The sequence below is a fragment of the Rhinolophus ferrumequinum genome, chromosome 8 (genome assembly GCF_004115265.2).
Source record: "Rhinolophus ferrumequinum isolate MPI-CBG mRhiFer1 chromosome 8, mRhiFer1_v1.p, whole genome shotgun sequence".
In the NCBI taxonomy this organism is placed as follows: domain Eukaryota; kingdom Metazoa; phylum Chordata; class Mammalia; order Chiroptera; family Rhinolophidae; genus Rhinolophus; species Rhinolophus ferrumequinum.
Genome location: NC_046291.1, coordinates 7406959 through 7517060, shown reverse-complemented (window position 1 = coordinate 7517060; position 110102 = coordinate 7406959). Strand labels below are relative to the sequence as shown.

General features: G+C 41.8%; 1 protein-coding gene across 1 annotated transcript; it reads left to right on the top strand.

The window, feature by feature from the left end:
• Positions 1 to 17235: 17235 nt before the first annotated feature.
• CAB39 (calcium binding protein 39) lies at positions 17236 to 92105 on the top strand. Its single transcript, XM_033112262.1, has 9 exons — positions 17236 to 17600; positions 46216 to 46371; positions 66898 to 67062; positions 69877 to 69995; positions 74631 to 74799; positions 81593 to 81652; positions 85406 to 85471; positions 88826 to 88969; positions 89554 to 92105. The coding sequence occupies exons 2-9, from the start codon at positions 46258 to 46260 to the stop codon at positions 89740 to 89742; spliced, it is 1026 nt and encodes a 341-aa protein (XP_032968153.1). The 5' UTR covers positions 17236 to 17600; positions 46216 to 46257; the 3' UTR covers positions 89743 to 92105.
• The last annotated feature ends 17997 nt before the right edge of the window (positions 92106 to 110102 follow it).

Below are 110102 nucleotides of genomic sequence, written 5' to 3'. Positions count from 1 at the left end.
GACGCTGGAAGGATCTAAAACGCAGCTCTGCCTCTCATTAGTTCTGTGGTTCTGGCCACAGTACCCAGCTTCTCTGAACTTCAGCTTCCTTGTCTATAAAATTAATTCCTTGCCATCAATTCTAAGAGGCACTTGTGTTGTTTTTTTTTAACCTCTCTGAAATGAGAATGCAATTTGCAATCCATGGCAGGTTACAATATAGTTAATAGGGTTATTCTTCTTAACATTACAATAAGTAATAATGAGTCTTACAACCAAGGTGTCTTATACTCGATGAAATACATGTATTTCCCTTTTGTTTTAGGATCAGCTATGGATGTAGGTAATGCCTCTGACACAGCAGCATCAAAAACATTGCTATTTCAACCTTATTACTTCATGATACAATAACGTCTTCGAAGTCTTTGTGAATTCTTTGATTTCTACCCTCAGACTCTGTACAACTTGTCATTCTGGGCTTTAGGAAGTGAGGTGCCCTTGCAAGACGTAGTGGGTGAGGTGTGCTCATTTGGCGGGTGGGGCAAAAGAATAAAGACTAGGAGATGGGGGTGGGGTGCGGTGGGAAGAGGAGAGAGACAGCACCCAGAAAGCTTAGCAGGAGAAAACATTACAGGTACAATATTAATCGATGACCTCATTGGAACTGTACAATGGCAATTGAAATGTAAGAGATGCTGGCTTCCAGCCTGGGGAAGGCAGAGGGCCCGAGCAATGTGACCAAGCCTCCCGAATGACTCAGCAAGGAGCAAAGAACATCCAGGAGAACAAATAATCCTGAGCCTCAGAGAACCAGAGACCTGAAAGAGTTGAGAAGCTATGAACTTCGATTATTATAAAGTTGAAAGGTGAAAATATAAAACTTTTTCTTCTCTTTTTTTCTTTTTAATTGGAAAGATAGAGACCGTTGTGTGGTACAAAGCCCTCTATTGTTTTTAAAGAAGTGAAGGAACCCTGTTAGGCCCAGGGAGTAGATCTGGGAACAATGCTAAAATTTACCCCTGCTTTAGAATCCTGCTCCTGCCCCACTTACTAGGTGTCCCCCCCACCCCACCCCCACCACCAATGATTTGTTCCATTTGAATTGCTATCAATTTTGTTAGAAGTCTGTTAGTGTGTGAATGATCTCGGTATTTGTACTTGAATTGAACATTTGAAAGTATACTTTGGTTTTGGAAATGCTTTTATAAAAGGATCTCACTTAATGGAGTAGGGTAATATTTAAATTAAAAATCAGGGTTTGATCTGTATTGATCTGGAGAAGTTCTGCAGGATGTCAAACGTTGATGGTTTTGCAGGTGGCAATGATAAGAATCAGGGAAGGACATTAAAAAATAAGCTTACGGGGCAGCCAGTTTGCCCAGTGGTTAGAGCACAGTGCTCATAACACCAATGTCGCTAGTTCGATTCCCACATGGGCCAGTGAGCTGCACCCTCCACAACTGGATTGAAAACAACGACTTAACCTGGAGTTGATGGATCCTGGAAAAACACACTGTTCCCCAGTATTCCCCAATAAAAAACAACAACAAAAAACTTACGAAGAAACTTGGGTAAACAGTCACTCAGAACATTCATTGTTTTAGGGGAAGAGAATTATTAATGAATTGCTGTAGGCCTAGAATTGCCAATTGTTATGTTACCTTTATGGCAGCAGAGAGCAAATGTGAAAATGCTCTTTTGTGTATAATTCAGTGCACAATTGTACAAGAGTAGCCAATTCTGCTAAGGGAAAGTATAGAATTGTCTAGCAGATTTATATTCAAAAAATACAGACCATACAAAAAATGAAGAATTGAGTTTTTGATCGCAAGATAGCTTGGCAAATAACGACATGTTTATAAATATTTTCCATGACATAATTTTTCCTTTAATTTAATCAAGATGACTTTTCTTTAGAGACAATTTTTGTTAAAGCAGTCAGTGATGGAATTTGCATTTGAAATGCTGAGAAATCGGGCTGGTTTTAAGGTAATTTTAATTAAAAGCATTTCATAGTGTTCCGGTTAATTTGTTTATTAATTTAATGAGGGGTATGCAATGATTATTGGTGAACAGAATGGGGTTTTATGTTTTTGGAGGTATCTCATCTACCTATAACCTGGCCTGTGCTCTAGGTGGTTTGTGGCATAAACACTATAAAGTAGACTTGGGTTGGGGGCAACTGGTTAGCTCAGTTGGTTAGAGCACAGTGCTCTTAGCAACAAGGTTGCGGGTTCGATCCCCACAAGGGCCATTGTGAGCTGCACCCTCCACAACTAGATTGAAACAACTACTTGACTTGGAGCTGATGGATCCTGGAAAAACACACTTAAAAAATAAATTAATTAAATAAAAGAGGCTTGGGCCACTGAAAACCTGTGATTAAGTCAGATCTATAGACTACAGACACTTACAATGTTACATTTTTTGTACTTTATACCTTTTGAAAGTAATTTTTGTTTGCTAATTTGAAACTTTGTTTACAGCATAGTCAGTCCCTATCCCTTGGCTGGTTCCAGAAGTGGCTGGAAATTTACTGGAATGGTCCTGGAGGCAGCTAATAGAGTATGATGTGGATGTGGATACACCGGGGCTTGCAGAAGCTGCACTGAGATGGTGATGATATACATGGATCCCCAGCCTAGAAGATGTCAAGTTTCAGCTTGACGGACTTGATCTGGGCCACATCCAGCACACTTTGTATACCTCACGTACTGCTCCTCAGACACTCTGGCAATGCAAATAATATCTTCTGCATCGATCCTGAGATCGCCAGAGATAACGCAGCTCCTATTCAGGGGCCCTGCTGGCAAGTGTAGACCAGATGACAAGTCCATCAGCTACATCCTAACTGCACCAGTCCGGGCATGTGCCATGGTATGCTGTCACCTGGACCACGCCCGGACTAGAGAGAGCCCATTTTCTGCATCATTCTAGGTCTGAACAATCCTTTCTGGAAGCAGTGAGACTAACCTACAGTGGCTGGCAGCTTCCCAGAGCTCTCTTCTACAGTAGCAGAATCTTGAGAAGGCTGGATTCCAGCCAAGTCCACTGCTTGAGTGTGGATCTAGTGCCTCATTTCATTCCCTGGATGGTCCTGACCCTTAAATCCTTCTCCTTCTTCTAGAAGGTAAGTCAGGGTCAATGCCCCCTCTCCCAAACATGTAATTCAAATACTTGAGGTTGACTTGACCAGGTTTCTGCAGTCAACTGACATACCCATATATCACCAGGGACAATCTGGGTACCATAGGTATTCAAACACTCACTTTCCCATCACCACCATGTCAATGGACTTCCGCAAAATAAAAGGAATATCCTTTGGACCCCCAAGTGAGCAAAATCTCTCCAGGAAACCATGGACCTGCTTTCTTCTGCCCTCATCCAGCCTATCCTAACTCAGCCTCCCATGTCTGCCTGGCTCAGAGCCTCCAACCATGTACGTGGGGCCACCACGTCACTACCTTGTTTCCCCCAAAATAAGACCTAGCCAAACCATCAGCTCTAATGCATCTTTTGGAGCAAAAATTAATATAAGACCCGGTCTTACATAAGACCCAGTATTATATTATATTATATTATATTATATTATATTATATTATACTATACTGTATTATATAAGACTGGGTCTTATATTAATTTTTGCTCTAAAAGATGCATTAGAGCTGATAATCAGCTAGGTCTTATTTTGGGGGAAACGTGGTAACGGACTTTTGCTCTTAGGCTTATTTTTTGAAGAATCTAATTCTGTTCAAAGCCAGCTCCCAAGGTCATGAATGACATTAAAAAGTCTTGAAGGTTTGGAGAGATGAACTCAATGGAAACTGGCTTCAGTGGGCCTTGAGGGGTGACCACTGCAGCTCGAAACCACTCCCAGAGATAGGAAAATGGCCCTGGCCATTTAGACCAGGCACTTGACTTTGAATGATTGGCATTTTCAAATAACGAGTCTGGGCAACCACTCAGCTAAAATCTCACGTATAAGCCCAAATAACAGGAGCCAGCCAAGGCCATCCTAACTTGAGGAATATCCTCTGTTCTGAAAAAGTCGTAGCTAAGCACTCTTAGAACCACCTGCATGATCAGACAATGACTAGTGGCTGCATTCAGCTGCCCCTACCTCTCCGTAGGGACTTCCAGAGTGCAGAGGACAGACAAGGCTTGCTCTGCCGTTAGGACCAGCATGTTCCTTGGGGAGAAGCCAGAACAAAGGCGTGTATACTGCTACCACGACGTCCATCCAGAAGGACCCAGATGTCAGGTCTTCTGGCAGGACATTCTCAGGTCAAGATGAGGCCCAGAAAGTCTCTGAAGGCTGCTTTGTCCCTCTCTGATGCTGAGGACTCTGAAAAATTAGACTCTGTTATGGTCTTGGCTCCTTGCATTCTGGTGTTAGGGATGATGTCATCAGGACAATACACATGATCACCGGGGGCAGAGCCCCATTTCCAGCCATTATAGCCTTACTTGGGCGGCCCGTTAGCTCAGTTGTTTAGAGCACAGTGCTCTTTAACAATAAGGTTGCCGGTTCGATCCCCACATGGGCCACTGTGAGCTGCGCCCTCCACAACTAGAGTGAAACAACTACTTGACTTGGAGCTGATGGGTCCTGGAAAACCACACTTAAATAAAAGTTTATAGCCCTACTTGTCAAAATAAAGTTCTAATCCACTAGTGGCCTCAGTTTGCACCCCAAATTCTGGAGGCATTGTTCAAAGCCTAATGTGTGCCAATCCATCTCTCCGTCCCCAATTTTTGTGAAAAGAATAAGTGAGCCAGACCCCAAAGAGGTCTTACCATTGCTATAAACAGAGCTGATTTTCAGCCGGAATTCACTCTGTTTAGTAAGTGCCTGTGTAGTTCTAGTTATTAAATAGTTTTAATATCACTCCTGGCTTCATATCATATAGTCAGCACGACGCATTCTCTTACCCTGCCTCTGACGAGTTTTCTGGCTTTGTCAATCTTTTTATGACCCAGAACACACTTTGCACAGTAACTACAGATTCTTCAGCACAACGAAATGCCTTCTCAGTCCCAGGCACTGTGCTAGGCCTGGGGACAGCACAGACTGTCCAAGGGCCCTGAGAATTCTCAGGAGCTCCCTGATTATTATTGACCCCTGGGATCTCACCCCAGACATGCTTGCTTCAATAAGGGGAATCAGATATCTGACACATCAGAGAAAAACCTATCCTGATGTCTAGAGCCCTGAGGCTACAAGAGAGCCTATTCGAGGACGGAGACACCACCTGGACTCCTCACTCTTCTCGGCAACATGCCCTTGCTAAAATTGGGAAGGCCATGTTCTGGGTCCTGTAAAGCTGCAGAGGTGGCAAATCCAGCCACATGTGCCTTCAAATACCCTGACTGTTTCTATCCCATGGAGCCTCCCCTGCCTGCCCCTGCTCTCCCACCCGGAAGAGGAATGAGACAGGGTCACAGTTGGTCCTAGGCTTGCACACCTTTTACTCTTTGGCCAGTCTTATCCCCTGGACTTTCTTTGTTTATGGCCTCCCCTCACCCCAGCTTTTAGGGGTGCCCTTGGGCATTTCTGACTTCCAGGCTCCCCTTGGACTTCGTACCAGTCACTCTGCTAGCTCCCCAGACCTGAATGGCATCTGCTCTGGTCCAGCTCCGACTTTGCCTGTGCTCTGCCCAGCACCTATCCAGGCTGGGACCTCAGCTGTATTGGTATTATTTCCTCCTTTACTTAAAGACAAAACTGGGTGTATTTACACCTGGCTCAGCTCAGAAGCATCTCAGATTCATTCCTTCCTGTCTCACTTAGAATAAGATGTGGGATTTCCCTTCCATAGTTCCACAACTACCTGACATATCTAGGACCACGCTGTCCTTCTCTCAGCTTACTCATGTCGTGAGCTGTTAAAATGCTGGTTATCCATAGGGTTAAGTCACAAGAGGGCTGAACAGAGCTGCAGGGCACAGATGGCTATCACTCCAGTAAGAGAGTCAGGGGTGATGTGCTGGCTACTGTCAAAGGGAGGTCCTCACTGGAGCTGTGACATAAAATTCACCGTATAATTAAGGACATGATTTTATTCAGGCTATTGCAATAAGGAGAACACTCATTAATGAGGAAGGTCGCAAAGAAAAGGAAGGAATATCATGAGGCAGGATGGAGAGGAGACTTCTCACACAAACTCTAAGGACAGTGTGGTCCTTTGTGGTTATCTGATTTGTCATTTCTGAGACCAAATGGACTGGGAGATTTCTTAACCATCACGGCCGAGGTTTCATAGGGCACAATAAGGTTCAGCATCATCAGCTCCCCACCTTTCTGTTCAAGATGAATATTTTTTGTCACTGAACAACTCACAGGCAAGTATAAACCCCCTGAGTGGCATGAAACAGGGCCTAACAAATAGTCTCTCCAGGATTCTTGCTGGTGTTGTTCCTATAAAGCTAGTTGAACCATCTGTTGAGAGGTGGTGGTAAAGGTCAGTTGTTTTAGGCTCCTGGAGATCAGACATCTTAAAAGAGGAATGTGTAAAATAGAAAAATAATACTATGGAAGTTAAAGTAGAAACAGGAGGTAAACCTTGAGAATTAACTAGTCCAGTGGCTTTCAGAGGTCCGCAGAAGAAACTCGTACAGCACCACTTGCTGAGTTCCTGGAAGCTAAGGTGTCGTGCTCTTGGTGATGCTGTGTATAGTCTTGGCTACCTCTCATCCAAGGGCAGGCGTGGCCCAAGCATTTTGTTGGACTTCGTTAGTGGTCCAGCATGGCTTGTCCAGGGAGAATTCCAGCCTATGCATGGTCTGCTGCGGTGCTGGGTCCCTCAAGGTTAATACCAAACCACTGGGCTTCAGTTTGCAGAGCTTCTTCCGATTTAGGGGGAAAGGCCAGCTGCATGGCAACCTACAGTCCGAAAAGGACGTGGGCAGTCAAAGTTTAGTTTTTAATGATGCTGAGAAAGGCGGAAGGAAAGAAAATCTGCAAAGTTAGATGGGAGGATTGTAGTCAGATATTGAAGAAAACTGGAAGAACTGCAAACTTGATAAGGACTGACAACTGGACAAGGCAACAGGATCCAGTCCAATTGAAAGGTAGGTACCAAAACTGGTTCTTCCACCGGGGGTGGAGGAAGGAAGTCAATGAAATCTCATCAGACAAGACAGTTTGTACAGTCATCAGCTACCTGCGATTTACAAACAGGTGCAAGAAAACTCAAAGGCAATAAACAGGGCAAGAGTCTGATAATCTGGACAGGTGTGTTGTATATTGAAACACAAAATTTCTTGTTAGTCACTCTCCTCTGACAAAGATAATCTCAAAGAGAGATTTTCCTTGATCACAAAATAAGGCTGGTCTATTAGATTTGGCCCGTTTATATAGATGCAGCAAGAATGGCAATTTACCATGTGAACCTTCTTCAGTTTGTTTCGCTGGAAGTTTTCATAGGGAATCTCAGATTAGACTTTTGAAAGCACCTTGAGGCTAGGGAGCCAAGCCATGAAATTCAGCTGCGAAATTATAAATTTGAGCAAATTCGTCTCCTCTCGAGATCCCCCAAATATCCCAAGGCTAATGGACCTGCCAGGAAGTGACCTTATACTCATCTGTAAGGCTGGGACTTTGTAAGCCAGATACCACGCCAGTTTTCCCAATAGGGCTTCGTAACCATTGGCCTCATAAAGTGAGTCTTAGTTCCTTAAAGGTATCAGGTCATTTCTGATTCAATGAGCATCATTCTCAAATCTGATATGAACCCAGGCAAAACCTTGGGTTCAAAACTAATATTTTCAATTATGTCCTGTTAACAAGGAAGGTAGACTCTTATTGAATTTATGCAAATAAATTATATTGCCACGGAATTAAGAATACTCATAAGAGTTTCCAAATGTTGGAGGAGTCAAGGAGGAAGAATAAGATATTCAGAATGGTTTGTTTCTCATTAGCAAAGCATAGTCTATCAAATTATTATGAGTTACAGATAGCGAAGAGAAAAGAGTGTAGTTTCTTATATATCCAGAAAACAGAACATTAGAACATCAGCAATATTCTGAACAAAACCCGCCATCATCCCTCATCCATCCATTCAGTACTAGGTAATTCATTCTTGTTCCACTGGATTTGAGGTTATTAGTCTCATGAAGTCATCTGCTTCTTGACTAGAGTGCCAGAAATGCTGATTCAGTCTACTGGGATGGTCTCATGGTTGTTTAAATGAAGCCATCAGAAGCTTGCAACCCAAAGTACCTAACATGGTCCTTTTCTCCAGGGCTCTGAGGCAGCCTTTCTTTGTCACAGACAAGCAGTCTGTAGCTGATTGTAAGTTGACTGCAAGTGCTTTCAATGTGTAATGCAGGTCCCGCTCTCAGCGGGTGGACACAGAATATGGTGAGGCCAAAAAGGAACACCTACAGAGCCATAGATAGGGGGTTCATACCACTATATTCTCACGGGCAGCTGGGTTGGAGATACAGGAAGCAGGATCCACACTATTCACTATCCGCCGTCCACTTCTCTGCCAACCCCCTTGCCAGCGTAGCCACGGTAGTTATATTACTGGCTAATGGCTAACTGGTTACAGTTGATGGCCAACTAGTTACAGCTGATGGCCATCTAATAACCAGGCCAGCACCTTTCCACGTGAGGCCGAGAGCCTGGAAACTGCTCTCTGGGACTCTGTCCCTACACAGAGAATCGTCAAAGTAAAAACAAACACTATCTGTAGAGGACAAAATAAAATGGTTGCGGTTAACCCATTACTGGCAGTTTTCAAAAGTGAAAGTTTTGCTGAGAATTCATAACAAGAATAGTATAACTGACAAGGAAATTTGGTTATGTGGCATACAAACCAAAATAACAAAGTCAATTAAGAAAACACTTCAGGCAAAATATCATTAACTCCATCTTCAAAGAAGAGTGGATATTAAATCTAATTTATAGTAATGGAAGAACATAATCTTCACAGAGAAAAAACCTTCAGATATGTAACAATCCTGACATAACATTCCATGAATTTAATGAACATATAATTGGAAAACACTAAGAATATATGAACAATATCAAGTAAAGAGACTATAAATCTGGACTAGGTCCTAAACATTTGCAAATTAATATAACTCCATAGTTAAGTGATGTGAGTTCCAGCTGAAAACTGTCGCCCCAGTAGATGACTAGACTCGAATTTAAAAAGTTGTGACCAAGTTACCACCTTAAGAAACAGCTGAAACTGTGACTGACAACACCTGCTGTGAGGGCACTGACAAGGAAACTCTAGGTATTTCCAGACAGCACACAGTTCCTGACAGCTGAATTTAATTCCATTTTACCATCCTGATTTAACCTGGAAAAGCTAACCGGAATCTCTCCTGATTTAATAACTCTTCCCATACAACTCATCAATAGTAATTACCACATAAATCTCATTATTTCCTAGCATTTCTTTTTTCACAAGATGAAAGAATAAAACCTGTGGGGTTTTCCTTTGGGAAATCTCAAAGACAGTTTTTAGGTGCAAAAGATATTATTTAGGATCAATTTGTGGAAGGCAAAATATTTAAAGTTGTCAGGAGATTTAACACCTGAATAAGGTAAAGATCATGAATTCCTGAGAAACAATACTTGGCTACTTAAACTGATAATAAGGAATTTGTAAAATAAACATGGGCAGTAACATGATTGTGAAGAATCTTAGCTCTTTCCTACGTGAGAAAACTTTGTTCTCATAAATAGTCAAGGATGTAATAGAGTCAGCATAAATCATAGAAGAATCTTTGTTATCTTGGCAAACTACACAGAAGGTAAAGAATAACCTTTTACAACCTCGTGCTCACTTCCTAGTGCTGCTCTCACAAATTACCACAAATTTAAGAGCTTAAAACAACACAAATTTATTATCATATAGTGCTGGAAATCATTAAGTCCAAAGTCAGTCTCACTGGGTTAAAGTTAAGGGGTCAGCAAAGCTGATTCCTTCTGGAGGCAATGGGAAAGAATCCATTTCCTACTTTCTGCAGCTTCTAGAAGCCTTTTTCATTCCTGGCTATGGCTTCTTCCTCCATCTTCTAAGCCAGTAGTGCACTATCTTCCAATCTCTTTTTTGTTTCTGTTGTCATACCACCTTTTTCTCATTCTGACCCACCTGCCTCCCTCTTAAAAGGACCCTTGTTGATTATCTTGAGCCAACCAGATGGTCCAGGAGACTCACCCTCATCTCAAAGTCCTTAACTGAATCACATCTGCAAAGTTCCTTTCATCATGTAAAGTAACATCATCACAGGTTCCAGGGATTGGGCTATGGCCATCTTTAGGGGGCCATTATCTACCACAAAGCACTTATGAACAGCAAACAAATAATTTTACCATTTTAACAGAACGAAAACCAAAATCTAGTTTTGTTTCAGTATATTTGATACTAAAGCTCTTTTTGAAAAATCATATAAATAAATTCATCAAACTTTAGCCAGCTTTGACCATGACCAATAAAATTCCCTTTTCTAGAACCTTCTATAACTTTCTATATCCATTCAGATTGTATCCTAAACTTTCCTCTTTTTTTTTTCAACCAGCTATTTTCCTTTAGGACAAAATGACTCTCTTTTTTCCTTAATAAAACATATCCTGTATACCTCAACTCCCAGGAACCCTCCCCACTGCCATTTCACTCAGCCACCAGCTATTTGAAAGAGGGAGCCCTCTTCCTCTCTTGTGCTCCCATGAAGACTCCTCCCTCCTTAGGGACCTCCAGGCATCTGTGATCCCTTCTCTTTCCTATATCTTCAACTTTTTTTTTTTTTTAATTTTTATGGGGGAATATTGGGGAACAGCGTGTTTTTCCAGGACCCATCAGCTCCATGTCAAGTCGTTGTTTTTTCAATCTAGCTGTGGAGGGCGCAGCTCACTGGCCCATGTGGGAATCGAACCAGCAACGTTGATTTTATGAGCACTGCACTCTAACCACTGAGCCAACCAGCTGCTCCAATCTTCAACTTCTTTAATTGTCCTTCCCATCAGCGTTTAAACATGCTCAAGCCTCTGCTATCTTCTAGACTCTCTCTTGAACAGGCCTTCCTCTCCACTCTCCTGTCTTGAAAATGCAACCTATGTTCATTATTTCCATTCCCATATCTCCCATTCACACCTGAAACCCTCTGACATCCCAGTGCCTCTCCCCCCCTCACTCCAAAGGTACAACTCTCTCCAAGGTCACTAAAATCCTCCTGTTGCCACATCCAACCATAATTTCCAACCTTGTATTACTTGATCCTACTGCAGCATTAAACTGTTGGCTATTTTTTCTCTTGAAATGTGTCTATGGGACATAACCCTCTCCTGGTTTTCTTCCTATCATCTTTTCTACCTATTGCTTCTAGGTGGGGTCCATCTAACTAACTAGCCCTACTGACCAACCAGTTGCCCATGTTTTCTTCCTATAGTCCTCATTCTCCCCTGCAATCTATAGCCAACAAATCACCAAGTGCGATCTAAATTTCTTTTTTTTTTAGCTGATTCACTTTTCTCCACCCCACTGCCACAACCCTAGTTTAGCCCCATTATCTCTTGCCAGAATGAACACAGCCTCCTACTGGTCTCACTACTTCTGATCTGGCTGGCCATCTTTCATCCACTGCACACATAGGATCCGAATGGTGTTTCTAAATCTAAAGTACACATCTGAGCTTGTCACTCCATGCCTTAAAGTTTCAATGCCCACTTCACACCCAACCTACCTGCACTGCCTTCATGTTGAAGCCCAGTTCTTAACATGGATGATGTGGCTTTCATTATTGGACCTTTGCTTATCTCTCCAACCTTATCTGGTGCCAACTCCCCTCTTCAATCCTGCCATGTTGTAACAACATGAATACACCTTGAGGGCATTCTTCCAAGTGAAATTAGTCAGACAGAGAAAGACAAATACTGGATGTTCTCACCTATATGCGGAATCTAAAAGAACTGAACTCAGGCTGGTCTGGTGGCTCAGGTGATTGGAGTGCAGTGCTCCTAGCACCAAGGTCACCGATGTGCCACCGTGAGTGGCCGGAGGCCAGCATGAGTGGCCGGCAGCCGGCGAGAGCTACTGTGGGCTGCTGTGAGCGGCCGACCGACTGCCTCATGGGGGTGGGGGGGACAGCACAAGGCTCAGAACACCAGCGTGGGCCAGGGAGCTGTGTCCTATCCTACACAACTAGACTGAGAAACAACAGCTTGAACTGGAGTTGGGGGGGAGGCAGAAGAAGGGAGGAAAATAAAATAAAAAATAAAAGAACTGAACTCATAGAAATAGAGAGTAGAATGGTGGTTCCCAGGGGCTGCGGGTGAGGGAAATGGGGAGATGTCTAGTCAAAGGGTGCAAACTCCCAGCTAGAAGATAAATAAGGTCTAGGAATCTAATGTACAGCATGGTGACTATAACCAACAATACTGTACTATAGACTTGAATGTTAGTAAGAGAGTAGCTCTTAAATATTATCACCATACACATACACCCAAAATCGTAATTACGTGTGGATATGAAGGTGCTAACTAACCTCACTGCGGTAATCATTTGCCAATACAAACATGTTGCTAATCTTCACATTGTACACCTTAAACGTACATATGTTATATGTCAATAATAGCTCAGTAAAGCTGGAGGTGGGGAGAACTAGCAATAAAAAAAATTCCCCTCCTCAAGCTCCAGCTCTAAGCTCTATAGATTGAACTACTCAAATTCACTGTGTTTTCCAGCTTTTGGCGCTATTGCCATGATTTTCCTTGAACATTTACTCCCATCTTCAACTGGCTAAATCTTACTCATGCTTCATGTCTTACTCTTCTGTAATTGCCTGTTGACTCTCCTGGACTGCAAGCTCATTGAGAGCAGGGACTGTGTGCTGTTCAATGTCTCAGCCAGACTGCTTGTGCCCAGTAATTATGTGCTCTCAATAAGTATTTGTTGAATAAACAAAGATGCAATGAGCTTTAGAGCAGGTTTGGTGGGTTTACAGCTGTGGGAGGAGCAATTAAGCAGGAGAGTTTTAGAGTTCAAGCTTCAAAGGTACAGTAGTGGTGACTGACAGACCAGGGTGGGGCTAAGCAAGTGCTTGTTGACGTGGAGTGGAAGTGAGGATCACTGGGGCAGAGAATATGAGGGAACTATGACCCAACATATTAGACGAGTGGCACTTATGTTGCCCAGGAGAAGTCAGGCACAGGGTAGGGTGGAGAAGGAAGCTGTGAATCATGCGCTAAAGTCCTTTCACAGGTGGTGTGATTGAGGCAGGGAGGTGCCTTCATCCTGTGGCCCAGCTTCAGTGGAGGAGAGGAAGGGAAATGAGAGTGATGGAAGATTTACACAGGACCAACACTAACTCCAGAAAATGATGACCTTGCCTATGACCTTGAGATCAGGAGGGGAAAGTGAGGAGCCTCTGTGGAGAGGGTTTCAAGAAGAGGAGGTGGAGGAAATTCTCAGAAAGAGGTCGTGCCTACAAAGTAACATATGAATAGAATGGGCTTTCCAGAGAGCCCAGGGAAAGGAGGGAGAACGGTGTCTTCCCCAGAGTAAATTCAAGTGGTCAAATGACAGGGGTCCTTATGCTTTGGCTTCAGAATTTGTTCCAGAAATGTCTGCCGTCTTGCTGCTACAATTCTCAGCTATAATGGGCTGGTTTATCCCAGTTAAGAGATTCATCTGGAATCCAGTTCAGACCCTTATAGCAAAGGAATCAAAACCTTGCATATGAGATTATCCACCCCCATGCGTTCTTTTAGTCTGTGGGAAATTGGGTCTTGACTTATTTTTGTGGGATGTCAGCACAATAAAGGTCTCCCTTTGGGACTACAATGAAAAAGAACTCTCTCATCTTAAAAAAAAAAAAAAAGCTGTGGGGTTAAAGTCCTTACTGAACAAAGTTTCAAAATTAGATAAAACTTGTTGTAGTCTGCTCACTCAAAAGGGCCCAGCACCTCCCTTCCGCGGTCACTAAAGAGTCTTTGCTTTTCGGGAACCAGCTTGCTCAGGACTTTTCGTCAGCTGATTTCTCTCTGGGCCTAGACAGACACTAGACAGCTATGGCTCTTCTAACAGCTTCTAATATGCTTGATAAATTGTCCATGGTGGGACAGACTTGACCTTTAAAATGCTGCTATTTTACTTATATTCAAACTTTTTATTTTGGTTTTCCCTATATATTCACCAGCAAGATTGCTGTAGTTTTCTTTTTTTGGGGGTCGCATTTATCGAGGTTTTGCTATCAAGACTACAACCAGAAGAAGAATAATCAGCACCCTCCCACCCTCATCTCCAAACTTGTTAGAAATGCAGAATAACGGGCTCCCCTCCCCCAGACCAATGAAACCACTGTCTGCATTTCAACATGCTCCCCGGTAATGCACACCGACATTAGAGTTTGAGAAGCTGCCCCAAGCCTTGTTATTTACTGAAAACTGCTCCTGTCCTAATTTCAGTATAAGCAGCCTGGCTCTCCAGCCAGCAGATCCTTCATCCTAGCTCACTCTGTTTACTGTGCTAGTTCCAACAATCCTTTCACCCATCATACCACTTTTACAGGGTTTCTCCCCTTTCACTGCCCCCACCTCCGCCCCCCATTTCCTCACGGCCTCCAGTCTGGCTTGGATTCAACAGTTGGCCATTATTATTATTACTTCCTTGCATATACCCTCTCCTTCCTTTGTCCTTTCTTGCTCCATGGAGTTACCTAACAAAAATAGCCCTGGTTGAATCCAGCTCCCCACCTTCCTGCGCCTGCACCTTCCCAACAAAATGTGAGCCCTGTTGACTGGTCCTTCTTTACACCTTCTCCTCTTCCCTCAAATTTCCGACAGCTCCTCCCCCTCCACACTCTGAGCTGATGACCTTGCTTCCCATTTCCCTGAGAAAATAGAAACCCTCAGAAGGGAACAGACACCTGTTCCAGCTCCTCGTCCATCGGGCTCTCTGCCTCTGAGCCCACAATCTGCCTGCCCTCTGTCCCTGTGAGTGAAGGCCGTCCTGCTGGTGTCAAGGCCAGACCCTCTGTTGTTCCCTGCAACCTTCTCTTCTTGCTCACTCAAGGACAGCTCTCCAGAAAATGTGGCCCCTCCCATCAAATTTTCCCTCACTACTTGAATCACTCCCATCAGCACTTAAGCCAGCTGTAATAGCTTCCATCCTAAAAGCGAAAATGAAAAAGAGAAATAAAACAACAACAAAAAAATCTGTTTGACTCCATATTCTCCTTCACCTACCATCAAATTTCTTTCCTCCTCTTTAGAATAAAACTTCATGGAAAAGTTGTTTATACTCATAGTCTCTCTCTTCCTAGAGCCCCATTCTTTCTAGACATCTTTCTGGGTCTCACATTCTTTCCAAAGACCACTCCAATCAGGCTTTTCCACCCACCCCTGCTGAAACAGCTCTTACCAAGGCCACTAGTTACCTCTATGACACTGCCATCAATGACCAGTCACCAACACCAACCTTACTTCAACTATTAGTCAAAATCAGTGGCATTGATCCGTCCTCCACCCCTTGGTCTTCCAGTACATACAGTCTCCTGGGTCTCCTCCTCCCGCCACCCTAGCTCCTCTCCTCAGAATCCTTTGCTGGTTCCTTGCCATCTCCCTGACCTCAGCATTGGCACCTCAGGCTCATCCTTGGCTTTGCCCTTTATTAACACTCACTCCCTAAATGATTTCATTGAGTGTTGAGATTTTACTTACTCTGAGGACTCCCAAAATTCTTTCTCCAGGTATGGACGTCTCATCCATACCCTGACTTCTATATCCAGCTTCCTACTTGGATGTCTTGGATGTCTAGCAAGTAGTTCAGAATTAATATGCCCCCAAATATATTCCAGAGTTCCTCCCTTCACATCTGCTTCTCTTTAAGTCGTCCCCATTTCACCAAATTGTATCTTCCAGTTGCTTGAGAAAAACAAACAAACAAACAAACAAACAAAAAAACCCTTAGAAATCAGCAAAATCCTGTCAGCTCTACCTTTTAAAAGTGTCTAGAACCCAACCACTTCCTTACCCCTCCCAGCTACCATGCTGGACCTGTCTTCTGTGCACTGGATTATTTCAAAAGCTTTCTAACAGGATGGCTGACACCCTGACATCCTTCAGGCTGGTCTTCACACAACCAGAGCGATCCTTTTGAAATGTCAGACCACATCCTTTCTCTGCTCAACACTCTTCAAATAGCTTCTCATCTCATTCAGACTAAAAACCCAAGTTCTCCTTTCAGTCTGTAGGGTTTCCACCCTCTACTGTTTCTGCCCTCTTCCCTCCCTCAGGAGTCTGGCCTTGCCGGGCTCCTGGGCTCCCAGCTCCCAGCGGTGGTCCTTGCTGTTCCCTCTGCCATCCCAAGCATCCCACATAGTTCACCTCATGCTCTTCATGTAGCTGTTCCCTGTAGGAGAGCTATAAATAGTCATACCCTGCCCTCTCTCCCCTCCTTGGCCTATGTTGTTTTTCTCCATAGCACTGAAAACCATCCAAGGTCATGCTTGTGCTGGTTTATTTGTTTATTGTTTGTCTCGGGAGCATGGACTGTGTTGTTCACTGCCCTACCCCTTAAAATAGTGCCTGACACACAGTAGATGCTCGAAAATACCTGTTCAATTACAAATTAAAAACAAACAAAGCAACAGAAACAAAAATACACATGGATGATATTTTTATGTACCAGATTCTGCTCTGCTCTCTGGGCTTTGGAATTCATTTTCTCGCTCGTCCTCATAAGCCTATGGTCCTGTATTACACTTTTGTGCGCGCGTTGATGTGAAGAAACCCAGGTATAGGGACAGGAAACGGCCCGTGGGGACTAAATGAGTGGAGCTGGGGTTTAAATCCGCTGTTGAATGCTATTAATCTGGATCATTCCATCACTTTCCACGCTCTCTCTCAGAGGATGCTAAAATGAGAATGATCTGTCCCACGCAAGTATGACAGATTGGGTCTACACAAAGTTGGCCCTTCGTCTTGAGCAGAAATAAAGCTTTGTTAAGAGTTGAGGAAGTGGTCGTAGAAAATGGACGTGAGATTCCTCCAGGAAGCGTGCTTAGACAGACTAGAAGGGGGCTGAGCACCCACATTTAAGTGGCAGATGAAAGAAAAGGAACTCCTCTCCTCGGCTTCTGCTTTTCTGTGTCCCCTCCCTTTTCGTCCTCCGCGCGCACACCGGCGCCCTGAGTCCTCCCGGACGCCCGGGGGCGCCCGAGGCCAAAGGGGGCGTTGCGGCGCCGCCCGACGTCGCGCCCTGGGAGGCTGCGCAGTGCGCACGTCAAAGCCGGGCTCGGGCCGGGAGCGGGGAGCGGCGCGGCCTGGGAGAGACCGAGAGTCGGGGAACCGGGGGTAGGCGAAGGCAAAGGCGGCGCCGGGTCCTGCAGCAGCCGCAGCCGCAGCCGCAGCCGCAACCCGGGCGATCGAGCGCAGCAGTGCGGCGGCCGCCGCGGGAGCCTTTGGGCCGCCGTCCGCCCGCGCAGCCGCCGCCGCCGCCGCGGGAGCCCGTCGCCGGGAGTCGAAGCAGGCGGAAGACAACGGAGGGGCCGAGCACCGGAGCCGCGCCGCGGGGACCCAGCGAGCAGCCCGACGCGGCGGCGGCCGAGGACGGGGACGGCGACGACGCGGAGGCGGAGAGGGAGCCGCTCGGCCCAGCCCCGTGAGTGACCCCCGGCCCTGCCCAGCTCGCGGCGCGGACGCCGGCCCGGCTTCCGCCTGCCCTGCCCCGGCCCGTCACCGGCCCCGGGGCTGCCTCCATTTTCTCGGGTGGCCGCGGCGGCCCGACCCGGGCCAGCTCAGGCCCCTCGCGGAGGCTTGCCCTTTTGCTCTCGCCCGCGCGGCGCCCGGGGGCCTGCGGCCGGGGTCTGGGAGCCCCGGGCTCTCCTGCCACCCCTCTGCCGTTCTCCGGCGGGGCTGGCGGCTCGGGGCGTCCCCGGCCGGAGTACGGAGGGCAAAGAAGTGCGGGCCGGCTCAGCTGTCACTCCCACCGCACACGGGCTCCGGCCACCTCGCTCCTGGCCCCTGGTAAACTTTCTGTTATCTGGAGGCAGGTAGCATCTCTGTGATGTCCCTTTCGGGAAAATGCCTAACTGATTTCTGGTTAGGAATTGTGCGGCCAGAGCGTTCCCGAGTTCGGTTGAAACAGCCTGAGCGCTGACTGCGTGCAGGCGCCGTGGTCGGTCCGCACCGGAGGGATTCAAAGGTGAACCCGGGGCCGCGGTCGCCTCCCCCAAGGAGTTTAAGCTCTGGTATGGGAGATAAGACTAGTACACAGATAACACGATACCTGGAAGGAGACGATAAGTCCAGTGAAAGAACTACAAGGTGCTAGAAAGGAACCCAGGGAAGACTGGACCGATTGATCGATCACTTCCGCTTAGCAGAAATCTGGAAGGCTTCCTGGGCGAGGCGGTGCCTAAGGCGGTTTTGAAGACTCGAAAGGATTTGTGAGAGGAGGGCTGCAGAAGAGACGGTATGTGGAGGGGCAGCAGAGCTAGAGGACAAAGGTAAAAAGGCATAGGCTAGAAATAGTGGATAACTCAGTTTGTTGCTTAGGCCCATGGTGGGAAGTGGGGGTGGGCTGAAGAGGTATTTGGGGGCCAGATCCTTGAATGCTAGAAAGGAGCTGTTTAAGGGAAACCTAGAACTCATTTCTCAGTGACTCATGAGCCCGGAAATGTAAGCTAGTCGGGATATTGAAGGCGCTGCTGTGAAAGAAAGGAGAGGAGGAGGCCCAGTACAGAGTTGACATTCTGTGTCTTGAATATAATGCAGTTTGAGATCGATTTTGACAGCTTCCGGGATATTCAAATGAATCCATGTCCAGGCCAAGCAAAGAACCTTTTGCAAAAAGCTTCCTTAGATGTCAGGCTCTTGGAGGTAATGGAAAGATGTGTTTAAAATAAGCTCGTCTGCACATAAGGCATTTCTGTTGGTGCAGTTCACTAAACTGCATCAAAACTTCTTGCACTGTGTGTTAGGTGTCTAAACTTTGGAATTACTCAGCTGAACATAATTTACCTCTTTGAGATGGCATTTATGTAAAGCAATCTAAATTGATGATTTTCAAAATCAAATTGTTACTAATATTCTGAGATAGAAAGTGACATAGAACCTTTTTATGGAAAGGTTCATTTTTTTAAATTAATTTTTAGTAATGAAAATCGTTATAGGAGAACCAGGAGCAAAAGTCTTTAGTTTTATTTTGTACATTTAAGAAATTACTAGGAAGTAATTGGCAGCTGTATTTGAAGTCCTAAACATACGATCTGTGGAAGCAGCTTAGAACCTGTGTTGGTTTTGTAAGCACTTACTTCTTTGTTTGCTTATATGATAAATGAATGTCAATTGTTTTGAGTTTTAAAAAAAGCAGTTGTAAAATGCAGGAAGTACTGGAAAATTTTTAAAAATTATCTTCTGTAATCTTACCACTTATATTTGGTTACTGTTAACATTTTTGCATATTTCCTTTTCAGCGTTATATTTTTTCTTTACATAATGAACTAAACTACATATAACTCTTATTAAGCATTTTTGTCATTAAATATCTTCGTATAAAAATATTTTCCCCCAAGTAAGGGAAGTCTTAAATTTTTTTTCTGACAAGGTTGTATTATTTATGTCAGATAAAATGTAGTAGTCATGCTTAATAACTGCTCCTGTGGACAGTTTTTCCTAAAGACTTCTTGTTTGAAGTATAGTTATTCACTTCTTTGTACAATTTAGATTCTATTGCTTGTTTATTACTTGGGCTGCATCTTGCCAGCAGGTAGGAAAGAGGTCTGACACATCTCTGCTATATGAGTGGATGTACTTTTCTAAAAGGCATTAAAAAGGATTACTTTCGTAGCTGGTATATCTCCCATACACTAATGCACCTCCATTCCTACCTCCCCATGCCCCACCCCCCAAAGTATTCTTTGAATGAGGGCTGTCCACATAGGCTACTACTTTTGATTATGACATTACAAAGATTCAGGCTAAATGCATGTAGTTTTCTATTGGCATTTCTCTAGTAAATATAGAATTTGTCATGAAATAATTTTGCTGCTAGAAATAATTTGCTGCTGTAACAAAAGGGACTTTGGTTTTTTTATTTCAAGGCACTTCACTTTATTTCATTTCAGACTGCAGGTTCTTTAAACCAGTTTTTCCCCTTGTGCTTTACATTCTAAAATATATTAATGAGGTCTCTTCCTGTTTCTAATGGCATATAAAATGAGATGCTGAGCTAAACTATAAATTTTCATAAAGTCAACATAAAAGAATAGCTGAGAAAGTCCAGTTTAAGAATGGGGTTTGGTTTTATAATTTGGTTTTATTTTAATCTTTATTTGTATATTACAAATGTTTATTTTGAATATTTACTAAAGTTTTTTCTTTTGATCAATTTTTGTAGGTTATAGATTTCTGTAATTACTACTGTACTTCCCAAGAGCCTTTTTTCAAGGAGGGGTTGATCACTGATAATTCAGTTTTACCATCTTCCATAAAAATACAGACACAAATCCAAATTGTCCCCCACCTGATTCCAACAGCACGCAAAAATAAAATCCAATATTATATGGTAGAACTTCATTTTAGGTAGTATATTCTGGTTACCTTTCTGGTGGTGTTTTTATTTTAAAAATCCATTTTGTTTTCCATGGCTTCTTTTAATTAGGAATTTGATTCTATGAATGTTGTCTGCTGTTACAGAAATAGGAGTGTCATAGGTGGATTAATATGGAAAATGGCAAAATGTTGATAAAACTTTTTGGAGTGGTAAGATTATGAGGAAGACGATCAGATCTCGGAACCTCTGGGTTAGATTGCTTGTGACTTGTTTTGTTGTTTAATTATTGAAGTGTAAAGATCTTGTATTCGTGTGAATGCATATCAAACCACGCAGCCTAAAAGTTGCGTAACAATTTAGTCATCAGTCTATATTTTGTTTTTTTATTGGAGAGAAGGCTGGTATTGGAGCCATCCTTAATTAAAGAAGGAATGGAGCTACTCTACTATGTGAGAGTTCTTCCTCTGTGTGTCTCACCACTTTAATGACTGTTCAGCTGGACCCGAGTCACTACCTTTATCAGTCAGAGTATGGGGGTGGAGCAAGGTGAGACAAGTATTTCTACTACCACCAGCATTTGTAGAAGAGACTAGTCGGAGTAAATGCCAAAATGTGTGTTCTGCTTCTGTTTCTCGGGGCTTCCCAGGATTGTGAGGAGGAGTTCCTGAAGGACCGGGCGGCGAATGACGGACTGATGGTAATGACGAGTGACAGCCTGTTGCCATCAACTTTCGTTTTTTGAGGGGAGGGTGTAGGTTTGGGTGTGTGTCCCTTCCATGTGCCATTTCTGCCTCACTGAGCTTCCTGGCCCCACTGTGCTTTTACTTGAGATAGAAGGGGTGCAGTGAAGGCAGAATTGCGGTTTATTAGCAACTGTGACGCTAAACTGGCAGAGGAAGGGAGAATGGCATGCAGGGAATTACAAGAGGCCAGTCGGGTGTGAAGTGGCCCAAAGGAGGGAGGTAAAGCCCGCCCTGGCCGTTTATGTCGGCACGTTTATGTTCAGCACGTGCTGTTCGCCTAATCCTCCACACGTTGTGTCGAACGTGAGATTTTCATACTGAGAATGCAGTATTTAAGTTGTTGGGTTGTGTTTGCTTGTTTATGTGTATGTATGCGTTTTCATTTGCATAGTTATGAAGATGAGAAAATCTAGCTAACCAACGTTCAGTGGCAGTTTGGTTTTATATTATAATTACTCCTTGGGAGCGTTATCCAGCACATAAATTGTTGATGACCAGTGAAGTATGATAATGTTAAAACATCACAATACTTTGATGATTTCGATAAAATGTTTGTTGGAGAAACAAAATATACATTTTGTAGCTTGATCTTAGTAAGTTGCTATTTTGTAACTCTGTCTGAAGTGTAGCTGGCTCTTTCACAGAGTGCTATTAACATGTTACTCCTTTTCTCGCCCTCCACAGGGGATGATATATGCTCTGTATTTAGGCACAAGGTAGGAATAGCATGAACAGATTTCTGCTTACGTGTTTATAGTTAAGGTCCACTGCAGCATTTATAGAACTCAAGAGTCAGTGGTTAAAAGCACAGGTGCAGCCAGAGGCCCTGGATTGTTGAACCCTTGAACCCTCATTCCTATGGGCTCTGTAGCTAGGCAAGCTCCTTCACTTCTCTCTTGCTTAGATTCTTTGGGTAGGAGTGATACAGACCATATCTGCGGAGATTGTAGGGGGCTTAAATGAGCTACTATGTCTAAAGTACTTAGAACAGAGCCTGGCACGTCCCAGGTGCGGGACCTCAGTTCTGTGATGATGCTAATGCTGGACTGGTTCAGGTAGAAGGAGCGAATGGTTGTTTCTGCAGCTCCTGAGGCCCACCGGAACTAGAGCAGGGTGTGGCTTGGAGCCAAGGGTGGGGCTTTCTGAGAAGTAGGGTTGTGCCGCTTATTAACCACAGGACTTAGGATCTAGAGCCTGGTTCTCTTCCTTCTTTATCCAGTTCGCTCGAAAGAAGTGGTTTTATACTTTATGCACTAATGTCTTTTTTGAATTTTTTCACTAACGTTTACAAAGATTGTATTCACATATTAAATGCTCTTTGGTACATACTCTTTTTTTTTTTTTAAGGTGTTGAATGTACTAATGTCTGTAATTGTGATGTAGCTGGCAAGTGTTTGGGGGCTGGTGGTATGAAGTTAAACATTGAAATAGACAAAAATCAAAGGAGATGGACAAAAATAGATGGGGGGAGAAAATTATCATTGAGTACCATTACATATTGGGCAAACCACTGAGAGAGGTAGTATTGTCCCCCAGGATTACACATGGGAAACCAAAGTGAGGGCTTGTGCAGGGTCACAGACATTGCACAGTTGAGCTAGAGTTTGAACACAGATCTGCCTCCCTTCAAAATGTGTGTCTCCTGGACTAGGGTATGACTCTCACGTGAAATCGTTTTATGTTCCTCCATATGGTGTTGATTTCTTACTGATCAATTTTTGATTTAGTACTTTAGAATGTAGATTTGTAAATACAGTCTAATGAGGATTTTAATAGAGTTCCAGGTAGTAACCACATGTCATAATACAAAATAAGATGGTTTATTCTAAATGCTGTAATTGTAGAGTCATCGTTTGATTAGTGGTTTATAGTTCTAGTCAGGCCAGTAGGTACTGTGTATTTTCCATGTTAGTCTTGCAGAAAAGATGGGAGGCCTGGTGTTACAGTGGGAAATGGAGACGCCTGTGAATTGGAAGATCTGGCCTGGGTCCTGACTCCATGACTAATCATGTCACTCAGGGCGAGTCACTCCGGCTCTCTGGGCGTCAGTCATCTCATTATTGTACAAGGGGACCAGACCGAAGACCCATCAAGTCTCTTGCTCTTATTTTCAGTGATTCTATGTGTAGGCTTTCTGACTTGCCTTTTTTCCCTGTACTATGTACTGCTTCTTTTTGTCTGTGGTCTTGAAGTCAGTTCCTTTAGGAGAGCTTTATGGCTTATAACCATTCTTGAACATTTTTTCTCCTGGTTGGTCAGGTGCCTGGTGTTACATATTATAGTAGTTCTCTGCTTCAGGTAATGTGACATCAAAATGTGTATCTTCACATTTTTTACTTTTGTACTTATCAATAAATGGTTAACAGCTAAATGTTATGTGGTTGTCCAGGGCAAGCTTAGTAAGTCAAGTTAATCATTAACAAAATTCTCGAGCTTCACATCAAGTTTTATTGTCAACTTTTAAGTACTGTATGCTATGACTTTCTATGAGCTCTTTGTTTTGGGGAAAAGAAAAACATTAGCCAAAAGCAGTGGAGTGGAAAAGAAAGGATGAAAAATGTAGAATCAAATTTGAGGATGTGAAGAGCATGCATAAGATAGTAATCTTTGGCTATAATTGGTACTAAGCTTCTACCTACAGAAGGTCGTGTGCTGCTGGTCTTGGTCCCAGGATTGTTTCCAGCCCAGGGTTCTAGCGCTGGTAAGAGACGACGGTGATATTCATCACCCCTGAGCACTCCTAGCTCCTCTGACATCTATTATGAATTAATTTGTTCCACAAGCAGTTTTTAGTGCCCGTGATGCTGAGTTCTCTTCTGTATACCGGTCTCAAAGGGTTCCTAGTCGAGGTAAACAGCTGTTTCCCTCTTTGACGCCCTGTGACTTCTGGATTCTCCACAGGGAGACAGAAACCCCGTTTCCTCACATGATCTCTGCAGAGCTTTCAGCTGTGGACAGTGTGGTTTTATTCTCTGTTCGCCCTTTGTGTGTGTGTATGAGTTACAAGGTTTTCCTCAATAGATTTCCTATGCGTGTAAGTGTTGTACAATAGATTTTAATTGAATTGCAGGTTTCTTTTTCCCTTTTTTCATCTCTTCTCTCCCCTCTTCCCCCACCTCATGTTTTCAGACTATAATACATTGTTTCTGTACATATTTATTAAATGATACAACTGTAATCTGATAAAACTGCTCAGCAGAGATGAAATACTTAAATTGCAGTTTTTTGTGAATTTCATTTATATTTGCACTTAGGTGAATGAAGTTTATATATTATAATAACTGACGCTTATTAGGACCCCTTTCTGATTAAGTTTCCCAAATTGTGTTTTGCAGAACACTACTCTTAATGAGCTACTAGTAGTTGTTGATGGGAGAGGTTTCAGAATGATATTTGTGTTTGGGAAAACACTGGGTTAAAAACAGTTAGATTTGAATTTTTGATGGTGGTTGTGTTCTTGTTTTTCTTTGATAATGGCTGTGTTATTGCAGAGCTTGTCCGAGTTTTTAATAATGTGCATTGTGGCTATCCAGGAAGGAAATATAATGTGTAATATTTCCCGATTTGCCAATTTATTTGGTCATAAGAACACCCTGCCTCCCAGGAAATAACCCACAAACATTTTGAAGGTTCTATTGGAACATAATTTGGGAAATCCTCTTATTTACATACTTATTAGTATGGAATTCAAAGCATTTACTTTTTGATTGGGATGATTAGTTCTCTCAGGTTTAGAATCCAACTAAGATTGGAATAATTTATTTTTACTTTTGTTAAGTAAAAGAATGAACACTTTAGGTGAGTGGCTTTTCAATTTTTTTTTAACTTCAACTCACAGTGAGAAATTACATTTTTGATCAGTGACCCAGCACATACATTAGCACACTGTCAAAACTGAAAAAGAAGTTTCATGAAACAAGACCTAGGCCTTACTATAGTGAGAGAAAACTAAAGTCCAGAGTGGAGATAAGAGGAGGGACTCTAACCTTAGAATTCCGGGATTTAGTTTCTGTTGTGTTTTCTTGGGCAGGGGTTAAATGCCCATTTTGTCTCAGCTTTCTCATCTGTAAAATAGCTGGAGTAGAACCTACGCATAAAGCAGTTGTGAGGGTTCAGGAAGAAATGCTTTGCACAGTGTGTGTCTGATCTGCTGTAAGTGCCAGATACATTTTAGCTTTTATGGTAATTGAAGCTCTAAAACTCGTTCTGCTACACCATACACACACTTTCAAACACAGACTTTTAAGACTGAAAGTGTTGAAGCAGCCCTCTAGTGAACCTGGACTCTGATCTGTAGCAGGATGTATCATTTATTGTGATACCAGCCCCCTGGAGTAGTGGTAGGTTTGAAAATAGCCAAAAGGACCCACTTAAAGTTGATTTGCCTCAGTCACAAATGGATTATTAGTTGCTGAGCTTCGTGCTGTATTATTGTATATATATTTTAAGCTATTTTTAACAACATCTTAAATTTAGAATAATCTTTATAGCATGTGATTAGATACAAATATGTACATACCTACACCGGTGATTAATTTAGCATTCTTACAATTTTAATTCATAAAAGAGCAAGGTAAAAGTTGCTATTTCCTGTTTTATCCTCATTTCTGCAGATTTTTAATTTCCCCCATCAATATTTTATATTTCTATTGGGGATTTAATTTTGTAGAAAAGGAACAGTTAGAGGAGATCAACAATGGTGGGGGCCAAATCCAGTTTGTAGACTGTTTCCTATTGTCCTGAACATATTGGCTACCTCATGCATTTATGTCACCTGCTGAGGCATTTGAGTTTTCTAGCACTGATTAAATGTTTCTGTTTTTTTCTTATATTGTCCATTTGTCCTCAGTATGTTCTGAAGTTTCTGAAATGAGAGGTTCCAATCAGCATCACTGAGGCGTGCCAATTCAGTATGAAAAGTAGCATTTTCTCTACTTGTGTAAGCTAAAGGAATGAAGTAAGAGGGGTAAATAATTGCTGACAGCACATATATGTTACCTGCTACGATGAAGTTGAAGACCTCTCTATCTATTTACCTCATTTAATCCTATAATAAGTCTATTTTTATCCCCATATTTTCAGGTGAGTTAATGGAGTAAAAGAAGCAAAGTAATTGATCTGAAGTCGTATGCCTAGAAAGGGGCCTGAGATTTAAAACTCTGGTCCCAGAGCATACACTTGTTACCTGCCACTCTCTCTTGCCTCCACCACAAGGTACTGGAGTATAGAGAATCATCCTGGAACACAGGAAATTTCTGTTACAGAAACAGAGGAGGTCAAGTCTTTTGGTCAGGATGTGTGACATCCCAGGACACAGAACTTTCCCATTTCTGAGTTACTGTTAGTGGTCTTTAAGGAGCTGTGAAGAGAGGGGGCTGTGCAGGAAGATTAGAGAAGTTAATGTACTGTTTTTCCAAAAAAGGAAACGATGGAATCTACTTGATGTTGATTACTGGACAAATTCCAGAAGGGAGTGTGTCCTAGCAAAGTGTTGATTTCTGGAAGCTACCATCCATTTTTGAACTGTTCCCTTTTCCAGTAGGATTCTGTTAAGTGTCTTGGATAAGGATGCAGACATAGTTTCATTCATATTTGAAATTAATCTGAAAACATGTTAATATTTTCTAGGACTTAAACATTTTGATGTTTGTACAAGATAATTTTACTTATTTGCATTGTATTAGAATATAGCTATGTAATAGGCTTTTCCTAAGCTGCATATGGCAAATTAGTTGCAGATACAGTGGCCCGCATCTCTATGCCTGGCCTTCTCAAGTAAGCAAGAAGGAACTAGAACAGGGAACATTTTCCTGTACGTGTACACAGCATAGTATATAAATACTTCCTAGTTCTGTTAGTAGATTGTTAAAGATCATTCGTCCCTATTAAGATTGGTTATAACCCATTTGTTTACTCAAGATCTGGTCTTGTTCCTGAAGACTATGTAGTGAGTGATGGGAAACTAAGTTGATGGAAAGAGGGCTAGACAATAGAAGCTAATAAAAACTTGTGGGGGAGGGGTGAGGGTGGAGAATGTTAGCTTTTTTTTAATCTTATGAAAGTTCCCCCACTTTTAAATGTAGTGAAAGGAAGACAGAGGGATGAGCATGTTTAGCGTAGAATGTTGTATACAAGCGCCCCATAGGTGTTTGGAAAGGGAGCACACCAGGAAGGGAGTGACTGGAGAAGACACGGTCTAAGTTTGTATGTCATGGGCTACTTTGAAAGATCTAACGACACAGTGGAGAACTGGTTGCCGTTCAGAATTGTCTTAAGTAGAGTACGTGAATAGATTGTCAATCATGGAATATGTTAAATATACACATTAAAGGCCATGGCCTCCCAACCAAAAGAGGGAGGGGTGCTCCAGACCTAGATTATAAAGAAATTAATTCTTTTTAAAAATTTGGGAAAAAATGTATCAGTGAGCTACCTGATTTATTCTAGATCCTAGAAAAATACCAAAAGATACCAAATTCATGTTTTAAAACTACATAAACTTTTAGAAACCTAATAAAATATAAGAAAAGCAATTTGATAAGACACTACAAAGGAGGAAAACTGTGTTCCAATTTCACTTACGGAAGTAGCCATGAAAATGTAAAACACCAGCAAGTTTAATTAAATAGGAAATTCTCTTAATTAAAGAGGACAGATAACAGGCAACAAGTGGTATTGACTGTGTGCCAAGCATTGTTATACATTCTCTCAGTTAATCCTCACAAAAACCCTAAGAAAGAGGTTGTTATTATTACAATCATTTTGCAGATGAAGAAATTTAGGCCTGGAGGTTAAACAATCTGCCCGATTGCTGGTCAGTCACAGAGCCTGGTTCTGACACCTACGGCATGGTGTCATGGCATGGCACCATCACCCACCAAATCCTCATGCTGTGTCATCCCAGTATCTGCCAAGATGACAGGGTTAGTTCAGCACTTCCTCATCAGGAATGCGGTGAAAGAATATCTGCCTTAAACCAACAGCAAACGGTCTACTAATGGGAAAACTGATGGAATTCCTCTTGACATCAGAAAGTGAAATAAGTATGCCCAGTAACGTTTCTGATACTTGATATTGTTGATTTGATTTGATACTGATATTATGCAAGAATGCATCAAATAAAAGGTATAACTGTTAGGAAAAAATGGTGGAAAATAGCAGTATTTGCAGATGGCACAGTCTTAAACCTAGGAAAACCAAGGAAATCAATGGAAAAACTAAAAAGAAGAGTTCAGTGAGATAGCTGTTTACCACATAAAAGATATTTAAAAATCGGTAGCATTTTCTTGCTAGCAATATCCAGTTATAAAAATATTGGGAGAAAGATATCATTATAGCAACAAAATGTGAAATGCCTGAGGTGGAGGGATCTATATGAAATGTTTGGGAACTCTGTGAAGAAAACTATAAACTTAACTGAATGAAGAAAGCCTTAAGAATGGAGAGTTACCATGTTTTTGAGTTATGAAGCAAAGCAAGAAAATTTCTCAAGTTAAATTATTGGCCAGAGAATGCAGTCAGATTTTTAAAAAGTCAACTTAGGTTGCTCAGCAAAAGGTATATATGCACTTACTATATATAATACATGAGTGACATCACACATCAGTGGGGAAGGAGGAAGGGATTTTTTTAAATTGTAGTTTCATTGGTTTATAACATGATGTAAGGTTCAGGTGTGCGTTATAATTTGACATATGTATATTCTACATTGTGCTCACCATCAAAAGTTTAGTTTCCATCCGTCACCATACAGTTGGCCACCTTTACCCACCGATTTGTTGTCAGCCTCTATAAGTTTGCTTTCTGTTTATTTCTGTTGTTGTTTTTGTTCATTTGTTATAATTCCACATGAGTGAAATTATACAGTATTTGTTTTTTTCTATATAACTTATTTCATTTAGCATAAAACCCTCAAGATCTATCCATATTGTTGTAAATGGCAAGATTTCATCTTTTTTTATGGCTGGGTAGTATTCTCTTATATAATATACCGTTCTTCTTTATCCATTCATCTGTTAATGGACACTTAGGTTGCTTCCATACCTTGGTTATTGTAAACAATTCAGCAGTAAACATAGGAGTGCATATATCTCTTTGAGTTTGTGTTTTTGTGTTCTTTGGATGAATACCCAGCCGATGCTGTACTGCATTGATGCGGTGTCATAAACCTAGGGAAGGCAGAGGTAGTACTGATAAAACTCTAATGGTCAAAGGAGAGAGAGAGCCCAGTGCAGCCGTCTCTTAGCAGGGAGATCCGAGTTCTGTAGCTCAGGTTCATCGGTCAGTCTTGACCACATGCTTGGGTAAGTGGAGCCACCCCACATTGCGCCTTCTTTGAAATTCATGTGAGCACACACTCTCTCACTGTTGGTTTTCCTTTAGGATCCCACTGTGTGAAGAGCTTATGAAGACTGCAGCCATAGCAGCTAGCTCGTCCTTCTTTGGAACCAGAAGGGCTTTCAGTAGATTGCCTTGACTTTTCCCTCTGCATGAGAACTACTATGATGTCCTAACTCGAAAGCGTTCTGCTTTGTCTCAAGTCAGACAAGGAGAGATGCTAAATGTAACACCTTGTCTTCACCTGAGTTCATTCTTCCTGTGCAGACCAGCTTTCTCCAACCTGAGAAAAAGATTGGCCACCTGCATTTCATAAGTGTTCTTTCATGGAGCCTCAGCCACTCAATAACGGGAGGTCTACCTGCCCCTCTAGGTTACTTTGCTGGGCCAGCAGAGGTGTGGTTCCTGTAGGACTGTAACCCCTCCCATTGGAGCTATGTTAATGGTGTGTGTTGGGGAGAGGGGGCAGTTGCCAGAAGGAGACGGTGCTGGGGGCAATAGAGACTGACCCAGTCACCTTCCCTCTGTGAGGATTTGGGGGATTCTCATCCTCCTATCTGATTTGTTTAGTTGTCCACGATATAAGTTCTGATGGAGCTTTTGGTTATTTGTCTACCCTGAGACCACATATTTCTTCCTATTCTTATTTTGTCCTTTAGCTCTCCTTTTAACCTTAAAAGCAGGCTCCATTCTAGTTTCTGGCCATAAGGGTCTCAAGGCTCAGGAGTGTGTAAAGGACTGGAGTACAGGATCCCAAAGGAATTCCACCCCTGACTAAAACGCCACTACTCGGCAATCCCAGAAACACCGAAGGAGGGACTGGAATGTTTGCTACCCAAGGGTGGAACTTTGTGCTGCCTTTTACTCTGCTTTCAGTCTAAACTACCAGTATATGTTGATTGGGTGGCATTTTGGTTTATCTCATCATTCTGTTTGTTTACATTGTGTCCATTGCTTGTCACCCTCCCCCTACTGCCCTCACCCTATCATATTTTTTTTGTTTTCCCTAATTTCTAGAAGAAATTGGACTGGCATGTAGAATAGAGGTTTGGAAGTACAGCTCAGCTAGTACTTTAATTTATGAATGGTATTGATACATTAGTTGATTAGAATACATTTTGTATAACTCGTTAAAAAATGTTTTTCTGTAAAGGCAGCCATTTAGACCTTAATGGCTCTAATGCCTCACAAATAATAGGGGCTTGAAAAATATGTTGAAGAAACTTGGAAATATTTGAACTCATCCTTATTTACCAGCAAAGAGAATGACAGGAACTAAACAGGCGCTGCATGCTGGAGTAGGAGCTCTGAGAGATGGAGGAGCTGTGACGACCATCTCCCGCATTACAAGAGGCTTGGGCCATTGTTAGTCACAGGCAGAAAGTATTTGACTGCAGAAAAACGATAGAAGTACCTTATTTGGCTGTACATGTTGACTTCCCTGATAACACTTGCCCTATTTGCCTTAATTGAGTAAGCTCTTCCCCAGATATAATGTCCCCTTAGCACTATTACCTATTTCCACCTGGGCAAGAAAATCGACACATTAGATATCGCAGTATTTAACAAATTTATCCATGTAGTAAGGTAAAAAGCCGTACTCTCACGCTAAAATTAGCTAGTTATTTTTTCATGTTCCTTGCCTTCCATTTTAGGGAAATGGAAAAAATTAAGGGTATATTTCCTTCTCTTTACCCTCTGTTCCATCCCCCTTACCCAAAACATTAGATAAGGAGCAAAGGAAAAATAGGGAAAGACAAATAACGTGATTCCTGGGGTGTCATTAGTATACAAACAAATGCATGTGCTTTACACTGGCTAGATGGGGCCACACATTTGGCTTTGAATGTAAGTAGCCAGAACAAAGTGGAAAACAAGATCAATTCCAAGACTGTGTTCATGAGATAAAAAACAAACCAGCCACTTACGAGAAGCATAATTTTCCTAGAAATTGAGAACCCGTGACTGCAGACTCTGGATTCGTAGTGCACTTGTCTCCGTTCTCTGCAGGCTCTGTAACAGTGAAGTACCCGGGTTCAAGTTGAAGGTGTCTTAGTACAAGACATACGGGATAATAAGGGCTGGGGTGCAGTTTAATCAAATAGTTCCTTTTCTGATGCTCGTAACTGTGGAAGCCATTCTCTATTCATACCACTGAACTTTGTAATTAAAACTGGGACCAGAGCAGTCCGAGTAACCACTCTGCTTTCACAATTAGCTAAGCTGGTGTGCAGCACTAATACCTGCCTTTGAAAATTGAAGAGTTTAACCGGGACTTAATTTTAAATCTATTTTTATAAGTTGACTTGGAGGCCAGGTCAGTGTTTTCCTCAGAAAATATTTCTGTGGGGCCGGCCCCGTAGCTCTGGTGGTTGGAGCACCGTGCTCCTAACGCCGAGGTCTCAGGTTCGATTCCCACCTGGGCCAGTGAGCTGCGCCCTCTACAGCTAAGATCGTGAACAACGGCTCTCCCTGGAGCTGGGCTGCCGTGAGCGGCCAGAGGTTGGTGTGGGCTGCCGTGGGCTGCCGTGGGCTGCCGTGGGCTACCACGTGCTGCCCTGAGCGGCCCGCAGCCGGCGAGAGCTGCCGGGAGCTGCTGTGAGCGGCCGACCGACGACCAGCAACCGACTGCCTCAGCCCCGGGGAGCGCAAGGCTCATCACAGCAGCATGGGCCGGGGAGCTGTGCCCTACACAACTAGGCTGAGGAACAGCGGCTTGAACAGAGTTGGGGCTGGGAGGGAGGCAGAAGAAGGGAAAAAAAATAATTCTGTGTCCAACATGCAGACATATTTAATGGACAGTGTATTGTGTCATAAAGTAGTAGTTTTTTAAAAATTGTTAAATTTCTGACCAAAAAAAGCTCCCAAATATTAAACAACTGACAGGAGTGAGTGAGGTGTTTAGACTGGAGAGGAGATGGACCCTCACCTGCTCTAGACCTGAGAGCAAGGTTTAAAAGCCGCTGCTCGATTCATGGCCAATGTCATTTTAGTCTGGAAAAATCCAAAGCCTGGACCACCAATCTCCCACTTGAACAAGCTCAATCCATGTACCCTACTCGCCCCCAAAACACCTGTAGCAAACCTAATTTTAATTAGCATTAACTTCCTGTTGGAACTAAGAGTTTGACAGGTTGGTGGTATGGTTAGCAATAACCCCCCCACATTTGGGAGATCGTTAAAAACCAAGAAGGTAGATTTTTGAGGTCTGCACAGAAATGACATCTCTATCTGTATGCTTTTTTGCAGATTACAGAACACTTCCACAAATATTTTGTTTAGTTATCACACTCACTTGTGTTAGTAGCACTCTTCTGCTGACATAGTAAAAGAAAAATGAAATTCCATGTTCAAAACTTCTATACAAGGAAATACATTTTTAATGTAAGTAAACGTATGCATTATAGCTCTTCTGAATGTTTTGAGGTCTGTACCTAAAACTTAACTTTTTATGCTCTCTTGGATGTAAGATGTGTTTGTTGCACATTTTAGATATAGCTTTCAGATTAAAAAGCAAGTTTTCCCTTGTGACTATTGTGATGTCAACACTAACCTGGAAAGCACCACTCCATAAAGTGTGGAATGTTCTTTGAGCAATAAAAGAAGGCATGTGGTTATTCTGTAAACAGCACTTGGGTTTATAGTGAGTTTTTCACCTTCTGCCTTCCTTTTCACCCGATATTTGATTAGCCACCAGAGCTTGGTGAAATTACAAAATAATTTTTGTTTCCTTGTGATGGTTCAGATTGTTGCATACAGTTCTCTAGCCACTTGTAATATATTTTCTGACTCTTATCCAAATTTATGCTGTTTACAAAATGCAGTTCAAGAAGCATCTCTTCCGACCAAGACCTTCAGCACACAGTGCCCTGTCTGAATGAATTTGTTACCCAGCTCACTTAGTTGGGTTTTTTCATACAGGGTCTGATGGCGTGTGTTAGTCTCCTGTAGATTTCAGTCTTCCTGTGTGTGTCCCGTGTCTCCCAGCTGTATTCTAAGTCCTGGTGGAACTACTAGTGAATGTGTACTACGAGATCAGGCATGACTACATCTTTTGGTCCACAAACTACGTTTTGGCTGCAGAACTGGGAACTTTTTTCCTCCAAAAGCACAGGCAAGAGTTTTTGTATTTGATCATGCCAATCACTTGACAAATGAGCTTCAGTTACTTCCTTTGAAATGAAATGTTTTTGAGTCTCATTATTTGATCTAGAATTTTCTTCTCAAGGATCAAGCCTCCATATGCCAGTGTGTTGCCATGGAGGGTGGAAAGAGGATATATTAACTGGTTAGGAGCATTCTCAGAGAAATCATCCCTTGGTGAAATGTTCCACGTGATCCTCTAAAGGGCCATGTAATTGTGTATTCTGTGACTCTAAATACTTCTGCTGGGAAAAGTCTATTTACACAAAATACCACCACAAGGTGGCCTTTGAGCAGTTTATAAAGAAAAAACAAACCTTCAAATCTCCAACTATGGTGCTTTAGCTCAGGCTGGGTTTGTGGCATGTTGGTGCTTTTGTGGGCATTTGGCCAGAACAGAAATAGCAATGCTTGGACCTTGAAGGAGAGTGATTTTCCAGGTTTACATCTGATCCTCTAGAAATAAGTTTTAAGGTTGTAAATTCTAAAAAGGAAATTGTTTTTCAGAATACTGCATTGTTCTTCATCACAATGACTAAAAGGAAAAAGTAAAACTCATTTCATCCCTCAGGTGTAACTTTTTAGAACCACAGCATTTTCTTGCTTTTTCAATCTATCTTTTTTGATACACAAAATAACTTTCTAAAAGGCTTTTTTTTGTACCTAAACTTTGTTTCAGAGTTTTCATTTGTTTACACTTCAAGTTTGAACTATGAATTCTTTTTAAGGAGTTATCTTTTTAAAGAGCAGGATTGGCTGTTTGCTTTTCTTATTTACCAAAACGTGGGCGAGGCCATGTTTACCCACGATCATATGGACTGTGTTTGTACAACCTTGTGGCAAAGTGAGTAGTAAATATAACCAGAAGAAAAATAGATTATAATGACATCCTTGAAGATTGTTTCACGTTTGAAAATGTGGACATTGATTAACCTTTCATTTTGTTAAAATACAGTGCTAATTTGTAAAGAAAACATTGAAGTTCACATTTCCTGAAACTAATTCTGAAACTGGTAATGTAACAATTAATTCATTAGAATATCTGAATGAATCAGTGTAAATAAAACTAAAGATCGTAGATCCATATTGATAAAAGATCTTTGAAATACTTATGGAAATTAGCTAATTAGTCATGTATTACAGATGTTTCTAAGTAATGGTTTGTAACATGTAACTATAATTTCAAGTCCTAAACCAAGTGATAAAATCTTTTTACCTTGTGATAACTTGATAAGTTCAGCATTGTGATTAAGGTAGCTTTCATTAATAAAAGAGCTACTCAAATTGATTTTAAATCTGTCTTACTGCAAGTTCCATCCTATCAGTTGGGTGTGAAATCAGCTTAGTGGACTGTAGCATTTTAAAAGGGGGTGAAGGGAGCAGGGGACTACCAGGATAGAATAATACAGAACAGAGAATATCAGTGCAATTTTACATAGTAAGGGTAAGTGCTGTTCGGTGATTGTGTGTGTGTGTGCGTGCGTGCGTGTGTGTGTGGGGGTATTTTTTTATGTATGTCAAGAGGTCTGTGAGCCATCACTGCTAGTGGTAATGCAGTTAGGTGTCTTGGTGGCCTTGTGGTTGTTTAAATGACCGTACACACAATACAGATTGATGGCAGGCTTTAACTGGAAAGCTTCAGTATTTGTGCTTTTAGCAGGAAGTAAAAGAAGACCTGTGTGACTTCCTTATCAGATCTGTAGTTGACAGGAAGCTGGTAGGGAAAGCTAATATTCATAATTATACAGTATCCTGCATACAAATCAATAAGAAAAAGACTCCAAACTTAGTAGACTAGTGGGCAGTACCGATGTACAAATAATTTTACTAAGGAAATACAAATGGATAATAGGCATGAAAATATGTTTGTTGTCATTAATGATCAGCAATTCAAATCAAAAGAATTGATGAGAGGGGTGGGAAGAGCTGGAAGTGAAGAAAGGAGCATCTTTAATCTAACAGATTGGCAAAAGGAGATTGATAGGGCCTTGTGTCGGTTAGCTGATAAGGCAATGGCTGTCCCTGTGCATTGGTGATAGCTGTGCAATTGGCATAAGCCTTTGGTACAAGTGAAGAATCTTCACATTCTGACTCTCTTACCCGAGTCACTCAGAATCTTCTTGGCTTCTTTTACTCTGGTATCTGGTATATAGAACAGTACAGAATTTTCTATGGTCTTTTTGCCAGAGAGCCCTTTGTTTAGTCATGCTTTATGAAAAATTGCTTTCTAAGGTCAGCAGGACAGGGAGCATTTTTTCTGTTTTTATAAAGATGAAGAACCTGACACATGTTCAGTGGCTGTCCTGAGTCAGATCATAGAGAGAAAGACGGGGTTTCTTTACCCTCAGTCATTTTTTATGACGTCCAGGGACAACTGGCCTGGTACCTTAAGAGAAAGTAAAGCAGGGCAGGTCCTGCACAGAAAGGAAAGGACATCCAGTAGTGCACTAAAAATAAGACCCAAAGCCTATAACCTGAGTATTTTTGCTGAAATGTTACAAAACAGTCTGTCCTTTGGAAAAATGCTGCAACGACCCCCTGCTGACTCAAAAGATCCAGTAATTTCAGCTATGAAAAAAGTGTGCGTTTACTTTTATAATAAATTTAAAAGACATTGTTAAAGGTATATTTTGTGGAATTATTAAAAGTTTTGCCAAGCTACATTCATACAGAGAATTGAAACACAAGGACAGAGACCTTAATTTTTTTAATTCAACTTTATTTATAATATTATTAAGCTGATTTAGAACTGGATGTTGATTTAGTCACAACTAGAAAAAAGCATTTAGAAGAGCGCTCCTATTCATGGCAGTTTATTTCAGTGCTGAGCAAACTACCTTTCTTTTAAACAAAAGACATTTGAAAACTGCCGTAGCCAATACTCAACTGGGGTGAAAAGCAAATATATAAAGAGCAAGCTTTTTTCTGCAGAATTCAGAAATCAGGTTAGTACATATATGTGTACAGGTGTGTGTATGTATTTTTAGAGGTTATTTAAACTTTCAAGAATGAAGTCAGAGAGCTCTGGTACATAATACATTCCTAACTCCTAAGAGTTACTTAACTATGTTCAGTTTGGTTAAAATACTTCCAACCATATCTTAAGTGAATTCTAGAACTGTTTTAAGTGGATGTTTATACATGCCCTGCCTTGTTCCAGAAAGGATTTAAGGCAGCTTGAAATATTCTACGGTATTTAATTAGCATAACTTTCATCTTCAAAACTCATAATGACTGCATGCTATGCTGAAATTACCACTGTATAACTTGACACTTATAATATGTTTTTCTCAATAAGTTTTTAAGGTTTAACATGAGGTTTCTGTTTGTAAGATTAACACAGTTTTTTAAACAAGAGCTGATGCTTGACAAAAAATCATGTGAAGTGGCTTGTCTAAAAATTAGCTACTAAAGCAAAACCCTTTCTCTCCTATAAGCAGATATCTCTTGCTTTGTTGCTCAAATAAAGAATGAATTTTACCGTTAGAACATATTTCATAAACATTCATAGTTTGATATACCCATGTTTTACTATGAGTAAAAGAAACTTTCGAGGATAAATAGCAAGCCTGTTTTAGAAGAACACAAAGTGAAATTGTTTCTAAACATTCCGTTTACTAAACCCATTTCATTAAATACCCGTTCTTTAATTCATTCAGAACAAAAGCCATTAATTTGAAATAGGATTTTTTTCTGAAAATGTAAACTTGTAGGAATACTATTAAAGGTAAGTTCACATAGAGGTGTGATCAAAAGCTACGATGAATGTTTAAATTAAAAAATGTATTACAGTAAAAGACACATTGCCATCAGTCCCTCTCAAAATACTCCGCCTCGCTTTGAACATACTCATCCCATCATTCTCACCACTTTCTGAAGCAGTTCTGGAAGTCCTCTTTCGTAAGTGTCTTTAGTTGCGCTTTCTTGGCTGCCCTGATGTTCTGAATCGATTCAAAATATTTTCCTTTCGTGGTTATTTTGACTTTGGGGAAGAGCCAGAAGTCTCATGGTACCAGATCCGGTGAATAAGGTGGAAGAGGACACACTGTAATGTTTTTATTTGACAGAAACTGCCGTACCAGAAGCGATGTGTGACACGGAGTATTGTCATGATGAGGATGATTTACGGCACACTTTAAAACACACCTTCTCTCAACCGTAGCTCACACCCGACTGACTGCACCGAACAAGTGGAAGCTCGTCACACACTGTTACTAAGGTTCGGCGCACTACTTCCAATGTTGAAGATCCCTGCCTTTCCGTTGGATGACACTTGGCAGCAGCATTCACTGTATTTTTTGATCGCATCTCATAAGAATTATTTAATACTTCAGATTACAAAAATGGAGTTAACAGCCTACATGACGTATATAACAGGTACATTTAGTACCATGATCATGGAGAATGTTATTACACTTTCAATAGTCTACCCTCACCCATACCTCTAAATTCTGAAAATGTTGAAAAAGATTTGAAATCTCTGAAAATCTCTCTTTTTTCAGTGTTTTGGGGCGGGGAGTAAGCATTTACCTAAAAGAACTTTATTTTAGTTAAGAACACATTTTCCCAAAGAGTGCAAGGGTGGAGAAGCTCATGGTCACTCAGATGTAGGTCACTCAGATGGAGACTTAGTTGGGACTGGAAAGTAGTTGACAGTATCATAGCCTCACTCTCTGTACAATACATTTCTGAGATTTAATAGAAAAGGAATCGGGGTTGTCAAAAAAAAAAAAAGTGTATGAAGCAGAGGTATGGGCCAATTTTTGGTTTTTGTCTTTTAGCGGGCGAGGTTATTCAGGGGGTACTCTTTTTCATATTTATTTCACTCATAAGCTTAGAAATTGCCTTTAGCCTATTTGATCAGAACTTTTAAATCAATGTTTTAAAAAAGTCACTCAGTGAACATTGATTTGTGGTTACTGTGTTTGATAATGAAACCATCTTTTATGTTGTACATTTTTGTAATACTTGAACAAATAAATACAAAGAGTAGAATTTGGAGTCAAGATCTGCCTTAAATCCTGACATACACTCAATATGGGAGTGAAATGGAAAGTCATAGTAGGAGGGACTGAGCAGAGAAGTGACAGTGCTTTTGTCAAGTATAGTAAGTACTATGTGAGAGAGCTTACGTTATTTTAAATACTGCTATATCTAGGCTGTAAGAGAATATCAGTATGACTCCTTCATAGTATACGGTATTGAACATCATTGGCTCCTGAAAGTAATTGCAAAACACACTCCAAAGTTTTGTATGCTCTCGAACACTTAATTTTGGTTTTGACATAGTTGATGAGCTATGTATTGGGTAGCTCTGGTAATTCACCAAAGGTCCACCTGCTTCTGAAAGCTACTCATAGTTTATCGTACTGGAGCTAAGTCACTCCATCTTATTTGCAGCTATGAAGAGCATGTGTCCTATCCATTCAAAAGCTGAATCAAAACTTGGAGATGCAATTTTAAAAAGGATAAGATCATTCATTTTATATTGTTATTCAGTCTGTATAGATACCTTTTTTAAAAAACCCATTTTTTTTTTGAGACTAGGCACAAACCAGATTTTAGAAGGAAAAAAACCCATGTAACTATCCTCCACTACTATTTATTCAGATTTTACCACATGAAGATGTACTTTAAACGTGTAATTTCTCATACAAAGTGAGGTAGCTGTTGTTGTCCCATTATAAAGATGAGGAAAGGGGCTTATAAAAGTGTAAGTCAGCTTAGGCATAGGTGAAGTCAGGATTTGATCCCAGGTAATCTTGAAAGCCCATGTAATTAACTACTGTGTTTTATATAATTGCCCTGCACTACTGCATGGACAGTCTAGTGCACCTAATGCAATATCTTGCATGTTGTAGATATTCAGTATTTATTTGAATTAAGTAACATTAACCCTAGAAGCAGGGGATTATTAGGTCTCAGAGCCAGCTATCTGAAAAAATGGGTTCAGGTGTGTACTACATTTCACACTTTCCATGCGTAGGTACCTTAATAGCCCTTGTATACAACAGTCTTACTGTATGTGAATTTTTTTGTCTGTTTGCAGTGTTAGCATTTGATCACTAAGCTGATGAGTCCAATCTAACATATGTTAGTGTAGGGTCCTATGAACTCAGCTGTCTAGGAATGTGTTGTCATTCAGCAGCTTTTCCTTACTGTCTCTGAACACATCCATCCACAACAGAATCTTGTCTTCTTTAGAGCAGGTGCTCCTGATGCCTTACGTTTGTGGCATGTAGTGAGTGCACAGTTGGTATTTGAATGAACGTCCTAATGAGTGGTTTATGGGCCATCTGACTGCTTTTCAGTATTCGTTAGCACCTAGGTGAATAGCGTTAGAGTTAGGTGTGTGTTGCACAAGTAGTCAGATTGCCTGAAAAGGGCAGCACCTCATATCCTAACTCTAGTGATGTTAGACTTAGATTTTCCCAGTGGGTGTCGGTGTGTCCCCCAGCACATCCTTGAGCTGGAGCTCTGTATGTATAAGTATTAACGTAACAGCAGTGATTTGAAATTGTGCTTTCTAAGATGGAAGTACCGTTTCTAGTATCATCTGGTCTTCATCTGTTTTGGAGAAAGGAGAAGACTCCCAGTGCAAAAGACCACAAATATAGAGCACAAGGAATAAAAAGGAAAATATATACGAAACTGGTAATACTAGCTGTCTCTGTAGGCTTTGCAGGTGATTTTCTCTATCTTGTATGGTCCTTCAGTGTTTGAACTTTGCACAATAAACAACATAACCATTTTTTTAAATCTAGAAGTTTAACTGTTGTGAACATAGATACAGGAGTAGATAGAAAGACTCTCATTATTCTGATCCCCAGCCCGATTCCCCTCCCCCCAAGAATATAGAAGTTAGCAGAAGGCCATGCTTATGTGAACAACAGCACAAAAAGTAGTGCTGCCTTTTTTTTTTTTTTTTTTTTTTTAATGATTTCAGCAGTCGGTGAATGTCCCAGGCATTGACAACCAAATTTCCCAGAACATCCCCTCGGGAGGATATTGGCCCCATTGATAACCTCTGCCCTCTGGACAATAGCAGTGAAGGTCTACACTCGGCATCTGTAGGGACAGAGAGATTTCGAAAATGGAATTGACTACAATTATGAAATGATTATATAGGAAAGACTTAACATGTGGAAAGAGTCTGGTATAATGACCAAATTTTGTGACTGGGTGAACAATGGATTCTTTCACTGTGAAGGGGAACTTAGAAAAAGAAGCAGGGCTTGGGGATGAGGTTTGAATTGCCTGGAGGACATCTAGAGGGAGTAGCAGTTAGAAATGCCGGCAGATTGGGGTAGGAGATAGATTGCAACCCTGGGTAGATGAGATCACTCAGACAGTGTAGGGAAAAAAGACAGCCAACGTTGGAGTAAAAATGAGTCATTGAATTAAATGGAGAGAGAAAGGGCATTTAGAGACAGGAAACAAACAATAAGAGGAGAGAGTGTAGGAAAGCTGAGAGGTGTGCAGTGCTAAATATTCCTGCAAATTCCTTTCATGCAGATTTAGCGTGCAAGTCCATAAATGTTGATTTTAATATAAAAGTAGAATGTTAAATTGTAACAAATGTTCAATTATTTCCCATTCCTCCTGCCTCTCCTACCCACCCCCCAAATTTTCAAGTTAAATTTCCCCTCCAAGGCTTCTTTATCTTGAGGATTCAGTCATACACCATTCATTACCATCGGAGCAAACTTACCTCCAATTTGAAAAATGTAGGCCTGGGTTTCCAAGCCCTCTTTAGAATCCTAATCGTGGCTGGCATTCCCCCAGTTGCATTAATTTTGTCTCAAGGAGTCTTGCTGAGCTTTATTATGAACCATTTTTTAAGAGACAGGAGGAAATTAGTTGTGTTGAAAGCTAAATGAATTTTTAAAATTATATGTACTTTTGTCCATTTTCTTCATGAACTCCAGTTATGTCCAAAACATAGTTTAGGCAGTTTTAAAACTATTAAGGAAAAAATGTGAACATACAGAAAAGTTGAGTAACAATGAAATCCCATATACCCACCATCTAGAATTAAAAATTAAGGTTTTTACCATATTTGCAAATGTGGTGTTCAGGCTTAAAAGTATTAAAGCTTTGGGGGCCGTGGTAAGGAATTTGGATCTTATTATAAGGGCAAGGAAAAGTTATTGAAGGGTCTTAATCAGTGGATTCTTGTTGGTGTTCCCTAAAATTCCATCAAATACTTCTAATGAAATACTGCTGATGAGAAAGGGGGAAAGGGGACAATGAGAAAGGCAGGCAGATTGTTATGCAGAAAGGTCTTTTAACCATCTTAACCCTTCCTTGTTGAACCAGCTTGTACATCTCCACACTCTTGGGATTGTCAGTTCAAAAACTCAGACATGCGCCTATGTGTTTCACATCCTTCCAGGTCCCAGAACACTGAATGGTACTGGCCCTTTTGAAGGCACTTCACTCCTGGGAAGAAGCAGTGTGGGCTGGGGAGCCACTCTTGGGGCTGCCTTTGCTGTTATTTGAGCACTGTTGGAAGGTCATTCAGTGTTCTGTGGAGGGATTAACTTCTGTTCCTGACGAGTAAGGATCGAAGTCAGGAGACTGAAGCAAGAGTTGAAGCATGAAGTTCAACTCTTTTTAAAACTAAGTTTGTATTTGGTTCCAAATCTTTTTGTTCCTCTTTATAATCTCTAAAATCATTAGTGATTCATGAATCTGTTTAATCATTCATATTTTTTAAAAAATAAAATTGAATAAAATAGAAAGTGTCAGTTTTAGCTGTGTGTGTGTGTAATTAAGTTTCTTACTTGTAGATCATGATATGATCCAAGTTTGAAACACTGCTGCTTCTTCTGGCTCAATCTAGCTTTCCTGATTAGTAAGACTGGCAGCCTTTTCTCTGTCATTCAGCCTTCCATTCGAATGTCTAATGAATAGTACTTTTTATGTATTAAAAATAGATTGTTTTATATTACCCATTGATTTCTTTAAATTTAATTTTTATGTTTATCAAAATTATACATGTGTTTAATTGAAGGAGGCAAACAATTAACAAAAAGGGCTTGTAAGGAAAAATACCAATCCCTGCCCTTTTCCTGCTCCCTAGAAGTACCACCTTTAACTCTTGTGGTAGATTGTTTTGGTATCTTTCCCCACATCTTTAATGAGGATATTTGTATGACACATCTATGATTTCACCATATTACTCATAACACTTGCCTCAATAGCTGCTTACATTTTCTTTGTTACACTCGTATTACATACTTATAGCTCTATGCATATTAACCTAACATGTTTATTAAGAACTTTATTTCTTAAAACATAACTCTTCTTACCCTTTTAGCAACATTCTAGGCACATGTATTGTCTACCCACTTGGTCATCACTTGGGAGCCATTCATTAATTTTAAACTTTTCTGTGTTTTCAGTTAATTATTTGAAAAGTTGGAACACTGGCTGGCATACAATATGAGTGTAAGACATTTAAGCTTAATACATAGCAAACTTAGGCCTAAGAAACAAATTCTAAGGCAGAAGTTTTAAGGGGTATTATTTCCTTGTTTTGACCCCCAAAATCTTGGACAGTTGTGTTGTGTAATAATTGGGGAATTTGAGGATGTCAATGAAAGAAAGAAAATGATTTATTTAATTATCACTCATACTTTAAAATAACTTATTTACAAGTTTTGTAATCAAGTTATATCATTCTTATTCTTTCACTTAATAATTATACATTAACTGTCTCTTTAGAACAATAAATCATGAAAGAATATCTCAAGTATGGGGGTGTGTAAGGGAGGGAGTGGAGGAGGGAGGTGGAGAGAGAAAATAGGAGCCTGTCACGAATAGCTTCATTACTGTGATTGGATCTTGCTAAGGAGTGTCCACTTCTTGGTTTGGGTACTTGTTACTAACTGTATTTCCTCAAAGTACAGTCTTACTAGTTTATATGTTCTGCCAAATCTCGGCTGCCTGGGGTACTAATTACAAGGAATGAGGGTGTCATGCCTCCCCTTTCCTTCACGGAAGCATTTTGTATCTTGTTCTCTTTGGCAGCTGTATTCTTTCTGCTATGACCAGTATTAAGTGTGTGGTAGGACTTTTTAAAATCCTCTTTGCCTTGGAAAGTCACTTCTTCCACCATCGAGCCAGAGCTGAAAATATCTCCGTTGCATAGCACCATAGCACTTCCTGCAAAATACTGTGAACCATTCCCACCCTCACCAGATTAATTTGTGGCATCACTGCCATTATTTGCGTAGTACAAATAGGAAAGAGAATATTTTCAGAATTTACTGTGTGAATCCATTATGTTTCTGGAGAAGCAACCTGCATTGCCTCTCATCTGCCTCAAAAAAGAAAAAAAAAGTGAAAAAGGAGCAAATGATGGGAAAGAATGATCCAGGATTTGTGTCCCATCTAGCCAGGTAATCAGAGATAATGGGAGCATGGGAGCAAGTTAGCTATGATTGACCCAAACTTCTTGTCATGAAAAAGATATTCAGAAGTAAATTTACGCATCTGAATTTTGAGAACCTACGTTTGAGGACATTTCCCTTTGGTTAAGTAATATGTGGTTTTAATTTGATCAATAAAGGATTTACAAGCTGAGCTAGACAAGTGATGCTGGTTCTCAGAACAAATCACATCCAAACACATCACGAATTAACATACCTGCTCGTGACTTCATTGTAGGCTTAACATGAACATTCATTGCATGCTTTTCCCCAAAAAAATGTTCCATTTGTTAACATATATAAGTCACTGCATCTCAAACTTTAGAGAAAAACATAGAAATACTTTCTTCAAATGAAGTCTTACGCAAAGTTCAAACGAAGTATCATAATGCCATGCAACAGAGATATTTTATGTTGACATGGGGGGAAAAAACAGTGGGGTTGAAGTATCTAAGACCTGTTTCTCCTTACTTTGATGGAGGTGGAGGCGGGCTCCGGGCGCAATTAAATATAGAAGTTTGGAACTCAGTTTGAAAACCACTGATCTAAGTGATCTGTAAGCTTCTTCTCCAAAGTGTTATCTTTTGGTATCTTTTGGTATCTTATATGAGGTTTAATGCCTATGAGTATAACTTACTTAGTGAAAGAACTTGTAACTTCTGACATGTTCCCCAAGTTACTGCCATCCTTTGTCTTGTTAACTTTGTTTTTTCATGGTGACGTCTTTTTTTTTTTTTTTTTAAGATTTTTTATTGGGGAAGGGGAACAGGACTTTATTGGGGAACAGTGTGTACTTCCAGGACTGTTTTCCAAGTCAAGTTGTTGTCCTTTCAATCTTAGTTGTGGAGGGTGCCGTTCAGCTTCAAGTTGTTGTCCTTTCAGTCTTAGTTGTGTCGGGCGCAGCTCAGCTCCAGGTCCAGTTGCCGTTGCTAGTTGCAGGGGGTGCAGCCCACCATCCCTTGCGGGAGTCGAACCTGCAACCTTGTGGTTGAGAGGATGCACTCCAACCAACTGAGCCATCCGGGAGCTCAGCGGCAGCTCAGCTCAAGGTGCCGTGTTCAATCTTAGTTGCAGGGGCCAGAGCCCAACATCCCTTGCGAGAGTCGAGGAGTTGAACTGGCAACCTTGTGGTTGAGAGCCCACTGGCCCATGTGGGAATCGAACCAGCAGCCTTCGGAGTTAGGAGCATGGAGCTCTAACTGCCTGAGCCACCGGGCCGGCCCTCATGGTGACTTCTTGAAAATAGTTGGTGTTTCCTTTTCTATGATGTATATTGTGGTTTATTTGGTAGAAATGTTGTTTTCTGCAACCCACAAAAAATTAAGAACTTCCAGAAGTTCATTATCTGCAGGGTTTTACCAGTGAGTTCCTTTATGGGAGGTAGTCATATCCAGGTAGAAAGAGCACACATGGAAAGTGGCACCTGAAGAATTTGAAGGTCAGAGGGGAGATGTTTCCAAGGCTCTGTCCAAGGTTCTGTCCAGCTCTGAGACCCTGTGACTGACTGAAGAGGGGGTGGGTATGCCATGGAAGTGTGTGCCCACCGGGGTGCTTAGGAGGCCCAGCATGAACGCTGGCAAAGAAGCATCTGGAGAGACCTCGATAATGGGCCTGTTGCTATTGCTGTTTGGTTAAGCCCTTTCCCTAACTTTTTGCCCCCATTTGCTCAACTGTAAAATAAAGATATCTATAAATTGGAGGTATGTAGAGGGTGTTGATTAAGGATACTGCATCGAGACAGACTTGAGCTGGCTTTACCACTTAGTACTCAGCATTGGCCTGGAGCCCTACTTGTCCTGTGAATGAGTGACAGCTGCTGCCACCTACATGCTCAGCACCTGCACGTTCCTCCTCAATGCAGGGTCAAAAAGGGTTTTGAAAAGTACAAAATGTTCTACAATCCTGAGACCTCTCTGTATTACCATTTCTCCCATATACTGGCAGGTTCCCAGTTCTACTGATTTTGAAAGTCACTGGTTTTCCTCCCAGATTAGAATTTAGACAGTATGTGTTCTCTTGACCCTACTGTTTTCTCACTTCTACCTTGTGCTGTGTCCGCAGGTAAAGTAGGCAGAGCGCAGCGAGGCGTCTGTCGCTGCCGCCATGCCGTTCCCATTTGGGAAGTCTCACAAATCTCCAGCAGACATTGTGAAGAACCTGAAGGAGAGCATGGCTGTTCTGGAGAAGCAGGACATTTCGGACAAAAAAGCAGAAAAGGTATGTATTTGGCATTATTTTACATTTTCAGATGTAAGACAAATTATGAGGTGTTTAAAAAAATATCAACAAATCCCAATATGGGTTTATTTGAGGTTTTTTAAATATGATCCTAAGGTGGCATTTGCTAGTGTTTAAATACCACATTTTCTCCTGTACTGCCATCTAACAAACATATTTCTAACTTTTTTCTCAGTTTTTCATTTGAGGTTTTCAAGTGTATTTACATTTTATTTTCTTCATTGTTGAAATTGGTTTATCTGATTCCTGAAATCAGCGTTCCCACCAGCAGTCGTCCTGGGGAGACGCCTGTCCTGGTTTTCTTTCTGTGGGTCCTGTATCCACAATGAGCATCTTCCTCTACCCCGTTACCACAGCCCAAAACGTGACTTTTCTCCCAATCTTGTCTGTCCCTCTTTGAAACATCATCTTTCACTAAACAGCACGAACCCCCCTACTTCCTAAGGGGTTTCTGAATTGATTCTGACTTCCATTCCGACTTGATGAAGTGTGCCATCACCTTTCTTGTGGACCTCATGACCTTTCTTATTTCTAAAATCTCTCCTTTGCTTTAAGCCTTCAGTGCAGACTCCTTGAGTGGCACACAAGACCCTTTGTGACATGATCTCTGCTTCTCTGGGTGAATTTCAACCCTCTCCCTTATTCTGTATGCTCTAGCATCTCATCTTGCCTCCCTTCATTGAAAGCAACTAAAGCAAATGAGGAGCTGGACTGTTTTTCATGCCTTGGTCTTATTCTCCCCCACTCTGGCTCCACCTCAGCCCCCATTCATTTTTCAGAACCACCCTATTCATTTCTTTCTCTCTCCCCCCTTCTCTCTCTCTCTCTCTCTCTCTCTCTCTCTCTCTCTCTCTCTCTCTCTCTCTCTCTCTCCTGAGTCCATGGTGATGGCAGACTACAATGGCAGCTCATACAGTTTGGTGTCACTGTCTTGACTCAGGCTAAGGGATCAGCACCATCTGTGCAAATGGCAACACAGTGGAAAATGGCAGATGATATGTTAGTATTGATAGGAAAACAGTTTAAACCTCCACAGACCCCCTGAAAGGGTCTTCAGGGACCCCAAGGGGTCCATACTTTAAAACCTACTGTGATAGTTAATGAAAGGTATATGGTTTATATGTGTGGGTGGCATCAGGTAGGGGAAGTGTCCTAATTTAGATGGGTTATATGGGGGAAGTCTTACTGAGGAAGTGGTATTGGAGATGAGTTCTATAATGACAGAAAGCAAATTTGTCTCTGATGGAATTCATATCATCTACTTCATTAAATCAGTGGTTTTCAACGAGGGGCAATTTTTCCCTCCAAGGGGACATTTGGCAATGCTTGGAGAAATTGTTGGCTATTACGCTGGGGGAGGGCAGCTACTGGCATCTAGTTAGTACAGGCCATGGGATACTAGTACATGGGATAGCCCCCAGCTCCCCCCCGCCTTGCCCCCTCGGAGAATTATCTGGCCCAAAATGTCAGGAACTCCTGCTCTAAGCTGAAGCAGGAATAGACCTCCTACTATTAGGATAAACAAAGGAAAGAAAAATAGTTGATTTTATAAAAAATAAATTTCACTTCAGTGTAAGGGGACAACTCTGAAGAACAATCTATACAAACTACTCATTCTGAACTAGGTTAGGAATGGGGAGGAAAACCCTGAAATGTCTGATGCACTTTCTTATCAAGATTCAAAAGGAAGTACAACTAATTGAAATGTTGAAGACAGGGAACCAAGATCTGAAAACAATGGAAAGATGGAAATTTAATCACTAAATTAACAATCATAAGAAACCATTTTCACATCATACTAAAGACTGCACAATTGAAGGTAGTCCTACTAAACTCAGAGTGGTGCTTGCTATGACTTGTTATTTAGCATTGCTCTGCAAATTCTAGCCAATGCATAAAGAAATCGTTTAGAAGAAAAAACAGCTATTACAAATAAAGAGGGAAGATAACACCATTGACATACTCACATATCTTTACAAAACACTGGAGGATCAATGCAAAAATAAGCTTAAAGCAATTCACTAGGGCAGCTAAGTAGAAAATTCATAACTTGCCTAAATACCGATAAAAACTATCTAGAAATTGTGATTTTTTAAAAAAGTATTTCATTTTCAGTAGCAACAAAAAAAGTATAAGATGTCTGAGAATACTGTCATCAAGAAGTATACAAGAACCTATATGAAAAAAATTCTAAAACCTTATTCAGAGGCAGAAGAGAATACTTGGTCCATGTTAGCAAATGGAATTTAGTTAAGATGCCATTTCTTCTCAAATTAATTTTTAAGCTTAAAGCAATTCCATTCAAATCACAGTGGGATTTTTGTAACTTGACAAAAAAAATGGTTCTAAAATTCTGAAAATAAATAAAATAGCTCGAAGTTGTGGCAGGATCTAAGGAGTATGAATTCTACTTTGTTTTGAAGTAAAACACATACTTTATACATCCACTTGCAGTCTTCCTAATCATGGTTAATGAAACTCCATCCTTCTAGCTGTTCAGGCCAAAGTCTTGAGTCATTCATGACTCCTTTCACACTTCCCAAATCCAAATATGAGCAAATCCATCCACTTTATCTGGAGGGGAAAAACTTAAAAAGCCGGAACCGTTTCTCTCCGTTTTCCTAGTTACCACCCTGGTCTGAGCTTCCATTATCTCTGCTCTGGATTACTGCAGTGACCCTCTGACTGGTCTCCCTTGCCTCCCTCCAACTGTAGTGATTCTTTCAAAACGTGAGTCAAATCATATTTCCCTTAGTGAACTAAATTCTACAGGCCAAATCCTGCCTAGGCCTGTTTTTGTAAGGCTCATGAGCTTAGAATGGTTTTTACATTTTTAAAGGATTGGTTTAAAAAGCAAAGAAGAATATGCAGCAGAGACCTTATGTGGCCTTCAAAGCTTAAAATATTTACTGTCTGTCCTTTCACAGAAAAATAAATGCCGGCCCTTGCCCACGGCCACAATGGCCCCTTCTCTTAGTACTCCCCCCACATTGGCTTCCTTTCGTTCTATACTCCAGTCATAACTCTTGCCTTTAAGGTTTTTGCATTTGGCGATTCCCTTTGCCTAAAATGTTCTTGCCCCCACTCTCTGCTTGGCTTACTCCCTTATTGCTTTCAAGTGTTTGTTCAATGTCACTCTTCACCCAACCCCATATTTAAAACGCAACCCTGCCCTCTGGCATTCCTGTTCCCCTCGATCATGCTCTATTTCCTGTGTTGCTCTTAACCTTTTTAATATACTCAGTGATGTTTATTTACTATTTCTTCCCCTGTTAGAATATAAGACTTCCAAAGACAGAACTCAATAACTATTTGTATTTATTGAAAATGGAATGCAAAGCAGAGTTCACATGAAACAGTGTCACCTTGTGATTCTGCTGAACTCTTAATTTTTATTGAATAGGATGTAACAGGTATTACTGAGAGAATTGTAACAATTTGTATGTCGAGTTCTTACTAATAAGAGGGTATCATAGCAAAGTATCTTCTGAATTTTATTATGGTAGCTAAGTATCCCAGTCCCTTTTAGTGTTACCACCCACAGAAGTAGTGAGATAAGTGACCCTTCTCAAGAAATCCACTCTGTTAGTCCTAGTATCTTTCATATAGTTTTGTGTTCATTAATTATCTTCCCTTATAGTTTAGGATGGTCATGATTGGACAAATACTTTTACCCAGTAGATCTGATTAGTGGATCACTCTGAGCTTCCAGGTAGGATTCCAGTGATCTGTTGCAGGATACTGTCCTGAAAAATCTAGGTACAGGTGGCTTCACTAGAGATTTCTACCAAACATGTAAGAAAGAAATAACACAATTTCTATACAAATGTTTCCAGAAAATTTAAGAGGAAGATGCAGTTCTTAACTCATTCTGTGAGGCCAGGGTTATCCTAATAACAAAACCAAAGACATTACAAGAAAACTGTAGACTTAATATCTCTCGTGAACATAGCTGCAAAAACTCTAAATTTTAGCAAATTGAATCTAACAGTAGAATAATACGTCATGACCAAATGGAGTTCATTCCCGAATACAGGGCTGGTTTAACATTCAAACATCAATCATGTAATTTATTGTATTGACAAATTACACGTCAGTAAACAGGGAGAAAGAAACACAGCCTCCATTCTTGATAAAAACTCAACAAACTAGGAATAGAAGAGAACTTCCACACCCTAGTAAAGGGCACTGCAGAAATGCTACAACTAGCATTACACATGCTGGGGAGAGGCCGAGTCACTTAGTGCTAAGATCGAGACTAAGACAGGGGTGTCCACTTCACTTCTATTCAACTTGATACTTAGAGGTTCTAGCTTGTGCAGTCAGACAAGAAAAAGAGATAAAAGGCATTGAAAAGAAGGCATAAAATGGTCTTTATTTGTGGGTTACATGGTTAGCTACATAGAAAAGCTGAAGGAATCTATTAAAAAAAAACACCCAGAACTGATAAGTGAGTTTATCAAGGTCACAGGTTACAATATCAGTAGACAAAGAGCAGTTGTATTTCTGTATAGTAGCAATGAAAAACCCAAAATTGAAATTTAAAATACTATTTGGAATAGCACCAAAAAATAAACACAGGGATAATGTGACAAAAGAAATGAAAGCCCTGTATACTGAAAACTGTAAAATATTGCTAAGAAATGAAAGACCTAAATAAGTGGGAAATACACCTTGCTTATGGGTTTGAATACTTAATATTGTTAAAAATGTCAATTCTTTCCATATTGACTTATAAATTCATTATAATTTCAGCAGACTTTTTGATAGAAATTGAAAAGCTGGTTCTAAAGTTTGTATGAAAATGCAGAAGACCTATAAAAATCAAAACAACTTGGAACAAAAACAGAGTTGTGGGGCTCACACCATCTGATTTTAAGAATTATAAAGCTACAGTAATTAAAACAGTGTGGTGTTGACATAAAGATAGACATATAGATCAATGTAACAGAAATGAGAATCCAGAAACGTTCCATATTGTTTGGAAAATTTTTGACAAAGGTGCAGATGTAAATTCAATGGAGAAAGGATAGTTGTTTCAGCAATTGGTACTGAAACAATTTGATAGCTACATATGCAAAAAAATGGACCCCATACCTCATGCCATACACAGATGAACTCAAGGGGCAGCCGGATGGCTCAGTTGGTTAGAGGGCAAGCTCTTAACAGCAAGGTTGGTATTGTGGGCTGCACCCCCTCAACTAAAGATTGAAAATGGCGACTGGACTTGGAGCTGAGCTGCACCCTCCACAACTAGATTGAAGGACAACGACTTGACTTGGAGCTGATGGGCCCTGGAGAAACACACTGTTCCCTAATATTCCCCAATTTAAAAAAAAAAATGGATCACACAACTAAATGCAAAACCTAAAATTATAAAGCTTCTGAAAAAAAAAAAATCTTTGTGACCTTAAGGTAAGCAAAAGATTTTTTTTTTTTTTAATTTTAGGCACAGGATTTTTAAACATGACATCAAAAGCATACTCTGTAAAAAGAAAAAAATATAATAAATTGGCAATTCATCAACAGTAAAACCTTCAGCTCTTCAAAAGACACTGTTAAAAGAATAAAAAGATAGTCCACAGACCAAGCGAAAATCTTTACAAAGCATTTGTCTCATAAAAGATTGCATCCAGAATAAAGCAGTTGTGGTACACTGATAGTAGGGAATACTACTCAGCAAGAAAAAAGAGTGAACTATCGCTATACATACAGAGCAACATGAGTGAAGCTCAAATAATTAAATGTTGAGTGAAAGAAGCCAGACTGTAAAGAGTACATAATGAGTGCATAATGTATGATTCTATGTATACAGAACTCGGTGGAAACCATGACAGAAAGCAAATCAGTTGCTTTGGGATTGGCAGTGATATGGAGGGTAGAGTGGGGATGGGGGAGTAAGAGAACTACAGAGGAATCTTGGTGGTAATGGATATGTTCACTATCTTGATGGTTTCACAGTTGTGCAAATAAGTCCAAACTTACCAAATTGTATTCTTAAAATGTGTATGGTTTGCCATATGTCAGTTATAACTCAATCAAGAGGGTGAGAAAAGGCTATCCATATACCACCTGAGATAGAGGTGGCTTGGAAGATGTTTGCCCTGAGAACAGATCCTGTAATAAGCACCCAGAAAGACTACTGCCTAGGTTGACATAATAGAAATCCACTACTTACATTCAGAGTGATCGTCTTCTACTCTGTGTAGACAAGTCCATACTTGACAATGTAGAGAATCTAGAGTGTGTTGAGAGGGGCATGACCAAACTGGTACAGAAATCCAGAAGCCTGCCACGAGAAATAGTTGAATAAACTGGAGACGTGAAGTAGAGAAGGAATAAAATTTTAGCCCTAGAGCCCTTAGGAAAATGTTTTTAGGGGATCATCTAATAGTAGGAAAGGAAAGGTTCTAGATGGTGGTAGGAGATAGAATTAAGACCTGTGAGTGGAAGTTAATCCCGGAGTCCAGTTTCATCTTGATATTAGGAAAAATAATAGGCGGGAGTTGGCTTCCTTGGGACACGCACGTTTCCTGTCCCTGGGTATGTATTGGTGTGGGCTGCGTCAGCGCTTAGGTCTCGTAGAAGGAATTCATGCTCACAGGGTTGACGCATCGTGACATTGATACACCACCATATTTTACAGGGTGTCTTCATAGAGAATAGACCTCCATCTTATTTTGAGGCAGAATAGTTTCCTGTTCTCATGATCTACGTGAAGAAAGCAATTGTTTTCTAGGTAACCCTTTATATTAGAGTCAGAGATGGTATCCACTCCTAACTGCCAAACCCGTGGAAAAATTATGCCTGTTTCTACTTTATTCATTATATCCATGAGCATTTTCTCATTCATTTTTTGTGATCTTATAGACAAAATGATAAATACAAGATTTGAGTGTTTATTCCTTTATTTGTAATGTGTTGCTATTTTTACTTGTTTTTTGTGGTACATAGTTGCCATATTAAGAATTGTGCATAATACAAATAGATGAGTCCTTCAGGAACTATATCACACCTTTTAAAAAGAATTTGAAAACTACTTTCCTTATATCTTTAGAAGAAAATGGTTTGTCTTACCATCCTTATTTTTAGATTACTGGAGCATGGGGGTGGAGTGGGGTGGGATGGAATTTGTTCTTTCATTGCTAACAGCCACACAGGTCTGGTAGGTTTGGTGGACGAAATGACTATTTATACACTCTTTGCCCACTGCATGCTATATAAAGAAGGTATGGCTGCCTCGCTCAGCGTATACTTGGTTCCCTTCATGCTGTGAATGTGTGTATTAACAGTGTTGAATAGCTATATTCACTCATTTCAGGAGAGGAATAAGTTTGCTGGCATACTTAAGAGGGGGAAGGGAGTGGCCTTTTCCCAGCATAGCCATTTAACAGTGACTCATGGTTACTTAACTTGTTTAGAGTAATCTTTGACACCAGAAGGTTATTAATAGGTTTTTCTTAGTCCATGATGTTTCAGCTTAGAATAGACATTTTCTTTAGTAGAGAGATAGGTGTATGTGTGTGTGTGATCTTTTTTTAAAAATTAATACAGTAATTAATGTGAGAATTGACTTGGCTCTCATTATCAAATAGTTGGTACCAACAGTATTTCTCAGGTTACTTTCAGATTCCATCTCACATTCTTTATCTTACTTGACTTTAATTGAAGAACTTCCTTTTTCTCATGAGGTCATATAGTAGATCCCTTTTTGGAAATAAATTGATACTTAAGGCAGTATATATAGATTGGTATATATTTAGAGGACTCTTGTTTAAAATGATTCTTTTGCTAACGAGTAGGTATAAAGAAACTCAAAACAGTAAAACATAGGACTTGATAAATGATTTAAGCCTCTTCCCTCCAACCCCCATGTCTGGGTTCTTTGCAGTATGTCTCGGTAATAACAACTACTTACATGTAAATTGTAACAAACTCAATTATGTAAACTAATGGTGAACAGAAACATGGAAAATTCTGCTTAATAGATCATTTCAAAACATTTCTAAAAAGGGTGCCTTTATAAACAGTGATCCCATCTCAATTATGTTTTCTTACGCCGAGTTTCATGTGTATAGCACATGGCAGGAAAATCTTGCAAAAGATACATTGGAAGTAATTTCATTGTCATCATTTGCAAGATTCCCAATTTGATTGAATCCTCAGACATTTTAGTGTCTTCATTTATTTGAGCAGATAGACGGGCAGACACATGGATCCAATTTTTCCCCTTAACGAGTTTATAATCTAGGAGAGGAAATAGGAATGTAAATAATATAATATAGTATAGAGATGCTTAGAGGTATCAGTGAAATTCTGGGGGAATCAAAAAGATAAAGCAGTTAGTAACTCTTCAGAGCAGCATTAGGTTTAAAGCGACATTTGAACTGGTTTTTAAGGTGTCTGGTAGTCAGAGTGAGAGGAACAGAATGTGAAACAGCCTGAAGTGTGGCATGTTCAGAGAAACAGTGACAAGTTCAAGGTGACTTTGTAGGGGCACTGACTAGATGGAGATGAAGGGTGGGAAGTGAGGCTAGAGATGCAGGTTGTGGTCAATTGAAAAGGGCTTTATTTACAACCTAAAGGTGCACTGAGAGAGCTGACGAAATCTTCCATTGTTTGCTTTGTTTTAAGTCTTTATTTTTAAGTAATTGCTAATTCACAGGAAGTTGCACAAAAAGTATATAGGGAAATCCCGCGTACCTTTTCCTTAGTTTCCCTGAGTGGTAACATCTCACGTAACTGGACAATATCAAGACCAGGAATTGACATTGGTACAGTCCACAGGCCTTATTCATACTTCACCAGTTTTATAAGTGTGTGTGTGTGCGTGTGTAGCCCTACAGTTTATCACATGTGTAGCTATGTGGTTTCTTTGTAACTACCACCACAGTCAAGATACAAAACTGTTCCATCATCACAAGGCTCCCTCTTGCTGTCCCTTTTTAGCCACACTGATCTCTTCTCCCGTATCCCTGACTCTTGTTGGCAACCACTCATTTGTTCTCCAAATCTATAATTTTATTATTTCAGGAATGTTTTGTAAATAGATTCACAGAGTAGGTAACCTTTTGAAATTGGCTTTTTTTTCACTCAGCTTAATTGTCCTGAGATCCATGCAGTAATTCCTTTTGATTGCTGAGTAGTATTCCATTCTGTGGCTATACCACAGTGTGTTTTAACCATTCACCTCACCAAGGACAGCTAGACTATGTCCAGTTTGCGCTCTTACAGATAAAGTTACCGGGAACATTTTTATACTGGTTTTCTGTAAACCCAAGTTTTCCTTCCTCTGGAATAAATGCTCTAGAGTGCAATTCTTGGCTCATTTGGTACGCACATATTTAGTTTTATAAGAAACTGCCAAACTCTATTCCAGAGCTCCTGCGCCATTTTACCTTCCGATTAGCAATGTTTCAAAGTCAGAGATGAGGTGAGATTGGCAGTGTGTTTGGGAAGGTGGATGTAGTAGCAAAAGATGAACTTGGTAAGAGAACTCTGGTTACAAGGAAAGCTTAAGGGTAAGAAGGAGAAGAAGATATGACACTAGATTTCTGAGGGAGAATGAAGAGAATTTGATGGTTATCTACAATTAATTCCAGGTTCACAGACCCTTTGGCCTATCTTCTACCCATCAGATATTTTCCAGAGCATGAGTCAGTGAACTGTGGCCCAGTCTGGCCCGTTACTTGGTTTGGTAAATAAAGTTTTATTGGAACACAGCCATGCCCATTCATTGACATACTATGTCTGCTTTCCCACTGCAGTGGCAGAGTTGAGTCGTTGTGGCAGAGACCATATGACCCACAAGAAGTTTGCTACCTGCTTATCTACAGAAACTTGAAAGATACTGCTGATGAGATAGATGATAGTGGGGGTTCTTATTTTGGTTAGAAATGGCAGGACGTGGGGTTGGGGGAAACAGGGAAATTGTATGTTTTGCTTTTAAACGTAATGTTCCACATATGTGCAGAGGGTGCTCTAGAGAAGCAGGTCGGCCATGGTTTCAAGTGCTTTCACCCTTTATTCACTTTTTAATTTTATTTTCTTCTAATTTGTATTTTGGGATTCTTTATAAGATTTTTATTTTGAAAAATGGTGGCAGGGAGGAGTAGGAAGTAGGAGTAGGAAGTAAGAAGTAGGAAGTCATTTTAAAACGACTGATTTAGATGACCTCTGACATCTTTCAACACTTACTATGCCGTGATTCCATGCTGCAGCACCATTTCAAACCTCGCATTCCAACTCAGACCTCATTTTCTCTGCCCCAGAATTGGTCTCTCTTCTTCACTGACTGGCTTAGGAAACGCTGCCTTTGTATCTCTGGCTCAAAACCTTAGAGTCCTTAGATTCTTTCTCACTTACTTCAGCATCTGTTTGCCAAAGTCCTGTTATTCAAAATCATTTGGGGGGAGGAGACTGGAATTTGCGATTTCTCCCTCTTTCTCTTTTCATAAGTATTCTAGATAATGTGGGATTGCGGGGCGGGGAGGTTCTTATGTGTGTTCGGAATCTGTGCTTCTTTCATTAAGCCCAGTAGTTTTAATTGATTTCTGTATTTATCTAAAAATTTCAGAAGATGCAACAGAGTATAAAGAAAATGTAGAACTCATCTTAATTCCACTACTACATGAAATGACTAATGTTAGCATGGTGAGATAGCCTCACAGATTCTCATTCATATTCTAGCTCTCTCCCTTTCTCTCTGGGGCAGATGAATAAATAAGCACGGGATTATGCTATTCTGTAACCTGGTTTATTTTTTAATTTTAATGTTAACATCTTTGTATGTCAGTGTAGAGTTTCCCATGGTCTTCCTTTTTATGGGTATACCATGATTTAACCAGGTCAGTGGGATAACTTTTATTTCTAATTCCTTGCTGTTGTAAATGACACTGCTTATACTTTGTGTAATTATCTATTTCCCTAGGGTAAATTCCTAGAAGTATAATGGGTGATTCAGAGAAATTGCACCTTTTAAAGCTATTTTTATATTTTGCCAAATTGCTCTGCAGTAAAATGGTACCAATTTATTTTTCTACCACCAGTGTATCTTCTAGACATCTTTGCCTCTGAATGAGGGAAAAATGTTTTATTTTAAGTTAATTTTATGAAGTAGAATATCTTTTTAAAGGTTACTTGCCTTTTAGTTTCTGAATTAGCCTTATCTATACTGTAACACTTTCACTCTTGCTATGTTTATCTTTAAGTGTGTTTTATGTATTAAGGTCAGGCTTACCTAGTAATTTATCTGTTAAAAACTGGGGGTGAGGGAGAGAGCAGACCCAGGCTTAGACCCCACCAGATACAACCTTGTGTCTCCATCTGTCAGTAGCCACCTCGTCATCTTTACCTGCTCCCGCAAGGCCACTTTGGGATCTGCTGCATAGTTGGGCCTTGTTGGGTCCACGGGAGCAGTGAATGAGAAGGGCTGTGAAGCCCCTCAGGGACAAGGTCTGGAAGCACTAATGGATAAGTGAGTCTCTCCCTGAGTCTCCGAAAATTGTGTTTTTGCATCACTATGTTGCATCTGAGTGGTTACAAGGGATGATGGTAAAATAGTGCAGTGACGACACCCCGGGAGCACCCAGCTTACGGCAAGAAGTGTAATACAGCAGCTGGCTTTTTTGCAAATCGTGAAATAGGCCACTTGTACCAGTGTTTGGCTTGCTGATTGCTTCTTTTTCCCTCCTGTATTTTTTTAATGGGAAAGCAGGCAGTGGAAAATCTCACAGCCTTAGTTCTACTTGGGGAAGTTATTATGGACACTACCCTTGAAAATTTGAAGTGGTAACTTGCCTCCTCATTCTGGGAGGGAAAGAAGTATAGTTCTGATACTGTTACTGATGAGGTGTGAACTTTGGAATATTGGTTACTACTTAGGTCGAGCCTGTAATTAAATAGTTTAATTTTAAAATAGTTTTAAAAGATACTAATTAAAACTAAAATTGTTACTAATCGGTTGTATTTGGAAGTCAGTGAGGTTTCATGGCGTAGGATTACTATGCCTGGCTCCCCTGGCACTTGGAGACGACGCTTCTCAACCCGGAGCCTTGATTCTGAGATGCTCTGCCAAGCCCCAGACTCTGCTCTGTGACTCTGCACTGCTGGGTATCCCCAAACTCACACTGTGTATGGCTTCTTATTAGAGGCACACAGGGTAAACCACTTCTCCAAAGCAGCAAGGAAACAGCTAAGAACTTAAAATGTTGTGCCTCTCACCCAGACAGGTCCACAGTGAGCGAGTTGGTGAAGCATGACCCACATCCTTTTCCAGTCAAGTGAGCGGGCTTCTCAGGAGGGGTCTACTCCCTCACGTTTCTCTTCATGGCCATATATTTATAAAACAGTTGGCGACTGTTAGTCGTCACATGAAACATAATATGAGGCTCACTGACCACACAGATGTAGCACCTGTGTCTCGGAACACCGTGTCCAACTGACAGAATGTCCCGGACAGTTCAATCAGTTAACAAAATCATGAAGTCAGACCACGTGTAAATCCCTGTCTTAGACACTTGAGGGGGAGGATACCAAGAAGTATAAGCAAGCCCTTTGCAAAGCCCTTGAGTATATGTTATCCGGGGATGAGAGGTACAGATGGGAAGATATCCCACAGCATGGCCAGGGGCTGGAATGAGGTGACAGCTGCTGTGGCACCAGTGGACAGTCAAGGAGGTGAGGGCAGGTTCATGGACGGAGGGGCTGAGAGTGGAGAAGGAGTGTGAGCCTTCAAGCTTCCCAGGTCGCTTGAGGAGAGACAAAGACGTTCAGGGCGAGAGTGTGAGTAGATGACGGACCACAGAGAATTGGGAGAACCTTTGTTTGGAATTTGAGATCCTAGGAAATGGAGTGGATCTCAACAGTTGTCTGGCCCAGCAACCTTCCATGAGGCCACACAACTGGCAGAATTACACAGGGAGGACGTGAGGCCAGGCAGCCCCCTCCGTGTTTGGAGGCCCGGTCAGCAGCCCACGTACATAGTCATCAGCCTTGGAACTAAGGAGGGATGCCTCTTGTGAAGAAGCAGCAAAATAAGATCGATGAACTTTTTATTTTTTAAACTTATAAAATGGTTGCAAAAGAAGTACCCTTCACCCAGCTTCCCCAAATGTTAACATTTTACATAATCAGAGTAAAATGGTCAAAATTAGGAAACTGATATAATACTATTAACTAATCCACAGACCTTTTCCAAATTTCATCATCTGTCCAACTAATACCCTTTTTTTCTGGACCAGGATCTAGTCCAGAACCACACATTGTGTTTAGTTGTAACAGCTTCTTAGTCTCCTATAATCTGGAACAATTTCTCTGCCTTTGCCTTTCATACCCTTAACACTTTGCAGAAGTACCAGCCAGTAATAATATCTTAATTCGGGTTTGGCTAATGTTTCTTCATGATTCAATACAGGTGATGCCTTTTTGGCCAGAAAACATGGAAGTGAAACTGCTCTCTGCAACGTGTCCAGTCAGGAGGCACAGAGGTCTAGTCTCGTTACTGTTCACTTTGATCATTTCCAATGGCTAAGGGGGTGTCTCCATGGGAAAGCGCTGTTTTTCCTTTTGTCATTAGTAAGTCTCTTGGAGGAGTGGACATCTTTTTAAAAAGTCCCCTGAGTAATTCTGAGGTGTCTCAGGGTCGAGACAGGATGACAGAAATACATCAAAATGGAAGAAGTCGGGGATGTTTTTGTCAGAAAGTCTGATCTCGGTCTGGAAGAAGTGAAGGTAGGTGTTCAGTTACAGAGTCTCCTGAGGGAAGTGAAGCAGTTCTGAAATATGTGCTGCTAGGAGTTACAGGTTGGAAATCAATCCAGTTTGAAAGCATGTTTCTGACTGGATTCAAGGCAGTCGCACAGCATGAATTTTAGTGAACCAGCTGTGTCCAGGTTCCATCACTTTTCTCCAGTGCTTAGAACCTGGAAGCTGAAGTAGAGAAAGTTTTCAGTAAAGGACATTCAGCATTGTTTAGGGGAGTAGAGCTGTGGGCACCGGCAGCACTGAAACATGCAGTCTGAGCAGGACAGGTAACACGGCTGAGCCCAGTGGATTATTAGGTGACATGATGATCTCAGCAGCTTGAAAAGGCGACAGTGTTTGGAGGAGCTGAGTGTGAATAGCTGACTCAGTAGGTGTGAGGGACAGACAGAGAGGTGACAGATAAGGAAGATGTGGTCAGAGTGGCAGAGCACTTACATGCAGGCCAGCAATGGGGGACTGGGTGGGGTCACTCGGGTGACTGCCAGGGAAGGCCGTTTATTTGTTCTGTGTGTGGCATCCTCATGCCATTAATACTTGCTGCATTGCCTTTTCTGTTAAAATAGTTGACTTCTTAAGCTTTTCTGATCATCTTTTAGTAATATTTGGACTCGTTTCTTTTTTTAAAAAAAGTTTGTGTTTAATCAACTTGTAATTTTTCATGTAATGGCGAGCAAAAAATCACAGAAATTGTTGAAATATGCATAAACTTAGAAGTCATCAATTGAAATAGAAACCTAATCTCTCATTTGTCAGGACTGCTAATAATAAAGTTGACGAATTTTAGTTTTTCTTTTATCATGCTGCTGATTATCATAGGTAGATGGTAACTAACCATGGAAAGGCCCAGGTTGGAAATCTCTTGTCCCCAGTGCTATTGTCTATTTCTGAGTAGTTTGAGTCAGGCCTTTAATTGTTAAGATCCATTTCAGCCTTTAGCTTTTTATGCGGCACTAGTTTTCAAGGAGTAGTTGGTGGATCTATTTATGCATGTAGATATACACTTAGTTATTAGTTAGAAATAAATCTTAAAAATTTAGAGGGGAAGTCTTGTGGGGATGAAACAGAAGCAGAAATGAGAAGGTTAGTACAAGACAGTGAACACTTTGATCTATTTATCTCATTACCTTTATTATTTTACTCTTTTAAAAAGTAAAATGTAAAACGTTCAAACAAGTCTGAAATAGCAAGAGAAAAATGAAAGTATTCTTTTTACCCCTCCCCATAGGCCAACTACCCACTCAGTTTGGTGTGTATTCTTCCAGACTGGTTTCTTACAAGAACACAGGGAGGTTCCTTGCTCTCCACTGTAACTCTGTCAGGTAGATTCCCTTAACTGTCTTTTTGTTGTTGTTGTTGACAATGCTTTTATTTTTCATTTGTTATTGTTAGTTTCAGGTGCCCTTAACTTTCTGGACGAGATGTTGCGAGGTTCCTTCCCTCAGACCCCTGTAGCAGCATGACATTCTGGGGGATTCCTTGACTTTATGTGTTGCACATTTCCCTACACCCAGTTTTCATCTGGATTCTATGTCCCAGTAACAAGTATGTTGACATTCAGCCATTCATCAGCCATGTATGGAGTACCTGAAAGCACTGAGCTCCTTGTAGCATGCAGACGGAAACAAACGTTAATATAGGAATCACGAGGGAGAGAAGCATCGCACACAACTGGAGAAACACTGTGAAGAAGTACATGGTAGTAGTAGACTGTGTGATAGAATGTACCTCGAAAGGCTGCTCCGAGGAAGTGATCATTAGCTGAGCAATGAAGGAAGACTAGGTGTTGGCCAGGAAGTGGGGCAGGGTATGGGCACAAAGAACATTCCAAGCCCAGGAAACCAAATGTGCAAGGATTGTGAAAGGAGACCGTGTGACCAGAGCATTTGCATATAGCTAGTGCGGGGAGATTATAGTGCAGGGTAAGGTGAGAGGTGGTTAGACCATGTGTGCTTTTATGGGCCACATTAAGAGGGAATTTCCTGAGAGCTATCAGTAATTGAAGCATTCTAAGCAGAGGGAATGGCAATCATGTTTGTTATGAAAGCATTGTTCCAGTGATGTGGAGAAGGATTGTAGGGAATCACGGAAACGGTCAGTAGGCCCCTCAGCAGACCAGGTAGGAGTTTAGAAGACTGATTGGTGGTGACCGTGGGGCTGGGAGGGATAAATGGGTGGATTAGGGAGACTTGGTGATGAATTCGATGTTGGGGCAGGTGAGGACGCGGGAAGAGTGGAGGATGACTCCTAAGTTTCTGACGTGTAAGAGCATCAATACTAGTGTCATACCCTGAAATAGGGAACGAGGGAAGAATACCAGGCATTGGAGCAAGATCATTGGTTCTATTTTAGATGTGTTAGGCTTGAAGTACCTTGAGACGTCCAAGTGGAGACATTTCGAGTAGGCTGTAGAATGTACTAGAGAACTGGATTAGAGATAGGAATCTGAGGCATCTGCATTTAGGTGTTAATTAAAGCTGTGGGTGTGGGTGAGATCACTTAGGGAGAGATGACAGACGAGGGCCTGGTACCCTGCCTTGAGGAATTCCCAATATTTAAATGGCCTAGTCAGGAGGATGAGCCATAAAGATAGGAGGAGCAAACAGGGAAAAGGAAGGAAAGACTTAGGGTGGCGGCGGTGAGTCACAGCACAAGGGAGGAGCCGTTCTCAACGAGGGTATAATCAACAGCTGCACATGCTGCCAAGAGCTCACATGTAATGAAGACTGAACATTGTATTTAAGGGCAGGCCAGTCATTGGTGACGGGCTCAAAGCTGTAAAGTACTAGGTGTAGAAGCCACATAGATTGGGCTGCAGAGTGAACAGGAAAGAGATGTGGACTACAGCAAACCCAGGTCAATGTTTTAGAGGCTCAATGTGGTGGGCAGTAGCTCCAAATGGGTTATGGAGTCAAGGGAGAGTTTATTTGATTTTGTTAATGGAAGTCTTGGTCATATTTAAAACTGATGGGGAAAAGTATCTAGTGGGGGGGAGTTGACTATATTAAAAGGAGATGAGATAACAGACAGATGAGTCCCTGAGAAGGCCGGAGATGAGTGGAATCCAGAAGCAGGGAGGATTAACATGGGTCGATGAGTATATAATGGTTCTCAGATGAGGGAATTCCATTGGTGTTTCCTCCCCACCGGTAACTAGGCAACAGTGTCATCTTCTAAAAGGGACAAAGGGGGCGTTACCTGTGAATCCAGGCTGCCGTTCATCTCAGAAGTACCATAAGTAGCTTTCTATTTCCTTGCCTCTCAACTCTGTTTTTTTAGAAAGCTGTATTGAGACATAACTCACATATATAATTCATCCATTTAAAGTGTATAATTCAGTAGTTTTTAGTTTATTCACAGATAATGTGCAACCATAACCACAGTCAATTTTAGAACATTTCATCACCTCAAAAAGAAACCCCATATCCTTTAGCAATCACCACCACCCCACTTATTTATCTTTTGCTGTCAGAAATGAGCATAGAATATGGTCTGAACTCAGATTTTAAATCATACCACAATTTCAAAGAGGAGTCTAAACCGAAACATATGAAGAAGGATTGCTAAGAGCCTCGAACTTTGATTTAGCCAGAGAAGCAAAGGAGGCTGAGGCCTACTACTTAGGGTCACTAGTGTAAAAATCAACAGATAACACACTCGAAAAACCTACTAACTGCCAGATTCTTCCCTGTCAAAGAGAATCATCTTAAGAATGAAGATTAATAAAATGAAATTGAAAAAGCAACACATGTAATTAGATTTTAAGAGAACATTTCCTGTTGATAAATGATTTTATCTACTGGCCCAGAAAAAGTTCAGTTTGGGGTACTTAAAATTTGTATACGGGATGACAAACTGCTGTCAGAAATCTGGGGCATTAACAGAATAGAGTAGAAACAGTAGACTGGAAAAGGTAAAGATTCTGCTTAACATTGTTGCTGAATAAGGTTCATAATGGGATTATCAGGAGGATGAGTTAGAAGCACTTAGAAAAGAAAGTATAGAAATCAGCATAGGCTTAGTAAAAAGGTCATACCAAATTAACTTTATATCATTTTCTTATATTCAGGAAATATGGAAGAAATACTTTTATTTTATCAAAGTATTTAACAGAAATGTATGTCTAGTACTGCATTACTGGACACTGGAAGTATTTCAGGTAAAGCAGTGTGATCATGGGTAAGGAGCATCGGCAGTTGTAGAAGCACCATGGAACTAGACGGTTCTTAGGTACCATTAAATGCTTGTGTCTGTGAATCTGCTGAGTAGTCCCCCTCAAGGATATGTCTGTTCATAACTACTTCAGTTTATATAGCTTTTTGTAGCCCTTATGTTTTTCATATATCTTTAATACTCTAGTCTCCTTTGTTGGTTTATAGCTGTAACTCTTTTGTTTTTTTAGTGGTTCCTTTAGGACTTACGGTATATAATTTTAACTTATTGCAATCTATCGTCAAGAAATATTATTCTGCTTCATGTATGAGAGCCTTACAGCACTATCTTCCGTTACCCACCTTTGAGCCATTGTTGTCGCGTATCTTCCACATGTGTCAAAAACCCAGAATACATAGCTATTTATGCTTTAAACAGCCAATTATCTTTGAAAAACATTTTTAAAAATAATAGGAGGGAAATATTTTATATTTACTCACATTACTATCTCCAGCGCTCTTCATTCCTTTAGGTAGATGCAGATTTTTGTCTTGAATCATTTATTTTCTGCCTATAGGATTTCCTTAAATGTTTCCTGTAGCGCAGGTCTGCTGGTGACAGTCTTCCAGCTTTTCTGTGTCTCAACGACTCTTTATTCAGTTTCGTTTTTGAATGATTTTTTTCACTAGATACAGAATTCTAAGAAGACAGTTTTATTTTGTTTTGTTTCCGGAACTTGAATGATATTCCTCCACTGTCTTTTGACTTCATTTCTGTCAAGAAGTCTGTTGTCGTTCTTTGATTTTTTTTTTTTTTTTTTGTCTGTAATGTTTTTTCCCTCTGGTTGCTTGTAAAATTTTGTCTTCACTGAATTAAAGCAGTTTGACTTTTCCGTGCCTTGGTGTAGTTTTCTTCCTATTTCTTGTGCTTAGGATTGTTAAAAAACGTATTGGCTCCATGGGATTATAGTTTTCATCAAATTTGGTAATTTTTCAGCCATTATGCCTTTAGCTATTTTGTCTAGCCTTCCCCCTCATTTGGGGACTGCAGTTACACACATATTAGACTGCTTCCGGTCATCCTATAACTCACTGCCGTGCTCTCTTCCCCCCCTTTCTGTATTTCATGTTGGGTAGTTTTTATTGCTCTGTGTTTCATGTTTATTAACGATTTCTTCTGCAGTGTCTAATCTGCTCTTAATTCTATTTGGTGTAGTTTTTATTTCAGACATTGTAGTTTTATTTCTAAGTGTTTGATTTGGGTCCTTTTTAAAATGTCTTCCATTCCTTTTTTTTCTGAACATAATGACTATAGTTATAGTAACTGTTAATGTCCTTATTTATTCTACCATCTGTGTCACTTGCAGGGCTGTTTCCGTTAATTGGTTTTTCTCCTCATTATTGGTTGTGTTTTCCGGTTTTGATTCTTTTCAGGCTTAAGCTTTGTTGGGTAGAGCCAGAGCAGTTTAGTCTCGGGCTAATTTTGTATAACGACTGAGACAAAACCCTTTGAGTACTCTGCCTTATGCCCTGTGAATGTGAGGTTTTCCTCAGGCTGATGCTCAGCCTGTGAGCTCCATGGTGCTGTTTCCTGGCCTTGGCTACTCTCCTCACATGTGTTGAGCTGAAGTACTCAGCTGAAGAAGCCGGTGAATCGGGAGTTTGCAGATCCCTGACGCTCTCCTCAGTGTAGCTCTGTCCTCCTTGGTATCTGCCCTGAGGATTCCAGCCTCCCTGGCCTGTGCATAACCCCAGCTCTGCCAGCTCAGCTCAGCTCAGCTCACTGAGACCACCTCTCTTGCCTGGCCTCCCCTCGTTGTGGTGTGGCCTGGACATTCTCTGCAGGCAGTAAGCTAGGACAGGTGATCGGCTCACTTCAGTTGTTTGCCCTCTCTCAGGGACCACTGTCCTGGGCTGCCTCAAGTTCAAAGTTTAACATTCACTGTTTCCTGTATTTTCTCCTATTTTTCAGTCTTTTTTTTTCTTTTATGGGAAAAGGTAAATCTGGCCTGTTCTTCCATCTTAGCCAGAAGTGGAAGCTCTGGTGACGTTTTATTTATTGCTAACATTTTACCTTTGAATTCAAAGCCTTTTCCCGCTTCATTTTCTACTATCACTTCCTTATTCCCGTCACACCTTTTCTCAGTCAGACCTTCTGCGTCTCCCTCTCCATCTCCCTCACCCCTGGCACATGCCATTTCTTTCCCCTCAACCTCCTTTTCTCCATTTCTTGCTTGTCAGTGTCTCCATTCTCAGCGTCAGCTCAGGTGCCTCTTTCGTGTTCTTTCCCTCCCATGTGATGCTGAATTGAACCTTTTCTCCCTGTTCTGTTTCTACCGTAATATTGCTTTCAGTATTCAATGTACGTGTTGTGAATCTGCTGCTCTTCCCTCTTGAGCCTGTATGTCTGTCCGCACGTGTACACACACATGGTGTCGCTCCCGAGGGCAGGGATGGGGCTTGCCTACCTTCGTGCCTTGTACATGCTCGTAGGTCTGTGGGAATGTAATACAAAGAGAAAGTACTTAACAGATGGAGATGTGTTCTATATGTTTATTAAAATGAATTGTTTTTCTCCTCCCCCCAAAATCAGGCTACAGAAGAAGTTTCCAAAAATCTGGTTGCCATGAAAGAAATTCTCTATGGCACAAATGAGAAGGAGCCGCAGACAGAAGCAGTGGCACAGCTCGCTCAAGAACTATATAACAGTGGGCTCCTGAGCACCCTGGTAGCTGATTTACAGCTCATTGACTTTGAGGTAAGAAATCAGTTTCTTATTTTTCAAAAACAGTACCCTATTCATAGTGCTTTTCCAGGCGTTCTCTCCTTTGAAACATGTTAAGATTCTTGTCCAGCTCATGGCTTGGGGTTCCTGACCTGTAAGCAGACCTGGGCTACCTGCCTAATTAGCAGACCCAGAGCAGGAACTCAAGGGTGTGTCAGGTGTAGGCCAGGTTTTCTCCCCTTATTTCACTACATCATCTGTGAATTTTCTTAGGTATTCGTTATGCCCTTTCATTGAGGCTGTATTTAATAAACAGTTGCTGTTTTATATCATTCACTGGTCCTTGGCTCAAGGAATAAACAGTCTAAAGAAGACCATAGAATGTTAGAATTTCAGAGGTAGATGAGATCTTAGAGAATATCCAGTTACGCTTTTCGGTTTTTGGTTTTACTTGTTGGGAACTCATTACATCAGAGAGCATACGTGTTTTGCATGGCTTTTAAATGTTTAAATTAGGTTAACGTTTAAATAGCAGGAGATTTTATACACAATTTTGAGTTTCTGGCTTCTTTTGAAAGTTTGACTGGCAACATTAGGCCTTTACCCTACCTGGCCCGTCAGCTGGAGCAGAGTCACACCTACCCGTGACATAGGAGAGCCCCACGCGGGTATGCTGCAGACAGCGTAGCTGACTTTTCTGTCTCAAGGCCTGCTTTACCCATTTGCTTCTCCTGCCTGGCTCTGGTAGGCATTTGAGATTGTTGCCCAAGCTTATCCAGCCGGATCATGCCATGTTAGATATGTAGTGAATTTAACGGTGCGAATAGTGATCCTTTATGCCAGTCTGAATAAACTAGTCAGGGAAGTGTGTGTGTATGTGTGTGTGTGTGTGTGTGTGTGTATATATATATATATATGGCAATGAAGGGCTCTGGCATGGTCACAAGTCTTTGATTCTTCATCATGGGTGTGGCTCTGTTTTAAGCCCCAGTGTTTACCATCCAGAGTCATTGGATGTCTATGCAGGTGCTTGAAAAACCAGGGGAGAAAATGGCAGACATGTAGGCAGATTCAGTTTTGGAGAGTAATGGGAGGGTGTGGTTTATAGGTGACGCAAACGTAATAATGATAATAAAAGAATAAAAATTAATTTCTATCTTGTAGAACAAGTAGGACTATGATATTCCCATTTATATAGCCGATTTCATGTATTTTTTAAATGGTGTATCAATTTCAACAATTGTTATTTCCTCTGCAAAGTTGGGAATATACCGGTTCCGGTTCCTTCTCCTTTGTGTATCCGTCCCAGCCCCAACCTGGACACTGAGTTTAACATTCATTTGGGACTTTAGAGACAAAAGAAGTGTGTCCCCTTGAGACAGGTTCTTAGAGATTGGCTATTGCAACTCTCCTGACCTAGTGCAGACCCCAGGATGAGTTCTGTCATTTCACTCAGTCTCCTGCAGGCTTGTCAGCCCCTTAACCAGTGGCCGTTCTAAAACACCTCTCGGGGTCCAGTTCTGCATTTGTTAATTTCTTATGCAACTTTCCAATGATAAGGTTCACTGTATAGTACTAATGTCTGTCTATTTAGTTTAATCAAGTACAGTGGTCTGATTCTGACCTGAACTATTACATCATGTGATACTTCGCACTTTTGTTGTTAATCTATATAAAGTCTTTCCTAAGTGGACCTGGTTTAAAGCTCAGCTTCTTACAGAATTATTTTATTTATTTGTATTATACTAGCAGCACACAGTTTCTCCTTCCATCACTATAACAGGAACGTACTACAAGATGTGATCAAAAAATACGATGAATGTTTAAATTAAAAACAAAATTACAGTAAAGGACACATTGCCATTAATCCCCCTCAAAATACTCCCCTCTCTTCAAACACACTTATCCCATCATTCTTGCCACTTTCTGAAGCAATTCTGGAAGTCCTCTTTCGTGAGTGTCTTTACCAGTGTTGAAGAAACAACGTGCATAGAAAACGGCCTGAGAAATGGGCAAATGGTTTCATCCTCCATCATGACAATGCTCCGTGTCACACATCGCTTCTGATATGGCAATTTCTGTCAAATAAAAACGTTACAGTGTGTCGTCATCCCCCTAATTCACCGGATCTGTCACTGTGTGACTTCTGGCTCTTCCCCAAGTCAGAATGACCATGGAAGGAAAACGTTTTCAATGGATTCAGACCATCAAGGCAGCCATGACAGCGCAACTAAAGACACTCACAAAAGAGGACTTCCAGAACTGCTTCAGAAAGTGGCAAGAATGATGGGATGAGAGTGTTCAAAGCAAGGGGGTGTATTTTGAGGGGGATCAATGGCAATGTGTCTTTTACTGTAATAAATGTTTTTTTATTTAAACATTCATCATATTTTTTGATCACAGCCATATGTGTAGTGTTTATACAACACGAGCATCCTATTTGAGGCTGCTTGTTCCATTTGGTGGGAATCAGATCCCTGAACATAAGCATATAGCATTAACTAGTCTATTATAGCATATAAGCATATAGCATATAAGCATATAGCAAGGTTTGCTTTTCATATCTGAGTCAGCATGGTTCTGAGAGTTAGAAATAGTTGAAATTATATATAGTGATATTTCACTTTGTCAACACATTGCTCAGGTTAAAAATAGTATAGTATTAAAACTTAGAGTTTGAAGTTACAAAGAAATAAAGTAAGAAAATTTAATGTGTGAATGTTTTAAAGTCAGGTATTCAGTCATAATTACAAATATGCAATGCCTTGATTAAAGTTTATTTGGGAGGGTGGATGGGCTTTTTGATGTTTAGTCAGGTAAATATTTTAATGATTGTATTCCTAATAGGGCAAAAAAGATGTGGCTCAAATTTTCAACAATATTCTCAGAAGACAAATTGGTACAAGAACTCCTACTGTTGAATACATCTGCACCCAACAGAATATTTTGTTCATGTTATTGAAAGGGTATGTACAATGCAATAAAATTTATATTCTCAGTTGAAAAATAAAAAGGAAAGATGGTCTTGGGCAAAAACAGGATGGTGAATGTGGGAAAGCATTTTCTCTATGGTTTAGTCAGCTCATTTTTTGGTAGAGCTTGAGAGCACATTTTCCTCCTTAAAATTCAGCCTGTGAGCTCAATTGAATTTGAAAAAATGCTCATGGAAGTTTAAAGGTTGGTAAATCATGTACCTTTAAATTCTCAGAGTATACGTGACTGAAGAAAAAAAGTCTTCTGTGGTCTTATTTCTGTTCTCTAAGATTTAAAAGGTTTAACTGTATGAAGTGTCAGTTTAAACCATGCATTTAAAGACATCTTTGGATAGATATGCACACTGAAAGGCAGTAAAAGCGGCCTGGTAAATAGAGCTTGGATGCCGTACAGCTTAACTTTGGTCAGTCAACAGAGAACACGTTTATGAAGTAGTACCTGTGTGTGCACTTGCTTTTTACCTGTGTGTGCCCACTCACTAACCCACTTGATTTGGTAATTCATAGTGCATCCTCCTGGAATTACCACTGGACTAAGCAGGCATTTGTGTTTGGGTAGTTTGTCAGTTTCAAAACAAAACCAAAAAAGCCTAAAAACTTAAACTTCAAAACAAAACAAATCCTCTTCTCCCTCATTACTGAGCCTCCCTGATTGTCAAGGTAACCTCCTGTTGTTTCACACCACCAGAGTCGTTTGCCAGCTCTGGGTATGGTGTGCATCTGTTCGTCCCAGCATTGGTGGCGTTCTGTTAAATTGGCGGGCAGGCGTTTGGCATGGCTGTTGGCGTGAATCAGCTTGCTCTCCTTCCCCTAGCTTTAGAGCTTGCCTCACTCTGATTCATATCTCTGTGGTTTAACACTTCCCCCAAGTTCAAACTTGCTTAGTTTAGACAAAGCATGAATCAGTGCATGTGTTGGATGCCAGCATTCTAGTTCCCTTTTTCTATTTCTAACTCTCTGGTGTTGCTTCTTCATATGTCACCATACAGAACTTCTGGCATCTAATTTTGTTGTGTCGGCCCAGAGTTGTGTATATAAACATGTAGTGAGTAGTCTGAAATTTTGGTATTCCTAGAGCAGCTTCCAGATGCCTGTGTGTATTTTTAAAGCCAATATTTCCTTTTCCATAGAAAGCAATCATTATTAAAATACATAAATTAGCTATCTCTGCCTGCATTTTCACTTTAGAGTAGTCAAGGGTATGATAATATTGTTAAACATCATGTAAAGTACGAATTTTAAGACACAATTTAAAGAAAAAGTGTAAAACTCTCATCCAAGCTGGCCAGAGCAGAAACCTCAGCTAGAAAGGAGAGCAGAAGCCTCAGCAATGCACCTGGTATTGGGACCCATTAGCACCCGTCTCTCTACCCTTTCGGCCTTTACTGTAGAAAATATACATAGAACTGGAGGGAATGATACAAGCACCCCTTTCCTACGCATCACCCAGCTTCAACAGTTACTAATGTTGTGTCATTCTTATTTCATCTATTCCTTCCTCCTATTTTGTTCCTCACACATAACATCACTTCAGTATGCTTCCCTGGTAGGTAGGAGATACTTTTTTAAACACAGTCGCAATACCATTTACAAACCTAACATTACCTAATGTTGAATGTTCAGATTTCCTTGATTTTCGCAAAAAGTAAACTCATTTTTTAGTTAGTTTAAATCAACTTCCAAGCAAAGTCCACAAACTGAATTTGGCTGATATATGATTCTTCACTCTCTTTAATCGATAACAGTTCTGCACACACCCCCCCCTTTAAATATACCATTAATTTGTTGAAGCAACTGGGTCATTCATTTTGTGGAAAAATCACATATTTTGGATTTGCATCCCTTTGGTTTCATTTAACATATTCCTTTATCCTCTCCTCTTTTGAATTGGTGACCAGGTCATTATGAACCTGGTCATAAAACCGTTTTTGGTTTTTTAAAAATATATTTAATGTGTTTCAATCCATTACAGTCATTACGTCCAAGTTTTTCTGTCCAAAATGCTTCATCTTGGGCCATCGGACTCCTCTCCTTCAGGTTGGCTCCTGTGTCCTCTTAGCCAGACCCCAGTGGTTGTTGATAGCTTCTGTGCTTTTCTGGCACAAGATGTCCCTTGCTCATCTTGTACAGGTCCCCGCCTTGGACCTGTAAACAGCCATTTCTTCAAGGAGCCTTGTGCACTACCTTTTAAGATTTTTGTGCTTTGGTCAGTCAGTTAGTTTAGACTACTTTCACACAATGTGATTGTATGCTCAGGCTATAAGTACTTTGATGTTAAACATTTGGGGGAGTTATGTTGCCACTATTAGTTTGCATTTGAAAATAATCTTCTTGTTAGACTAATGCATCTGGAGGCAGTAATGCTTTTCCTCTGGCAATTTACATATTCGGTGCTCTGCACTCCAGTGCCAACAGGCTGTGCAGCACAACTGTTTGCCTTGTACTCACTGGGTTATGGCTCAATCGTGTAAGATAAGCTTGACAAACCTCCATCAAAACCTGCCCAACTTGTTGTACCACACTGTCTCACCCTAGTCTTTCTTTCTAGTCTCCTGCTTATTAAAGATCAGCGAAGATGAACTGTGTGATCAACCATTTTGTGAGCAGACATTTTAATCGCCTAGAGCCAGTCAGCAGTCCAGCTGCTGTGCCATAAGTGATACAAAGCAATGTAGTTTGGATCTGCTTGAGATCTACACTGAACCTATGTACAACAAAAGGATAAATACTACTCGTGTTATACAATTAGAACCATAGGACTACAGGAGATAAGACGTGGGTTTAGTCAATAAGGCAAGCACTGGTAAAAGAGATGGAACTGAAGGTTGAAGTTCCACATGGTTTAGAATTTGCATAGTCAGAAAAAAGAGAGTAGGTGCAGGGGCAGCAATGAGCATGACAATAAGGGGTAAGCAGAGTGCTTTATGGCGGGGTGGGAGGTGATGTGCCAGGAATAGATCTGATGAGGGGAAGCCCAGAAGTCTGCCTTTGATTAGCAAGAAGAAATCATCTTAAACTCCTGAGGTGGAAATGCTCTTAATATACGAATGTGTTGGGTAGGTTTGGTAAGACAGAGCTTGAGCAGAGGTGCTGGTTAGGGGCACTTGGATTTCTCGAGGTGGGAGATAGTGCAGCAGTGGGGAGGGATAAAAGGGAATAAAACTAAGATATTTCAGAGACACAATTAAAAAGGGCTAGTGACACTGAAGATGGGGAGATTGGAAGCCGATAAATAGGGTAAGGTTTAGTCCTGTGTTGTCCCGTGCAGCACCTACTAAGCACATGTCATCATTTAATTTTAAATTCATTTCAGTTGGGTAACATTTACAATTCAGTCCCTTAGTCATGTTGGCCAAACCGCAAGTGCCCAGCAGCGCCCTGTGGCGGGTAGCTACCGCAGTGGACAGCTCATTTCCATCATCACAGGAAGTTCTCTCAGGCTTGCTTTCAGACCCAGGTATCTGAAACAAAACAGTGACGCCAGCATGTGGAGATGAGGAAGCAGGGGACGGGGCCTGTTTTGTGGAGGGAAAGGAGACCTTGAACTGAAGTTGTCCAGACAACACCTAACTGTAGGTCAGATGGAGACCTGAGCAGCGGCAGCCAGGAGACGGGCTGGGCGTTCACTGGCAGGCCGGAGGCAATCATAGAACAGTCAGGGTTAGAAAGGAGATCTGGCAGAGCCTTTTCTTTGAGAGATGCAAAGATCGGAACTGTCAGGACTAAGCAGGAGAATCTGCATTAGGAGAGAAGACTGTTTTATTTGGCCAAGAGAGGGCTTTACTAGTAGGACGTGGGGAAATGGAATTGGATTGCAGGAGATTAGAGGAAACCGAGTGGGAAAGACGTTAAACCAGTGTGTGCAGCTTGAAAGGAAGTGCAGGAAGAGAGGTGTGATGGCGCGGAATGGCAGAGCCAGTCCGGAGGCTTGCTGCTCGTGAGAAGGGAAAAGGCTGCAGGGCTGAGAGGAAAACGAGGTTTTCTTCCTGAGATGCCCCGGCGAGACGAGAGGAGGGCTGCGTGTGGATGCAGCTCCCTGTGCCCACCGCCAGGCCTTAGGGCTGCCGTTGACTTTGTGACATCCTCAGGACCAGGCTTTCAACTCTACAGGGTTTACATGTTGTCAGGAGTCTTGAAAGTACTACTTTGAGTATTGAATTAAAATAATAAAGTATAAATGCTGTATATTTGACAGACCTATTTAGATACTGTGAATTTAGGAAACTATTTTGTTTCATATTGTTTTTTGACTCAGCTTTTGATTTTTCTGAAGTGTTGAGAGCACCCCCCATGTAAAACTAATCCCTATTTGGAGGTGTGACCCTAAATATTTCTCTTCAGATTTTTTAGCTTAATAATGAACTTTTATTCACACAGTCACTCTCATGGCTGTGATTTTTCTTTGGGTTGAAGCAGTCATCACCAACTAATGTGTGTGTACCATCTAGAGGAAATTCACCTGAGCACGTATTCTGTTTGAGAGATGCCATTTAGAACCTGCTCTGGTCACTTAGTTAGGATATATCTGAATCTTCATGTCCTAAAAATGTGAACTAATCAATGTTGGAGTTTTAAAAGAACAATCATGTTTGTTTTTTCTTCTTGCAGGTATGAATCTCCAGAAATAGCTCTAAATTGTGGAATAATGTTAAGAGAATGCATCAGACACGAACCACTTGCAAAAATCATTTTGTGGTCAGAACAGTTTTATGATTTCTTCAGATATGTCGAAATGTCAACATTTGACATAGCTTCAGATGCATTTGCCACATTCAAGGTAACATATACAAAAACTATAGAATTCTAAATATACTTGCAAGTCAGATTAACAGGTGTGCTGTTTTTCCTAAATCTCTAGCTTCCTAGTCTATACACGGCTGCCCCCTAGCGGGAAGAGAGAAGATATGTTTTTATATGTGTATGTGTGACAGGTATACACAAGAGACACAGCTTTAAAAGGGTGAAAAGATAGACTATAGAGTGTCTAAAAGACAAAAGTACACTTTTCTGTTAATTGCCCGCCAAGTACAGCATATCAACACAGTGCATCTAACGACCAGGGTTTTCTCCTGTGTTGAGCACACTGCAGTAGTTTCTCTTGTTAATACCAGATGAAGTAGTTGGCTTCTGTTCAGGGCCATGACTTTGGAAAATATATGTCTTTAAACACTAGAACCACATTCATGACAGATTTCCACACTGTGGATGGGCCCAAGGGAACAGTGGGCTCACCTCTCCCATCTCATGCATGTGCCAGAGCTGCTTTAGTAAAGGGGCGTACCGTTCAAATTATTCTGTAGCCCCCTCCCCATCTACCTTAGCTGCCTGTTGTATATTTGTGCAAATTCAGTGCACACATGATAGGTACCACTGTACAACATGCACATTTTTGTTTGGAGTTATAAGGTTCTGTGCTGTTTGAGGTGTACAAATAAAGCAGTTATCTTTATTAGTGGTTGTCATGATGAGAGCAAGCCTTTCTATGTTACATTCCGTTATATAAAATGTCTGACCGTATAAGTGAATATTGAGAACTGCTATTTTAATACAATCAGAATTTAGTACACTAACCTGCAGACTGCTTTGCTCAGGAACCATGAACACTGTCACAGTGAGAAGTGGCCATTTTTCTTGTAAGGGTCAGTTTTAGGATTATAAAGAGCCCCTGGGATGAGCACAGGCCTTGGTCTCTGAGTGAAATATGTCCCTCAGAGTGAATGAGCACCCTTAAAATGGGACAAAAGCCTGGCGACCTGGCCATTAGACCTTCTCATTGAATGAGAATAAATAACAGTGTGAGAGGTGCTGGGATTTATTTTCCTGAAACCATGGAGGAGGAGGTCAGAAACCTTAGGTAAGACCTCAGATGTATATATGTCAGTATGCAAAGGGAATAAAATGAGGTGACAGCATAGCGTGGTAAATATGCTGACTTGGGACAGGACTCATGACTGGCTGTTAAGGGAGCGTGTACCCCATTCAGAAGCAGCAGACCCGTTATGAAGGGAGGTGTAGTAGCACCACGTGTCCAGAAAAGGAGATACTCCTGTGTGGAGAGCAAGCCATGAGCCTGAGAGAGGCAGCTCTCTGGGAGCAGAGGGCTGAGGAGAGAGGAGAGAGGAGCAGCAGTGGTGTGGGAGACGCGCCAAGACCTGACCAGTGGAGGGCATGGATGCCAGGCCCCCGACACAGAGGGCAAAACTGGCCAAGAGGAGAGAGACATGTACTGAGTGTATGCCCGAAATGTGATTCGCAGTATCTGACAAAGTCTTGACTGGCCTTGTTGGTAATTTCACCTCAGTTAGGGTTGCTTCTTTGAATTACACTCTCACCACGGTGATGGAATCACTGAGGGTAAGGCACCCCTGTCAGGTCATGGTAGCCACAGACGGAAAGATTGGGCAGAGCTGGCGGAAACTTTAAAAAGCAACGTAGATTCAAAGAATGAGCTCTAGAGGAGAGAGCACTGAGAAGCTGGCTCGTTTTCTGTACATCAGCTGCTACTGATTACATGGAAAGGGGAGAGCTAATTGAAGAGAGCTCTGCAAGAAACAAAATGGAGGCGAGGCCCAAACCAAGACGATATATTTGACAGTGGCATAGACCTGTCACCAGACCCAAGCTACCTCCCCCCACCCCTCCCTAAAAGAAACTCCAAGAGAGTCAGCGCAGGGAGAAAGACCAGCAGATAGTCTCAGCCACTCACCAGACATGCCGACGCGGGAAGAACTGCCCCTCTCCACGTGCTGGTGTCCTCTTTGCAGAGAATATTTTGTAATGGAAAGGGAGAACAGATCCATGGTTCAAGCTCACCTTTGAGAATGTGACCAGAGCTACTTCCCCAGGAAACGCACTGCACACACAGACTTCCAGACTAATGCGGCTCCTCCAGAACTGGATGTAAAGCTCCTGGACCAGGGCTGAGTCTTAAAAGGAAATTAAAGCGAGCTGGTCTAACTGTGTCCAAGATGTGTAGGTCGAATGAGTGGGCACCGAGATAGCTAAATCAGCAGCCAAGTATTTGTCAGTGATTTTTTTTTTTTTAGGGAATTTGTAGGTTGGGAGAGGCATAAGGCGGCCAACAAGTATATTTCCAATTTTCCAGAGTAAAAGAAGGTAGATTCCCCAGAGAGGCTGGTGGAGCTTGGCGCTCGATGTTAGACCTGTGTAAGGTTCTAGAAAGTATCACTAAAGAGATGATTTCTGAGCATTTTGGAAAGGAAACCATGTACCCCGAGCCAGCATGGATTCACTAAGAGTAAGTTCAGTCATACTAACTTCACAGATGCCAGTAGATCAAGGGTGTGGCTGCCTGGGTTCAAGTCCCAGCTCTGCTGTTGACTTAACCTCAGTCTCTTCATCTGCTAAAATGTATGTAATAATACTAGTATGTCAGGTTACTATATCCCACACAGTATGTATGTTGTAAACAGTAGCTATTAGGATTCCTTTAGGACACTGAGGCTATCTAGATGTCGAGTAATGGTACAGACCTATTTTCATGGAAACAATAAAAAGATAAGGAACTAGATGGAGTTTCAGTGTCGTGATTCACAACTAACTGAATGTCATATCCATAAGGTGCTGGAAACAGATCTCCACTGGGCGTTATCTCCACTCAGCCAGGCTGAGCACTGTTAATGACTTACGTGAAAGCATACTTAATCAGATGTGTAGGTGATAGCCATGAGGGAAAAATAGAAAATAGCAGTGATCCTAAAATGAGGCTTCTACATGATCCTAAAATGAGGTTTCAGAAAGACAAGGGAGGCCAGAATGTAACAGAATGAAAGTAATACAGATAACTAAGGTCTCCCACTGAAGGACCCAACCGTATAAATATGGGACAGAGGAATAAAGTGTGATAACAATAGTTAATACTAATGTAACAATTACTGAATGTAATAATCACTAACATGTAGGGAACTTCTTATACTCAAAAAGCGCCATGAAGGAGGTATTGTTATCTCCTTTACAGATAAGGACACTGAAGCCTAGAAATGTTGAGTGAAGTCAGACAATAAATGGAGAAGCCAGAATTTGAATCCTGGCAGCCTGACTACAGAGCCCGTTTTGAGTAACAAAATTCTGAATACGTCCTGTAAGATTAAACAGTCTGATGGTGCTGCCCCAAAGCTACAGGTGACCACACAGTGTGTGACTTAAAGAGCACTTGATGGTCTGAGCCCACTATAAGCTTCCCAGGTAACACCACATAAATGTGTTCCATTCCAGGTGCTACCCTTTAAGAGGCAATAGACAAATAGATGACTTTCAGAAGACAGTAGATGGTGAGGGGGACTCAGAACCTGTCATTCGAGGAGTGGTTAAAGGAACGGACATATGTAGCCTGGAGAAGAGAAGACTCGGTAGGGACTTGCCATGAGAGCACTACTTGTATTTGAAGGGCGGTCCTCTAGAAAATGGATTAAACCTGTCTGTTGGCTCTGACAGCTTCTGGAATTTGCCTGGGCATAGGCTTTGATACTAGCACAGGAAAAACCCTTTCTAACTCTGAGAGCTCCAAAGCTGTGTGCAGTTAGAAGAACTGAGTTTCTTGTCCTTGGACATACTCAAGAACCAAGTAGGAAATTGGACTAAAAGACTTGCCATGAAAATAAGCCCCCTGGCTCAGCAGCGTGTCTTCGGGATTCCAGGGCTCTTTTATCAGATAACTCACATAACTTTTAGGAATCTTTTTTTAAATTCAACCCACCCTAAAAGTTGGCTGCTCAATCTGCTGGACTTGGATGATCCCTGACCTTTCTCCAAGTTACACCAGGGACTGGGATGTACTGGAATATAGACAGGTGGAAAATGAGAAATCCTGCTCTTCTCCCCTGCGGGCCGACCTGGGGACTTTCCTGGGCTGTACCACATGCACCCTATAAACTGCAGGTGCTGACCAGACATTGACTGCACAACCTTGTCCCTTCGTGTTCTGTTCTGTCGCTCTCTGTACCGATACCCTGGTCGGAGCTGTGCAAAGCCCTGGGCTCTGGTCCCTACCATAAGGGTCCTTCTCATCTCTGAGCAGAGACACTGCCTAAGCCCCAGCTTTTCCCAGCTTAGTATCAGCCTTTTTTCTCAGTGCTGGCTGTCAGCAGTTGCTCTTTTCCTATTAATGTTTTACTCTCCCTTCCATGCCCTTGTGTGGCCCTTCCTATCGTGATGCAAGGGCCCCACTCCTACTCTGGCAGTCTCACAGCACCCCTTTTCTCTCTCCCATCCCAAGACCATTGAGATCTGATTCCTTGATTGGCAGTGGTTTCCTGAGTTGCCTGGTCTCTTTAAACTAGGTAACAAGTAGACTCTCCCCTAGATGGGGAGATGTTCCAGGTCCCCATTTTCACGTGTAGCCCAACTGTAAGCCTCCTGCTCCTACCTGCGGTATATCCCTCAGAGTGAATAGTCCCCTTACTCAAACTTGCAGTAAAAATCTGTTGCACAATATTTTTAGGTCTTTTGCTTTTTACAGCAATACTTTCTACTTACCTGTTTCTAAGAACCCAACCCCAACTGAGAGCCATTGTCTCTCAGACCCCCGCCTTGGCCTTCTCTTCAGCAGATTACGACAGAGCAGTGAGCACTGGACTCCTTTCTCAGTACCTCCTCATACTGGCCTCCAGAATGATGTAGCCACAAAAAAGTAGGGATGATACTCACTCTTGCGTGGATCCTGACTCATTAATCCCTTCACTTGCTTGTTTGTGTGTTCGCTCAGTGCTTTCTACAAGGCTGAGTGCCTGCCCTGTGGGCACCATACAGACAGACCCCTGCCCTGAAGCTCCCACACAGGGGAGACCACCACCAACAGAGCATGTTAGAGCAGGGAAGTGCTCTTCAACAAGACGCCCTGCACGTTCCCGTGTTCCTCTGCCTTACATCTGACCCCGTGACGTACTGAGCTAATAGCAGCTCTCCTGCCCCCGCCATCTCCTTCCCCATGTGAGAATAGGCACCTCGTAGCACTTCTCACCAGACCTTTGAGGTACTCAGCATAAACTCCTGGTTTCCAGGGTTGCCCGTTCGATCCCCAGGGGTCTTTCCTGGGCATACACTCATACCCTATCCAGCAGTTTAAACACCTATAAATCTTTGGGGTGGAATTAGAAGCCTTCTTAAAACTATACTTTGAACATTGCCTAATGTGATGTTTTCCCAAACATATTCCCTGATTTTGTTGTTTCATTCATTTATTTATTAAATATTAAGCTCTTACTATGTGCTAGGCCTGCATAGGTGCTGGGGATCCAAAGATGAGTAAAAATGGATATGACCCTTGTATTTGTAGAATTTACAGTCTACCATGAGAGAGAGACATTAATTGAATAACCCCACAGCTGGTGACCAGTCCTGAAGGGTTCCCTGTGGGAGTGATGCTCGAGTTGAGGTCAGGAGGTAGTAGGTACCTAGAGAGGGGAAAGCTGTGCGACGAAGGCCTTTCAGTGAAGGGTGCTAACAGGCGACAAAAGAGCTACCTGCAGAATGTCCTGTGACCTGATGGATCCCACGAGGGAACCAGAGCTGTAGTGCTTTCCATGTTCGCTTGTCCGTGGGACATTTCTTAGAGCATTTCCCGGACCAGTATGGCACTTGGACATACTGTAGGAAACACTAGTTACCTGGGTAACTCAAATACAAACAGCAAAGAAAACAAGGAAACTTGGTTCAGAGAAAGGGGATGATTGGCACTAACCCCTGCGGTGGGCAGCTCTGAAGGAACTATATTCATTAATTTACCAAATACTGACTGACCATTCCTGCTGTCACATGTTCCCATTCTCTTTCCCACCTGGTGAGACCAAGCCTCGTCCATTGCTGACTTCCAGGTCCTAGAACGCAGGGACCACATCTTTTTACTTTGTGAACCCAGCACCTACAACTTTACCTGGCACATAGTAGATATTTTCTGAATAAATGATTTAGAGTTGTTTCCAGGGAAATCCATAGGGTGAGGTATAAGCTCTAGTTCATAGTAATGCAGAATTAGACTCGAGGTCACACTAATTTTTGATTCTACGTATCTGCAGCATTATTCTCCTTACTTAGGAGCTAATATTTATAACATGATAGGGCTTTTAAAGAACATCTTATGGCTGCCAAAGATTACCTTAGATAAGAAACTGAATGTAATTGAATTTAGGAGGAAGAAAATGGAACCTCTAGTACTTTTCCTAATTAAAGAAATTTCCTCTTTCTACACCAGGAGCAGTATTCTATATTTTATCACAACTGTGTACTTTTATTTCACTTCAATTCTTCATTCCCTTTGTTTAAGTATATATTTCCATTGCCTTGTATGTTTGATTTTGAAATTTTTTCTTGTAAGAGCTATAGACATGTCATTAATCATAATCATTAAAATCACAATTTCAAATTACTGATCTCATTTACTCTTATGTAAAGACAAACATTTTCAATCTAATTTATGCTCAAATGTTTTTAAGTATGGTAATGTTTAACAACAGTTTTTATTAGGTAAAATGGCGTGGAATGTTATAGGATTCTCTTTTCTAAAAGAACTTGAATGCAGAACAGCATTTTAAAAATATTTTTTCTTTTTCTAGGATTTACTTACAAGACATAAATTGCTCAGTGCAGAATTTTTGGAACAGCATTACGATAGAGTAAGTATATGAAATACTATTTTAAAATAGCAAATTATAAGTTTTATTACCAGAAATGAAAGTTTCAATTAGCTTTTGTACCAGAATAATTATTTTGCATATTTTCAGTGTTCATTTCTTTAATGAAGTGAGGTATAGAGTGTTATTTGGTCAGAAACAGACTTTTGTCTTTTTGATTGACACACTGCCCTTTGTATCTTTCTTGCTTTAGAAGAGGGAAATAAAGCACTTTGGTGCTCAGTGATAATAGACAGTTGAGATAAAAGGAAAATAATTATATCTGACTTCTTGATTCTCCCTTTCCATCAGTGGCTCACATTCATGCTGCTTACAAACGAAAAGGGAGGTGACAGCTGACAGAGTGAGACAAATGGTAGCCTAGAGGAGGCAGGATGTGGTTCTGCCCCTGCTCTGCTAACTCCTTTTCACCACCAAGGCCGTTACCGCTGGGGAACTCAGAAGTCCGTCCCTGTTTGTAAAATGGAGGACGTTGGACTAACCCCGCAGTGAGGTCCCTTCCAGCTCGAGTCCATGTCAGATTTCCTGGTAATAGAGCCCCCGAGAGGTTGTACACAATTCTGAGTGCTCTGATAACCTCCCTGCCCTTGCCCGTCACAAAAGCCTCCGGGCCACAGTGTCACATGTCCTCCACCAGGTGCCAGCGCTGCTCTCTTTACCACAGGCGCGTCCCTGCCATACAAGTTGAACTTCCACATTGTCCGAGATCTCGTAGGTGCTATTAGAGAAGTTATGATGATCACTATCCACTGAAAAGTCCTATTCCTTCCCATAAGATTTGGCTTAGGTTTTCATTCTTCCACTAGTCATTTGAAATTTTGAAATCCTAAGTGTGGTTAATATCATTCTTCATTTAGCTCTTCAACTAAATTATAAGATTCTTATAAAATTTACAAAAATCTTATAAAATCAAAACCTATGCTTTCCAATTCTTTTGTGTTCGTTTTTCCCCTGTCTTTCCCTTCCAGTAACATCATAGCACAATGCACAGTACATAGTCCTTCATAACTCACCTTATAAATCACTTAAATATTGCTGGTCAATTGTGTTTATTTCTGCCTGTGTGTATTTGGATATGGGTGTGTTTCTTTTTGTATATGTGTTGGTTTAAAATGGCGGCATGGTCATCCCCAGACCTTGGCAGCTGCCTGCCTTCACCCTTTGTGCCTTCAGGACCTGCAGCCCCAAAAGGAGGCTCTCATAGTACCTGCCTCCTCGGTTGTTGTGGAGGTGACATAAGAAGGTGTCTGTCAAGTGCGTAACATGCTGGAGCACAGGAAGCATTTAATACACATTAGCTATATTATTTTTATTACCACCTGGTCTCAGAGATTTTTTTCAGCATACCCATATCTTAAAGCCAACCAAAGATACATACTAAAGCAGTCTCTAAGAAATTTACTACAGGCAGTGGCATCTGTTTAGTTTTGCAGTAAAAGATTTTCCTACATGTTATTAATGGATGGCATCGGTTAACAGGGCTTTTGAAAAATCCAGGCGAGGCAACTGACAGAAATGTATGCAGTACAGTCAGATCTGAGGGAGGGAGAAGGAAGGTTGGGAGATGGGGGTCATTTAAATTAAGCCAGAGGTGAGGTTATTACACCAAATGCATGCTCTAAATCCCAGACACCTCGATGCTGAGCTTTCTAGTAACCAAAGCCAGAGGGAAACAAAATCAATTAAAGGATCACAGTCTCTGTAAAGCACGATAGATGCCTGTTGCTCAAAAGAAACAGCCTTTTCTTGCACTGGGACCTGAAACAAATTTCTCCCCTTGGCATTCCCAGAGGGGTATTAAATGACAGTGCCATGTAGTGGACACAGCCCTCGCGATGGCTCTGCAGGGAATAAGATGCTAAACTCTTTACATCTGCGGCTCCCTGAGAGCAGGTCTTTGAGGAGCCCAAACAGTTCCCGTCTGTCCGAATCCTGGGACGGAACATAACACTTCTGGTGGGATATCCACTTCTGGGCTATATCCGCACTCTTTAGGCAGTTCTCATGAGAAGAATTCCCTACAACTAAGAATTGCGTAGCAGAAAATCTTAACTTGCATTTTCTGTCAGGAACTTGAGGTGTCTGTACTTGTGTTACTATTATAACTGAAAGGTCGATCCGGTTGTTTCGACGGTTGGTTTGATGATCACTTAGGAGAAGGTGGGGTTAACAGCGTTTTCTCACCTGCCTGCATAGTAAGTAGATGGCTATCCTCTTCCTAGGCTTGAGCTAAGGAAACGATGCACAGGCAGTTCTGGGTTAGTTTTAAGCCAAGAGTCAGAAAACCTTTTCTGCAAAGGGCTAGATAGTAAATATTGGAGGCTTCCTGGGCCATGTGGTCTCTGTCAGCTCTCCTGTCTGATGCACTGCAAAGCCAGCCATAAACAATATGTGAACGAATTTGTTTACAATACACGAGTGAGCATGGCTATGCTCCAATAAAACTTTATTTGTAAAAACAGGCAGTAAACTGGGTTTGACCCAGGAGCCATAGCTTGCTAACCCCTCCTCTAAATCACAGATCAATGGCTGCTGAAGACCTAGCATAAAGCACAGGCACATACCCTGTTTCCCCGAAAGTAAGACCTAGCCGGACAATCAGCTCTAATGCATCTTGGAGCAAAAATTAATATAAGACCCGGTCTTACGTTACTGTAAGACTGGATCTTAAATATGATATGATATGAAATAATATAATATACCGGGTCTTATATTAATTTTTGCTCCAAAAGACGCATTAGAGCTGATTGGCTAGGTCTTATTTTCGGGGAAACAGGGTAGTTTTCTAGCACAGACAAGTTACAAAGCAGGCATCGTCTCCCACCCACCACAGCCAGTGCAAAGCTTCAGGAAAGCATTGCTATCCAACAGTCATGCTAGTACTACAGAATTGGGGAACTTTTAAAACCAGTCTATAGTTAAAACAAAAACAAATAAACGTGTGTGTCTGGGCGCACATGCATGCATCTCTTAAAGCTAACTGGCCTTCTCTCCACCTAACTTTTTGAAAGTGTGCCCCTCCTTTCCATTTCCTCCTTCCTTGCTTTAATCCGGTTTGCACGCCACACCATTCCAGGGATACTGCTCTTAGCACAGTTTTGTAAATCTGCTGGACACTTGTCAGTTGTTGGAGCCTTTTGCATTCTCCAGCTCTTCACTCGTGCTCTGTCCTGCCATTTTTATCCCCCAAGAATATCTTTCCTCCGCGCATTTTCTAAACAAACTCCCTCCCATTATTCAAGTTTGAGCCCAAGTCCTACCAATTTAAAACACAGAGCTGAATTTCTCCTCTCTTCTCTTCTTATTTTCTCTCCTTGCTTAATGTGTTGAAAGAACAGGTTAGTTTTCTCTCTGTTTGTGCTTTGGATTACTTCAGTTTTCATATGTAAAGAATATAGATTTTCTAATAAAACACCATGAAATGAGAGCTAACTCAACAGTGAGCAAACAGTGGCAGGAAGGGACTTATGTTTTGTGCGTATGGAGTTTGGGTGACAGAAGAGGGCCAGATATAAGCTGTATGTGAGCCTGGCCAGAGCTGAGAAGGGTCAGTCCCGGAGCCCTTTTCACAGAGGTGGTCAGTGGGCATCACCCCGAGGTCTCTGAGCCCATCAGAGGCAGGAGTGCTACAGGCGAGCTTGGGCAACGATGGGCCCTCGCGGGGTTCCAAGTTTGCCCTCAGCTTCTACCAGTCTTAAAAAAAATAACCCTGACATGTGTTTTCTTGTCTCTTAGTTCTTCAGTGAATACGAGAAGTTACTTCATTCAGAAAATTATGTGACAAAAAGACAGTCACTCAAGGTATGACAGATTATTTATTTTATGCAGTTTATTTCTCTTCACCCTGTGTTTGAATTTTGAATTTGGTTGATGCTGGGATGGGTGTTACAGCTTTAGGGGGAAAATAACATTTATCCATGGTCACGATTTTTGTGGGAAGGAGTGGGCTTCGGCAGTAGTCCACACGGGACACCTGCCCACCTCCTTGTTAGGTACCAAAATGGAATACACAACATTTTGAAGAGGACTTTATCTCTTAGTACAATATTTTAGATTTTGAAGCTTATTTCTAAAACTTAGAATCATATCAAATAGATGAGGACACTGCAGGGGTTGTCTCCCCAGGTGCTGCCCAGAGGGCACAACTTATTGTGTGAGGGAAAGGGGATGGTTTGAGCGGAAAACGGATTTGGCTGCTTTATGTTAAAATACGATATGAACAATTCCATTGGAAACTTAAATTTAAGACTTAAATTAAAGCTCTAGAACAGGGGTTGACAAACTATAGCCCAGGGGCCAAATCCAGCCCACTGCCTATTTTTTGTATATAAAATTTTACTGGAACACAGACACATTAATTTATTTACATATTGTCCATGGCTGTTTCAGACTACAACAGCAGATTTGAATGATTGCCATAAAGACTATGGCCTGCAATGTCTAAACTGCTAACTATCTGTCCCTTTACAAAAAGTGAGCTGAACCCTGCTCCAGAAAATTTTTACTGCCGTCAATAAATGCATACGCCTCATTCTGTGACAGGAACTATTGATAGAATCACAAAGGACTTTGAAAAACAATCATAATTCCATTTACATTGTTTGCCAGGTCCACTTTAAATTCTACTCAGCCCAGAGTTCTTTTCCTCGGAGGTATCTGAATTCATTTTGATCAAGACTCCCTTCCTACTTCCCCTCCTGCCCTGGGGAGATCACGCTCGAAGACCTTATCTTTCTGTGGAAATTCACTAACAAACAGCAGGAGCATCTGTTATACTTTGTGTCCTTTGATAAGAACACTCTCTACCATGCACATTTCCAGAAGAATCCTTTCCATCTGGCCAGCTACTTCCTTTCTTCCCCTTAAGTCTATAACTCATACAAGCAGGGACCAATATAAGAACCACAGCTTGGAAATGTGACATTCCTACCGTAAAGCACCCACTCATTGCTGGGGCTCGAGCCTAGCCTCCCAGCCATCGTTTAGTCCCGGGTCGGGATCCTTAACCTGTCTGCGGTGTGCTGGCTAATGGTCGCCGGTGATTCTCACAGCTGATAGGAACAACCCTTTCATTTCCGGGGTGGGTCCAGTATTTTCGACAGCTGTGTAAGGAACTTCCCCTCCCTGGACATCAGGGTGATAGAGTGCAGGTTCCCCTGTGATCCTCAAAGTGAAGTGGCCCCACGCCGGGAACCTCTCTGGTCCTAAGGGCCCAGGTGTCCTGCTGTCTCCAGCAGTCACCCAGATGTGAGCAGCTGGATGGGCCGCTGTCTGCTAAGGCCAAGGAGGCCAGATGGGATGGCCTGGGATTGTAGCTTCCAGGGCTAGTACCTCTTCAGGGGCAACTCTTTATTTTATTGGCAAATCACTAGACTTTGACCAAATTCTAAATTCTTGGGCTGCTTTCAAGACCTTTCTGCCACTTCAGAATTACCACCATGAAAACGAAAATTGAGGCTGCCACTTGTAAGCACTTGAGAATGGATGTGAAGCAAGTCTCTTACTCCTAGTTTCTTTTAGCTCGTAATACCTCATGAACACACAAAGCACTTTTGAGGACCAGTGGTTCTTTAAAAATGGATTTTAATGTGTACTCCTTTTTGCAGCCATATTGGCATTTATTTATTTATTCCTGTATTTATTTAACCAAATTTATATTCCTTGTGCAAAACTTTTTATTTTTATATTTAAGATATAAATATATATATAATTTTTATATCCAAAGAAATCTAATGAATTACCAGTCATCCTCCTCTAAGCAGACTGAAATGAGCCATTTTCAGTATTTCATTGATTTCTGTGATAGAAAACAAACCCCAACAAAGCTTTAAGGCTTCACATACTTAAACTAACTTTTGAGTCTTCTTAAGAGTGAATACTGATTGTGTTTTACTTTGAAAGTTGTAGATTTTATGATCCAAATTGATGTGACGCCTGTCTGAGCTTTTGAATTCTTCTTGTATATTCTTTGTAAATCCTAACTAGAATAGATTTGTTTTCCTGCACATCCGGTTATTTGTTTTACTATGAGAACATGTTACTTATCTGGAAACTTTAAGTATCTAGAACCTCGCCAGGAACCCAGACAGGAATTAACACAGCAGTTAAACCACAGCAGAGTAGCGCCTTCCGTGCCTTTTCCTTCCCTCAGACCCCATAACCACGTCTCTCTTTAGCCTCTCAGGTCCCACATGCTTTGCCCAGTTCACACTATAATTCTGACTACACTCATGAGATGGAGGCAGTGTTGTCCACTCCCATTGTACAGATGATGAAACTGAGCACAGAGACGCTGAATAACATGCTCCAGGTTACACAGCTCACAAGGAGTAGGGAGCCAGGACTCGAACCCAGGCAGGCTGGTGCCAGGCCAGGCCCTCCTCCGCTTGGCCTTGCCCCTTCCCCCGCTGCACGCTGCACCACCTGCACACTAGGCCTCCACTGGAAGTTGGCACACTTGCAACACAGAGGGGTGACTGCTCGTTTCCGAAAAAGAAAAGTCTAGAATAAGCAATGACAATTGAAAAATGATGGGCTAATGTCGTATAATCAGCTCTCTAGGACTCAGTAAGCATGAAGGCACGTGAGGAAGAGTCACTAGGAAAAAATGGGGTCGCTTCAGGATACGTGGCTTAAGAGGGAACCTTTTCTGAATCAGATATGAAACGGTAACTTCAGTGTGTGTGGAGAACTTTGGGCGTGATCCTTTGTCGTGTGAAATTCAGATAAATAAAAATAATGAAATTAAGTTTTTAATTAAGCTCAAGTTTGCGGTTTGTTAACAGGATTTATCAACACCTTATCTTGTGAACAGTTTCTTTTATAGTTTCTTTTAGTGAGATAACGCAAATGCAGATTTAAAGAGTAGACGAGCTCTGACAGTCTCAGGTTTGGGGCCAAGTATGCCTTGAATGTCCTCTTGAGAGATCAGTGTGGACTCACCATAGGGTTAAACCCCAGGAGGTGTTCAGGCGGCAGGTAGTAGGCACTCGATAACTTCTCAGGCCGTAACTCAGTCCAATTCCTCAGTCTTTTCAGTGCCTGCTAATGTTCTGCACTTAATAATGATGATTATTAAATGACTTCTTTTTTAAAAACTGTTTTTTCCTGAAATCTTAGCAATCATGTAAGATAATTCTTTAACTGTCTTCTCAGCTTCTCGGGGAACTACTATTAGACCGGCACAACTTCACAATTATGACAAAGTACATCAGTAAACCTGAGAACCTCAAATTAATGATGAACCTTCTACGAGACAAAAGCCGTAACATCCAGTTTGAGGCCTTTCACGTTTTTAAGGTAGCGTACAACTTGCCTTCACAGTTGTTCATTGCATTTCATTACAATTCCTGAAATATTGTTAGCCTCGCTTTGGTAATCTAAGTGATACAGTTCAATTTGGTTAGTTTTCCTGTTTGCACGGCACAACATTTAAGCAGAAGAATAGACCCAGAAATGGGGTATACTATTTAGATTTGGGAACAGAACAGTTTACTTGGAGGTGAATGTCATTGATCTTTGGCATAGAAGATTATTAATCACAAAGTAAAGGGTCATCCGTTTCTTAATGCCTTCCCTGGAGGATTTTATTCTCAAAATCCATTCCAACCTTCTGTGCCCAGAAATAATTTCTGCCCATTTTATCCCCAAATCAGAGTCTGTATTTAACACCAACCACTGAGTTTCAGAGCATGAATGAGCGTGCCAGTCCTTTCTGTGCTAAACCGTGTCAGCCTCGTTTTAATTTGCACGTTGTGAAGTGCGGTCGCAGAGCACACAGCGAGCGAGCGAGCTTCCCGGGCCCACGCCGTGTGCGCTGCACCTGCCCCGCAGGCGGCCGTCCTCTCTTTCCCTGTGACTGATGGTGCCTTCTCTCCGGCCAGGTGTTTGTCGCCAACCCTAACAAGACGCAGCCCATCCTCGACATTCTCCTCAAGAACCAGACCAAACTCATAGAGTTCCTGAGCAAGTTTCAGAATGACAGGACGGAGGACGAGCAGTTTAACGACGAGAAGACCTATTTAGTCAAACAGATCAGGGACTTGAAGAGACCAGCTCAGCAGGAAGCCTAACTCCCCACAAACACCCAAAGTATTAGATCCAAACCCAGCACCTGCCCCTCAGCATCAGGCTCCCACCCACCCAGGAGGGACATTACTGCTAATCTGCTGTTAAGTGAACGGTTTTCCATTTTTCCTTGTTTTCTTTCGTAGTCCAAGTTGGAGAACGTAGCTGCTGCTTTCTTGCACACTAGAGCACGCGTGGACTTTCTCTTGATCTCTGTGTCATTTCAGGATTCACAGACTGTTTGCTGTAGGAGTTCTGAACATGGCTAGGTTCACGAAGGCAACTGTAGAGGTGACATGACAGTGTGGTGTAGGGCAGGGGGGCGTCCCTGGGGTCCTGGACACCTACAAACGGGTTCGCATTTCCCTGTTGGAGAGCCGAGTGCGCGCTCTTGGCAAGGCCAGCGGCCTCCGCTAAAGAAAGGGCTGTATTTGAAGTCAGAGGGGCCCAGAGCCCAAGACGTGAGCTTTCTGGGGGGATAAAGTTGACATGCGAATAAATTGACACTGAAACTTAGCAACTTCTTAAAAGTGTGAAGCTTCATAAGGTCATAAGGAAAATGTATATATGCTTTTCACAGCTTTCTAGAATTTTTTGACATTTGATTTTCTTGAGACTTGTAAACCTGGATATGTTGAAAGGTGTTTGTTAATTTCCCTTTCAGAAGGTCTTTTAAAACTAGAGCTAGCAGCGAAACCTTGCATTTCATTTCAACAGCGCTTACAGGTTTCTTTTGTATATAATTCTTAGAATGCTCATTTCTTTTAAATGATTTAATTTGTACAGCAGAGGAATGTTATTGTATTAGTATGTAACTATTACCTAATATTGAGTTTTTGCAAAAAATGAATGCTCATATGTAATTGAAATACTTCAGATCACATGAAAATGCTGATTTAACATTTAAGTATCACAGCATTAAAAGAAAAAAAGTAAACCAAACCTTTGTATTCAGTTATCTAATGGGTGCCATCAACAGGCTACAAATACAGACTTGGAACTCAGTCAGCCACACTTTCCTGCATAATATTGGCCTTATTCGTTTAAAATGAGTCATGAGTTTGCTATATCTATGAATGATACCGATTATGCTAAATTAATGCTGATTCTTTGTGTGTGTGGGAAACCCCTGTAGAGCACCCTTTCTTTTTTAGAGTAAGTAACCCAGTACAATAGTTGTGAAACTGAATAATTAAAACTTTGGCTTCTCTTAGGAAAAGAAGAGTTCCTAGTCATAGGTGTCTTATGGGGAAATTTATTTTTTTTAATGTTCTATTCCTTAATGCTGCAAATTATCAGTATTTATAAAGTAACTGATTTTGCACCACTTTTTTGTTACTGTGACCACAGCAGAACAACGTCTCCTAGAATATATCTGTGTAAAGTTAATAGAATGGTATCTGTTCATCTTAGTGATACGAAGATCACAACTAACAACTTACAAATCAGTTTGCCAGTTCGGATTCAGCATGGCTATGGCTGTAGCTGACTAAGAAATTTATATAATTATTCTTTGCTAGCATCTCTTACTAATTGAATTATTTATCAGCCAGTAAAATGAGACTCCCAAGTGATGTTTCAGCAGGTTGTAAGACCTCCTTCTAGGAAGACCACTTAGGAAAATAGCTCCAGAAAATATAGGTGCATTTTATTCTGTTTAATTAAAATGGCAGTCTACGTTGTAATTGGTTTTGCTGAGGCTGTCTTTACCAAAATCATTCATGTTTTTCCATGGGCAGTAGGGGAAGCAAACCAAGCTCCCTGAAATGAAAACATCCGAGATGTTTAGGAAGGCAGACTTGGCCGTGGTGAAAGTCTGGTTCTCGTGGTCTAGTGCTGGGTGTCTGGGTTTAGTGTGAAAACATTAGTTACATCAAGCAGAAGAAAGGTTTCCTTGCCAAACTGGTTCTTTGAACTTGAAACAACAAAACAGCTTCCACTTTGGCAAGGCCGCGTAGCACTAGAGTGTGAAGGACAGTGAGGGGCAGCATATAGAAGAAAACAGCCATGTGTTACTATCACATTGCATTCTGGAGAAAGTGAAGATTCGGGGGCTTGTGGTTTTTAAACAGAAATGTGCAAACTTTCAAGGTGGAAAAGTTGCATTTGAATTTACGATCATTTAATATATTCATATGAGTATTACCAAAACTATCATACTAGAAGTGGTTTCTTTTGTGTTATAAAGATTTAATTTTACGTAAGTCAGTTACTCAGTGTGATTTTTAACCCTTTAAAAAAAGTGGATGTATACAATTGTTAACAATGCCATAAAAGCATTTCCTTTCTCCTAAGGAAAAGTAAATTTCTTATCGGACTATCTGGCTGGCCCTGTAATTTAAATTAAAATAAAATTTTGGAGAAACAGCTTGTCCGTTTTTATGATGTTTCACACATAGCTGCATTTGGTCCCTGTGAGCAGCCCAGTAGGAGACACACCAGCACAACCTTTGTCACAAACCCTAACCAGAAGCAACACACACCCCTCTCTCTACATCTTTTTTCCCATTCAGTGTTTTATTTTTGGTGTCAAAAAACATGATTTTCATGTACATTATAGGGCTCACAGCTCCTTGGCCCTTCTTTTCGCAGTTCAGTGTTACCAGGCCTTTTAACAGTGTCACTTTGACATCACAGCCTTTGGAAGTAGATCCTTCCTCTGGTTCCGTGACCCTTTACAATTAGCACTCTGAGGTAAAACTGAAGGACTTGGCAGGAATATTTACGTTACTAGAATGGGACTATAAGGAAGGTGAAGAACTAGGAAGCCTGGTGTTACATGGCCCCCGGAAGGAGCTGTGCCCTCCGCAGCCTTGTGACATGGAGCACACAGCCTGTCCGAGCTTCTTATTTTAACCTTTGTCGGTGAGTGGGATCACCATTCTCGGGTGACGGCAAGGGACATGCCCTCGTTCAAAACACTTCATCTTATTTGTTTTCGCTTCTTGGTGGTTTAGTCTCCTTGTATGTTGTAGTTCTCCCAAAGATGACCGGTCCCCCAATGTCAGAACTCGTTGACAGCCCTTTCTCTGAGGGAGAACTCAGAAGTCAGATGGGAAGAAGTGACCGCACTGAGGGCTTGACTCATGCTTTAGCACAAGTTCTACTTCCTGCCAGTCATATCAGGTGTCCCCTCTCCATTCTACCCTCCAAAAACACCTGAACTGAGCCCCAGGCTGCTCAGCGGTAGCGTGTAGTTCTTATCCTGCCTCCCTTGTTCATAAGGGTCTAATAAGCTAGTGACCGTGGAAGCACTTTGAGGGCTAGAGTGCTCGGTAACACACAGCTTGTGCATTCTGGAGGCGGGGGCCACCTCCAGGTAGTGAGTTATCCCCCCTAAGAATTCACCAGAAAGGCCCCTCAGAGGAACAGGACAGCTGGCCCAGGACACACCCCTTCCGCTACGCCTGCATTTGTAAGGGGTGTTCTCCCAGGCCACTTCTGTTGCTATACACATCTTTCAGAGCCTGATACCCTCTGACCGTCTGGTTTCTACAAGGCGTGAAGGACAAGGTAAGACTCCCCACACTACAATCTGAAAGTTCTCTTGGCTGGTCAACCCCACGGCAAGACCTCCCTCAGGAGCAGTCTGAACACATCCCGCTTCAGCTCTCCACTAAGAAAGGACCACCATCAGCTTCCGCCTGCCAACACCTCCAGTCAGCCCGCGGCCCCCACCAAGCGCTTAACAACCCAGGACAGTTAATAGGGAAAGAGTCGAACCTTCTCACAGGGACTTTTACCTCCCAGAGATCACGCTGACGGAAGACAACAGTGATGGCTGCACTAGGCCATGTCACTTCACAGCTTGCAGGAGGATTCCGTGTTGTGTGCTTGGCTCATGGTGACCACTAAGGCCTTGCTAATGTTGGGTTCCCTGTGTGGTCATCGGGAGGGAACTGAAAACCAGGGGCATCCTGCTGGCTGGAAGGCGGAGCACGTGCTCCCGAGGGCAAGTGCCTGGGTCTTCAGTACGATGACCACCGGGTTTCTGTGCAGGAGACTGTGTCCTCTGCAATTTGTGAAATGCATCCTAGATTTCACTTCAGGGAGGCAGATTCATGGGAAAGATTTGTATTTTCCAACATTCTTCACAGATGAGCTGTACTTCATCAGAACTCCTGTTCCTTGGTAATCAATTTTTATCACCTAAGTACTTGGTGTTCCAAGTATTTCAGTAACTCTAGCTTCAGTAGTTGGGTCTTCCTTTGGTGGAGATGCAACTGGGTGGTGGATAGTGCCAGTGGAGGGGTCCCTGGCCAGCCCAGGGGAAGCTTCCAGACAAGGCTGAAAGTCCCCCAGCTGGCTCCCTCCTTCATCCCCAGGGGGCTGCCTCTCACGCTCCCCTCCACACTCGAGACCTTTGTATCGCCCCACCTAACGGTCTCACCTGTGGAGAAGGCCAAGTGAGGGTCCCAGTTCTAACCCAAACAGCGCCTTCTTGTGCTCAGTTGAATCTCCAAGTGGCCCTGTGCTCTCCACAGCCGTCAGCAGGGCCTCCCCGCGTGGGGTGAGGTGGATGGGGCAGGGTTAGGTGCTGTCTCCCATCATACGAACACTGAGGACCTGGCAGTGCCCCATCCCATCCCCTTGGCACTCGTTTCTGCCTTCTAAAGCTGCTTACTGTGGCCGAGGACACCAAAAGTGCAGCAATCAGTGTCTCCAGAAGCAGCCCTCACGCCAGCGTCCTGGCCCCTCAGCGGGGATAGGTGCTCCCCTGCAGGAGCTCCGAAGCCACAGTGTCAGTGGTTTGATGACATCTTTTAATGGATTCTTTCCCTTCTCTAGCTCACATCCACTTTGTACCAGGGTTTTCTGGGATCAAGTCCCAAATAAGTGACTAGCATTCAGACCCTTGTTCCAGGCTCTGCTCCTGGGGAGACCCAAATTAAGACACGCTCATTTTGTTCCTTCTAACCCAGAGGCACGAACAGCCATGCCTGTGGTCAGCCATGGATGGGCCTCCCTCTTAGAAGATGCAAAGCCATGCTGCTACCCTTCTGGAAGTCCCCTTCCTGTCCCTCTCACCTCAGTGTGGCCACAGTATGTGCGTCGAAGCCTGACTGACAACAGGTACCGAATGGCTCAGCACAGTGAGGCCGCTGGTGACCGCAGCTGCCTGAGGCCCCAGACCCAGGCCCTCCGAAGCCAGGACCCCGAGGTCCAGCCAGCTGAAGCCTCCAGACTCTTATCTTTCAAAAGCAGCTGGACAGGCCACACCCGCTGCTCGAAAATTTGTCTTCATGGTCCCCAAGTATGCTACCGTGTTTCCTGGAAAATAAGACTTAGCCGGACCATCAGCTCTAGGGATTTTTTTGGAGCAAAAATTAATATAAGACCGGTCTCTTATATTAATTTTTAAAGACTCATTAGAGCTGATGGTCCGGCTAGGTCTTATTTTCGGAGAAAAACAGTAGTAAAACTGGAAAAGCCCAGTTCCCTCATGCTCCACCTCCTTCTAAATAAAGCCTTTTTTGAAAAGTGCAGTATAACCCTACAAAATGACTGCACAATTGAGAATTGGGAAGAGTTCGGAAATGTCCAGGTCTAGGTAAGAAATTGGATGGGGGATCTGTGGAGAAGGGGTTGGGGTCCCCTGGGCTCAAGGCCGCTCCCAGCCACAGGGCCTCCTCCAGCTTACCCTGCACTGAAGGCTTTAATTAAAATGTCCACTGGGTGGCAGTAGAGTTCCTTGTTTCTAGCAGCTGCGGCGCCTGGCGATCTGGCATTAGAGCAAATCCAGCTTGTGACAAATATGAAAGGACCTGAGACCCTGCAGGTGTTGCGTGCCGGTGGCCAGGGCTTCCTGAGTGCCGTTTTGAGCAAAAAGGAGTGGAGAGTCAAGAGAGTTGTGAAAAAAAAGAGATGCAGGGACAGATGTGTGATAAAGATACGTAAACGTGTAGAATTTAGGAGGTGGTATGTGGTTATTTTTTAAGACACTTTATTTTTTAGAAAAGTTTTAGATTTACAGAGAAAAAATTCAGAGATAGTACAGAGATCCCATAAACCACGCCCAGTTTCTCCTATCTTTAACATATTCAATTAGTTTGGTATATTTGTCATAATCAATGGACCCATATTGAAGAGTTATTAACTAAAGTCTATGTTTTATTCAGACGTCCTTAGTTTTTCCCTAATGTCCTTTTTCTGTACCAGGATCCCATCCAGGACCCCACACAACATTTAGTCATCATGTCGCCTTAGGCTCCTCTGACTGTGCAGTCTCTCAGACTTTCCTTGTTTTTGATGTCCGTTTGAGGACAGGTCAGGCATTTTGTAGACTCTCCTGCAGCTGGGATTTGTCTGGTGTTTTTCTCGTGATTAGAACGAGACTATGGGTTTGGGAGAGAAGACCACACAAGTCAACTGCCATTCTCATCGTATCACCTCGAGGGTACACACCAACACCGTGACATCCCTGTGGGTGTCGGCAAGTCACCTGGCTGAGGAAGTGCTGTTTCAATCCTGCCCTCTTAGGAAGGAGCCGCCATGTGCAGCCTACACTCCAGGAGCTGGCATTGGCCACCCCCCACCCGCCCCCTCCTTGAAAGCAAGTACCTATATCAATTACTTGGAATTTTTCTTCATGGGACATTGGTCTCTTCCCATTTATATAATGTTCCGCTATAAAAGTCTTTCAATTTTTCTATATGCTTGAATTGTTTTAGAATAAAATGGTGGAAACAAAATAAGTGATAAAAAAAAATGGCTTGGGGGGAGCGGAGGATATACCCCCAGCAGCTGTTGCTGAGGACAAGGTGAACGGGTTCAGGGTGTGAGGGGACTAAGCAGCACGTCCAGCACCTTCTCCAGAATTCACTGTCCAACTGCCCAGTGACCGCTGCCGACAGATGTCCAGCGGTCCCAGAAGTACCAGGTCCAAACCGGAACTCATGCAGGCCCACCTGCCAGGACCCCCTAAGCTCGGGGCTCTGGTTTCTGAAGTCAACAATCATCCTCGTCCTCCTTCCTTGCCTCTTTGTTCTGCCTGAAACCCTTTAGTCTCAAGGCTGCAAGTCAAATGTCCCTGGAGCAATTACAACAAGCCTTCTAAAATAATAAGAAAACTCTTTTCCCTTCTTAGGAAACACTTTGAAATTTGACCGTATGATGATGCAGTGCAGAGTAAGTATTGATTAAATTTCTATTTTGTGGTAACTGGTAGGTAAATATTTGATAACCTTCTCTGTCTTCCTGAAACACCCCTGTCAACAGATCCTTTCTTTCAAGGTTCTTCGTGGTCCTCATTAAAGCTGACTGGGTGATTACCCAGTGCTTTACAAGGGCTGACTCATTCAATCCTCAGGACACTCAGATGAACAGGTCCTCTATTACCCTGATTTCACAGATGAGAAAACAGAGGCACAGAGAGGTTAAGCCACTCGACCAAGGCCACACAGCAGTAGGTAGCAGAGCCAGAAGAGGACTTGGCAGGCAGCATCTTTCTTTAATCCAACACTCTACACCCTCTTCCAAGTGCCAGCACTCCTCCAGAATTGTCAAGAGCAGATAATTGAGGCCCAGAGAACAGTGGCAAAGAGGGGGTCTCAGAATCCCACCCACTCTGATCAACTGTTAACATGAAACACCAAGGAGGGGAGGCTATTTGGCACCCTCCTCCCAGGTTAGAACCGGAGTGTTTTACTTCCATAGGGCCCTGGGGCCTGGTGACAAGGCTTGGAACAGTGCCCCTCACATGGAGACTTGATAAAAAGCTGGTTCTGAGCCAGTGGGTCAGGGTAGGGCCTGAGATTTTGCTTTTCTAACAAGCTCCCGGGGTACTGTGGCCCGAGGAACACACCTGGAGGAACAGGAGGAGACAGGTGACATCAGCTGCAGGTTACCCAGCCATGGGGCTGCCTTCGGAACCAGCTGCATGCTGAAGACTGGCCATGCAAATGAGTAAGGAGGAACAGCGCCAGGCAGGTGTTCAGGTTTGAGATGAATGGGCCTCTCCAGGACGAGGGCAGGCAGTGGACCCTGGGTGTGGCTGGGATGCCAGGTCTTAGAGAGCCACCAGAGAGGCCTAGGGGTCTGGGCTGTGGTGTGGAGCAGCCTAGGGGGCCAGGGGACTGAGTGAGGCCTGGACCCAGTACCCAGAGCTAGGTGTGCACAGCCACCCAGAAGAGGGCATGGCTCTGGGGTGAACTAAGAGTGATGCTGGGCTCCCACAGTCTGTTGTCCATCCCTCGCCCATGGCATTACAGTTTTTCTGTTTGTCTGTCCCCAACCCTCCAGACCATGTGCTTCTTAAGGTTAGGGACCAGATATCACCCACCTTTATGTCCTCAGCCCTTACTCAAGGCTCAGCTGAGAGCTACATCCCAGCAGGGCAACCACAGCTGCACTTCTGGATAGCTCCATTCACATTTTGTATCATTTCCAAGTTTGTCTATTTAATTTGACAGTTTTCCAGCAGATGGGAGTAAAGTGTCTTGGGGAAAGAGTGCCCTTACTTTAGAACCCACAAAAAACGCCTTCAGGGCTGCCTCTCAGTGATCGAATGAACAAAACCCAAGTCATCCTCAGCCAGCAGCTCGCTCTTACAGAAGCACCTCCCCCAAAGAGGCCGGTGGTAGCTTCGGTCCCCACAGGAAGAGCCAGATGCTCAGACTTGCTGGAGAAGGAGGCAGCTGCCCACCCCACTCTGGGAACTTGAGACTTCCTGGGTCTTGAAGCCGAGCCTAGAACAGCAACTAGCAGATCTGTGCCAGAGCCGGCTATGAACCCCTTAAAGATGGTCCAAGCTCTGGCAGTCAGGACAGGGGGTACTCACCCTGCCATCAGAACTTCAAAGAGGGCCTCAACCACATGAACTGTCACTGATCAGAGGGACTGGGAACGTGAGGAGGACATTCACAAGCTGCCACTTTGGATCTGACTGGTGAAAGCTTCAGCAGCTGACATGGTGGCAGTGATCTGTGTCTTGAACTAAATACAGACAGACGAGGCTTGAGACAGAAGTGCAAGTTCTTTCAGTCTTGGCCGTGATCCCTGCAGGCCTGGCTCTTCCTCATTCTGCACTGGCCTGCTTGGGTGCAGCACAGAGAGGATGCCAACGGCTGAGGGCCCTCAGTGAGTCTGGGGAAGCATGGGAAGCGCTTCTGTAAGAGCGAGTTGCTGGATGAAGATGGCATCCCTGGGAGGGGTGGGGACATCTGATAGATCCGACGTGTTTCTCTCCAATTCACTGTGCAACTCATAGCAACACTGGGCATGAAGCTTATGGATACAAGGAAGCCTTGATGAACTAAATTCCTGAGAGGGCTGAAGCTTTTGTAAGTGAATGGGATGAATGGGGATGTTACGCAGCTTTCATGACCTGGAGGTGATGCCTGGCCTGGGTAAGAGCAATCCTGCCAGAGATGGAGAGATTTGGGGGGAAAAAAGGAAATTGGCCAGATCTTGGAAAACAGAATGGACTCCTGGGACAGATTAGAGTCTGGAAGAGAGCAGATCACTTGGCCCAGAAATTCCCTCCTCTGAGTTTCACCAAGAAAACCGCAGTACAGTAGAGGATGGTAAGAAAAAAGGGAATTGCCTGATCCCAAACAGTCTTGTGGTGATTGGATTCTGGGGCTATGCTGGAGTTGAATCAAAGGTGCACCAAAAGTATGTGAAATTGAAGCCAACTGGCTCCCAGTCCAAATGATAAGATCAAAAAGGCAGTGGCTCAGGAGGACGGATTTCTGGCTAACCAGAGAAAACACAGTTGAATTAAAACCACAGCCCAGTCAAACCTCATCCTGCTGTCTGAGGAATCTGGAGGATCACCTGGCACCAGATGGAGGAAACGGATACAGTTGACATGATTGCATGTACAACATTTTGTACGAATGCAAGAAACTCAACAAATCCCAAGCAAGACAAATACAAAGAAATTCACACAGTAGGGCCTCAACTATGTTGAAACCACAAACAGAAAATCTTAAAGCAGCGAGAGAAAAACAACTCATCACTAAGGGAAACAACAATACAATTAATGGCTGACTTCTCTCAGCTGCAATGATGGAAGCCAGAGAAAATGGAATGACATATTCAAAGTGCTGAAGAAAAGTCTGCCAACCAAGAATTCTGTATCCAGCAAAACAATCCAAAAATTAAGGTGAAATAAAGACATTTTCAGATAATGAAGATTGGGATACTTTATTGCTAGCAGGCTTGCCGTAAAAGAAATAATGGAGAAGGTCCTTCAGGATGAAAGCAAATGACACCAGATGCTAACTTAAGCTCACAGGAAGAAGTAAAGAATACAAGAAATGGTAAATATGTAGGTTTATATTATATATTTTTCCTCTTATTTCTTCTCTTAACTTCTAAAAGACATATTTGTATAAAGCAATACAGATGACACTGTAATGCTGTGTTCCTAATGGGAGATAGATATAGAAAGTAGGTAGGTAGATAGATAGATAGATAGATAGATAGATAGATAGATAATTGATAGTTATATAGCTACATAGACAAATGATAGACATGCAGATTTACTATCTATGACAATGACAACACAAAGGAGAGGAAGATGGAATTGAGCTATATTGGAACAAAATTTCTATGTTTTACTGGAATTGAGTTAATATCAATCTGAAGTAAATTGTGATGAGAAGCACACTATAATGCCTAAGAGAAAAAAAACTTTAAATGTCATTTTAAAATCAACAAAATAATAATTTAAAGAGTATGATAAAAAATATTTATTTCACACAAAAGAAGGCAGTGGATGAGAACAAAAAAAAAACAGGTAACATACTGAAAACAGGTAGCAAAATGACAACTATAAATCCAAACATATTAATAATTATGTTGAATGTAAATGGTCTAAACACCCCTATTAAAAGGCAAATGTTGTCTGACTGGGTGTAAAGGCAAGATCTACTAGATTCTATCTCCAGGAGACTCACCTTAGATTCAAAGACACAAATAAGTTGGAAGTAAAAGGGTTGAGCAAGGTAAACCATGCAAACAGCTAACAGAAACTTACCGTACCACCCAGCATTCCACTCCAAGGAATCTTCCAAGGAAAACTGGAAAGTTATGCCCACACAAAGCTATAAACCTGAATGTTCATAGGAGCATTATTCATAAGAATGAAAATCTCAAAACACTCCAAATGTCCCACAAGGAATGAATGTATAAACAAATATGATAGAGCCACACAATGGAATACTACACAGCAGTTAAAAGGAAGGACCTACTGATACATGCCACACCATGGATGCATGTGAAAAATATTTGCAAAAGACACATTTGATAAGGTACTATTATTCAAAATTCACAGAGAACTCTTAAAACTCAACAATAAGAAAGCAAACAACCCAATTAAAAAATGGGCCAAAGACCTTAACAGACACCTCACCAAAGAAGATATTCAGATAGTAAATGAGCATATAAAAATCTGCTTCACATCATGCTGTCAGAGAAATGCAAATTAAAACAACAATGTGATACCACTACTACATACCTATTAGAATGGCCAGGATTTGTAGGGCAGTGAAACTACTCTGTATGATACCATAAGAGTGGATCCATGTCATTATACATTTGTCCAAACCCATAGAATGCACAACACCAAGTGTGAACGCTGGACTTCGGGTGTGAACTATGGATTTGAGGTGATAATGACATGTCAATGCAGGTTCATCCACTGTAACAAATGCCCCCCTCTGGTGGGGATGTTGATAGTGGGGGAGGCTGTCCATGGGGGTGAGGGGACTGCATATGGGAAATCTCTGTACCTTCCTCTCACTTTTGCTGTGAATCTAAAACTGCTCTACAAAAAAGTAAATCTTAAAATAAAACGAACAAAAAAACCCCTGGAGACCATCAATAAAGAGCTGGAAACCACCAACTCTACTTGGGCTTAAAATAGAGGCTTTTAGGAAAGGACATTTTGAAGAGAAAGCTAAACATGCAGAACAAGTTGTGTTGGTGGCTAGCGTTACATGAAACATCCAGTCTTTAGATGATGCATCAAAACACAGCCAATATCAAATACCTGCAAATGGAACAGCCTCCCAAGGACATCAGGAGAAAAAAGAAGAACAGCTTTAGACAGGACTAAAAGATGCTTCAGGGGGCAGATGGGTGGCTCAGTTGGTTAGAGTGCGAGCTCTGGGCAACAGGGCTGCCGGTTCGATTCTCACATGGGCCAACGAGCTGCGCCCTCTGCATCTAGAATACAGTCAATGAGCTGCCTCTCGGCTCCCGGGTGGCCAGATGGCTCAGTTGGTTGGAGCGCGGGCTCTCAACCACAAGGTTGCCGGTTCGACTCCCGCAAGGGATGGTGGGCTGCACCCCTCTGCAACTAACAACAGGCAACTGGACCTGGAGCTGAGCTGCGCCCTCTACAACTAAGACTGAAAGGACAACAACTTGACTTGGAAAAGTCCCGGAAGTACACACTGTTCCCCAATAAAGTCCTGTTCCCCTTCCCCAATAAAATCTAAAAAACAACAACAACAAAAAAGATGCTTTGGGCGACAGTGATGAGCTTCAGGGATGCCAAAGACAGGAAAGAGAGAGAGTGAATGTATTCAACAAAATGAAATGTTAGAAAACACTGAAGAAAATCAGATCAAACCTGGGTTGGGGGACGTGGTGAAAAAAATGAAGGGATTGAGAAGTACAAATTGGTAGTTATGAGATAGTCACGGAGATGTAAAGTAAAGGACAGGGAATATATTCAGTAATGTGGTAATAACTACACATATTACCACATGTGTACTAGACTAGTCAGGGGAAATCACTTCATAAATTATACAAATGTCTAACCATATGCTGCACACCTGAAATTAATATAAATAATACTGAATGTCAACTAACTGGAAGAATTTTTAAAAGGGGGAAAAATCAGATCAAGCCTCTAGGTGGCCACTTGCTACAGAGAAGTAAATAGTAGCCTTCTTGCCTTCTTGGGAGAAGACAACATGGCTGGTGGGAGCTTGGAATTGAATGTAACAAAAGCACCAGGAAATAGAAACTTCCTAGAGGATGAATCAGAAGGACTTTTGAATAAACTGGTTGATGTCACTGAATTAAAGGGTTATTTTAAAACACTTTAAAAGAAATCGAATGTACCCTAAATTAGCTGAAGAAGATGAAGTAATCAATGTTCTCATGTTTAAAGTCTTCAAACTCAGCAAACTTCACTGAAGTTAAAAAAAAAAACAACAAAAAACAAAAAAACAGTAAGGGACAGGCAGTGGCACCAGCAGAAATTACAAGTCCTTCCTGAATGACAGCAAGAAAAATAAATGAATGTTCATCAAATATCCAATCTAGAGAGTATGTGCCCTTTAACGTTAAAGGAGAATCTTGCCAAAGCAGATGGCAAGACCAGCCGTGCTGAGAGTACAAGCCAAAATTCCATCAGAGAAATTCAAAAAGAATCATAGGCTCTAACAGAAGCCATCGTATTTCCCATGAGAGAAAACGCTCATGACAATCGGTTGAGAGCTCTGTTGGCTGAAAGAAACCTTGATAATTTAAGAGAAGAATATTCATATATCAAACAAAAATTATTGAGGAAGAATTTTAGTATTTTGAAGAGTATCGTTACATCCCTGACATTCCAAATGGACATTTGGCAGAGGCCAAGAGGACCACTAGATAGGGTTGCCAGATAAAATACACAATGCCCAGTTAAATTGACGAATATTGTCTCAGCCAGGTGATCAAGGTCACCAGCAACAGGATAGATCATGTTGATAATATTTGATATAAAATGGGATTTTTACCTCTATGGTCTTCCAAAAATCCCATAACCCCAATCTAATCATGATGAATACATCAGACAAATCTCCTCAGAGGGACATTTTACAAAAATATCTCAGAACTGTCAAGGTCATCAAAACAAGGAAAGTTTGAGAAACTGTTGCAGTCAAGGGAAATCTAAGAAAATGTGACAACTAAATGTCATGTGGGATCCTAGGGGAGATCCTGAAAAAGCACATTAAATAAAAACTAAGGAAATCTGAATAAAGTATGAACTTTAGTTAATAATAATGTATCAATATGGATTCATTAATTATAATAAAAGCACCATACAAATGTAGCATGTTAATAATAAGGGAAATTGGGTGTGGGGCATATGGGAACTCTTTGTACTATATTTGTAATTTTTCTGTAAATTTAAAACTATTCTAAAATATATAGTTAATTTTTTTGCAGTGAGAATATCGGAGATTTGAACAACACTATCAACCAACATGCTGTAACTGATAATTATAAAACTTCAAACCCCAAACTGAAAAATACACATTTTTTTCAAGTGTACATGGAGTGTTTGTCAAGATCAACTATATGCTGGGTCACAAAATAAGTCTCCACAAATCTGAAAGGAGAAAGGCTGAAATTATATATAGTATGTTCCCTGAACACAATAGAAACAAATTAGAAATCAATTACAGAAAGATACCTCTCAAATCTCAAAATATTTGGAAATTTGACACAATAATTCATGTGTCAAAGGAGGAATCACAAGGGAAATAAAAAGTATTTTTAAGTGAAAATGAAAACCTGACATATGAAAATTCATCCTGGGCCTTGGCTTTTCCATCTATGGGATAGTCCTAGGTCAATTCATGCAGTCCCACGATTTTAAATCCCATCTGTAAGCTGCTGAATCCCAAATTTATATCTCCAGCACAACCTCCTCCCAGAACTCACCCATCAAACTGCTATTGGAGTCTTCTGGATTCTTAAAGGGCATCTCAAAGCCAAAATACCTCAGGAAACTCTTGACTCTCCTCCCTGCAGCATTCTCACTTCCCCACCATCCATCCCGTTTGTTGGGGTGGATCATCCCAAACCTTGGAGTCATCTCTTTCCTGCCCACTTCCCCACACATCCAGGACATTCTTTTTCTTCAGTTGTTACTGCTGTCAGTACAGAAGAGCAAGTCTAGGAATAAATAACACATTTATTGGCTAAATTGTGCCCCACTCGCATTCATATGATGAAGTTCTAACCCCTGTTACCTCAGAATATGACAGTAGGTGGAGACAGGATCTTTAAAGAGGTAATTAAGCTAAAATAAGGTCATTAATGTGGGCCCTAAGCCAATATGACTTGCGTCTTTATAAGAAGAGGAGCTTAGGACACAGAGAAGACCATATGAAGACACAGGAAGAAGATACCATCTATAAGCCAAGTAGAGAGATCTCAGGAGAAACCAACCCTGCTGACAGTGATCTTGGACTTCCATCCTCCAGAATGGTGAGAACATCAATTTCTGTTTAAGTGAGCCAGTCTGTTAATACTTGTCATGGCAGCCCTAGCCAACTAATAGATGAGTGTTATCTTTAGAGTGAAACTAAAAAGAAAGTATAATGGTTGAAATAAATGACTTACTATAGGAAATATTTGTAAATATGGGTTTAGAAGGTTGAGGAGCACCACACTAGGGTCAGGGCCATGAGATTATAATGTGATGAAACCCATGAAAGCTGGAACCTAACTAATCCTGCTGTACCTGGTGTGAGGAAAGAATGTGTTAACAGGAAGGGGGCAGAACAGAGAGCTCAAAAGAATGTCCTTAAGCACAACCAGAAAGACAGCTCAAGGTCTAAAGAGAAATGCCTCCCACAAGCCAAGCTCTGACATCCACTTTCACTAAACAAGTACAATTTGCTGGGCCTGTGCAGCCTGCTTCTCCATGTGGACAAAAAGAAACTTCACCCTCGTCTTGTGGGTGAAACATAACTGCATCATGAAATATGAATATGAAAGAACAGACAAGGCAACAAGAATGCATATATCGTATATTCCACTTTTTTCCTGATTGAATTTCCACTTCTATAAAAAAATACAGATTCTGGAGGAGAGTCTCAAGATGGCGGAGTAGATAAACACTGTGCCTGTGTTCTTCTATGAGCACATTAAAATTACAACTAAATTATAGAACAATCAACCTGGAGAACCATCTGAAGTCTAGCTGAACAGAAGTCCTATAACTGAAAATGGAAAGAAGAAGCCATGTCGAGACTGGTAAAAGGGGCAGAGATGCAGAATGGGCCCCACACCTGCAGAATGAGTCCCACACCTGCGTGTCATGGTTGAGAATCAGAAAGGATATTTCAGCTGCCTTGGTTCCCCCTGGAGGAGCAAGGGACGCAAGCCTCCCACACCAGACTCCCCAGCCCAAAGTCCTGGTGCAGAGAAGAGGAGCCCCACAACATCTGGCTGTGAAAAACAGATGGGATTCTGACTGTTCGGGTAGCATGAAAGGCTGCGGGAAACCCAGACGTCCTCTTAAACAGCCTGCACACAGACTCACACGCTCACAGGCACTCACCTTGGGTTCCAGCGGTGGTCCTGTGACTCAAGGGGCCTCAGAGTGTGACACACAGGGGTGCAGACTGAGGTGTGTGGCCTTGGGGGAGGACTGGAGGACAGTTGGCATTTTCCCAGTGAGAGGTCCACCTTCCGAGCAGCCAGCAAGCAGTTGCCATCTTTCCTATGTTGAGCCCGCCCCTTCCGGCCAAACCTGGATCTGATTGGTCTGGTGAGCTCCACTGCTCTGCCCTGCTGTCTCACTGAGACCCTGCCCTACCCAACTCACGCACTGCTGGAGGCACTTTTTCTGCAAGCAGCCAGCCCCTCCTGCACTGCACTCTTTCTTGGAAAATTATGGGAGTCTAACTGGCCTCAGGCAGGCTGCCACTGGCTTTGGTGTGCTCTGAGACTTTTGCTGAGTTGGTCCAGGTTCAGCACTGGCACCAAACCAGAGTCTACATTAACCTGGTGATCACAACTTCCCACTCTAGTGACTCCCTGAGACCCTGCCTCACCCAACTTGCATACCACATGAGGCGTTATCAGTACCTAAAAATTAAGGGAGCCAGCAAGTAGCAGCAGGCATCGGGGTGTCAGCTTTTTGTGGAGCTACCCAAGGCCTAGTACTGGCGGTAGCCATCCTTGATTCGAAGCATGGCCTCTCCCATGTACCTCCAGGTCGAGTACAGGCAGTGAACAACTGCAACATCTGGCTGCAAAGAGAACAGACTCCAGGGATAGAGGAGACCCTGTGAAGGTCCAGGTGAGAGAATATGAGAGATGGTCCAATGAGAGGATGACGTGAACCACAGTGGGAAAAATCGGTCCAATCTGGATAGACTTTGGAGACAGAGCCCAAGGAACTTTCTGATAGATTCATGCAGGGTTTGAAATAAAGAGAGTTGACAAAGATGTTCATGAAAATGTGAGAAGTTTTAACTATGCCAGATGTATTCGTTTTATACTGTTGCTGTTACACATTATTATAAGTTTAGTGGCAACACAAATTCCTTATTTCAGAGTTCTGTAGGTCAACAGTACAGGTGGGCTCTGCTGTTTCCTCTGCTCCTGGTCTCACAAGGTCAAAAGCAAGGTGCTGGCCAGCTCCAGCTCTTTATCTGGAGGCTCGGTGGCGGGCAGGGGGAGGAGAATGTACTTGCAGGCTCATTTCCATTGTTGGCAGATTTCAGTTCTGTGTGGTGGTAGGACTGAGGTCTCAGTTTTCTTGTGGTCAGCTGGGAGCCTTTCTCAGCACTTTAAGGTTCCTTGTCACACTGCCCCTCCCCCATCTTCAAACCAGTAATACCAAGTCCAGTCTTTCTCATGCTTAAAATCTCTGAATACACCTTCTGCCACACCTCTCTCACTCCAGCCAGAGAAAGAAAGGTTTCTAAGGACTCATGTGATGAGATTGGGACCACACAGGTAATGCAGAATAATCTCCCTGTTTTAAGGTTCATAATTTTAATTACTTCTGCGAAGTTTCTTATGTAAGATAACAAGTTCACAGGTTCCATAGATTGGGGCATGGATATCTTGGGGAGGGGAAAGGCAGCATTCTGCCTGCCTATCACAAGAAAAGCTACTGAAATTAATGAGAAAAAAAAGCAAGTTATTAATCAGGGTTTCTCAACCTTGGCACCACTGACATTTTAGACTGGATAATTCTTTGTTGTGGGAATTGTCTTATCTAGAATGTTGAGCAGTAGCTCTGCCTTGTACCCATTAGAGGCCAGTAGCAACTCCCCCCAAGTTGTGACAAACATTGTCAAATGTTCCCTTAAAGTCAAAATCACCCCCAGTTGAGAACACGTACACGCACACACACAATATTGTCCCAGTTTTGAAAAAACAAAACACATTACACATATTGGAGGGAAAATAACGAAGTATTAACAGTGGTCGTTGTGGATTTTGTCATAATAGTTGCTTTATTTTCTTTATGCCTTTCTGTGCTTTTCAAGTTTGAATAGCTATTACTTTTAAGCATTATTTTACAAAGCAATTTCTCCCCAAATAGATTTTCAAACATGAAATCTTGTGTCTTTATTCTTAGAAGTTCTACTTGAGAGCACTTCACTGTTCTAGTGTGCCACTGAATTTTTCCATCTCTATTCATAACTAAAATTATGTTTTTCTCTCTTATTTGTGAGAATTTTTTGTCAGAATATATAATCTATGCCTAAAATTAATTGAAGCATACATAGAACTAGCTGTTCCTTTAGTTTGAAAGAACTATCCAGTTAAGAGGTCTGTCTGCTCAGAGCCATTTTTTCAGACAAGTGCTTGAGAATTTTTTTCAGTAGTTTCCTTGATTATAGGGCATTATGATTTTATACTTCTTTTTTTTTTTGTATTTATCTTTTGTTGTCCGTATATATTGAGTATTACAATTTTTTTTTTAATTTATTGGGTTGACAATTGTTAGTAAAATTACACAGATTTCAGGTGTACAATTCTGCATTACATCATCTATAAATCCCATTGTGTGTTCACCACCTGGAGTCAGTTCTCCTTCCATCACCATATAGTTGATCCCCCTTACCCTCATCTCCCACCCCCCACCCCCCTTACCCTCTGGTAAGATTTTATACTTCTTCTTGAGTCCATTTTGTCCATTTCTATTTTTCTGTAAAATAATCTATTTCAGAATATGTGTATTTATTAGATATGATTATATATAAAATGTATTGCAACTTGTGATCTTCACCTTTTAGATCTTCTTTCTCATTGTATTAATATTATTTTTTTTGTATTTGTTAATTAGATTTTCCAGAGATTTGTCTCTATTGACTTTTTCAGAACTATCTCTTCAATTTACTTATCGGGTACAGCCATAATGGAAGACAACATGGAAGTTCCTCAAAAAATTAAAAATAGAACTACCTTACGACCCAGCAATTTCACTACTGGGTATATATCCAAAGGAAATGAAATCACTATCTTCAAAAGATATCTGCACCCCCGTGTTCATTAGCCAAGATATGGAAACAACCTAAGTGTCCATTGATGGATGAATGAATAAAGAATATGTGGTGTGTATATGTTCAATGGGATATTATTCAGCCATAAAAAAGAATAAAATCCTGCCATTTGTGATAACATGGATGAACCTGAAGGATATCACGCTAGGTGAAATAAGCCAGACAATGAAAGACAAATACTGCATGATCTCATTTATATGTGGAATCTAAAATAGTGGAACTTAGAACCAGAGGGTAGAATGGTTACCACAGGTGGGGAGATGGAGGAAATGAGATGTTGGTCAAAGAGTACAGACTTTCAGTTATAAGATGAATTAAGTTCTGGGAAGCTGATAGAATTCGGAGGGTGGTGGCTATACCCGTCTGCGCCCACTGTATTTCCAACAAGCCAGTCCACTAACGTCCACGGCTTAATTATAACTGTAAATCTCAAATACCGAGTGCTTTTCACTGTAATAAATCAGGTATCTTTTAAGGACAGCACTCAACTACTCAATTTGGAGAAAGAGGGAAACACAAGTAAAAGTTCACATTTGGGGCTTTAGTTTTAAAATGAACTGTTGCAGTGTTTGATTCCAGAAGACCTTCCCACTGGGGCCAACCCTGCTCCTTTACTTGGTTGATGGGAAAGGGGAGGAGTCATGGGAGAAGGTATGGCCGAGCACCCCAAAAGCACCCCAAGTAAGATGAGGATTGAGAATATGCTCAGAGATTTGCACCAGGTGGAGTTGTGAGGAGAGGAGCCTGGTCCCACTAAGATGAGTGTGAGAGGAATGAGGAAATGGAGACCGAGTTTTCTAGAAGTTTGGCCAAGAAGAAATTGAGAGAAATAGGGTACCAAGTGCAGGGGACAAGGGGTCAATGGAGGTATTTTGTTTTCTTTCAAAATTAATACATGCATGTTCAGAACCGAGAGGAAGGAAGGGAGAAGAGGGCAGTGATAGGTTGGGGGTGAGGGGTGACAGAGGCCTTACGCATCTGAGATGATGGGAGGGACAGAATACTCACCAAGAAGGTGGGATGGGCCTAAGAGGAGAGCAAAGACAGACAGACGTCTCCACCAACCTGAAAAGCCAGGAGGCAACACAGTAGACCAAGGGGCA

Coding starts and splice junctions, on each gene's coding strand:
- CAB39 (XM_033112262.1), top strand. CDS start 46,258: ATGCCGTTCCCATTTGGGAAGTCTCACAAATCTCCAGCAGACATTGTG. Junction 81,653..85,405: donor TGGAACAGCATTACGATAGA/GTAAGTATATGA, acceptor CTTGTCTCTTAG/TTCTTCAGTGAATACGAGAA. Junction 85,472..88,825: donor CAAAAAGACAGTCACTCAAG/GTATGACAGATT, acceptor CTGTCTTCTCAG/CTTCTCGGGGAACTACTATT.